This window comes from Glandiceps talaboti, chromosome 12, assembly GCF_964340395.1.
Source record: "Glandiceps talaboti chromosome 12, keGlaTala1.1, whole genome shotgun sequence".
Classification (NCBI taxonomy): domain Eukaryota; kingdom Metazoa; phylum Hemichordata; class Enteropneusta; family Spengelidae; genus Glandiceps; species Glandiceps talaboti.
The window spans coordinates 2,268,821-2,407,178 of record NC_135560.1 but is presented as its reverse complement, the minus strand read 5'-3'; the positions used below and the strand labels follow the sequence as shown (position 1 = coordinate 2,407,178).

The 138,358-nt window shown below is 36.0% G+C and overlaps 2 protein-coding genes across 2 annotated transcripts; one reads left to right on the top strand and one right to left on the bottom strand.

Moving 5' to 3' along the window:
- Positions 1-35,959: 35,959 nt before the first annotated feature.
- On the top strand, positions 35,960-116,027 carry LOC144443590 (uncharacterized). Its single transcript, XM_078133129.1, has 21 exons — positions 35,960-36,136; positions 58,808-58,912; positions 63,234-63,276; positions 65,327-65,503; positions 72,625-72,745; positions 73,141-73,317; positions 73,721-73,784; positions 74,676-74,842; positions 75,655-75,870; positions 76,102-76,212; positions 80,835-81,005; positions 81,717-81,788; positions 84,703-84,783; positions 86,087-86,248; positions 92,401-92,454; positions 98,002-98,112; positions 101,566-101,676; positions 101,894-102,185; positions 104,667-104,836; positions 112,012-112,569; positions 115,563-116,027. Exons 1-21 carry the CDS (start codon positions 36,053-36,055, stop codon positions 115,702-115,704), a joined length of 3,189 nt encoding a protein of 1,062 aa, XP_077989255.1. The 5' UTR covers positions 35,960-36,052; the 3' UTR covers positions 115,705-116,027.
- Positions 116,028-131,787: 15,760 nt separating this feature from the next.
- Positions 131,788-135,240, bottom strand: LOC144443589 (zinc finger protein 532-like). The gene is made up of 2 exons (XM_078133128.1): positions 134,203-135,240; positions 131,788-133,980 (listed from the first exon to the last, which is right to left on the bottom strand). The coding sequence occupies exons 1-2, from the start codon at positions 135,238-135,240 to the stop codon at positions 131,788-131,790; spliced, it is 3,231 nt and encodes a 1,076-aa protein (XP_077989254.1).
- Positions 135,241-138,358: the final 3,118 nt, after the last annotated feature.

The following is a 138,358-nucleotide window of genomic DNA, read 5'->3' as shown; positions in this document are numbered from 1 at the left end:
AGCAAGGCACAACTTATTGAGGACCTTAGCCCAAACCATGGCTTAGCAAGGCACAACTTATTGAAGACCTTAGCCCAAACCATGACTTAGCAAGGCACAACTTATTGAGGGCCTTAGCCCAAACCATGACTTAGCAAGGCATAACTTATTAAGTACCTTAGCCTAAACCATGACTTAGCAAGGCATAACTTATTAAGTACCTTAGCCTAAACCATGACTTAGCAAGGCATAACTTATTGAGGACCTTAGCCCTTACCATGACTTAGCAAGGCACAACTTATTGAGGGCCTTAGCCCAAACCATGAAGGCACAACTTATTGAGGACCCTAGACAAACCATGTCTTAGGAAGGCAAAACTTATTGAGGACCTTAGCCCTTACCATGACTTAGCAAGGCACAACTTATTGAGGGCCTTAGCCCAAACCATGACTTAGCAAGGCACAACTTATTGAGGACCTTAGCCCAAACCATGACTTAGCAAGGCATAACTTATTGAGGACGTTAGCCCAAACCATGACTTAGCAAGGCACAACTTATTGAGGGCCTTGCCTAAACCATGACTTAGCATGGCACAACTTATTGAGGACCTTAGCCTAAACCATGACTTAGCAAGGCACAATTTATTGAGGACCTTAGCCCTTACCATGACTTAGCATGGCACAACTTATTGAGGACCTTAGCCCCAACCATGACTTAGCAAGGCACAATTTATTGAGGACCTTAGCCCTTACCATGACTTAGCAAGGCACAACTTATTGAGGACCTTAGCCCTTACCATGACTTAGCAAGGCACAACTTATTGAGGACCTTAGCCCAAACCATGACTTAGCAAGGTACAACTTATTGAGGACCTTAGCCCTTACCATGACTTAGCAAGGCATAATTTATTGAGGACCTTAGCCCAAACCATGACTTAGCAAGGCATAACTTATTGAGGACGTTAGCCCAAACCATGACTTAGCAAGGCACAACTTATTGAGGACCTTAGCCCTTACCATGACTTAGCATGGCACAACTTATTGAGGACCTTAGCCCCAACCATGACTTAGCAAGGCACAATTTATTGAGGACCTTAGCCTTTACCATGACTTAGCAAGGCACAACTTATTGAGGACCTTAGCCCTTACCATGACTTAGCAAGGCATAACTTATTGAGGACCTCTGTATATCTTCGCATCAGTGCAATATACAAATGTATAACAGATACTACCTTATTGCACTGATGCAACAACATGATTTATATAGTTGTCAAATCAAAAAAGACAAACCTAAAGTACAGTTGACAATTTCTATATTGCAAAAGAATTGTAGATAAGTTTTGGGTCTAAGAATGATCACGAGTTGTTGTTTTTTCAGCAAACCACACCAAGTCATTTTCTCACCATTTATACTTCACACAATATGAAAAGAAAAATCCAGTCAGGCTTTTTTTTGTAAACTTTTGATTACTGCTATCAACTTACCCATGATTTTAGTTGATAAAATAGTACCTCAGTAAGTTATTCAACTTTGAAATCTTGTAAAGAAGCCCTAGTGCAATTACATGATTGTGTTCTGCCATTTTAGGAATTTTTCACAAGGGTTTTGTTACCGCAATTAATCTCTGTCAATGAATCAACATATGAATGTATGATGTATGTAGTTGGAGTATTTTGAAATAATTTATTGTGTGTCTTTGTAGAAGATAAAGTATCAAAAGTTCCACCAAGCATTGATGAAAATCTAAGTAACACAGGTTCCAGACAGGATTGTTATAAACTGACGTTAGCTGAGCAAAGAGGTAATCAATAAAAATCATTCTGTTTGTATTATGATGAACTTCAGTGGTGCTAGAGGCATGTCTAGTAAAGTACTACTGTATGTATATCACTAAAATAACTAACTAATAAAATGACTTTAAATTAATATTCTGTTTGTTTTGGTCTACTCAAATGACTTTTAATGTTACTTGTTTTGGTCTACTCAAATGACTATTAATATTACTTGTTTTGGTCTACTCAAATGACTTTTAATGTTACTTGATTTGGTCTACTCAAATGACTATTAATATTACTTGTTTTGGTCTACTCAAATGACTATTAATATTACTTGTTTTGGTCTACTCAAATGACTTTTAATGTTACTTGTTTTGGTCTACTCAAATGACTTTTAATGTTACTTGTTTTGGTCTACTCAAATGACTTTTAATGTTACTTGTTTTGGTCTATTCAATAGCATTGAGATTTGAAGAAGTCAGAAATGGAAAGAAGACCATAAAGGGTGAGATCTTGTGTTATGCATATATCATTTTAGAGGGTGAATCAGTGTGAGGTGTAGTTTGGTTGGTTGGGGGGAGGGGGGAGAGGTACATTTATAGAGGGTGAATCAGTCTGAGGTGTAGTTTGGTTGGGGGGGGGGGGTACATTTATAGAGGGTGAATCAGTGTGAGGTGTAGTTTAGTTGGGGGGAGGTACATTTATAGAGGGTGAATCAGTGTGAGGTGTAGTTTAGTTGGGGGGGGGGTACATTTATAGAGGGTGAATCAGTCTGAGGTGTAGTTTAGTTGGGGGGAGGTACATTTGTAGAGGGTGAATCAGTGTGAGGTGTAGTTTGTTTGGGGGGAGGTACATTTATAGAGGGTGAATCAGTCTGAGGTGTAGTTTAGTTGGTGGGGGGGGTTACATTTATGGAGGGTGAATCAGTCTGAGGTGTAGTTTTGTTGGGGGGAGGTACATTTGTAGAGGGTGAATCAGTGTGAGGTGTAGTTTAGTTGGGGGGGGGGTACATTTGTAGAGGGTGAATCAGTGTGAGGTGTAGTTTAGTTGGGGGGGGTACATTTGTAGAGGGTGAATCAGTCTGAGGTGTAGTTTAGTTGGGGAGGGAAGGTACATTTATAGAGGGTGAATCAGTCTGAGGTGTAGTTTAGTTGGTGGGGGGGGGGTTACATTTATGGAGGGTGAATCAGTCTGAGGTGTAGTTTTGTTGGGGGGAGGTACATTTGTAGAGGGTGAATCAGTGTGAGGTGTAGTTTGGTTGGGGGGAGGTACATTTATAGAGGGTGAATCAGTCTGAGGTGTAGTTTAGTTGGGGGGAGGTACATTTATAGAGGGTGAATCAGTCTGAGGTGTAGTTTATTTGGTGGGGGGGTTACATTTATGGAGGGTGAATCAGTCTGAGGTGTAGTTTTGTTGGGGGGAGGTACATTTGTAGAGGGTGAATCAGTGTGGTGTAGTTTGGTTGGGGGGAGGTACATTTATAGAGGGTGAATCAGTCTGAGGTGTAGTTTAGTTGGTGGGGGGGTTACATTTATGGAGGGTGAATCAGTCTGAGGTGTAGTTTAGTTGGGGGGGGGTTACATTTATGGAGGGTGAATCAGTCTGAGGTGTAGTTTAGTTGGGGGGAGGTACATTTATAGAGGGTGAATCAGTCTGAGGTGTAGTTTAGTTGGTGGGGGGGGGGGTACATTTATAGAGGGTGAATCAGTCTGAGGTGTAGTTTGGTTACAAATATTTACCATTAAGTAAAGTAAAGTTCTGTAGATTTGCTATTTTAGATACTAATAAATTATAACGTACTTACTGTTGGCACCATAAAGTCATTGAAGGTAGGAAAGTTAAATGAACTATTGCCCCTCCACATATTTGTAATGTATACCTATTATTTTGTGTTTCTAGATTGCTGCCTAGCATGTGGTGATCCATCAGTTGTAGTTGAACATCCATTGTTTGAAGGTAGTTTATGCCATGAATGCAAAGTAAGTAGTCTTGAGGAAAGTATTTCAGTCCAAGTTAGGTAAGTTATACATATACAGACGTCATCATCTTTCATACAGAGACATTATTTTAGTGCAGAAGACATGTGGCAAGACATACAGACCAACACACATACAATAAACAATACCACACAGATGAACACACATACAAAAAGTACAATACCACACAGACCAACACATATATAAGTCAGGTTGACTTCATTGAGACACCTTGCATTGTTGGTATTGTACATTTGATACTGTTACTTTCAGGTTGACTTTATTAGCTCTGCTGTCAGCGAAAGCTGAAAGCGTAGCTTTAATAGGTGGGTATTGAGGTAGAGTATAGGTGAATCATTGGTGTCCGTCAACTTTTTATATTTTCATCATCTTCTCCGAAAGTGACAGTCAGAATTCTTCGATATTTGGTGTGCATGTCCACAATACCCTCATTTGCATACAATATATCCTCATATCTAGATAGCGACACTTTGAATGGCTGCTCACGGGCCTTATTTTTCGGTATTTTCAACTTGCCATAACTTTCACTAGAGTTCCCCATTTTAGATACTGAAAACATCTAAACCCCAACTTACATCTCTTCTTTCGTGCCAACAAAATAAATTTTGGCATTACATTTAGGAATACCGATTTTCCGACGAATTCGGGACGTATACTTTGAGGCCCTGAAATTTTGACCCGGTTTTTCGCTTATTTTTTCCTCAATACGGACCGGAAAGTATACAAATTTCACAAAAAGGTGGATTTTTATCTGTTTTAAATCACCATGGCAAGTAAATTTAGTAGGATCGTTGTGTAACGGTCCGGACCATTCAAGAATTCTCGGTGGAAAATGACTGATTTGACCCGGAAGTTGAAGCTGGCCGGGCGATTTTCCACAGCCAGTTAACGCGGGAGTTCTTGATACTCACTAAAATCACACTTCAGACCCACTATAAAAGTTTGATGTTTTCAGATAACATGTAACTTGTGATTAATTCTATATTGTCGTGTAATTTGGAATGACAGTGAACTAGAATGAAGACAACTCGCGTAAGCAAGGCAAGACATGCCTCGGCCATATTAAAAGGCGTGCAGGTGAAGTTGAATTGCATTTCGAATTGCCTCAAATTTATTTTAGATCCCTAGTTTATTTCATTCATTATTAAAATTTTCCAGGGTTAAAGCTGTAAGACACTGGAATTATTTATAGCCAACCTCAAAAATTCTTTGTGTGTGTGTGTGTGTGTGTGTGTATGTGTGTGTGCGTGCGTCTGTGTGTGTGTATGTGTATGCATGTGTGTGTGTGTGTGTGTGTGTGTGTGTGTGTGTGTGTGTGTTTCCCGGTCATTATTTTACCAACTTTCTGTGTAAAATGTGTTTTATAGTGAGACATCATATGAAACCACTAACCACTTTATTACATCGCTAAAACAAAACTGCATAGTGAAGAGCTGAACAACTGACCACTTCTACATGTTACCAAAATAAAAAATAAAAAGAACAGCGGAGCTATTCTGACCGATAGCTCGCTTTTTGAGACACCTTACATTGTTGGTATTGTACATTTGATACTGTTACTTTCAGGTTGACTTCATTGAGACACCTTGCATTGTTGGTATTGTACATTTGATACTGTTACTGTCAGGTTGACTTTATTGAGACACCTTGCATTGTAGGTATTGTACATTTGATACTGTTACTGTCAGGTTGACTTTATTGAGACACCTTGCATTGTAGGCATTGTACATTTGATACTGTTACTGTCAGGTTGACTTTATTGAGACACCTTGCATTGTTAGCATTGTACATTTGATACTGTTACTGTCAGGTTGACTTCATTGAGACACCTTGCATTGTTGGTATTGTACATTTGATACTGTTACTGTCAGGTTGACTTTATTGAGACACCTTGCATTTTTGGTATTGTACATTTGATACTGTTACTGTCAGGTTGACTTTATTGAGACACCTTGCATTGTTGGTATTGTACATTTGGTACTGTTACTGTCAGGTTGACTTGATTGAGACACCTTGCATTGTTGGTATTGTACATTTGATACTGTTACTTTCAGGTTGACTTCATTGAGACACCTTGCATTGTTGGTATTGTACATTTGATACTGTTACTTTCAGGTTGACTTCATTGAGACACCTTGCATTGTTGGTATTGTACATTTGATACTGTTACTGTCAGGTTGACTTTATTGAGACACCTTGCATTGTTGGTATTGTACATTTGATACTGTTACTGTCAGGTTGACTTTATTAAGACACCTTGCATTGTTGGTATTGTACATTTGATACTGTTACTGTCAGGTTGACTTCATTGAGACACCTTGCATTGTTGGTATTGTACATTTGATACTGTTACTGTCAGGTTGACTTCATTGAGACACCTTGCATTGTTGGTATTGTACATTTGATACTGTTACTGTCAGGTTGACTTTATTGAGACACCTTGCATTGTTGGTATTGTACATTTGATACTGTTACTGTCAGGTTGACTTGATTGAGACACCTTGCATTGTAGGTATTGTACATTTGATACTGTTACTTTCAGGTTGACTTGATTGAGACACCTTGCATTGTAGGCATTGTACATTTGATACTGTTACTGTCAGGTTGACTTTATTGAGACACCTTGCATTGTAGTTATTGTACATTTGATACTGTTACTGTCAGGTTGACTTTATTGAGACACCTTGCATTGTAGGTATTGTACATTTGATACTGTTACTTTCAGGTTGACTTCATTGAGACACCTTGCATTGTTGGTATTGTACATTTGATACTGTTACTGTCAGGTTGACTTTATTGAGACACCTTGCATTGTTGGTATTGTACATTTGATACTGTTACTTTCAGGTTGACTTCATTGAGACACCTTGCATTGTTGGTATTGTACATTTGATACTGTTACTTTCAGGTTGACTTTATTGAGACACCTTGCATTGTTGGTATTGTACATTTGATACTGTTACTGTCAGGTTGACTTTATTGAGACACCTTGCATTGTAGGCATTGTACATTTGATACTGTTACTTTCAGGTTGACTTTATTGAGACACCTTGCATTGTTGGTATTGTACATTTGATACTGTTACTGTCAGGTTGACTTTATTAAGACACCTTGCATTGTTGGTATTGTACATTTGATACTGTTACTGTCAGGTTGACTTTATTAAGACACCTTGCATTGTTGGTATTGTACATTTGATACTGTTACTGTCAGGTTGACTTTATTAAGACACCTTGCATTGTTGGTATTGTACATTTGATACTGTTACTGTCAGGTTGACTTTATTAAGACACCTTGCATTGTTGGTATTGTACATTTGATACTGTTACGGTCAGGTTGACTTTATTAAGACACCTTGCATTGTTGGTATTGTACATTTGATACTGTTACTGTCAGGTTGACTTTATTGAGACACCTTGCATTGTAGGTATTGTACATTTGATACTGTTACTGTCAGGTTGACTTTATTGAGACACCTTGCATTGTAGGCATTGTACATTTGATACTGTTACTGTCAGGTTGACTTTATTGAGACACCTTGCATTGTTGGTATTGTACATTTGATACTGTTACTTTCAGGTTGACTTTATTGAGACAGCTTATCTATATGATGAAGATGGATATCAGGTAAGAAATGTAATAGGTATAAACAAATCAACTTCTAGTATGTGCTGTAGCAGGAAAGGGATTATTTAGTATTTTTATTTTATTCCAACTTTGTACCATTCTACAAGTGTGACAGATAGGGTTTTACAATTGTATTATAGATATTTGTATTTTCTTGTAAGTTGTGTAGGTATTTTGTCCATGTGTCTGTCCTATTATTTTTCAACCATATAGTTTACCTTTCAGAGGACTTACAAATATATGGAGCTGCAATTCTTAATTTTTATTCTGAAAATATTATCATTAAATTATGCTCTTCTTGGGTTTATTAACAGTCCTACTGTTCTGTTTGCTGTGGTGGAATAAAAGTTGTGTTGTGTGGAAGTAGGAGCTGTTCACGCTGTTTTTGTATTCAGTGTCTTGATTTGATAGTTGGTGGCGGTACTGCTGAAATGGTAAGTTAGCTGGTCAAAATACAAAAAAAAACTTCTTGCATAATTTTTAGCACAACTAAACTGATAAGGCCCAATAAAAAAAGTTATTTGGTTCTGGTTACCCGACTCCACCTAGTTTTTCATGCTGACCCTAAACTATTCTTCCAATCTGTAATGGCTGTACATCTGATAGGAAGAAATAAACAACACAGAGACCATTTGGAAAACAATGGAAAACCTGAACTAGAGCACTCACGCATGAAAAAAGAAATATAATAAAATAAAATAAAAAATCTACCTACCCCACCTATTTTAAAATTGAATGTAATCAGCACCACACAATTTTTTTTTATGCCTAAAGTTCAGTTAGTGCTATAGGCATGGAAAAGTGTGTGTGTGTGTGTGTGTGTGTGTGTGTGTGTGTGTGTGTGTGTGTGTGTGTGTGTGTGTGTGTGTGTGTGTGTGTGTGTGTGTGTGTGTGTGTGTGTGTGTGTGTGTGTGTGTGTGTGTGTGTGTGTGTGTGTGAACAACTTAAACTCAAAAACCACCCACAAATTGCCATGATATATTTGGTGGGTGTATTACCTTGGGTGTCTAGTTGGGAAATTGTTCAAATCAAAATGATCTTACCATCGATGTGTGTTTTGGGTAAAAAAATGTGATTTTTGGTCAAAAAACTTAAACTCAAAAAGTACTCAGCAGATCGATCTGAAATGTAATTGGAATGTTCTTGGAGGTGTTTAGATTGAAGTGGCCATATGGATGAGAATTTGGTATTTATTTTGGATTTTTATTTGATAAAACAACTTCACTAAGTTTTTCTACTTGAAAAAATAATATGAAATAACATATACCAAGTCCATGTTCATAACTCAATACATTGCAAAAAGATGCAAAAAGTGTAAAAAGTTTGTTATTGTACGTACAATAACAAACATTTTACTCATTGTTTAATGTTTTGCCGTTTATTGAGATGTGAACATGGACTTGGTATATGTTATTTCACATTATTTTTTCAAGTAGAAAAAGTTAGTGAAGCTGTTTTATCAAATAAAAATCCAAAATAAATACCAAATTCTCATCCATATGGCCACTTTAAGAATTGTTCATGACATGATGATCCCATCAGTGATATGCAAATTAGGGCTAAACATGTGTATTTTGGGGCAAAAATCTTTTAATTCCAAAACTACATGAACAGATTGGGCTGAAATTTAATGGGCTGCATCTGGGGGTATATAGATGAAGATGTATTAAGCATATAATGATCTCATTAGTGATATGCAAATTATGTGTAAAAATTAGATAAAAAACTTATTCTCGAAAAGTATGTGGTCAATGAGAATGAAACTTTGTGAGATATTCCAAGAAGTGTTATTCAGCAGATTTTCTTCAATTTTAACATTTTGACACAATTGGCCATAGCAACCATGACCACACCCATAGCAACAACCAAATGGCTGTATATTTTGGTCAAATAACATCATCTGGTATGCAAGTGTGTAAACATTCAAAACATTTATGCAAATACCCCTAGCAACCATAACCACAGCCAAATGGTGTATTTCACAGATAAGATAGATTCTTAGACAAGTGAAGGAACATTCAAAAAGTGTATGCAAATATGCCTGGAAACAGACCACACCCACGGCAACAGCCAAATGATCATACATATTTTTCAAAGATAATGAGGAATTAATACTCATACAATTTATTAATAGACAAATGAAAAAACATTCAAAAAATGTATGTAAGTGTGCCAAACAACAAGACCACGCCCATAGCAACAACCAAACGATCATGTATATTGCAAAGATCACAAGTTAGTGATTAATAGACAAAAAAATGTAACACTATGTAAATGTACCTAGCAACAAGACCATGCCCATAGCAACAGCCAAATTATCATGTATATCGGGGATTAATAGAGAAATGAATGAACATTCAAAAAATGTATGCAAATATGTCTAGCAACATGACCACCCATAGCAACAGCTGATGATTGCGTACATGATCACGTATATTGCAAAGATAACAACAGGGTTGGATAGGCAACTGGATAGTCAACAGTGGGTATTATAAATATTTTTAAAAACTGTACAGTTGTCCTACAATGCCATTGTGCGGCACTATTTTATCATCAACTTCTTTTTTAGTCCCCGCCGGACGAAGTCCAGGACAGGGACTTGTGGATTGGGTTCCTTCAGTCTGTGCATCCGTCCATCTGTCCGTCCATCCAGAGCCGTTTCTTGGAGATGCCTGGACCGATTTTTTTCAAACTTGGTACAGAGGCAACATACAATGGCATACATATGCACGTCAATTTGTTTCATGATACGATCCAATATGGCCGCCTAGCAGCCATTTTGTTTGCAAATTTTCCCTGTCCAAAGCCATAATTCAGACATGCTTGAACAGATCTCATTCAAAGTTGGTATTAGGACAGTGTTCTATGACATACATGTGCATATCCATTTTCATCATGATACGATCCAATATGGCAGCCATTTATTTGCGAATTTTCCATGTCCAAAGCCATATCTCAGACATGCATGAACAGGTGCCAATTAACATTTCCATTGCATCATGGTTGACCATGGTTGACCAACAATGAATATGCACATGAACTAGTCAACCATGGTCACTTTCGCCTGGGCGGGTTGGGTAGTTCATGGTCAACCATCAAGTACCATCAAATACCATGGTGACCATGGTAGACCAAGGTTGCTTTTTCGCAGGGGATGATCCTTTATTGTTGAATGGTTTATTCCATCATGTCATCTTGAAGAGTAGGCATGTCCCATGTCCAACAAGGAGACACAGCATGAGTAGGCATGTTCCATGTCCAACGAGCAGACACAACATATCTAAGTCTGTTTGATTTAGGTTCACAAGTGTTGTTGCGTGATCAGAGTAGTGATATCAAGAAAATGACAACATAAACTGCCAGTTTCTTAAAACCCAATCATAGCGGGGACTATGTCATTCTCAATGACTTGTTTCATGTATAGGTATGCCTGCATGGTTTGTAACATATTCAAATAATCATATGTCATAGATTGATGTAACACTTGCTTCAAGTACCTTTAACAATGAATGTTGTATTCTGTATAATTATTACCCTTGGCACAAACCAGTAATGACACAATAGCCCAATATCTTCCTCAACTCCCTGGTTAGCTAAGCATACCCATTACAGCTCTGGAGTAAGTGTATAGGATGATGTACTTCACATAGCAACCTCTGTCTCTGTCTTAGTAAGTGTATAGGATGGTGTTCTTCACATAGCAACCTCTGTCTCTGTCTTAGTAAGTGTATAGGATGATGTACTTCACATAGCAACCTCTGTCTCTGTCTTAGTAAGTGTATAGGATGATGTACTTCACATAGCAACCTCTGTCACTGTCTTAGTAAGTGTATAGGATGATGTACTTCACATAGCAACCTCTGTCTCTGTCTTAGTATATACAGTTGGAGTGACTGGATTTACAACTATTTTATGAAATACTTTGTATTCCATTCCAACCAATGATTTTTTTTATGTTATGACAGGCTATGCAGCAAGACCCCTGGCTATGTCCTATGTGCATTCCACAGAGAGTACAAGGTTTATTAGGACGTAGAATGGACTGGGATGAGAGACTGAAAGAGTTTTTTAACAATGATACTGACACTCAATATGCCAGTTTTCAGACTTACTCACCAATTCCAGCAAAGGACAGAAAACCAGTACGAGTGCTGTCATTATTTGATGGAATCGCTACAGGTATAACTTTCATTGTCAGAAAACAAAATGGATGGGTGTACTTCATATGTATTCAATTTGTGTTTAATATCAGGATTATTATATATAATTCCATGAAATCAATGTTAGTTTTACGTCATAAAGCTCAGAGTATGATTCCGCGGACTAATACAAATTCGAGCCAGTAGGCGAGAATTTGTTGTCCGCGGAATCATACGAGGAGCATTATGACGTAAAACTAACATTGATTTCATGGAATTATATATTTATCACATAACTAAGTATTTCCCCGTATATTTCTAAAATTTTAAATCGTATTTTACGAATACTGCATCATTTCATCGCACTATATTCTTCATAGCGTATTAAAAAATGGCGCCCGATGGCTATGCAAATTACATAATCGCGTGACTGTCGCGAGGTCAAGCTTACCATGTATGGTATCGGTCATACTGTTGTGTGGTTTCTCAACCAAAATTATCGGTTATAACCTTGCGATGTACATGTAATATCGAATTTAGTTTAAAACGTAAGTAGGATTGTCTGAATACGACTTTTGTGCCGTCATTTTAATAATATTTTCTCGGGTTGTGTAAGTTCGGAGATCTGAGCCCGACGGAAAATCGGAAGTAAGCTTGCCGGCTGTTACATCGATAATCTACGGGATTTTTAAATAGAATAAAATGTATCAAATAAAAATAAAAGGACTTCTACGTATGAAACTCATGCCATCCAAGGATATATGTAACGTTACTAACGTAATGTATGCATTTACGTTTTGAAAGCACATAATTATTACGATAAACTTGATCGTATCATAGCTTAGGTTGGAAACGAACACTCGAACAATGGTACAGAGAAAAAATAGTTCGGTAGATTGAACAGGCCTGGGGTGATATGCTCTGAAATCACCTCTGTTTGACGTCACACAGTAGAAGATATGCACGTATTTATGTGATAATCCTGGTTATCAAATTCCCTAATATTTTGAAAGTTGTAATACATAATGAATCATAAAGACTGCCAACTTTGTGGTGTCTCAGAAAGGTATGTACATGCATGCATATGTCCATTTTGATTATATGGTTTAAGGTGCTACTTGAAAATTGAATGACCCATCAAAGAATATATTAGAATTAATACTACATATCTGTACAATGATGCCATCTAGCTAGCAAGACATGCCTTTGTTATTTAATTTTTTGCACCACTGGATCGAGTTATACTCGGTCTGTTACTCTCTCATCTGAACAACTTTTCAAACCAGATCAACTAGGAGCTCTGTTATTTTGAAAGATCCTTGGTGATACTATAATGAGAGTGGATGTCTATAGACTTGTGTGCCTAGAGTGATATCAATCATGCTATACCTGTATGTGGATGTCTATAGTCTTGTGTGCCTAGAGTGATAGCAATCATGCTATACCTGTATGTGGATGTCTATAGTCTTGTGTGCCTAGGGTGATAGCAATCATGCTATACCTGTATGTGGATGTCTATAGTCTTGTGTGCCTAGAATGATAGCAATCATACTATACCTGTATGTGGATGTCTATAGTCTTGTGTGCCTAGAGTGATAGCAATCATGCTACACCTGTATGTGGATGTCTATAGTCTTGTGTGCCTAGAGTGATAGCAATCATGCTACACCTGTATGTGGATGTCTATAGACTTGTGTGCCTAGAGTGATAGCAATCATGCTATACCTGTATGTGGATGTCTATAGTCTTGTGTGCCTAGAGTGATAGCAATCATGCTACACCTGTATGTGGATGTCTATAGTCTTGTGTGCCTAGAATGATATCAATCATGCTATACCTGTATGTGGATGTCTATAGTCTTGTGTGCCTAGAGTGATAGCAATCATGCTATACCTGTATGTGGATGTCTATAGTCTTGTGTGCCTAGGGTGATAGCAATCATGCTATACCTGTATGTGGATGTCTATAGTCTTGTGTGCCTAGAATGATAGCAATCATACTATACCTGTATGTGGATGTCTATAGTCTTGTGTGCCTAGAGTGATAGCAATCATGCTACACCTGTATGTGGATGTCTATAGTCTTGTGTGCCTAGAGTGATAGCAATCATGCTACACCTGTATGTGGATGTCTATAGACTTGTGTGCCTAGAGTGATATCAATCATGCTATACCTGTATGTGGATGTCTATAGTCTTGTGTGCCTAGAGTGATAGCAATCATGCTATACCTGTATGTGGATGTCTATAGTCTTGTGTGCCTAGGGTGATAGCAATCATGCTATACCTGTATGTGGATGTCTATAGTCTTGTGTGCCTAGAATGATAGCAATCATACTATACCTGTATGTGGATGTCTATAGTCTTGTGTGCCTAGAGTGATAGCAATCATGCTACACCTGTATGTGGATGTCTATAGTCTTGTGTGCCTAGAGTGATAGCAATCATGCTACACCTGTATGTGGATGTCTATAGACTTGTGTGCCTAGAGTGATAGCAATCATACTATACCTGTATGTGGATGTCCATAGACTTGTGTGCCTAGAGTGATATCAATCATGCTATACCTGTATGTGGATGTCTATAGTCTTGTGTGCCTAGAATGATAGCAATCATACTATACCTGTATGTGGATGTCTATAGTCTTGTGTGCCTAGAATGATAGCAATCATACTATACCTGTATGTGGATGTCTATAGTCTTGTGTGCCTAGAATGATAGCAATCATGCTATACCTGTATGTGGATGTCTATAGACTTGTGTGCCTAGAGTGATAGCAATCATGCTGTACCTGTATGTGGATGTCTATAGTCTTGTGTGCCTAGAGTGATAGCAATCATGCTATACCTGTATGTGGATGTCTATAGACTTGTGTGCCTAGAGTGATAGCAATCATGCTATACCTGTATGTGGATGTCTATATAGTCTTGTGTGCCTAGAGTGATATCAATCATACTATACCTGTATGTGGATGTCCATATAGTCTTGTGTGCCTAGAGTGATAGCAATCATACTATACCTGTATGTGGATGTCCATAGACTTGTGTGCCTAGAGTGATAGCAATCATGCTATACCTGTATGTGGATGTCTATAGACTTGTGTGCCTATAGAGTGATAGCAATCATGCTATACCTGTATGTGGATGTCTATAGTCTTGTGTGCCTAGAGTGATAGCAATCATGCTATACCTGTATGTGGATGTCCATAGACTTGTGTGCCTAGAGTGATAGCAATCATGCTATACCTGTATGTGGATGTCTATAGTCTTGTGTGCCTAGAGTGATATCAATCATACTATACCTGTATGTGGATGTCTATAGTCTTGTGTGCCTAGAGTGATATCAATCATGCTATACCTGTATGTGGATGTCTATAGTCTTGTGTGCCTAGAGTGATAGCAATCATGCTATACCTGTATGTGGATGTCCATAGACTTGTGTGCCTAGAGTGATATCAATCATACTATACCTGTATGTGGATGTCTATAGTCTTGTGTGCCTAGAGTGATAGCAATCATGCTATACCTGTATGTGGATGTCTATAGTCTTGTGTGCCTAGAATGATAGCAATCATGCTATACCTGTATGTGGATGTCTATAGTCTTGTGTGCCTAGAGTGATAGCAATCATGCTATACCTGTATGTGGATGTCTATAGTCTTGTGTGCCTAGAGTGATAGCAATCATGCTATACCTGTATGTGGATGTCTATAGTCTTGTGTGCCTAGAGTGATAGCAATCATGCTATACCTGTATGTGGATGTCTATAGTCTTGTGTGCCTAGAGTGATAGCAATCATGCTATACCTGTATGTGGATGTCTATAGTCTTGTGTGCCTAGAGTGATAGCAATCATGCTATACCTGTATGTGGATGTCTATAGTCTTGTGTGCCTAGAGTGATAGCAATCATGCTATACCTTTATGTGGATGTCTATAGTCTTGTGTGCCTAGAGTGATATCAATCATACCTGTATGTGGATGTCTATAGTCTTGTGTGCCTAGAGTGATAGCAATCATGCTATACCTGTATGTGGATGTCTATATAGTCTTGTGTGCCTAGAGTGATAGCAATCATGCTATACCTGTATGTGGATGTCTATATAGTCTTGTGTGCCTAGAGTGATAGCAATCATGCTATACCTGTATGTGGATGTCTATAGTCTTGTGTGCCTAGAGTGATATCAATCATACTATACCTGTATGTGGATGTCTATAGTCTTGTGTGCCTAGAGTGATAGCAATCATGCTATACCTGTATGTGGATGTCTATATAGTCTTGTGTGCCTAGAGTGATAGCAATCATGCTATACCTGTATGTGGATGTCTATAGTCTTGTGTGCCTAGAGTGATATCAATCATACTATACCTGTATGTGGATGTCTATAGTCTTGTGTGCCTAGAGTGATAGCAATCATGCTATACCTGTATGTGGATGTCTATATAGTCTTGTGTGCCTAGAGTGATAGCAATCATGCTATACCTGTATGTGGATGTCCATAGACTTGTGTGCCTAGAGTGATAGCAATCATGCTATACCTGTATGTGGATGTCTATAGTCTTGTGTGCCTAGAGTGATAGCAATCATGCTATACCTGTATGTGGATGTCCATAGACTTGAATGTGTGCCTAGAGTGATAGCAATCATGCTATACCTGTATGTGGATGTCTATAGTCACACAAGACTATAGACTGCTTGTGTATCATTTCCCAGTTTAAAAGCATCAGCCTGTTTGATATATGCAGATGAACTAATTTTTCCGGTAGTTAATTACACATGTTCATTAATTGTTCTCTAACTGAAAATAGCAAGACCAAGAAAAAAGACACTTTGTAAATATTTATACCGACCAGAACAAATTAAGTTGCTGACTAGTTTCATTTCCTCATGTCTTTTATATTTTCTCCTCTTCAATTGTTCATCTTTGCCTGTACAGGAAGACATGTACTAAAGGAGCTAGGTATCCAGGTAGATTGTTATTATGCTTCAGAAGTAAGTCAGGAAGCCATGACAGTTGCTTCTGTCAAACACCAAGGTTCCATTACTCAGGTTGGAGACATCAGAAATATTACAGAACAACAAGTGAGTTTAACTTTTACTTTCTATTGGCTCATTCTGCTAAACATTCTCACCTAATGGCATTTCTTGGCATTTCCTCTTTTTAGAAACTATATAATGTATATAAACAAAGATAACGATAAAGTATGAAAGAGTAAATTGAAATATATCTAACATTTTTTGCACTATGCAGCAGCAACTAAATAGTGGCCATTGCTAAAATAACATTAATCGAGCATTCAAATATAACATAAATGTTCATAGCAACCATGTACACACTCATAGCAACAGCATGGTGCCTAGTGCAAAGACAACAACAGTAATGGGTATAATCAATTAACTTGCCAAGACAATGATGAGTCACAACCAGGATCAAATCACTCTGCAAAATTACATGATCCATCGATATCATTGCATAAACATTAACTGTAACATTGATGCCATTTAGATTAAGTTTCAAAGTCATTTTATAAATGAACACTTTCATAGTCTGTACGACATTTTTTATTTCAAAGCTGGAAGAATGGGGGCCATTTGATGTACTGATTGGTGGAAGTCCATGCAATGATCTTTCAGTAGCCAATCCTGGCCGTAAAGGTATATTTGATATGTGTAAGTGTATATTTTTACTTTGCTGTAAGGAAGGGTTATGTCATAGCTTTGTCTGTCTGTCTGTCCGTCTGTGTGTGTGTGTGTGTGTGTGTGTGTGTGTGTGTGTGTGTGTGTGTGTGTGTGTACATAATATCTTGCAAAACTACCAATTAATTGTAATGAAACTTGGTTCAGTTTTGTAGGATTCACACAACAGAAAGGCTTTCTTTCTATTTTTATCATATTTGTGGGCAAAATCAGCATTGCATGGTTTCTTTGATAAACTATTTATTTACTTATGGCAGGTTATATGTTAAAACGTGATTATTTTTTATGCTAGTTATCATAAAAAGGGCATCATTAACTTCTTCCAAACGGAGTGCTGAGTTCCTTCAAATCAAAATGATCTTACCATCAGTTTGTGATTTGGGTCAAAAAATGTGATTTTTGGTCAAAAAACATAAAGTCAGAAACTACTGGGCAGATGGGGCTGAAATTTGGGTGGAACATCCTTCAGGGTGTTTTTACTAAGAATTGTTCATGATATGATGGTTCCATCAGTGATATGCAAATTAGGGCTAAAAATGTGTATTTTTGGTCAAAAATGTATAATTCCAAAACCACTGAGCAGATTGGGTTGAAATTTAATGGGAATGCATTTAGGGATGTATGGACGAAGAAATGTTAAGCATACAATGATTCCATGAGTCAGATGCAAATTAGGTGTAAGAGTGTTCATTTTTGGTCAAAAACTTATATCTCAAAAAGTAGTCTGAAACTTGGTGAGATGTTTCTGAAAGTGTTATTCACAGATTTTCTTCAAAATATGTTGACAAAATTGGTCATAGCAACCATGACCATGCCCTTAGCAACAGCCAGAACTTAAAAACTACTGGGCAGATTGGGCGGAAATTTGGGTGAAACATTCTTCAGGGTGTCTATACTAAGAATTGTTCTGACATGATGAGCCCATCAGTGATATGCAAATAATGTTCTTTTTGGTCAAAAGTCTTTAATTCTAAAACTACTGGGCAGATTGGGCTGAAATTTGGGTGAAACATTCTTCAGGGTGTTTGTACTAAGCAGATTGGACTGAAATTTGATGGGGATGCATCTAGGGATGTATAGATGAAGAAATATTAAGCACATAATGATCTCATCAATGATATTGAATTTAGATGTAAAAATGTGAATTTTGGTCAAAAAGTACTAAGTGAATGAGTCTGAAACTTGGTGAGATGTTTCTAGAAGTGTTATTCTATCATTGCTTTTCCTCAAAAGTCTTCAACTCTGAAATTACCCAGTAGATTGAGCTTAACTTTGTTGAGAATATGTAGATTTGTCCTCATTAGCTGAGAACAGTACATTGTTAATTAGCTATAATGTTTACTTTACTATTTCCTCTGGTGGTAAAGTGTGTAGCATGGCCAGTTTAGTTTATGACTGGATTATGTAATATGTTGTAAGACAGCTGTTTCATCACCTACCCATATAAACTGAATGTAGCTTGTGTTTAAAATATTACAATAAGACAACCAAGAAAGTTAAACCTGTTACATTGGTATGACTTGGTTCCAAATTGATTTTAAAAATATAAAGAAGTACAAAACCTTGTAGACATATCACTTTAAAGTTTGATTAGGATGTTGCTATACTTGTCTTGTACACTTCCAACATAGGATGGCTGGATTATGATGATGGAAATTAGGTATGAAAATTTTGTTTTGGTTACAACTTTAAATCTTCAAAAAATTATACATCTATCATTGTTCTGAACATGAAGTTGTGCGACAATGCAATATTTGCGCTATTTTTGTTATCAGGCCAAATCAATATAGTCAGCCATTTGAAGTGCTTGTCACAGCTGCATGATATCTGTGCATATAAACTTAATAAACTTACAATGGCAGTGACTTGTAATACACTTACAGTTACTGTATTATTTGCCTCTTTGATCCAGACCGTAATTTTACTTCGTTGGGCTGTCATCCAATCAGAATAACACAGTGATGTGACTAAGGGACCGGTCAGTTTCTTCGGCCTGGGGGGGGGGGGGGGGGGTGGATTGGGAGGGGGGGTGTCACCCTGTTTTTGAAATTGGCAGTAGGGGGGGGTCATGCTGTTTTCAAAATTGTGGATGGGGGTCATTGTGTTTTTGATTGTGATAGAAGAAAAAAATCCTTTTTCTACAATGGCATAATAGCAAGTTGTCTGAAATGTGATACATGTAAATATTTGTTTTTCTCCCTGTTTCTTACATGAATTCTTACTTATTAGTTCAAGCATAACTATAAATATACATATACATGTATTACCTAGCTACCACACTAATACAGAACATGTCATGTAAATGCTTGGCTGTTTCACAATCAGTGCTTCACTTATATTGCACATTGGGGCAAAAGTGAACTTGAAGGTTTCGTAATGGTAATCTTTATAGATAGTTTATAAAAGAAGTTAATCTAAAATGTTCCCTACTCGTCACTATGAACTTGTCAGAAGGGATTAATACACTTTCTATTTGGACACTACATGTTATTGACACTACAAATCACCACATCTCATCAGATTCCAGTTTCTATTATACACTAGGTATGACCACCTAAAGTTCTCTAACATACCGGTGACTTTATTTACTATACATGCAATATCAATGCCCCTATACCAATGTTACGGGGCCATTTTTATGTGACATAGGAAACTCATTTAAAACTGACATTTACGTTAGCTATTCTAAGCTTGGAAATATTACCTCAAAGGCTATGAATAACCTAAACATTGCCTTAATAGAAGCAAAAAACTGCAGATCTGCCAGGGGAAAACGCCCAAGGACTCCCTCACCCCCAGAGGTCACTCAAGCATTCAACCAACACTCAGATGCACCAACAACCTTTTTACAGTCATAATGGTATTAAACTTTTCATACATATTTTCACCCAATTGTAATTTGAGATGATAGTCTTTTAAAGATGTGAAATGTTTGCCAAGGTAGTCTAAAATTGCCTTAAACTCCAAATCTCCCCTACCAATGATACTACCAGTAGATGTGCTGACCTTTACTACATGTAAATAATGATGCCATTTAACTTTTTAAGAACATATTTCAACCCTGTGTGAGTTATAAAGAATAGTTTCTGATACTTGATGGTGCTGTCTTGTAAAGCATGGATTAAGTTATTGCTTGAAAGGGTCTGAATAGCCTAAAAATTGGCTTTAAGAATAAAAATCCTCCAGGGCTTCTAGAGGGATCGAGACCCCTTTGGATCCCCCACATGAGGTGGACATATCGCAGTTTCAAAATCTTCACCTCTAACTTTCAAGATGCTATCAAAGTATATTTCAAAAATATTTCAACCCTGTGTAGTTGCTTTTTATATGTTGGTGCTGTCTTTCTTGTAAAGCTTGGAAATTATTGTCTGAAAGGGTCTGAATATAATAAGTCTCGAAATTGACTTTTCAAAGTAAAAAACCTCCAGGACTTCTAGGGGGAGACCCCCTAGGAACCCCCCCCCCCCCCACTACATGAGGTGTACACATCCTAGTCTCAAGCTCTTCCCCCTACCTCTTACTGTCAAGATGCTATCAAACTTAATATTTCAAATATATTTTTTCTTTTTACATGTTGGTGCTGTCTTGTAAAGCTTGGAAATTATTGTCTGAAAGGGCCTGAATAGTCTCAAAATTGACTTTTCAGAGTAAAAAACCTCCAGGGCTTCTAGTGGGAGACCTCCTAGGACCCCCCCATAAGAGATATACATATTCCCTGCTCAAGCTTTCCAATATCTTTCACTGTCAAGATGATATTAAACTCCTTTTGGAATATATTTACCCTGTGTAGTCAATAATTACAATTATGATAGTGTTAACCCAGGATCTTATAAAGTAGATGCAAGACAGTCAAGCAGTCCACACTGAGTCACGATAAAAAAATACCTGTCATGTGAATATTATATATATATGGGGGGGGGGGGGGGGGGGTCATCATGTTTTAGAATTAATTGATGGGGGGGGGGGTCAGCCTGTTTTTGATTTTACAGATAGGGGGGGAGGGGGTGTCAGTGACTTTTTGTCGGCCCAATTTAAGAATCCACCACCCCCCCACCCCCCCAGGCTGAAGAAACTGACCGGTCCCTAATATGGTGAGAGTGTAAGCTAACAGCTAATATCAAGTTTATGTGTTGACATAGGAAATGGTATATATTTTATTAAGTTTATGTGTTGACATAGGAAATGGTATATATTTTATTAAGTTTATGTGTTGACATAGGAAATGGTATATATTTTATTAAGTTTATGTGTTGACATAGGAAATGGTATATATTTTATCAGCTAGTAGTTGATATGACATGCATGTTTTTATTGTTTGTATCTTTTTTACAAATTATATTTGAATGCTCAGTCAAAAACAGAGAAATACTCTTCAACTATCAAATCAAGCTGATCAAATGCATTAATTTTGTCAGTCTCTCAGTAGCAAAGAATTGTTGCTAGCAAAACATGTATTTAATCATGGGAGTCACAAACCGTATGAACTGTATAGTCACTGCATTAATTCAACTAGGATTAACAAAAATGGTCTTCTAATTTTCAGCAGGAACTGGTGTATTCTTCTTTGACTTCTGGCGTATATTGAATATTCTAAAAAATTCAACCACTGCCTCTAGACCTTTCTTCTGGATGTTTGAAAATGTGGTATCCATGAGTCATAATGATAAACTGGCAATTTGTAGATTTCTTCAGGTAACATGTTTTGAAGGAATTTTCTTTAATGATGAATGCTTAATAGACTTTATTTAGCTGTGGAAGAAGTGACCTCATAGAATCAAAGAGTAGTATAGTTACTTGTTACTTGACATGTTTTCTGCCTGAATCAAGGCAAATTTTGAAGATCAGAACAATATTATATTTTTTAAGTACCCAGTTCAATATAAGGAAATTTGGAAAACAAAAACAGCTTGAATATTCATTGACTACTAACTTTGCACCTGGCTTTTCCAAGAAGTTTGAATTTAAATAGTGAATGTTTTTTAGTTATTTCAAGCATCACAGATCCAATGATGTAGAACAACTGACCATATTTTCTGTTCAAATATGTACAGCTTGACTTGTGGTAGTATTATGACTATTACCACTGTTATTGAGATATGTACCCCCAGTATAATACAATGAATTAGGTAAGGGGAAGAGTGCATGACTTGTTGTACAATGTAACAGCCTATAATGCATGTCCATGGGTTATGTTACTATATCATGTCAAATTTAGTCTCTTTCTAAAAATATGATGACTACATTAAACCCAGTACACAACATTCTATTTGTCTGCAGTGCAATCCTGTCATCGTGGATGCCAAAGATGTCTCACCTGCACGTAGAGGTAGATACTTCTGGGGTAACTTACCAGGTATGAACAGGTAAGTATTAATACCTGCACGTAGCGGTAGATACTTCTGGGGTAACTTACCAGGTATGAACAGGTAAGTGTTACCTGCACGTAGAGGTAGATACTTCTGGGGTAACTTACCAGGTATGAACAGGTAAGTGTTACCTGCACATAGAGGTAGATACTTCTGGGGTAACTTACCAGGTATGAACAGGTAAGTGTTACCTGCACGTAGAGGTAGATACTTCTGGGGTAACTTACCAGGTATGAACAGGTAAGTGTTACCTGCACATAGAGGTAGATACTTCTGGGGTAACTTAACCAGGTATGAACAGGTAAGTATTAATACCTGCATGTAAAGGCAGATAATTCTCGCTACCTGCAATACAATTCTACACATCACTGTGGGGTCAAATGGAATGAAGTCGCGCGACAACGCGTTCTAATGTCGACAACTACACTTCCGGTCGGCTATGCTAATATACACAGGAATGTTTCTTTCCCATTTTCAGTTGTAGACATCTCTTGTAATTTTGCTCTGGAAAGATACTGTACATATTTAAATTTCCCACCTCCATAATTATATGAGCTTTAAACTTGCGTTTATCTTATTTGTTACAAATTAAACTGTTGGGAAGAAACATTCACGTGTATTGACATAGGCGACCGGAAGTGTAGGTGTCGACAAATGCAAACGCGGTCGTGAGACTGCGTTCCATTTGACTCCTTAGCGATGCATAGAATTGTATTGCAGATAGCGAGAATTCTGGGGTAACTTAGCTGGTATGAACAGGTAAGTGTTACCGTCCTGCATGTAGAGGCAGATACTTCTGAGGTAACTTAGCTGGTCTTAACAGGTAAGTGTTACCCACACGTAGTGACAGGTAATTCTGAGGTAACTTAGGTATGAACAGGTAAGTGAATGTATTACTGTATATTAACTAAATGTGTATTCTAACAATTAATAAGTTGAAGTATGTGTCAATCTTTTCAATTTGAATGTTATTTCTACATATGTGATGAAAATCGATGTCAAATTTACTATACACATCCTGAAAGTACATAATAAATGTACTGTGTTCGAATCAATAGAACATAACTTATACTTTGTTATAATGTCATTATTTGTTACCTTTAGAGGGCTGTTAAGTGTGCAATAAAAGTTTCATACTAATCCGTAGACTGGAGAGTAAAAGAATTAATTCTCACTCATGAACTTAAAAGTAATTTTCCTTCATTTCAGACGAAGTTTGACAACAGAAGAGTGTTCACTAGAACTACAAGACTGTTTAGAACCATACTGTAACCGACAAGCACAGGTAAAGAAAAATACATAGAACTTTACTGTAATTGACAAACACAGGTAAAGTAAAATACATAGAACTTTACTGTAATTGACAAAGACAGGTAAAGTCAAATACATAGAACTTTACAGTAATTGACAAAGACAGGTAAAGTAAAATACAGAACTTTACAGTAATTGACAAGCACAGGTAAAGAAAAATACATAGAACTTTACTGTAATTGACAAACACAGGTAAAGTCAAATACATAGAACTTTACTGTAATTGACAAACACAGGTAAAGTAAAATACAGAACTTTACAGTAATTGACAAGCACAGGTAATGTACAATACATAGAACTTTACTGTAATTGACAAACACAGGTAATGTAAAATACATAGAACTTTACTGTAATTGACAAACACAGGTAAAGTAAAATACATAGAACTTTACTGTAATTGACAAACACAGGTAAAGTAAAATACATAGAACTTTACTGTAATTGACAAAGACAGGTAAAGTAAAATACAGAACTTTACAGTAATTGACAAACACAGGTAATGTAAAATACATAGAACTTTACTGTAATTGACAAACACAGGTAAAGTCAAATACAGAACTTTACTGTAATTGACAAACACAGGTAATGTAAAATACATAGAACTTTACTGTAATTGACAAACACAGGTAATGTAAAATACATAGAACTTTACTGTAATTGACAAACACAGGTAAAGTAAAATGCATAGAACTTTACTGTAATTGACAAAGACAGGTAAAGTAAAATACAGAACTTTACAGTAATTGACAAACACAGGTAAAGTTAAATACATAGAACTTTACTGTAATTGACAAACACAGGTAATTTAAAATACATAGAACTTTACTGTAATTGACAAACACAGTAAAGTCAAATACATAGAACTTTACTGTAATTGACAAACACAGGTAAAGTCAAATACATAGAACTTTACTGTAATTGACAAACACAGGTAATGTGAAATACATAGAACTTTACTGTAATTGACAAACGCAGGTAATGTAAAATACATAGAACCTTACTGTAATTGACAAACACAGGTAATGTAAAATACATAGAACTTTACTGTAATTGACAAACACAGGTAAAGTCAAATACAGAACTTTACTGTAATTGACAAACACAGGTAATGTAAAATACATAGAACTTTACTGTAATTGACAAACACAGGTAAAGTCAAATACATAGAACTTTACTGTAATTGACAAACACAGGTAATGTGAAATACATAGAACTTTACAGTAATTGACAAACACAGGTAATGTAAAATACATAGAACCTTACTGTAATTGACAAACACAGGTAATGTAAAATACATAGAACTTTACTGTAATTGACAAACACAGGTAATGTAAAATACATAGAACTTTACTGTAATTGACAAACACAGGTAAAGTAAAATACATAGAACTTTACTGTAATTGACAAACACAGGTGATATAAAATACATAGAACCTTACTGTAATTGACAAACACAGGTAATGTAAAATACATAGAACTTTACTGTAATTGACAAACACAGGTAATGTAAAATACATAGAACTTTACTGTAATTGACAAACACAGGTGATATAAAATACATAGAACCTTACTGTAATTGACAAACACAGGTAATGTAAAATACATAGAACTTTACTGTAATTCACAAACACAGGTAAAGTAAAATTCATAGAACTTTACTGTAATTGACAAACACAGGTAAAGTAAAATTCATAGAACTTTACTGTAATTGACAAACACAGGCAAAGTAAAATTCATAGAACTTTACTCTGACTGCAATATGTGCAAACAGAAAATTTTTGAAAATATTACATACTACAGGAATATGAATAATATACTGTTAATATTGGAAACTTGGCAAGAAGCAGGTATACTGGAGTCTCCATTGTACATAAAAACTTGTTTAAACGAAAGCTTGTTTTGTTTTTGTTAGCACAACTGAACTGAGGGTCAGTAGTGCTAGAGGCATGATGGTATGTGTGTGTGTGTGTGTGTTTGATTGTGTGTGTGTGTGTGTGTGTAGATTGTGTGTGTGTGTGTGTCTGCTGACTGTGTGTGTGTGCAGATTGTGTGTGTGTGTGTGCAGTGCAGATTGTGTGTGTGTGTGCAGATTGTGTGTGTGTTAGTGCAGATTGTGTGTGTGTGTGCGCAGATTGTGTGTGTGTGTGTGTGCAGATTGTGTGAGTATGTGTGTGTGCAGATTGTGTGTGTGTGTGTGTGCAGATTGTGTGTGAGTATGTGTGTGTGTGCAGATTGTGTGTGTGTGTGTGTGTGTGTGTGTGCATGCAGATTGTGTGTGAGTGTGTGTGTGCAGATTGTGTGTGTGTGTGTGTGTACATGTGTGTGTGTGTGTGTGTGCGTGTGTGTGTGTAAATGGTAAGTGGGTTGTCGGTGGCCGAGCAGTTAGCTCGTACGCCTCTTACCTCTGCAGCCTGGGTTCGAACCCGCCTGGTATCGGCTGGGTTTGATTAAATTGACCACGCTGTAAGTATTAAGAAGAGTGTCATTCAGTTTGACTCTACCGAACAACGCAGGTTTTCCTCGGGTACTCCGGTTTCCTCCTGCATTAACACTGAACTTTCCTCCTGTTATTGGGCAATGCCTGTTGGATGGTTAATAAATAAATAAATAAATAGAAAAATAAATAAATAAATGACTCAAAGTCAAAACCCATCAAACCAATTGCCTTGGTATTTGGTGTGGACATACTCGGGGTGTGTAGATGGATAAGTGTTCAAATGGAAATGATCACAACAGAGATGTGCATGTTGGGTCAAAAAACTTGAACTCCAAAACTACTTAGCAGATTGACCTGAAATTTGGTGGGAATGTTCTTAGTGGGTGTTTATTTTAAGAATTGTTCATAACATGATGATCCCATCAGTGATATACAAATAAGGCTAAAAATGTGTCTTTTTTGTCAAAAATCTATCATTCCAAAATTTGGTTGGAACGTTCTTAGTGGTGTTTAGATTAAGAATTGTTCATGACATGATGGTCAGTGATATGCAAATTAGGGCTAAAATGTGTCTTTTGGGCCAAAAATCTTTAAATCAAAACTGATGAGCAGATTAGGATGAAATTGAATGGGGATGCATATAGGGATGGGTACATAAAAATGTACTCACAATATGATCATCTTATCAGCAATATGCAAATTAGGTCTAAAAATCTCAATTTTGGTCAAAAACTTATATCTCGAAAACTACATGGTGAATGGGGTTGAAATTTGGTAGAGGGGTGTTTCTGGAGGTGGTATCTGTAGTTTTTGTTCAAAACATTTTGACACAACTGGCCCTAGCAACAAATGCCACACCCTTAGCAACAGTGAAGGGATAATGCGTATTACAAGAATAACAACAGAGACAGGTAGGTATGTGAATAAAGAATCAAAACATTATGCCAATATGCCTAGCAACAAGACCATACTCATAGCAACATCCAAATGATGGTCTATATTGCAAAGATGAAAACTGGAAAGGGTGGGCAAGTGAATAAATATTCCAAAAATGTATGCAAATATGCCTAGCAACTTGACCACGTCCATAACAACAGCCAAATTGTGCAACAATGCCATTGATGCTTTTTTTGCTCACAGTTCACCAAGATTAGAACCATTACAACCAGATCAAACAGTATTAGACAGGGAAAAGATGAAGTTCTCCCAGTCAAAATGGGTGACAAGTCAGATGGATTATGGTGTACTGAAATGGAGAGGTAAGTGTATTATGGTGTACTGAAATGGAGAGGTAAGTGTATATACAATGGTGTACTGAAATGCAGAGGTAAGTGTATTATGGTGTACTGAAATGGAGAGGTAAGTGTATATACAATGGTGTACTGAAATGCAGAGGTAAGTGTATTATGGTGTACTGAAATTGAGAGGTAAGTGTATATACAATGGTGTACTGAAATGCAGAGGTAAGTGTATTATAATGTACTGAAATGCAGAGGTAAGTGTATTATAGTGTACTGAAATGGAGAGGTAAGTGTATTATGGTGTACTGAAATGGAGAGGTAAGTGTATTATGGTGTACTGAAATGGAGAGGTAAGTGCATATACAATGGTGTACTGAAATGCAGAGGTAAGTGTATTATAGTGTACTGAAATGGAGAGGTAAGTGTATTATGGTGTACTGAAATGGAGAGGGAAGTGTATTATGGTGTACTGAAATGGAGAGGTAAGTGTATTATGGTGTACTGAAATGGAAAGGTAAGTGTGTGATGGTGTACTGAAATGGAGAGGTACGTGTATTATGGTGTACTGAAATGGAGAGGTAAGTGTATTATGGTGTACTGAAATGGAGAGGTAAGTGTGTGATGGTGTACTGAAATGGAGAGGTAAGTGTATTATGGTGTACTGAAATGGAAAGGTAAGTGTATTATGGTGTACTGAAATGGCGAGGTACGTGTATTATGGTGTACTGAAATGGAGAGGTAAGTGTATTATGGTGTACTGAAATGGAGAGGTAAGTGTGTGATGGTGTACTGAAATGGAGAGGTAAGTGTATTATGGTGTACTGAAATGGAAAGTTAAGTGTATTATGGTGTACTGAAATGGAGAGGTACGTGTATTATGGTGTACTGAAATGGAGAGGTAAGTGTATTATGGTGTACTGAAATGGAGAGGTAAGTGTATTATGGTGTACTGAAATGGAGAGGTAAGTGTATTATGGTGTACTGAAATGGAGGGGTAAGTGTATTATTGTGTACTGAAATGGAGAGGTAAGTGTATTATGGTGTACTGAAATGGAGAGGTACGTGTATTATGGTGTACTGAAATGGAGAGGTAAGTGTATTATGGTGTACTGAAATGGAGAGGTAAGTGTATTATGGTGTACTGAAATGGAGAGGTAAGTGTATTATGGATCACCATAAAATTACCTAACTCAATCTCATCCTCCTCCCACATCAGATATTTCTATAAAATCGATTGCCTAAAATCTGAATCACAAAACATCATTCAAGTTGTCTAGTTAGGATTACTGTTAAAAATATCCCAGTGGCCACATGATAAAGTTTACATAAGTAGGACTAACCATAGACACTGGTGGAGGGTCCATGTGGACTAGCAGAGCTTATAAACTTGTCTATTTTTTAATATTTCAGATTGTTTGGTTTCCCTGAACACTACACTGATGTTGCTAACCTAGGTAAACATGCCAGACAGAAGTTACTTGGACAAGCATGGAGTGTGCCAGTGATAAAGCACTTACTGGCACCACTCAAAGATTACTATGCCTGTAGCAATTAGAACTGAGCTTAGTTAACCCCAATCTATGTGCCTGAAGTTATTGACCAGAAAACCGTAAATTACCTGTTATAAGTACTATCTAAGTCTTGAGAGAGGGACTTATGTGTTATAAGTACTATCTAAGTCTTGAGAGAGGGACTTATGTGTTATAAGTACTATCTAAGTCTTGAGAGAGGGACTTATGTGTTGTAAGTACTATCTAAGTCTTGAGAGTGGGACTTACATGCTGGAAAATAGATACTTTTCAGTAAATATTCCATGAGTTTGTGTATTTGTTATAATGCAAATATAAGTTTGAAGTATTTTACTGACTATGTTGTGTTTATACTATTTGATATTATAGCCTTTTGGCAATGTTTCTTCAAGGTGAGTTCCAGGTGTGTGACTTCATTTTTTTTAAAAACATGGATTTCTTTTATTAGAAAAAGTTTTTTGTTTAACTGTTTTCAAAATGATAAGTTCTTTGTGAGTAATTTGTTTTGAAAAAAAAACCCCACACAAGTTCAGAGTTTATGCTCAACTATTATGAAAAAAGGGAAGTTCTTTGTGCTTAACTTTCTTTTTGAAAAGACTGTCCGTCAAGGTCTTTTCATTTTCATTGACATGTTTAGGTTCCATATACACTATTGTGTAGACTATTGAGGAATGCTTATGACTCAGAACTAACTGTTATTATAGGAAAGACATAATGTCAGATACTTGGACTGTGTTAAAAACTGAAATAAGATAGAATAGTGTAAACATTCTGAACTACTTATCTCTATAATGTTTTGATGTTGAAAATTGTTGATATTTTATTATATTTATTCTGTGTTGTGTTGAAGATTATGTTCTATTGTATTTGCTTAGATTTTTTTTTACAAATTACGTACCTGCAGTTATAAAACTTGTTTTATTTTACTTTTTGTACAAATGACTTTTACAGCTGATGTACATGTAATTTATGGATAATCACATTTATAACAAAAATGTCAACATTTAGAAAATTCTAAGATGTTGCATTTGCAGTTGATAAACCCAAACTTAACCATCCTGTGCATATGTATACTTTAGAAGGGTCATCATGTACACATCTATACTCTAGAAGGGTCATCCTGTATACATCTATACTCTAGAAGGGTCATTCTGTATACATGTACATCTATACTCTAGAAGGGTCATCCTGTATACATCTATACTCTAGAATGGTCATCCTGTATACATCTATATTTTAGAAGGGTCATCCTGTACACATATATACTCTAGAAGGGTCATCCTGTACACATATATACTCTAGAAGGGTCATCCTGTACACGTCTATACTCTAGAAGGGTCATCCTGTACACATCTATACTCTAGAAGGGTCATTGACTGTACACATCTATACTCTAGAAGGGTCATTCTGTACACATCTATACTCTTGAAGGGTCATCCTGTATATATCTATACTCTAGAAGGGTCATCCTGTACACATCTATACTCTCGAAGGGTCATCCTGTATACATCTATACTCTAGAAGGGTCATTCTGTACACATATATACTGTAGAAGGGTCATTCTGTACACATCTATCATCCTGTATACATCTATACTCTAGAAGGGTCATTCTGTACACATCTATACTGTAGAAGGGTCATTCTGTACACATCTATACTCTAGAAGGGTCATCCTGTATACATCTACGGTATACTCTAGAAGGGTCATTCTGTACACGTCTATACTGTAGAAGGGTCATTCTGTACACATCTATACTGTAGAAGGGTCATTCTGTACACATATATACTGTAGAAGGGTCATTCTGTACACATCTATACTGTAGAAGGGTCATTCTGTACACATATATACTCTAGAAGGGTCATTCTGTACACATATATACTCTAGAAGGGTCATTCTGTACACATCTATACTCTAGAAGGGTCATCCTGTATACATCTACGGTATACTCTAGAAGGGTCATTCTGTACACATCTATACTCTAGAAGGGTCATTCTGTACACATCTATACTCTAGAAGGGTCATCCTGTACACATATATACTTTAGAAGGGTCATTCTGTACACATCTATACTCTAGAAGGGTCATCCTTTGCACATCTATACTCTAGAAGAGTCATCCTGTACATACATATCTAGACTTGATGTATTCTTTTGACTAATGAATTCACATGTTACATTATCCACTGACCTATAAACTAGAAGTCACTAACCATTGGCATAATGTACTAACAGTTATCAGAACCATCTACCCCACTAGTAGTCACTAGACCATCTCAGATAGACTCATGACTGTAACAGGATGACCACAGAAAAATATATTTTTGCGTTATAAAGCAGTATTAAAGTTTATTTTTGGATTCTCCTAATGCAGTGTCTTTTGTGTGTTTTCTCTATACAGTGTATTGTGATATGGAATGTATGTTATTGTAGTCAAGTAAAAGATGAGATGCTAGATGTAGAGGCTAGCTGCACCACAAAACAATGAATTGGATTAATAATACTTGGCATATCACAGACTTGTATACATATCATGGTTTGATAAGAACAGTTTTATGGATTCTTTATGTACACATAGAACACCAAGGGAACTTCAAATATTGTTGTGACCATGAAGTATTATGTAAAAGAGGCCATACAGCTATTTTATCAAATGATGGAATGTAATATAAGTCTCTGTAATTCCCACATGCCATGTTAATCCAATTTAGTTTACTTTCCCTATTTGTAACTGGTTCCATTCATCAACAGTTTCATGTTGACAGTTGTATCATCGTAGTAAATAAATGTTAACATGAATAAATTTGTAGTAGGATGTCAGTTTACCCAACATTTCTTTCTTAGAGGGGAAATACCACTTCAGGAAATAGAGATATTTTCATAAGTATGGGTTCATGTTATATCACCTAAAATTACTTGCAATTTCAGAAAAACATCAAAGTTGTCATTCAAATCTACAGGGAGGTTAATTCTTTGCTAGTCTCAGAAATATGGAAATCTATGATGACAGCAGAAAATCACATGTAGTAACATGGTATGGAAAGACTATGACTGAACATTTATTCAATATGAAATACAGTTAATGTGTGATGAGGTTTGTGTATCATTGTCAAACGATTTAGATGTACATGTAGTTAACGAAGCTGTTCTTAGGAACTGGTCATTTTCTTCGGGAGGGGGTTATCCTGTTTTGAAAATTGTGAACAGGGGTCATTGTGTTTTGGATTTTGATGGAAGAAAAATCCACAAACATTCAGTGGCATGACATTGACCTGTGGAATTTTTTCTTATCTCCATTTTTAGCACAACTGAACTGAGAATCGGTAGTACTATAGGGATGTGTGTGTGTGTGTGTGTGTATGTAAACAACTCAAAATCAAAAACCACTGAACCAATTGCCATGATATTTGATGGGTCTATTACCTTGGGTGTCTAGTTGGGAAATTGTTCAAATCAAAATGATACTACCACCAGTTTGTGATTCGGGTAAAAAAATGTGACTTTTGGTCAAAAAACTTAAACTCAAAAACTACTGGGGAGATTGGGCTGAAATTTGGGTAAAATATTCTTCAGGGTGTTTTTACTAAGAATTGTTCATGACATGATGGTCCCATCAGTAAACAAATTTCCAGTTCCCCTGGCATTTCATGTACACATAAAGAGGCAATAAAACTATTATCAAACCATGGTGTGTAATAAAACTCTGCTGTGATATGATATGATATCATATGCAAATTAGGACTGAAAATGTGCCTGTTCGGTCAAAAATCTATAATTCCATCTCTACTGAACAGATTGAGCTAACATTTAATGCGAATACATCTGGGGATGTGTAGATGAAGGCAAATTCATGCATTTCAAAAACAAAAATGTGGCAACCCCATATTTTCTGTTCAATTTCTATTAAATGTGTTTAGTAAAAATAGTCCAACTGAAGCACAACTGTATGTTTTGTTTGTGTGTCATTGTGTATCCAACCCTGTTTTTACCTTATCCATATATGCTATCATTTGACTGTTGCCATGGCAGTCTCCTGTTGCTAGTCATATTTGCATACAATGGTTATTCACTTGTCTCTTTGCAATAGGCACCACCATTTATATGTTACTATGGGCTTGGACTTGTTGCCAGGCATATTTGCATACATTTTTGGAAACTTAATTTTTTCTCCTGCCTTCCCTTCCCAGTTTCCATCTTTGCCGAATACCATAAGCCTTCCAGTGAAAAGCTATTGTGTGAGAGTCTTTGCTGTATGCTGTGAGATTTGTCGTCCCTCCGTCTGTAACCGACTGTTTGGTAACGCTTGATAGTTTAAGATCCAAGTGTAGACAACAACTACCTACTCCTCAACATTATTACATTGACTCCAATGACACAGTAACATTTCGTTTTAAGAACTGGTGCCCCCCCTTACCATAAATCACAGGCAAGTATATCTTCTTAGAGGCATAAAATATCAAACCATAGACATAATAAAATACCAGAATTGAAACAATTATGCTATGTATTACATATTATCTGGAAGTGTATTTTGTTGTGGCAAAGCTGAAAGATATTTTGCTGATGTGCACATGGTAAATGACTTCTCCTGAAGTTTAATTTGGTTCCAAAAAATCCCGAATAAAGAGCAAAACATTTCAAAACTTTTGATGGCCCAATGGTCGTAAACTTTTGTTCAATTCTTTTTAGTGCACATTGGAAATTTAATTTCAATTCATGCTTGTATGCAACATCAGAGCCAAGTAAACCACTGTATATAAGATATTATATAATTTGGAATAGACTCAAATGTATATTGTTACATGTACTATTCAGAAAATATAAAGAAATATCCTTAATTTTGAAAAAACAAATGCGAAGCCCGCATGAGGATATATTGCCCATCACCAAAAAAATATATGGGTAGGTTGAACAGCTTTTTCATTTTTTCTGGCCTAATGTCGTATCTTTCAAAGTAGTTGCCGAAAGATGTCACATTGAAAGTAAAACAAATGGATGGTGCTTTCTCAAATAAGTAACACAACAAAATAATCTTTTTCTTTACCCAACTCCCAAAACTGTTATGGCCTCGTTTATGTCGGAACCCAAGGTGAACTCAGTGAATTCTCCTTGTCATTATCATTATAATGGAAATTGAAGTTTGGTGTCGAAGGTACAGCTCTGTTTACAAATTCAGGGCCATTCTTTCCATAGCAAATTGTCGCTTCAAAATGAATTGCGGAATAACGCTAGTGTCAGTGTGCAATGAGATATTTATATCAAACAACATTTTAACCAAAGACAACGTCGAACACAATTATTGAAAGAAATGTCTTCAAATAGTGGATCTTAAACTGCGTACCTCGTTTAATATTTTTTCAGGGCCACCAAATATTCCAAAAAATGATCTGCCGTTTTATCAGTATGGAATGTTTTAATATAAGGAACAAGATGTAAATGAGATCGAGCGCATCTTCGGAGTCGCTGCATGCAGCATAGCAGGCGACCTCACGTTGAACGACTTTTTCCGTCTTTTCTTTTGAGTTTCACTTGCTGACATTATAATTGCGACTTGCTATCTTCAAATGAAGGAGACTTTCAAGACTACTGTTACTCTCGGAAAATGCACAGTGCATGTGCGCACTTCTTTTGTACTTTCCCGCACAAAGAATTTTTAGTTTGCTGTAGAAAGTTACAATTTTTAACTGGACACATTTTTATTCAAAGCTAAGCCAGCGTACAATAGCGATATAAGATACATATTAGCCAGGAGTCGACTAGTCAGTGTACAGTCACTTTAGTGAACTATCCATTTAAATCGTGCATGCTAGGAATCGTCACGTAAATAACGATTTTAATAGCATCGCTATGTATTCAAAAAGTAGCTTTTTTTCTTTCTTTTTTCCAAAATCTCAGGGGGGGGGGGCAGCTGCCCCCCCCCGCAGGCTACGGTACTGAATACTACATGCTCCTATTTAAAAATCAAAGCTTCGAATGAGAAAATTGATGTAAACACTTGTTCCTCAAGTGCCAGGTGGTTAAAATGAATAGGGCAATCACTGGTCTGTATCATCATCATCATCATCATCATCATCATCATCATCATCATCATCTTGGTGTTTGTTTGTGTGTTTGTTTGTTTGTTTGTTTGTTTGTTTGTTTGTTTGTTTGTTTGTTTGTTTGTTTGTGAGCATATCCTCAAACCTACAGGTGTGTTTGACATCATAATCTTCCCAACATTGAAGTCTTTAGGGTTATTATCCATACACTATTGGGCCGAGAAAAGTTATCTTTAAAGTATAGTTCCCCCGCAACAAAACATTTTTGCCCATTTCATTCGTCAACATTTATTTGAATTACAGACCTACACCTCATTTTCTTTTCTTCTTTGACAGCCTATTTTGCGAATTTTGTTCAGAAATTCACCCAGAAATTCAACCCATTCCACACTGTGTAGTCCAGCTCATTTCTAGTTATGTTGACATTTGCGACAGCATGGTGATTTGAGGGTGCACGCCTAGTCTATCTGCTAGACCTCGGATGTTCTTCCGATAGAAGACGACACACGACCGAACATCGCTATCCATCGAGGATGGAACATCCAATGTTCGGGCAAGCCCTCACTGCGAACTTCGTTCGCTTATAGTATCGAAAGAAAGCCTGAACGTCTAGCAGCAAGACTAGTGCACGTCCAACTTTAATTTCGTTCTGGCCTAAATTATTGCAATTTGAACGTTCAACAGAACTATATAGTACAGCTAATTACAATGTCCATAACTTATTGAAGACCCGCGCTGCTTTGTGCCACCCACCCCTGCAACGGCATGGTAGAATCCAATATTTGGACTACGGTGCTGGTGCCAAACACGGTCAAAATTCGACGAGCGATGATATGTGCTAGACGTCCTCAGTAGACGGTTAAAATGTACGAACAATTTTAATTTCATTCACTTCTGTATCGATAAATAACTCCCTCATGGAAAATGAGTTGTTTCGGAGGGTCTTCCAAAGAATATTTTTGCGGTATCAAATTGCTAGACGACACAGAACTCAACCATGACATACAGGTAAGTTTGTCCATGTTTTGTTGACTGTCGGAATCGGAGACTGTTTGGTATAATGGCAATGAAGTTATCGGGCGACATGGGTCGCTATGTCAAACTTTATGCATTCACGTTGACCATATTAAATGTCAGGACCGATCTTGATTGATCTAATTACTCTTAGAGCACTACATAACACTTCTGTTGTGTACAGTAAACCATGCAGATATGCAGTAACTTCTGAATGCTCTTTGTTACGTACACCGCAACATTGCACAGTACTATAGTAATAGTATAGTACTAGTAGTTTGCTAGCCAGTATTCACACACTGTAGATTCGACGCTTGGGTATTGTATGTATGGTAGCAGTACATATAGTCATATATGGCCGATATCTGAGCCTATAAAAACAGTCGTTAACATAAATGTCGTTGACATGTATGGGATTTTCTGACGCCTCATGATTGAAGAGTATGCGAAACAAAGAGTAATTTCCTGACAAGTCATTTAGAGACCAATAAAGTATTATCATCTCGAGGCTGTGCAGTGCTCTATTCAAACACTTCAACAATGTTCAGCTCATGGCCAAGTCACTGTAATAATACAGTACCATACTAATACGATATTTGGCCGTGTCACTGTAATAATACAGTACCATACTAATACGATATTTGGCCATGTCACTGTAATAATACAGTACCGTACTAATACGATATTTAGCCATGTCAGTGTAATAATACAGTACTGTACTAATACGATATTTGGCCATGTCACTGTAATAATACAGTACTGTACTAATACGATATTTGGCCATGTCACTGTAATAATACAGTACTGTACTAATACGATATTTGGCCGTGTCACTGTAATAATACAGTACCGTACTAATACGATATTTGGCCATGTCACTGTAATAATACAGTACCGTACTAATACGATATTGGCCATTTCACTGTAATAATACAGTACCGTACTAATACGATATTGGCCATTTCACTGGAATAATACAGTACTACTATGATATTTGGCCAAGTCACTGTAATAATACCGTACTAATACGATATTGGCCATTTCACTGGAATAATACAGTACTACTATGATATTTGGCCAAGTCACTGTAATAATACAGTACTAATATGATATTTGGCCATGTCACTGGAATAATACAGTACTACTATGATATTTGGCCAAGTCACTGTAATAATACAGTACTAATATGATATTTGGCCAAGTCACTGTAATAATACAGTACTGTACTAATACGATATTTGGCCATGTCACTGTAATAATACAGTACTGTACTAATACGATATTTGGCCATGTCACTGTAATAATACAGTACCGTACTAATACGATATTTGGCCATGTCACTGTAATAATACAGTACCGTACTAATACGATATTGGCCATTTCACTGTAATAATACAGTACCGTACTAATACGATATTGGCCATTTCACTGGAATAATACAGTACTACTATGATATTTGGCCAAGTCACTGTAATAATACAGTACTAATATGATATTTGGCCATGTCACTGTAATAATACAGTACTGATATGACGTTTAATATAGTTTAAACAATTGGTGCCTAGTTATAGTTCAGTTCTTTGATCAGACACACAACTATAGCAATACACAGAGACAAGTGAATAATTCATAGAATAAGATAATATACTTTCGTTGAACTTCAAACTTAAACATGTTGAAAGTTGTGTGATTGCATGCAGGTGTTACATGTATATGTTATAAAGGTGATTGTTGCAGTGTATCCTTTCAGTCGGCCATGTCCGACCAGAAACCAGATGGAAGACTACATAGCAGCCAGCAGTGTGGCTTGGTTTTCATGCAAACAACTAAGGACACTGAGTAGTACAGTTGTACAGGGAGTTAGAAACCATAGGAAAGCATTACATTAGTAGAACTGATTGGAGTTGAGTTCAATTGTTGGTTGTATTGACAAAGGAGGTTGGTAGAATAGAGAAAGCTATTACACTCATATTTATTCAAGACTCACATGTTTATTCAAGTCTTGGCCAGCGGGTGAATAAGGCAAAGATCTCTGGTGAATAAAGTGGCTTACTGTCACTGTTCAAAGATTTATACTTGTAACTAGTGTTTGTTAGTTTGCACTGTCTGTGCTACATTGTACTTGTAACTAGTGTTTGTTAGTTTGCACTGTCTGTGCTACATTGTACTTGTAACTAGTGTTTGTTAGTTTGTACTGTCTGTGCATGGAGGTATAAAGGGGAGGCCCTTTATATACCTCCATGGTCTGTGCTACTTGTGACAAAGTCATTTTTGCCATGATATTGATAGTCAGTTTAGTCACACTGGTTGTCAAATACAACTCTCTGCATTGCTGTAACTGAGTTATTAGACCTTTATATGTGCCATTAATCACACTAGACAGACAGTAGATTTACTATTGTTATACAGTGAGATGGGGTCATTCTCATTTTATGTGCCATTGTCAACATCTGTGAAATGCATGATAACAGCAGCTAGGACCATTACCAGCATTCTAACATAAATAATCTGATGGAACTACATGTATATACAGAATAACAAGCATGGTTTGTCTGTTTAGTGAAAAAAGATTAAAATGGAAATAATTTCAGTTAAAATGACTAATTTGTGTAGATTTGACGTCAGAAAGCATGAAATTATGTTATTGTATTTAGTGTGTGACAATGTGGACTTGAAATGCATTGAAGGGCATTGAGAATGACTTCAAATCCAACAGAGAAATTGCTCTCCAATTTTGTTTAAGTTACTTTTATAGTGATGGCTTGATGGAAAAATCCTCTTCAGTGCAAGGCGGTTTCAATAGAATATATAAATTTTGGGTCAAAATTACTAAAGATATAATTTTAGGTCAAAGCAGAGTTACTGTATTATTGCACAACACAAAACTATTAGTATTTGGTATTATTGTGATATTTATGGGGATATTTGTAAAATAGGTATCCTGTCTTGAAATCCTGATATACAAGTAAGGTCCTGGATTTAACTGTAATTTTTGCCGAGATACCCAATTGTTAGTCTAGTTCCTATACAAGTGTACAGTATTGTTACGATTTCTACCTTCACTGTGGTTATACCACAATTGGCATCCAGTGCACAATTGTGTGGTTGCTACCATATCAGTGACAGGATTGTGGATTTTTTGTGATTTGAAGGTTTGGTCAAATTGAGGACTATATTATTATACATACATGGTAAACAGAAATAGACAGTGTCAACATTATCAGGTTATTAGGTGGAAAATGTTGGCAATCTTCTAAACTCCTTAAAACAGAAGCTTTAATTATTTAATGAGGTTCACAGTTCATCTATAATAGGTGGCATCAACACTTTGTGTACATAAATTTGCTTACCAGCAGGGGAAAGGTTAAATTAGTTCAAAGGTATGTTTATGTACTTCAGACTGAGAATTCATAACCAGCAGGAAATATTAGTGCACAGCGCATTAGGACGCTAAATAGTTATTTGATTGTATAATTGCAATATTTTACAGAAAGCTGAAAGTAGTGCAGTGTCTGCTGCCAGCAAATATAAGTTATAACTACTGTTGTGACATGTAATAAAATATTACAAATAAAAACATTAAAAATAGAAATAAATAACGTAATTTATTAATATATGTTCTGTGGGAGAAACCACTGTCATCAGATTGTAACCATCCCCTCCCCATTTATAAACCATTGTAATATAAATGATATGTCAAAGTAACATTATTATTATTATTGTTTGATTACTGCAATGTGATCTTATCAATACAGTGTACAAGTACAGATGTTGTTTATCATCAGATCATAATTAGACCCCTTTCCAGACTGATGGAACACTTGCTTATTACTGACTAGGATGTAAAAGCACCCTGTTGTAGCCCTACTGGAATCCCATCCAGTATAATATGTCTCTTACTACATATGTTCTGTATTAAAGCTTCATAAACACGCTAGCTGTTATACAAATCCCCATGATGCTTGAGTGCAAGTGTGGTGTACTCAGGGTGACATGAGTGGCTGCAGTGTTCATTGTGGTCATACTTTGACAAGTCAAGCAAGTGAAAGTACAGCAGAAAAAACTGCAAGCATGATGATAGCAGTGACTAGGATAGTATAGAAACCTTTTAGTTTGATAGCAATGACTAGGATAGTATAGAAACCTTTTAGTGAATAGGATAGTATAGAAACCTTTTAGTTTGATAGCAATGACTAGGATAGTATAGAAACCTTTTAGTGACTAGGATAGTATAGAAACCTTTTAGTTTGATAGCAATGACTAGGATAGTATAGAAACCTTTTAGTGAATAGGATAGTATAGAAACCTTTTAGTTTGATAGCAATGACTAGGATAGTATAGAAACCTTTTAGTTTGATAGCAATGACTAGGATAGTATAGAAACCTTTTAGTGAATAGGATAGTATAGAAACCTTTTAGTTTGATAGCAATGACTAGGATAGTATAGAAACCTTTTAGTGACTAGGATAGTATAGAAACCTTTTAGTTTGATAGCAATGACTAGGATAGTATAGAAACCTTTTAGTTTGATAGCAGTGACTAGGATAGTATAGAAACCTTTTAGTGACTAGGATAGTATAGAAACCTTTTAGTTTGATAGCAATGACTAGGATAGTATAGAAACCTTTTAGTGACTAGGATAGTATAGAAACCTTTTAGTTTGATAGCAGTGACTAGGATAGTATAGAAACCTTTTAGTTTGATAGCAGTGACTAGGATAGTATAGAAACCTTTTAGTTTGATAGCAATGACTAGGATAGTATAGAAACCTTTTAGTTTGATAGCAGTGACTAGGATAGTATAGAAACCTTTTAGTGAATAGGATAGTATAGAAACCTTTTAGTTTGATAGCAGTGACTAGGATAGTATAGAAACCTTTTAGTGAATAGGATAGTATAGAAACCTTTTAATTTGATAGCAATGACTAGGATAGTATAGAAACCTTTTAGTTTGATAGCAATGACTAGGATAGTATAGAAACCTTTTAGTTTGATAGCAATGACTAGGATAGTATAGAAACCTTTTAGTTTGATAGCAATGACTAGGATAGTATAGAAACCTTTTAGTTTGATAGCAGTGACTAGGATAGTATAGAACCCTTTTAGTTTGATAGCAATGAAAGTGACTACAAAATGTAGGTGCAATGAAAGTGACTAGGATATTGCACTTATAAATGGATGGCTTTGTAAGTTTCAAGTTAAGTATACTTATGGTGTAAGCTGATTTGATGAGGATGTGAAATAGCTTTTATAGTGTATAGTATACTAACCAATTTGTATGTAGTTGGTTGGCAGTAGAAAACAGGAACATTACATGTGGGTAGCATAAACTTACAGTAGTACACAATGGGGCTTGTTATTAAAGGACAATTCCATGGTTGCCACTAATCTACCATTGAAATTCTGTGTCTATTGTTGAAATCTACCCATGCACATTTCTGAATTTAAATTTAAATTTTGCGTGAACACCTTTGGAGGGAAATCTTGCATCATAGCATAGTACTGTGTAATCTAGGAAATTGATTGCAGTAAATTGGTCTGTGTTGATGTAGTAAACAGACTTGAAAACCTTACATAGGTACCTGCCAGCTTACAAATAATACCGTGAAAGGACCATGCATTAGGTGTAACAATGATGGCATTGTGAGACATTTTTAGTAAAGTATGTGTAACAGTATTACTAACAACAGTGCCTAACAATGTGTTCTGTACGGTACAACAACACACACACAACAAATAAAACCTGATTATATGCAGGCAGGTAGTGGTGAAACAACATGAGGGTACCTTACAGACCAGCTGTTACAGACAAAATGGCCACTTTGTTAATTAAGTACTCAACAACCTGTACAAATACAGATAGATCTCAACAGACTTGCAGTGATAGACCTACACACACTATATGTACAGCAGGGATTCCTGTACAAATACAGATAGATCTCAACAGACTTGCAGTGATACACTGATAGACCTACACACACTATATGTACAGCAGGGATTCCTGTACAAATACAGATAGATCTCAACACACTTACAGTGATAGACCTACACACACTATATGTACAGCAGGGATTCCTGTACAAATACAGATAGATCTCAACAGACTTGCAGTGATAGACCTACACACACTATATGTACAGCAGGGATTCCTGTACAAATACAGATAGATCTCAACACACTTTAAATACAGTGATAGACCTACACACACTATATGTACAGCAGGGATTCCTGTACAAATACAGATAGATCTCAACAGACTTGCAGTGATAGACCTACACACACTATATGTACAGCAGGGATTCCTGTACAAATACAGATAGATCTCAACAGACTTGCAGTGATAGATCTACACACACTATATGTACAGCAGGGATTCCAGGATAGGACACTTTTTATCCATCATACACACACAACTGATGGACAGCATCGATTAGATGATGAAACTAATGCTATAAAGTGTAAAGAGAGGTGTGTCGGTGACATACAAGCCTGGATGTCAACATATAGACTGAAGTTAAATGAGAACAAAACTGAAGTAATGCTACTAGGGACAAAACAACAATTAGCTAAGTAAGCATATTACTGTCGGAGATAATCAGATCAAAATAGTTGACCATGTCCGCAATCTGGGAGGCTGGTTAGATTCAAATCTATTGATGGTTCTTCATGTTAACCAAATCTGTGAGAAAGTCAATCATAACTTATACAATCTCCGTTGTATTCATAAATATCTGAATCAGAAAGCTTGTGAAACATTGGTCCATTCTCTAGTCAGTTCTCATCTTGATTATGCAAACTCCATATTGTATGGAATGCCACAGTATTTGTTTGACAGATTGCAGCGAGTACAAAATAATGCCGCACGAGTTGTAAAAGGTTTGAGAAAGTATGATGGAATAACACAATCTCTTATTGAGCTTCACTGGCTCCCTGTCAAGGCAAGAGTTGATTTTAAAGTAATTTTACTAGTTTTAAGGCTTTGAATGGTAAAGCACCTTTGTATATCCAGGATTCGTTCACACGTACCAACAATTCTTGTTACAATTTACGTAACGACTGTAGTCAAAATCTTGTTGTACCTCAATCATATAATACACTAAAAGACAGAGCGCTTACCATTTGTGGACCAAATATATGGAAAACAATTCCTGGAGAACTACATTGTAAAGCTGATCACTGACATTGAACTTTTTAAAGGTGAATTTAAAACACATCTGTTTATAAAACAATATTATAAACTGTATTAATTTATTACCATGTATCTTTTACTAAGTAGTCATTTTAGCCTTTTTGTAATTATTGTAAACAATTTGTTGTTTTTAGCTTTATTATATTGTTTTACCATGCTTTTAAATCTATTTTATGTACAGCGCTTTTGAATATTAATAAATAGAAAAGGCGCTTTAGAAAATAAATAAACTTTAAACTTTAAACTTTAATAATCTAGGCTGGTTTATACCAAACATGAAATGCAACATTACATTTTGTCAATGTTTTTGATAATTTTGTCTAAACATTTCAAATAAGTTAGACTAACCAGTAGAGGTCCTTTCCCAGGAAAGCCCTTTTTATCCAGTACCGATTCATCTATAAAGTTTAATATTTTGAATGTTAGACTATCCAGTGAAGTTCTTCCCAGGAAAGCCTTTTATCTGATATTATTGATAATATTAGTCATCTAAAAGTTTAGTATTACTATTTTGAATAAGTCAGGCTATCAAGATGAAGTTTCAATTATACACAATTTTAGCGTTTTAGATGATGTTATTGATAGTATCAGATAAACAGTAAATTCTATAGGGTGATATTATTGATAGTATCAGATAAACAGTAAATTCTATAGGGTGATATTATTGATAGTATCAGATAAACAGTGAATTCTATAGGGTGATATTATTGATAGTATCAGATAAACAGTAAATTCTATAGGGTGATATTATTGATAGTATCAGATAAACAGTAAATTCTATAGGGTGATATTATTGATAGTATCAGATAAACAGTGAATTCTATAGGGTGATATTATTGATAGTATCAGATAAACAGTAAATTCTATAGGGTGATATTATTTATAGTATCAGATAAACAGTAAATTCTATAGTGTGATATTATTGATAGTATCAGATAAACAGTGAATTCTATAGGGTGATATTATTTATAGTATCAGATAAACAGTGAATTCTATAGGGTGATATTATTGATAGTATCAGATAAACAGTGAATTCTATAGTGTGATATTATTGATAGTATCAGATAAAACAGTGAATTCTATAGGGTGATATTATTTATAGTATCAGATAAAACAGTGAATTCTATAGGGTGATATTATTTATAGTATCAGATAAACAGTAAATTCTGTAGGGTGATATTATTTATAGTATCAGATAAACAGTGAATTCTATAGGGTGATATTATTTATAGTATCAGATAAAACAGTGAATTCTATAGGGTGATATTATTTATAGTATCAGATAAACAGTGAATTCTATAGTGTGATATTATTTATAGTATCAGATAAAACAGTAAATTCTATAGGGTGATATTATTTATAGTATCAGATAAAACAGTGAATTCTATAGGGTGATATTATTTATAGTATCAGATAAAACAGTGAATTCTATAGGGTGATATTATTTATAGTATCAGATAAACAGTGAATTCTATAGTGATATTATTTATAGTATCAGATAAAACAGTAAATTCTATAGGGTGATATTATTGATAGTATCAGATAAAACTAAATTCTATAGGGTGATATTATTGATAGTATCGGATAAACAGTAAATTCTATAGGGTGATATTATTTATAGTATCAGATAAAACAGTAAATTCTATAGGGTGATATTATTGATAGTATCAGATAAAACAGTAAATTCTATAGGGTGATATTATTGATAGTATCAGATAAACAGTGAATTCTATAGGATGATATTATTGATAGTATCAGATAAACAGTGAATTCTATAGTGTGATATTATTTATAGTATCAGATAAACAGTAAATTCTATAGTGTGATATTATTGATAGTATCAGATAAACAGTAAATTCTATAGGGTGATATTATTGATAGTATCAGATAAAACAGTAAATTCTATAGGGTGATATTATTGATAGTATCAGATAAACAGTAAATTCTATAGGGTGATATTATTGATAGTATCAGATAAACAGTGAATTCTATAGGGTGATATTATTTATAGTATCAGATAAACAGTAAATTCTATAGGGTGATATTATTTATAGTATCAGATAAACAGTAAATTCTATAGGGTGATATTATTTATAGTATCAGATAAACAGTAAATTCTATAGGGTGATATTATTGATAGTATCAGATAAAATAGTAAATTCTATAGTGTGATATTATTGATAGTATCAGATAAACAGTAAATTTGATGATATATATTGATGATAATGATAGTGTTGTCTATAAATCTAACATTTGAATAAGTGTAGACTAGGGAGCCCATATAGTGTGTATATACTTTCTTTGCTTCAAAAGAAACCACAGTGAAATGTTAAGAATGCTAACCATTTAGCATTGCAGTGTTTCCAAGCAACCACTATCAGCCATAATACAAGGTCAAGACTTGTTTTTATGTTACAAAGTTTTTTTGCAAAGAATGGTGAAGGGTGGATCAAATATTCTGATAAAAGTTTCATGATCTGAGGTTCAGCTTCTGAATTTGTAATCATTGTAAGTGTTGGTATAACATAAATGTCCTTCCCGCCATCCCTTCCCTACCCTCACACTGCAATGAGGTTCTACACCCTCAGCCAAAACAGTCATCAGTAGTACGTCATTGATGAACCATATGTCACTTGCATGAGATTTTGTTAATTGGGTCACCATTCAATTGTCACACTAATAGTATAGTAATACTACTAATTTTATAAGGGTTACATTGTACCTTTGTGAAAGGATTGTCAGACTATATTTCAGATATCAATTAATGTGACATACTGTACATGTAAGAGTTGTTTTTGTAACTACTGTAGTAGAATGAATCTATTTGAACTACTTGTACTATATAGTGTTATATATTTGTACAAGGGGAAGAGTTATTTAGCATTCAATGATAAATACACATATAATTGAAATAGCATGACATATCAGAAACAGTCTTGTAAGGTAATACTGAAAAAAAATTTCAGTTGTTCATTGATTTTATCTGATATGGCATTATTACTAGGGTAACCCATATACATGTAGAGATTTAATATTTCAACAAATGATACTATGTTATAGTATTACATTGCCTGCTGTGTAGGATTTCAATTATTGTAATGGACCAACTAATAACTTTTAGTGTATATGTATCATCCTGTGTACACTGAATACAAACAAGGTTATCTCCTAACTCACAATATACTCATGTACATGTAGGCTATCTGTCAATTTATTGTTACTAATAATATTCATGTCTTTCCTTGCATACAGTCTGTTACAAATGGTAATGTGTGTACAGTACATTGTTAACCCTGAAAACAGGATAACAATAAAAGTGAACATTTCTGGACACTGTCATATTCATAAGCACAAATCAACTAGTGTACACTTATTGTTTTTTTACATGTAACTGTACATGTATTCTATGTAATGGGAGATAAATGAAGAGAATCTGATGAGTAGAATTTGGCAATTCATTTTTACTATTTTTGTTGATTTTCCTCCAAAGTAAAATCTTTCAAAAATTTTCAAAACACTATATACTAGTACCATGTAACATGTGCATATAGACACATTATGTTTTACCTTCTTAAATGAATAAAAACTAGATATACATGTATGTCTTGGCAAACCAACAAAAAAAATGAATAATATTTAAAATCTCTTACAGTATACATTTGTATACCTTGTTTGTTTGAAAAAGTATGAGAGTGTTTTCTTTTAAGGGTACATGTATATGGTTGATAAGAGTGTGCAAGCCTGGGTGTATGTTTGCTGGAGACTGGAAATATATGTTGAGGTGTGTTTCACACATAGTGGTCCATAGCAGACAATTACAGAATGTGTTGCCATGGAGTTTTGTATGTACAGGAAGTGATTTGTTGCTCTGTTTACATCTAATGTAACTAAATAGACATGCAGAGACCTAGACTGTCGACAGTCACTTGCGCCTTTTTAGTCCCCGCGGACGAAGTCCGGAACGGGGACTTATGGATTGGGTTCCGTCTGTCCGTGCGTCCGTCCGTGTGTCCGTCCGTCCGCAGCCATTTCTTGGAGATGCCTGTACCAATTTTTTTCAAACTTGGTACAGGGGCAACATGCTATGGCATACATATGCACATCAATTTGTTTTATGATACGATCCAATATGGCCACTCTTACTTACTTGTTCATTAGACCCTACACGAAAATATGGTCTATGATTTGATATTTCATAGCTGGTGCATTAGACCATATACAAAAATATGATATTTCATAGCTGGTGCATTAGACCATATACAAAAATATGGTCTATGATTTGATATTTCATAGCTGGTGCATTAGACCCTACACGAAAATATGGTCTATGATTTGATATTTCATAGCTGGTGCATTTATAGAACATAAACCTCCTTCTCATTATGCAAATCAAAAGACTTTAATTCTTTCTTAACAAATTAACAATAGAAAGTCTCAACATACATATACAGTACAATGTTTTGGGATGAGATTACAATGTATATTGTACATGTGAGAATGAAAAACAATCCACATTTCATGAAAATGCTAGTACAGTTACATTTACATATCCCAATTAAATTTGGATCTCTGAGTGAAATGTTTTGACACTTAGCCTGGCAGGCAGATCATTGTAGCATTTTAACCTTCTACTCTATAACATAGAGAAATAATTCTCTGCTTGAGAAACATTAATATTGAGATGTATCGAGAATAAACTGAAGCTTAACGATGACAAAACGGAAGTGTTACATATCAGATCTAAATCCAGTCACCTTCCATGCCCAATTGATAACATCTCTATTGGTTCAAGTACCATTCAACTGACACAATCAGCATGTAATATTGGAGTCATATTTGATAGCCACCACTCATTTCGGAAACACATATCCACTACATGTCGTTCAATCTATCACCATCTTCACAAAATTGGCTACATTCCTCATTATCTCACCAAATCTACCTGTCAGAAACTGGTTCAAGCAATACGCTCTTCCTAACTTGACTACGGAAATGCATTGTTTTATTGCATACCTGATACCTAATGAACATTTGAAACCACTACAAGACACACAAAACACTGTCAGCAAGGATCGTCTTGCAGGCCAAAAAAATATGATAACATAACATCAATCCTTAAAGAGCTCCACTGGCTACCAGTGCAGGATAGAATCAAATATAAGCTGTTATTGATCACCTACAAATCTCTGAATGGACTATCGCCAATTTACATATCAGACCTAATTCACTTGAAGCCAAATCCCAGGACACTCCAATCAACTGCCAATGTTTATTGCATGAACCCAAGTACAAACCGTTGTTGTATGGCGAGCATGAATTCTCACGTGCTGCACCCCATCTACATGTATGGAATGCACTGCCACTGGAAATACAACAAAAGCCAACAGCTAACGCCTTCAAAAAGAACCTAAAGACATATCTGTTCTCCAGAGCATTCTAACTGTACAATGCCTCTCAACTCTACATCGTAGTTGAAACTGGCACTTTATAAATTCACTGATTGATTGATTGATTGATCGGTCATCTTGGAACATATGGCATTAATATTACATTAGTCGTCTTCAAAATATTTCTGTATGTATATTGCCATCTGCCATTTGAACAATTCTGAAGTTAACACTGTGTTGTCAATATGTGTATCAGATCATTGGATCTCCATTATATCTACTTTTTATGTGATCTTCATCAATGGAATTCAAATCTTGGCTGGGATCAGTTTAGTGTTGTAGAGACAGCTGCATCTTGTTAATTAATTTATTCTAACATCATGAATGTCATAATGTTTAATGTGTATGTATAACCCAACATTTGATCTGTCTGCCAAGTTACACATATCATGTTGCTTTTCATCCAGGGATGTCAAATTCCTTATGAAATATTAATATACATCATTTTACCCATATGATATTAAATCCTAGTATGGATCTTAGTCTAATTAAATTAAATTAGTTTAGCAATAACTTTATTACAGTCGTATAGAAAATTGACTTTTCTGTTTGGGTACATACAAAAGTAAGTGTAATAAAGATATTAAAGAAAACTACAATGAAATAGGCTAATGTTATACAAGTATATGAGTAAAATAATTTTCTTGATAAATATATTTTTACATGAGTTTAGATTAAATTAGTTCAAATAATGATGTATATTGTAGAATATGTAATGATTGTCATTATAGTTACACTTTTCATGTACTGTTTGTTTACTTCAACTGATCAAACAGAAATTTAATTTAGTGCCTTGTCTTTTCCACACAGCTGTGTAGATTTTAGTCAGATGGTATTACTATACAACTTCATAATAACTGATGAAAATTTTTATATTTTGGAAAGATTTCTGTGTACTTGATAAAATGAATAATCACATATCAAATGTTAACCACAGACAAATAGAGGGAAAGTTGTAATTGAATCAATAACAGAGAATTGATATTATGATTAAATCATATATTACATGCAGTAAAATGAAAAGAAAGTGTGTATACAATTTATGAGTATTTACCTATGAGTTATGATCCTGTTGGTAATAAAATTCATTGTTTGTCAAACATTCTAATATTGAACTGCTAAACCGGATTCTGCAGATGGTTTTATTTATGACTGTAAAGTGAGCTAAATAGGATTAGGATATGATATATGCATAGATCTCTATTATACTTGACACCACAGATAGGAAGTTGTTCATTTGTTGACAAGTAGTAGTTTTAATATTTAACATGCCTTAAAACTTATTACCTTGAAATTTCAAAGGAAAATTTAAAGTAATCCATAAAATGAACAATGAGGCAAAAGTGATAAAATTTTCAAAATGCAATTAACTCATTAATTTAAAAGAGATTTCAAAAGTACATTTGTAGCACTGCATGTATACAGTTAAAAAATCAACATACATGTACCACTACTAGAAATATACAACTAATCAAAAACTGTTACTATGGTAATCTGAATGGTCAGTATGGCACACTGATTTCTAGCCCACAGACTTACTATGGCTTTGTTATCTATAAATACTCTGTACATTGTACATTTGTGGAGAGAGCTTCTTGACAACTCACAAGTCCCTAGCTACATTTTGTAACTGCAACAACTGTATCCAGGCATTTGATTTGTACATTTGTATAGTATATTGGTTTACTGTTTGTTGTACATTGTGTGCGCTGATACTATAGTACCATAATAGAGAACAGTACAGTACTGTATGCACTGATAGTAACAGAGAGCAGTACATTACTGTATGCTTTGATAGTAACTAGAGAACAGTACAGTACTGTATGCATTGATAGTAACAGAACAGTACAGTACTGTATGCATTGATAGTAACTAGAGAACAGTACAGTACTGTATGCATTGATAGTAACAGAACAGTACTGTACAGTATGCATTGATAGTAACAGAGAACAGTACAGTACTGTATGCATTGATAGTAACAGAACAGTACTGTACAGTATGCATTGATAGTAACAGAGAACAGTACAGTACTGTATGCATTGATAGTAACTAGAGAACAGTACAGTACTGTATGCATTGATAGTAACAGAACAGTACTGTACAGTATGCATTGATAGTAACAGAGAACAGTACAGTACTGTATGCACTGATAGTAACAGAGAACAGTACTGTACAGTATGCTCTGATAGTAACAGAACAGTACTGTACAGTATGCATTGATAGTAACAGAGAACAGTACAGTACTGTATGCATTGATAGTAACAGAGGCTAGCAGTACAGTACTGTGTGCACTGATAGTAACAGAGAACAGTACAGTACTGTATGCATTGATAGTAACAGAGCAGTACAGTACTGTATGCATTGATAGTAACAGAGAACAGTACAGTACTGTATGCACTGATAGTAACAGAGAACAGTACAGTACTGTATGCACTGATAGTAACAGAGAACAGTACAGTACTGTATGCATTGATAGTAACAGAGAACAGTACAGTACTGTATGCATTGATAGTAACAGAGAACAGTACAGTACTGTATGCATTGATAGTAACAGAGAACAGTACAGTACTGTATGCATTGATAGTAACAGAGAACAGTACAGTACTGTATGCATTGATAGTAACAGAGAACAGTACAGTACTGTATGCATTGATAGTAATAGAGAACAGTACAGTACTGTATGCACTGATAGTAACAGAGCAGTACAGTACTGTATGCATTGATAGTAACAGAGAACAGTACAGTACTGTATGCATTGATAGTAACAGAACAGTACAGTACTGTATGCATTGATAGTAACAGAGAACAGTACAGTACTGTATGCACTGATAGTAACAGAGCAGTACAGTACTGTATGCATTGATAGTAACAGAGAACAGTACAGTACTGTATGCATTGATAGTAACTAGAGAACAGTACAGTACTGTATGCATTGATAGTAACAGAGAATAGTACAGTACTGTATGCATTGATAGTAACAGAGAACAGTACAGTACTGTATGCACTGATAGTAACAGAGAACAGTACAGTACTGTATGCACTGATAGTAACAGAGAACAGTACAGTACTGTATGCATTGATAGTAACTAGAGAACAGTACAGTACTGTATGCACTGATAGTAACAGAGAACAGTACAGTACTGTATGCACTGATAGTAACAGAGCAGTACAGTACTGTATGCATTGATAGTAACAGAGAACAGTACAGTACTGTATGCACTGATAGTAACAGAGAACAGTACAGTACTGTATGCATTGATAGTAACTAGAGAACAGTACAGTACTGTATGCACTGATAGTAACAGAGAGCAGTACAGTACAGTATGCTCTGATAGTAACTAGAGAACAGTACAGTACTGTATGCTCTGATAGTAACAGAGCAGTACAGTACAGTATGCATTGATAGTAACTAGAGAACAGTACAGTACTGTATGCACTGATAGTAACAGAACAGTACTGTACAGTATGCATTGATAGTAACAGAGAATAGTACAGTACTGTATGCTCTGATAGTAACAGAACAGTACAGTACTGTATGCATTGATAGTAACTAGAGAACAGTACAGTACTGTATGCTCTGATAGTAACAGAGCAGTACAGTACAGTATGCATTGATAGTAACTAGAGAACAGTACAGTACTGTATGCACTGATAGTAACAGAACAGTACTGTACAGTATGCATTGATAGTAACAGAGAATAGTACAGTACTGTATGCTCTGATAGTAACAGAACAGTACAGTACTGTATGCATTGATAGTAACTAGAGAACAGTACAGTACTGTATGCATTGATAGTAACAGAGAACAGTACAGTACTGTATGCATTGATAGTAACAGAGAACAGTACAGTACTGTATGCACTGATAGTAACAGAGAACAGTACTGTACTGTATGTATTGATAGTAACAGAGAACAATACAGTACTGTATGCATTGATAGTAACAGAGAACAGTACTGTACTGTATGCACTGATAGTAACAGAACAGTACAGTACTGTATGCACTGATAGTAACAGAGAGCAGTACTGTACAGTATGCTCTGATAGTAACAACAGTACAGTACTGTATGCATTGATAGTAACAGAGAACAGTACTGTACAGTATGCTCTGATAGTAACAGAACAGTACAGTACTGTATGCATTGATAGTAACAGAGAGCAGTACTGTACAGTATGCTCTGATAGTAACAGAACAGTACAGTACTGTATGCATTGATAGTAACAGAGAACAGTACAGTACTGTATGCATTGATAGTAACTAGAGAACAGTACAGTACTGTATGCATTGATAGTAACAGAGAGCAGTACAGTTATTAGTTGTAAAAATGTGAATTTTGGTAAAAAAGACTTATATCTCAAAAAGTATTCAGTCAATGAGACTGAAACTTGCGGAGATGTTTCTGTTATTTTGCAGGTTTTCTTCACCAATTGACAACCATGATATAAATACATACAATTGACAGCCAGGATAGAAATACATACAATTGACAGCCATGATAGAAATACACACAATTGACAGCCATGATAGAAATACACACCAATTGACAGCCAAGATAGAAATACATACAATTGACAACCATGATATAAATACATACAATTGACAACCATGATAGAAATACATACAACTGACAGCCATGATAGAAATACATACAATTGACAGCCATGATAGAAATACACACAATTGACAGCCATGATAGAAATACACACAATTGACAACCATGATATAAATACAGACAATTGACAGCCATGATATAAATACATACAATTGACAACCATGATATAAATACATACAATTGACAGCCATGATAGAAATACATACAATTGACAGCCATGATAGAAATACACACAATTGACAGCCATGATAGAAATACACACAATTGACAACCATGATATAAATACAGACAATTGACAGCCATGATATAAATACAGACAATTGACAGCCATGATAGAAATACATACAATTGACAACCATGATATAAATACAGACAATTGACAGCCATGATATGAATACAGACAATTGACAACCATGATAGAAATACATACAATTGACAGCCAAGATAGAAATACATACAATTGACACCCATGATATAAATACAGACAATTGACAGCCATGATATAAATACAGACAATTGACAGCCATGATAGAAATACATACAATTGACAGCCAAGATAGAAATACATACAATTGACACCCATGATAGAAATACACACCAATTGACAGCCAAGATAGAAATACATACAATTGACACCCATGATAGAAATACACACCAATTGACAGCCATGATAGAAATACATACAATTGACAGCCATGATAGAAATACATACAATTGACAGCCAAGATAGAAATACATACAATTGACAGCCAAGATAGAAATACATACAATTGACAGCCAAGATAGAAATACATACAATTGACAGCCAAGATAGAAATACATACAATTGACAGCCAAGATAGAAATACATACAATTGACAGCCATGATAGAAATACATACAATTGACAGCCAAGATAGAAATACATACAATTGACAGCCAAGATAGAAATACATACAATTGACAGCCATGATAGAAATACATACAATTGACAGCCAAGATAGAAATACATACAATTGACAGCCAAGATAGAAATACATACAATTGACAGCCAAGATAGAAATACATACAATTGACAGCCAAGATAGAAATACATACAATTGACAGCCATGATAGAAATACATACAATTGACAGCCAAGATAGAAATACATACAATTGACAGCCAAGATAGAAATACATACAATTGACAGCCAAGATAGAAATACATACAATTGACAGCCATGATAGAAATACATACAATTGACAGCCATGATAGAAATACATACAATTGACAGCCAAGATAGAAATACATACAATTGACAGCCATGATAGAAATACATACAATTGACAGCCATGATAGAAATACATACAATTGACAGCCAAGATAGAAATACATACAATTGACAGCCATGATAGAAATACATACAATTGACAGCCATGATAGAAATACATACAATTGACACTTCACCAATGTAATAATCGATATAAAATGTGAGGAGCTCAGATGATTTTCCTTCTACAAAATATAATGTATTGAAACATTGAATGATGATGACATTTCACTTTAATTGTGAAAGTTTTTTAATGTTGGTTATTTACACTATTTTGTACACTACACATGTACTGTTATATATTACAGTATTTACTACACAATGTGCAATGTAGTTTGTTCCTCTACAGTAATCTTATCGTTGACATTTCATCTCAGCTTTCGAAAAATTGTCAGTGATACTTCATACATTACTTGCAATCGAAATGATGCCCAAAGTATCACAAAGTCAAAAGAAAAATTATATAAATTGGGGTAAAGGTGTCAAACTTTATTCAGAATGCATTCATTGGCACAGTGTGAGGCAATACTTGTTGTTGGTGGTATATATTAATACATTTCATTGCTACATGTAACTTACAACAGAATATTAAGTGCATTTGTAGCTCACACACATATGAATGTGCTATTTTAGTTGTTGATGAATCTGTATTGAATACAAATTTGAATTACTCACTGTCAGGAAATCTTTTTTTTGTGTGGCTATTGTGATATACAGAATGATAATACTAATGAGTGTCTACATGCACATTTCATGTTAATAATACTTAAAAATTTCATGGTAAGAGCTTGTTTTCTTTATACTTTGTATAAATGGTTGAATGGATTTCAACTATTACTATAATGTACTTTATAATATGTATTGGATAGTTTATTGTATGTAGGTGCATGTACATGTGTACAATCTGTACTCTATTATAGTCATTCAGTTGTCAGTCAACCGTAATGTTCAACTTCATGTGAGACAGTGTCTGTCTATACTGAAACTTTTACTATGGTCATACTGTAGTCCAAAGCTATATTACAGACCAATATACATGTATGTATACTATAATAGTAACCTTTAGGTTTCCATGGTGACACCTTTTTATGATACAAAAATAAGATGTACATGTATTGATGTACTTTGTCTTCCTATATTTATACTGATTACATGCATGTGCTACATGTACTGTCTGATATATACAAATATATATATTTGCATTTATTAATAAAATTGTTTTTAAATTACTGTCTCACCAGTTATGCCAGTCACATATTTAAGCAATAAACCACCCCTGGGGATGGTATACCCCTTGGTTTTGATCAGTTGAGTGTCAGGTAATGTGTATACATGTATAGCAGTCAATTGTCAAAACCAATGACATGACAGTGTCAAGGACAGTGTCACTACATGTAGATTTATATTTAAATGATGAATAGTTTAATACTCTTCAGTGTATATACAAGTATGTAGTTTTGCTTAGTTTGTACAGTCGTAAGTTCATTTGTGAATGGTCTAAAGTTAGATTCATTTTTGTAACAAATTTAATGGACGTGATCTGCCTCACTGTGTCTGCATTTGACGCTGTAGGCTTACATGTACATGTATGCTGAGCTGCTCTATTAGTTTTGAGTAAACGTCAGACAATTCTAAGGCCAGGGTAATTGGATATATTATTCATTTCTCCGAGCTAGTGAAAAAATTAGCCTTCGGCATGAACAACTTAGTGTTATGCAGGCAATTGACAGTATGGATATGACAGCTGTGATGGATGCAACAATAAAAAAATGAGTGTACGATTCTCATTCAGGGCCACCAACTGTGCATATATCACTATTTTTGATGTGTTAGTTTGATGTCTTGACCAATCAGATCTCTCAATTTGGACCATCAATATACCGGTATAATATAATGACTAGTTGTTCTTTGTTTGTTTGTTTTATTTATTTACATGTCCTATGTGGACTTACCAAGTGAACATTTCGTTCAATACAAATACATGTACCATATAAATTAAAGAGTTGCCACATCCTGCCCACTGGGCTTAGAAGACACAAATACATGTACCATATAGATTAAAGAGTTGCCACATCCAGCCCACTGGGCTTAGAAGACACAAATACATGTACCATATAAATTAAAGAGTTGCCACATCCAGCCCACTGGGCTTAGAAGACAAAAATACATGTACCATATAAATTAAAGAGTTGCCACATCCAGCCCACTGGGCTTAGAAGACAAAAATACATGTACCATATAAATTAAAGAGTTGCCACATCCAGCCCACTGGGCTTAGAAGACACAAATACATGTACCATATAAATTAAAGAGTTGCCACATCCTGCCCACTGGGCTTAGAAGACACAAATACATGTACCATATAAATTAAAGAGTTACCACATCCTGCCCACTGGGCTTAGAAGACACAAATACATGTACCATATAAATTAAAGAGTTACCACATCCTGCCCACTGGGCTTAGAAGACACAAATACATGTACCATATAAATTAAAGAGTTGCCACATCCTGCCCACTGGGCTTAGAAGACACAAATACATGTACCGTATAAATTAAAGAGTTGCCACATCCAGCCCACTGGGCTTAGAAGACACACAAATACATGTACCATATAAATTAAAGAGTTGCCACATCCAGCCCACTGGGCTTAGAAGACACAAATACATGTACCGTAATTTAAATGTTATTTTACTATCTCACCTGTAACATATTGTCTATTAATTTACATGTTATTTTACTGTCTCACCTGTAACATATTGTCTAATAATTTACATGTTATTTTACTATCTCCCCTGTAACATATTGTCTAATAATTTACATGTTATTTTACTATCTCACCTGTAACATATTGTCTAATAATTTACATGTTATTTTACTATCTCACCTGTAACATATTGTCTAATAATTTAAATGTTATTTTACTGTCTCACCTGTAACATATTGTCTAATAATTTAAATGTTATTTTACTATCTCACCTGTAACATATTGTCTATTAATTTAATTGTTATTTTACTGTCTCACCTGTAACATATTGTCTAATAATTTAAATGTTATTTTACTGTCTCACCTGTAACATATTGTCTATTAATTTACATGTTATTTTACTGTCTCACCTGTAACATATTGTCTATTAATTTAATTGTTATTTTACTGTCTCACCTGTAACATATTGTCTAATAATTTAAATGTTATTTTACTATCTCACCTGTAACATATTGTCTAATAATTTAAATGTTATTTTACTATCTCACCTGTAACATATTGTCTAATAATTTAAATGTTATTTTACTATCTCACCTGTAACATATTGTCTATTAATTTACATGTTATTTTACTATCTCACCTGTAAGATATTATCTAATAATTTAAACGTTATTTTACTGTCTCACCTGTAACATATTGTCTAATAATTTAAATGTTATTTTACTGTCTCACCTGTAACATATTGTCTAATAATTTAAATGTTATTTTACTATCTCACCTGTAAGATATTATCTAATAATTTAAATGTTATTTTACTATCTCACCTGTAAGATATTATCTAATAATTTAAATATTATTTTACTGTCTCACCTGTAACATATTGTCTAATAATTTAAATGTTATTTTACTGTCTCACCTGTAACATATTGTCTAATAATTTAAATGTTATTTTACTGTCTCACCTGTAACATATTGTCTAATAATTTAAATGTTATTTTACTATCTCACCTGTAACATATTGTCTAATAATTTAATTGTTATTTTACTGTCTCACCTGTAACATATTGTCTATTAATTTAAATGTTATTTTACTATCTCACCTGTAAGATATTATCTAATAATTTAAATGTTATTTTACTATCTCACCTGTAAGATATTATCTAATAATTTAAATATTATTTTACTGTCTCACCTGTAACATATTGTCTAATAATTTAAATGTTATTTTACTGTCTCACCTGTAACATATTGTCTAATAATTTAAATGTTATTTTACTATCTCACCTGTAAGATATTATCTAATAATTTACATGTTATTTTACTATCTCACCTGTAACATATTGTCTAATAATTTAAATGTTATTTTACTGTCTCACCTGTAAGATATTGTCTAATAATGTAAATGTTATTTTACTGTCTTACAGAAAACTACCAAAGGCCAAGTATTATTGGACAAAGTTTTTCAACATTTAAATGTTATTGAGACTGATTATTTTGGTTTACGATATCTAGATGAAGCCAGTCAAACTGTAAGTATTATTCTTGAAGATTAGTGATGTCAACTGAGGTCAATTGTATTATACATATATACAGACACATGCCATTATGTACAAATGCTGATGTACATCTTTTAGTATAGTGTATGCCATCATTATCCAGGATTACTTGATATGTCTAGTAGATAAAATAAACACTAGATACTATGTCCCATGGTACTGATTACTTGATATGTCTAGTAAGTAAAATAAACACTAGATACTATGTCCCATGGTACTGATTACTTGATATGTCTAGTAAATAAAATAAACACTAGATACTATGTCCCATGGTGCTGATTACTTGATATGTCTAGTAGATAAAATAAACACTAGATACTATGTCCCATGGTACTGATTACTTGATATGTCTAGTAAGTAAAATAAATGGTCCTGAATATGTTGTCAACTGTTCAAGAACGAGGGATATAACAGTCCTATCAATAAGGGGCGGTTTATGTTTACAATTATGGTGATGTACTAAATGTATCTATGGCAGACATTTTAAACAGAAATATATCAATTTCAACTCAACTTCATGACTTTGAGCTTGTCGAATTTTCCACACAAGATTAAGAGACGTGTTGTCCTTCATCAATGTTTGATAGTGAAGATATAGTACTAGAATACCTACAACACAACTACATGTACATGTACTGACATAGTATATATAGTACTAGAATACCTACAACACACCTACATGTACATGTACTGACATAGTATATATAGTACTAGAATACCTACAACACACCTACATGTACTGACATAGTATATATAGTACTAGAATACCTACAACACACCTACATGTACATGTACTGACATAGTATATATAGTACTAGAATACCTACAACACACCTACATGTACTGACATAGTATATATAGTACTAGAATACCTACAACACACCTACATGTACATGTACTGACATAGTATATATAGTACTAGAATACCTACAACACAACTACATGTACATGTACTGACATAGTATATATAGTACTAGAATACCTACAACACACCTACATGTACATGTACTGACATAGTATATATAGTACTAGAATACCTACAACACACCTACATGTACTGACATAGTACATATAGTACTAGAATACCTACAACACACCTACATGTACATGTACTGACATAGTATATATAGTACTAGAATACCTACAACACACCTACATGTACATGTACTGACATAGTATGTATAGTACTAGAATACCTACAACACACCTACATGTACTGACATAGTATATATAGTACTAGAATACCTACAACACACCTACATGTACTGACATAGTACATATAGTACATGTACCACTTAATCGTCAACAAATGATTAGCCCAATATAGTCATTGAGGTCCCATAGTACAAGGATATTCAAGTACAATTATGCTGTAGATATCGGTACATACAAAGCAGTCCTTTTAGTGATGTGATGCCCCGAGGACTGTGAGAGAGTCTAACAACACACCTACTGACATATACCACAGTAACCTTTGACCTACTTATTTAACAACCAAGGTCATAACCTATACTAATGTCAAAGAGGATCTTTTGATTAGTGCTCACATAATTAATCAAATCTGTACAGTAATTTCAATAAAGTGTATATTACTAAATGATTTTCATCATATTGTTATATATTGTACATGATATCTTTATTTTAATAACCAGTTATAACACATGGGTTTACATGTACATTGTAACAGTTCATATTTGTAACCCTAGAAACAGACTGCAGTACAGCATCATTTGACACATTGATTTCAATGAAACTAAGAGTCCTTGTACTTTGTTTGTAGTGTAATAGTGTTTTATTTCTATTCTGTTAGAAGTACATAAAATTATATATCTGTAATGTATCATACATGAATAATACCAAATACATGTCAAAAACGTGTGTGTGTGTGTGTGTGTGTGTGTGTGTGTGTGTGTGTGTGTGTGTGTGCGCACGCGCGTGCGCGCGTGCATGCGTGCATGCGTGCATGCATGTGTGCGTCTGTGTCAGTGCCAGTGTCTGTGTCTGTCTGTGTGTGTGCTACTTAAAGTCAAAAACTGCCAGACCAATTTCCTTTGTACACGTAGTTGGTGGGGACATTACTTTTGGTGTGTAGATGGAAAATTGTTCAAATGAAAATGATCGAATCGTAGATATGCATTTTGGGTCAAAAAATGTGACTCCAAACTACTATATCCTGAATTTAAGTTATTTTTTACATTTTGTAAACCTTTAATGGATGGCAAGAATAGATAGTCCTCGCCGGACGAAGTCCGGGACCGGGGACTTATGGATTTGATTCCGTCCATCCGTCCATCCAGAGCCGTTTCTTGGCGATGTCTGGATCAATCTTTTTTCAAACGTGGTACAGGGGCAACATACAATGCCATACATACGCACGTCAATTTGTTTCATAATACGATCCAATATGGCTGCCTGCAGCCATTTTGTTTGCGAATTTTCCATGTCCAAAGCCATAACTCAGAAATGCTTGAACAGATCTCATCCAAAGTTGGTATTAGCACAGTGTTCTATAACATACATGTGCATATTCATTTTCGTCATGATACAATCCGATATGCCTGCCTGGCAGAGATTTTGTTGCGCAGTTTTCATGTCCAAAGCCATAACTCAGACATGCTTGAACAGGTCTTTGGGGGGTGTACATGTAGATTCAGATTTGTTTATGATGTTGTGATTCTGTCAGTGATATGCAAATTAGGTCTAAAAATGAGGCTTTTGGTCAAAAGTAGATAATTCAAAAATTACTGAACAGAAGGGGCTAAGATTTGGTTGGAATATTCTTCAGGGTGTTTATATTAAGATTTGTTCATAACATGATGATCTCATCAGTGATATGAAATTAGGTCTAAAAATGTGTCTTTTTGGTCAAAAATCTATAATTCCCAAATTACTGAGCAGATTGGGCTGATATTTAATGGGGATGCATCTGGGTGTGTGTAGATGAAGCTGGATTCACAACATGATCATCCCATTAGCGATCTGCAAATTGGGTCTAAAAATCTCAATTTTAGTCAAAAACTTATATCTTGAAAACTACATGATGAATGGGGCTGAAATTTGGTAGGGATGTATCTGGAGGTATTATTCTGTATGTACTATGCCCAAAACATTTTGACACAATTGGCCCTATGGCCATGCCTTTAGCAACAGTTAAATGATGATGCATAATAAATAAAGCATATAAAAAATGTATGTAAATATGCTTAGCAACAAGACCATGCCCATAGCAACATCCAAATGATGGTTTAGTTTGAAAAGATGCAAATTCCTGCGACTCAAATATTACACGATCAATGCTACAGCTGGATGTAACTACTACTTAGGGGATAGAACAGAAGTCTCTCTGTTCATCTCAGAGTGAAAACGGAGATGTACATGACTGAGTCGATTTCAATGTGCAGGAAAATTGATGCAATAAAACATGATGAAAGTTATACTTGATTAATGTATTGCGCAAAGAAATGTAGTTGGAAAGATTTTGATTAATTGGTTGAGCTAATGTTGGTAGGGATAATCTTATTTAAACCTACAATGTAAATTCATATTTTAGCATCTTAAACAGTGCACTAGTGAGTGAACATGATAGTCAAGAGATTTTGATGGAGGTAAAGTCTAGTATCATAGTATTGACTCATAGGACTAAAATAATAAGACAACGAAGCAGTGATTAAGAGATGTATATATATATAGACAAACAAATTGATACTTTCAATGTTTAAAGTTTGTGGCTAATGACTTTTCCATTTGGCCATAGACAACGTTGGTGGAGGGTCTATGATTTGGCTGATTGAAAATGAACAATATTAATCTAATGGCTATAATGTTTGTTGTAACCAACAGCTGCATAGAGTGTTGACTTTCTGTAAATGTTTTGTGACATATTGTGAGAGCTGTCCATGTCAGAGAATCAGTTGTCATTCAATAAAATAAATTTTGGTGGTCAACATCCCTGGAAAATGAACCAAATCAATATGAATACCCCTTGAAAATTTACATAAAACTTCTTGGAAGCCCTTAAAATTTTTTACTCGAAGTGTAAGAACCCTGATAGCAACAGGCAAATGATAGTGTATGTCATAAAGTAATAATAATAATAATAATACTCGCCAAATATATCATATATTGTACGTTTGTAGTCTATAGTTTATACTCACCAGATATATCATATATATTGTACAATGTTTGTAGTCTATACATGTAGCTTATACTCACCAGATATATCATATATATTGTACAATGTTTGTTGTCTATACATGTAGTTTATACTCACCGAATATATTGTTTTATTTGACAGCATTGGCTGGATGGAAGCAAGTCAGTTACTAAACAAATCACAGGTAAAGTATTCTGTTATTTGAGATTTTTATTCTGTAGTGCCAATGGATTGCTAGTCTAGGTGCAACCTGTGGTATAGATCATCTTTTTATCACCGAGATCTTGAGATTTGATTCATGATAGCACTATTGACTAATGGATAGCACTATAGACTAATGGATACAATGTAGCACTATATAGACTAATGGATAGCACTATAGACTAATGGATAGCACTATAGACTAATGGATAGCACTATAAACTAATGGATAACGCCATAGACTAATGGATAGCACTATATAGACTAATGGATAGCACTATAAACTAATGGATACAATGTAGCACTATATAGACTAATGGATAGCACTATAGACTAATGGATATCACTATAGACTAATGGATAGCACTATAGACTAATGGATAGCACCATAGACTAATGGATAGCACTATAGACTAATGGATTGCACTATAGACTAATGGATAGCACTATATAGACTAATGGATAGCACCATAGACTAATGGATAACACTATAGACTAATGGATAGCACTATAGACTAATGGATAGCACTATAGACTAATGGATAACGCCATAGACTAATGGATAGCACTATAGACTAATGGATAGCACTATAGACTAATGGATAGCACTATAGACTATTGGATAGCACTATAGACTAATGGATAGCACTATAGACTAATGGATAGCACTATAGACTAATGGATAGCACTATAGACTGATGGATAGCACTATATAGACTGATGGATAGCACCATAGACTAATGGATAGCACCATAGACTAATGGATAGCACTAAAGACTAATGGATAGCACTATAGACTAATGGATAGCACTAAAGACTAATGGATAGCACTATAGACTAATGGATAGCACTATAAACTAATGGATAGCATTATAGACTAATGGATAGCACTATAGACTAATGGATAACACTATAGACTACTGGATAGCACAATAGACTAATGGATAGCACGATAGACTAATGGATAGCACTATATAGACTAATGGATAGCACTATATAGACTAATGGATAGCACTATAGACTAATGGATAGCACTATAGACTAATGGATAGCACTATATAGACTAATGGATAGCACTATAGACTAATGGATAGCACTATAGACTAATGGATAGCACTATATAGACTAATGGATAGCACTATAGACTAATGGATAGCACTATAGACTAATGGATAGCACTATATAGACTAATGGATAGCACTATATAGACTAATGGATAGCACTATAGACTAATGGATAGCACTATAGACTAATGGATAGCACTATATAGACTAATGGATAGCACTATAGACTAATGGATAGCACTATAGACTAATGGATAGCACTATATAGACTAATGGATAGCACTATACACTAATGGATAGCACTATAGACTAATGGATAGCACTATATAGACTAATGGATAGCACTATATAGACTAATGGATAGCACTATAGACTAATGGATAGCACTATAGACTAATGGATAGCACTATAGACTAATGGATAGCACTATATAGACTAATGGATAGCACTATAGACTAATGGATAGCACTATATAGACTAATGGATAGCACTATAGACTAATGGATAGCACTATAGACTAATGGATAGCACTATATAGACTAATGGATAGCACTATATAGACTAATGGATAGCACTATATAGACTAATGGATAGCACTATATAGACTAATGGATAGCACTATAGACTAATGGATAGCACTATAGACTAATGGATAGCACTATAGACTAATGGATAGCACTATATAGACTAATGGATAGCACTATAGACTAATGGATAGCACTATATAGACTAATGGATAGCACTATAGACTAATGGATAGCACTATAGACTAATTGATAGCACTATAGATTAATCGATAACACTATAGACTAATGGATAACATAATTCTTTGAATAAATTTGTAGGTACCCGATTAAAGCACAGATGAACATGCATATATATCCATGAAAAATATGCAATCTATTCCAGTTAACTAACAAAATATTAAGAGTACTACATGTGTTTAATTTAATTTTCCTTTATTTTCAGCTGGTCCTCCATATACTCTATACTTTGGAGTTAAGTTTTATGTAGAAGACCCTTGTAAACTGAAGGAAGAAATAACACGCTACCAATTCTTTCTACAACTCAAGAGAGATATGTTGCAAGGCAGGTTGCCATGCAGTCACAACATATCTGCTGAATTGTGTGCTTTAGCTGTGCAATGTAAGTATCAGTATGTGTTAGCTGTGTAATGTAAGTATCAGTATGTGTTAGCTGTGTAATGTAAGTATCAGTATGTGTTAGCTGTGTAATGTAAGTATCAGTATGTGTTAGCTGTGTCATGTAAGTATTAGTATGTGTTAGCTGTGTAATGTAAGTATCACTATTAGTATGTGTTAGCTGTGTAATGTAAGTATCACTATTAGTATGTGTTAGCTGTGTAATGTAAGTATCACTATTAGTATGTGTTAGCTGTGTAATGTAAGTATCACTATCAGTATGTGTTAGCTGTGTAATGTAAGTATTAGTATGTGTTAGCTGTGTAATGTAAGTATTAGTATGTGTTAGCTGTGTAATGTAAGTATCGGTATGTGTTAGCTGTGTAATGTAAGTATCACTATTAGTATGTGTTAGCTGTGTAATGTAAGTATCACTATTAGTATGTGTTAGCTGTGTAATGTAAGTATCACTATCAGTATGTGTTAGCTGTGTAATGTAAGTATTAGTATGTGTTAGCTGTGTAATGTAAGTATTAGTATGTGTTAGCTGTGTAATGTAAGTATCAGTATGTGTTAGCTGTGTAATGTAAGTATCAGTATGTGTTAGCTGTGTAATGTAAGTATCAGTATGTGTTAGCTGTGTAATGTAAGTATCAGTATGTGTTAGCTGTGTAATGTAAGTATCAGTATGTGTTAGCTGTGTAATGTAAGTATCAGTATGTGTTAGCTGTGTAATGTACAATGTAAGTATCAGTATGTGTTAGCTGTGTAATGTAAGTATCAGTATGTGTTAGCTGTGTAATGTACAATGTAAGTATTAGTATGTGTTAGCTGTGTAATGTAAGTATCAGTATGTGTTAGCTGTGTAATGTAAGTATTAGTATGTGTTAGCTGTGTAATGTAAGTATCAGTATGTGTTAGCTGTGTAATGTAAGTATCAGTATGTGTTAGCTGTGTAATGTAAGTATCAGTATGTGTTAGCTGTGTAATGTAAGTATCAGTATGTGTTAGCTGTGTCATGTTAAAGTATCAGTATGTGTTAGCTGTGTAATGTAAGTATCAGTATGTGTTAGCTGTGTAATGTAAGTATCAGTATGTGTCTATAGCTGTGTAATGTAAGTATCAGTATGTGTTAGCTGTGCAATGTAAGTATCACTATTAGTATGTGTTAGCTGTGTAATGTAAGTATCAGTATGTGTTAGCTGTGTAATGTAAGTATCAGTATGTGTCTATAGCTGTGTAATGTAAGTATTAGTATGTGTTAGCTGTGCAATGTAAGTATCACTATTAGTATGTGTTAGCTGTGTAATGTAAGTATCAGTATGTGTTAGCTGTGTAATGTAAGTATCAGTATGTGTTAGCTGTGTAATGTAAGTATCAGTATGTGTTAGCTGTGTAATGTAAGTATCAGTATGTGTTAGCTGTGTAATGTAAGTATCAGTGTGTGTTAGCTGTGCAATGTAAGTATCACTATTAGTATGTGTTAACTGTGTAATGTAAGTATCAGTGTGTGTTAGCTGTGTAATGTAAGTATTAGTATGTGTCTATAGCTGTGTAATGTAAGTATCAGTATGTGTTAGCTGTGTAATGTAAGTATCAGTATGTGTTAGCTGTGTAATGTATTAGTTAGTCCCCGCCGGACGAAGTCCAGGACGGGGACTTATAGATTGGGTTCCGGCTGTCCGTCCGTCCGTCTGTCCGCAGCCATTTCTTGGAGATGCCTGGACCGATTTTTATCAAACTTGGTATAGGGACAACATACAATGGCATACATATGCACGTCAATTTGTTTCATGATACGATCCAATATGGCCGCCTGGCAGCCATTTTGTTTGCAAATTTTCCCTGTCTAAAGCCATAACTCAGACATGCTTGAACAGATCTCATTCAAAGTTGGTATTAGGACAGTGTTCTATGACATACATGTGTATATTCATTGTTGTCATGATACGATCCAATACGGCCGCCTAGCAGCCATTTTGTTTGTGAATTTCCATGTCCAAAGCCATAACTCAGACATGCTTGAACAGATCTCATTCAAAGTTGGTACTATTAGGACAGTGTTCTATGACATACATGTGCGTATCCATTTGTTGTCATGATACGATCCAATATGGCCGCCTTGCAGCCATTTTGTTTGCGAATTTTCCACGTCCAAAGCCATAACTCAGACATGCTTGAACAGATCTCATTCAAAGTTGGTACTATTAGGACAGTGTTCTATGACATACATGTGCGTATCCATTTGTTGTCATGATACGATCCAATATGGCCGCCTTGCAGCCATTTTGTTTGCGAATTTTCCACGTCCAAAGCCATAACTCAGACATGCTTGAACAGATCTCATTCAAAGTTGGTATTAGGACAGTGTTCTATGGCATACATGTGCGTATCCATTTGTTGTCATGATACGATCCAATATGGCCGCCTAGCAGCCATTTTGTTTGTGAATTTTCCATGTCCAAAGCCATAACTCAGACATGCTTGAACAGATCTCATTCAAAGTTGGTATTAGGACAGTGTTCTATGACATACATGTGCATATCCATTTTCATCGTGATACGACCCAATATGCCTGCCTGGCAGCCATTTTGTTTGTGAATTTTCCATGTCCAAAGCCATAACTCAGACATGCTTGAACAGATCTCATTCAAAGTTGGTATTAGGACAGTGTTCTATGACATACATGTGCATATCCATTTTCTTCATGATACGATCCCCCATACCCGACCCATCCTTTATTGTTGTAGGCACGTTCCATGTCCAACAAGCAGACACAACATATCTAAGTCTGTTTGATTTAGGTTCACAAGTGTTATTGCTTGATCAGAGTAGTGATAATTCCTTAAAACCCAATCATAGCGGGGACTATGTCATTCTCAATGACTTGTTGATATATGTTAACTGTGTAATGTAAATATCAGTTGCTACATGTATGTGTTAACTGTGCAATGTAAGTATCAGTATGTGTGAGCTTGATTGTCAAATTTTTTGCATTTTTAGCTCAATATGCCATGTCTATGGTAAGTTGAGTTATTGTAATGCACAGGAAAATAAAAATATGTGACTAAACTGACAACACAAACTTTAACCCTTTATTGACTTGTTTTCTCAAACTCTATATAAATATACCCTAAATATAGCATGTCAACCTTTAAATGGTTAATATTCCTGGGTTTCATTTATATATTTCCCAAATTAATTAATTAATTAGACTAATGGATTAATTAGTATTTGGATTGTATAGGAGGCTGAGTAGAATTAATTAGTATTTGGACTGTATATGAGGCTGAGTAGAATTAATTAGTATTCGGACTGTATAGGAGGCTGAGTAGAATTAATTAGTATTTGGATTGTATATGAGGCTGAGTAGAATTAATTAGTATTTGGATTGTATAGGAGGCTGAGTAGAATTAATTAGTATTTGGACTGTATAGGAGGCTGAGTAGAATTAATTAGTATTTGGATTGTATAGGAGGCTGAGTAGAATTAATTAGTATTTGGATTGTATATGAGGCTGAGTAGAATTAATTAGTATTTGGATTGTATAGGAGGCTGAGTAGAATTAATTAGTATTTGGATTGTATAGGAGGCTGAGTAGAATTAATTAGTATTTGGATTGTATAGGAGGCTGAGTAGAATTAATTAGTATTTGGATTGTATAGGAGGCTGAGTAGAATTAATTAGTATTTGGATTGTATAGGAGGCTGAGTAGAATTAATTAGTATTTGGATTGTATAGGAGGCTGAGTAGAATTAATTAGTTTTTGGATTGTATAGGAGGCTGAGTAGAATTAATTAGTTTTTGGATTGTATAGGAGGCTGAGTAGAATTAATTAGTTTTTGGATTGTATAGGAGGCTGAGTAGAATTAATTAGTATTTGGATTGTATAGGAGGCTGAGTAGAATTAATTAGTATTTGGATTGTATAGGAGGCTGAGTAGAATTAATTAGTATTTGGACTGTATAGGAGGCTGAGTAGAATTAATTAGTATTTGGATTGTATAGGAGGCTGAGTAGAATTAATTAGTTTTTGGATTGTATAGGAGGCTGAGTAGAATTAATTAGTATTTGGATTGTATAGGAGGCTGAGTAGAATTAATTAGTATTTGGATTGTATAGGAGGCTGAGTAGAATTAATTAGTATTTGGACTGTATAGGAGGCTGAGTAGAATTAATTAGTATTTGGATTGTATAGGAGGCTGAGTAGAATTAATTAGTTTTTGGATTGTATAGGAGGCTGAGTAGAATTAATTAGTATTTGGATTGTATAGGAGGCTGAGTAGAATTAATTAGTTTTTGGATTGTATAGGAGGCTGAGTAGAATTAATTAGTTTTTGGATTGTATAGGAGGCTGAGTAGAATTAATTAGTATTTGGATTGTATAGGAGGCTGAGTAGAATTAATTAGTTTTTGGATTGTATAGGAGGCTGAGTAGAATTAATTAGTATTTGGATTGTATAGGAGGCTGAGTAGAATTAATTAGTATTTGGATTGTATAGGAGGCTGAGTAGAATTAATTAGTATTTGGACTGTATAGGAGGCTGAGTAGAATTAATTAGTATTTGGACTGTATAGGAGGCTGAGTAGAATTAATTAGTATTTGGATTGTATAGTGCTGAACAAATTGAACAGAAATCAGGAATTTGCATTTGAAAACAGTAAATAGGCTATTATGTCATCAACAGGGTTGTTCTTATGTCTTTAGTTTAATAGGAATCCTCAGGAGAACTAAAATAACACAGTAACCATCTCAATCAACAGTGATTGACTTGTAACTCTCAATCAACAGTGATTGACTTGTAACTCTCTAACTCAACAGTGATTGACTTGTAACTCTCTCAATCAACAGTGATTGACTTGTAACTCTCTAACTCAACAGTGATTGACTTGTAACTCTCTAACTCAACAGTGATTGACTTGTAACTCTCTAACTCAACAGTGATTGACTTGTAACTCTCTCAATCAACAGTGATTGACTTGTAACTCTCTAACTCAACAGTGATTGACTTGTAACTCTCTAACTCAACAGTGATTGACTTGTAACTCTCTAACTCAACAGTGATTGACTTGTAACTCTCTCAATCAACAGTGATTGACTTGTAACTCTCTAACTCAACAGTGATTGACTTGTAACTCTCTAACTCAACAGTGATTGACTTGTAACTCTCTAACTCAACAGTGATTGACTTGTAACTCTCTCAATCAACAGTGATTGCCTTGTAACTCTCTAACTCAACAGTGATTGACTTGTAACTCTCAATCAACAGTGATTGACTTGTAACTCTCTAACTCAACAGTGATTGACTTGTAACTCTCTAACTCAACAGTGATTGACTTGTAACTCTCTAACTCAACAGTGATTGACTTGTAACTCTCTAACTCAACAGTGATTGACTTGTAACTCTCAAACTCAACAGTGATTGACTTGTAACTGTCTAACTCAACAGTGATTGACTTGTAACTCTCTAACTCAACAGTGATTGACTTGTAACTCTCTAAGTCAACAGTGATTGACTTGTAACTCTCTAACTCAACAGTGATTGACTTGTAACTCTCTAACTCAACAGTGATTGACTTGTAACTCTCTAACTCAACAGTGATTGACTTGTAACTCTCTAACTCAACAGTGATTGACTTGTAACTCTAAGTCAACAGTATTGAACGTGTAACTCTCTAACTCAATAGTATTTGACTTGTAACTCTCTAACTCAACAGTGATTGACTTGTAACTCTCTAACTCAATAGTATTTGACTTGTAACTCTCTAACTCAATAGTGATTGACTTGTAACTCTCTAACTCAATAGTATTTGACTTGTAACTCTCTAACTCAATAGTGATTGACTTGTAACTCTCTAACTCAATAGTGATTGACTTGTAACTCTCTAACTCAACAGTGATTGACTTGTAACTCTCTAACTTAACAGTGATTGACTTGTAACTCTCAAACTCAACAGTGATTGACTTGTAACTGTCTAACTCAACAGTGATTGACTTGTAACTCTTAGTCAACAGTATTGAACTTGTAACTCTCTAACTCAATAGTATTTGACTTGTAACTCTCTAACTCAACAGTGATTGACTTGTAACTCTCTAACTCAACAGTGATTGACTTGTGACTCTCTAACTCAATAGTATTTGACTTGTAACTCTCTAACTCAACAGTGATTGACTTGTAACTCTCTAACTCAACAGTGATTGACTTGTAACTCTCTAACTCAACAGTGATTGACTTGTAACTCTCTAACTCAACAGTGATTGACTTGTAACTCTAAGTCAACAGTATTGAACTTGTAACTCTCTAACTCAATAGTATTTGACTTGTAACTCTCTAACTCAACAGTGATTGACTTGTAACTCTCTAACTCAATAGTATTTGACTTGTAACTCTCTAACTCAATAGTGATTGACTTGTAACTCTCTAACTCAACAGTGATTGACTTGTAACTCTCTAACTAACAGTGATTGACTTGTAACTCTAACTCAACAGTGATTGACTTGTAACTGTCTAACTCAACAGTGATTGACTTGTAACTCTAAGTCAACAGTATTGAACTTGTAACTCTCTAACTCAATAGTATTTGACTTGTAACTCTCTAACTCAACAGTGATTGACTTGTAACTCTCTAACTCAACAGTGATTGACTTGTGACTCTCTAACTCAATATTATTTGACTTGTAACTCTCTAACTCAACAGTGATTGACTTGTAACTCTCTAACTCAACAGTGATTGACTTGTAACTCTAAGTCAACAGTATTGAACTTTTAACTCTCTAACTCAATAGTATTTGACTTGTAACTCTCTAACTCAAGTGATTGACTTGTAACTCTCTAACTCAATAGTATTTGACTTGTAACTCTCTAACTCAACAGTGATTGACTTGTAACTCTCTAACTCAATAGTATTTGACTTGTAACTCTCTAACTCAATAGTATTTGACTTGTAACTCTCTAACTCAATAGTATTTGACTTGTAACTCTCTTACTCAATAATTGTTCAACTATGCCTAAATAGTAGATCTGTTAATAAACATTTGTGAACTTTACTGACAGACATGTATGTGTTGACAAAATTATTGTATGTAACTGTTAACTCTTGAGATTGTTTTACTTGATCCTTTCAGCTGAGTTAGGAGATTTTGATAGTAAGCGCCATACCCATGGGTATATATCTGAATTCCGATTTGTTCCCAACCAGACTGAGGAATTAGAAACTCAAATAGAGGAAATACACAAAACACTCAAGTAAGTTTACTTTATCTAGTCTTCTTTTTACTAGACCACAAAACAAGTTGAATGTGTTTGAACAGACAATATGAGATTTATGGCCTGGTTGTTCTTTCTAACTCATTACAATACACTATGCATTGGTTTTGTCATGCTTGAAATGTGACTCATCATATTCAAATAACCTGACCTGTGTTGTCACATGTTTTCATAATTTACGCTTGCACTGGTAGGAATATATTGTCCTTATTCCTGATTCCCAAATATTTTTCTTCATTCAGCCAGAAACTTATGTTTTATCACTAATAATTATCCTTGACGTGTAGTGACAAGACTCCTTAGGTTACTTGTATTTTCAACGACAAATGAATGAGATACTTTAAACAATGACCTGTGTTATGTATTTGTTGCAGGGGTCAAGTACCAACAACAGCGGAAATGAATTTTTTAGAGAGAGCCAAGTGGTTAGAAATGTATGGTGTTGATTTACATCCTGTGAAAGGACAAGACAATGTGGAATATTTCTTGGGTTTGACACCTACAGGTGTTGTCATATATAGAAGTAAAAATAAGGTTGCAAACTATTTCTGGTAAGTCTGTAATTAATACTCTTTGGACTTTGATTTGATACAGTACAATATAATGTCATTATCTTACAATTAGTATGATTGAGATATACATGTGTATTGCAAGATTAGTTGATTAGTTTGCACAACCATGGAAATAATCAATCAATCAGTAAATCAGTTTTTTAAATGATTATATTGAGCCAGACATCAAAACCATAGTAGTTCTGTTGAATGGCATGATTAATAGTATAAACTGAGAGCAAGTAATTTAGTCACTGATATGATGAACTTTGAGGGAGACATTTCGTTTAGAAGAGCATCACTGATACAGTGATAGGGTGAACTGTGAGGGAGACATTTCATATTTGCTTTCGGTGTTTGTCGGTTATACTTCAGTGATATTATCATAATTTTGACTCTCCAGGCCAAGAATTACCAAAGTACACTTTAAAGATACACAGTTTATACTCAGGGTTATAGGAAGAGATGTAAGTATTGTAATTCACTGTTATTTCTAGTCAGACAGCCATTAGCATACCCACTAAAACAAAACTATATGATATATGTGTGTGTGTGTGTGTGTGTGTGTGTGTGTGTGTGTGTGTGTGTGTGTGTGTGTGTGTGTGTGTGTGTGTGTGTGTGTGTGTGTGTGTGTGTGTGTGTGTGTGTGTGTGTGTGTGTGTGTGTGTGTGTGTGTGTGTGTACATATACATGTACTCTGTGTCGTGCCTGTATGTATTGGTGTCTCTAGTCATAGAAATCAATACAAGCATGAGAGAAAAGAAGTAAATGAAGACATTTATAATTATGTGAAGCAGACAAATACTACAATATAAAAACTGTACTGTATGAAGTCAACTTGCACTTGGTATCTCTGGAATGGGACATTTAAAAAGAATCCTAGACCAATGGCAAGAAATTTTGTACAGAGATAAAAGTAAATTTTCACTAGTTTTTGGATGTAACAATGTTAAGAGTTGGCACCTAGCTTAAACTAGGGTCGGACGGGTTATTAGAAACACAATTTGTTTTTGATTTGACCATACATGTATTTAAAAATGTATAACAGTGTGTACTAATGTGATATTGTGTACATGGAACACTCATGTTGTCGCTTACTCATATGTAATATTTTCAGTACTGCATAGCAGTGCACATACAATGTATAGTTTGCGAAAAAAACTGCAAGCCATCCTTGGTACGTGTCGCCATAGATTGATATTCTTACTATTCATTGACTCTGGAGGGAGAGGGTACAGAGTCAGCTGGTTTGACAACTGATGTACACTGAGGGTTTTACTCTGTCAGTCACAACTACATGATCACACAGTAAATATTCACTTTGTTTTATGTCACACTTTGTATTTGTTTGTTTTCAGAATATGGAGAATGAATATTACTTTGAGCTGCCTAATAAAGCTGCATGTAAACATGTATGGAAGTGTTGTGTTGAACAGCATGCATTCTTCCGACTTCCTCACATCTCTGACACATCATCAGAGAAATTACGGAGGTACAGTTTTGGAAGTTCCAAATTTAGACATAGGTAACGCCATCTAATATTCCTACTTTGTGTTTTCAAAGTATGTGGTATGTTATGTCACAATCAAGTTCATGACAGGAGTTGGATTGATTATATGTCTGTGTCTATGTCTATGTGTGTCTATGTCTGTGTCTATGTCTATGTCTGTGTCTGTGTCTGTGTCTGTGTCTGTGTCTATGTCTGTCTATGTCTATGTCTGTGTCTATGGCTGTGTCTGTGTCTACGTCTGTGTCTGTGACTGTGTCTATGTCTGTGTCTGTGACTGTCTCTGTGTCTATGTCTGTGTCTATGTCTGTGTCTGTGTCTATGTCTGTGTCTATGTCTGTGTCTGTGTCTATGTCTACGTCTGTGTCTATGTCTGTGACTGTCTATGTCTATGTCTGTGACTGTGTCTATGTCTATGTCTGTGTCTGTGACTGTGTCTATGTCTGTGTCTGTGACTGTGTCTATGTCTGTGTTTGTGTCTACATCTGTGTCTGTGTCTGTGACTGTCTATGTCTCTGTGTCTATGTCTGTGTCTATGTCTACGTCTGTCTACGTCTGTGTCTGTGTCTGTGACTGTCTATGTCTATGTCTCTGTGTCTATGTCTGTGTCTGTATCTGTGCCTGTGTCTGTGTCTGTGTACATGTCTGTGTCTACAAATGTATGTCTGTGTCTGTGTCTGTGTCTGTGTCTGTGTCTGTGTCTGTGTCTGTGTCTATGATTTATATAACTAGTGGGAGAACACAGCATTTTTCCTATTAACCTGTGTATGATTTATATAATTAGTGGGAAAACACAGCATTTTTAACCTGTGTATGATTTATATAATTAGTGGGAGAACTCAGCATGAAGCCTTGGAAGCATCACACAAGTTGAAACGTCCTGAACCTAAGGTGGTCAGACTCCCTAGCAAACGTTACATAAGAAGAGCTTCAGCTCAGATGGACTCCACAGGTGTACCAATAATTTCACAGTGGGCTCCCTATCAAGACAATCTTATTGTAGAGAATGGAGTTACTAAATCAGTGGCTCCTGCACCAGTTAAAAGGTATTGTCTATAGAAGTTAATGTATTTGCTTGTTTGGTAGAAATAAGTTCCTACAGTGAGACAGCATTGATATTGTGTCCTTGCAAACATGAAATGAAATGTTTCTAAATTTGAATTTATATTGACTATTGAATGAGAGACGTATCAATGAGATATACAAGTCATGTATCTCCTTATTTGCTAAAGATCTATAAAGAAGTCTAGCTTCTATAATTTTCTTTTTTTTACCAGTGGTGCCAAAACAAACCCACAGCAGAAGAAGAGCAGCCAGAGAAAAAGTCCAGAGGAAAGTCACAGTACTAAGTCAGTACCATGGGAGGGCAGTACAAACTCTAAACCAGCGTAAGTCTGGAAAATTTAACACAATCATATTATGAGTATACATAGTAGGTCTTAAAATAATTAAAAAGACATTATTAGTCATTGGAACTTTTTTATTTATTTATTCAGGTAAACCAACGGGCATAAAGCCCATTTATAGGCACCTTTAGAAACAAATAAGGAAAAACAAGCACTAAAAAGATAAAAACAAGGGGTAGCAATAACAGAAAGAAGTGACATGACATAAAAGGCAAACACAGAAATAAAAACAACAAAACGGGTAAAATTATTAAAAACACACAGCTTGAAGCACACGCCGAAAGGCGGAAACAGGACTAAATAAATCTTATAATGTTTGGATTTGCTTTAAAAACATCATTACAAGTGGTTAAACATCTTAAAATTGGGGAATATTTTCTCAGATTTACTCTGGAGGCACTGATGCAAAAGATATGGTTATTACGTAGCTGTCTGCTCTGTACATTAAAACAAACCTTGTACAAAATGGATGGACAATTATAGCATGAATTGACCAGTTTGTAAACAAAAATAGCATCTAAAATCTTTCACCTCCTCACCATTGGGGGAAGCTTAAACCTAGCACATAGCGAATCGTAATCTGTTGAAGTATATTGCACATTTGATTTAAAACATAAAAATTTAATAAATTTCTGCTGTACACGTTCGATTTTATCAATTTGAGTTACTTGCCATGGTGACCAAATTACACTGCAGTACTCAAGATGGCTTCTAACATGGCTCACATATAAAGATCTTAATGTAGAAATGTTGGAAAAATTGGCACATGTACGTTTGATAAAACCCATCATTCTAAAAGCTTTCCTGACAATACTATCAATATGGGTGCTAAAAGACATCTGTGAAGAAAGTAGAATACCAAGATCTTTTATACTATGAACACAAATAAGGGGACCATCAGCAATACTGTAATTGTATGTAATCAGTTTCTTTTTGTTACTAAATGTAATTACATTACACTTCCTACTTAGTGTAGTTTATAGAAAACATAGGTATCTGAGAACTTAGTGTAGTTTATAGAAAACAGAGGTATCTGAGAACTTAGTGTAGTTTATAGAAAACAGAGGTATGGAAGAACTTAGTGTAGCTTATAGAAAACAGAGGTATCTGAGAACTTAGTGTAGCTTATAGAAAACAGAGGTATCTGAGAACTTAGTGTAGTTTATAGAAAACAGAGGTATCTGAGAACTTAGTGTAGTTTATAGAAAACAGAGGTATCTGAGAACTTAGTGTAGCTTATAGAAAACAGAGGTATCTGAGAACTTAGTGTAGTATATCTCAAAAAGTACTTGGTCACCGAGTCTGAAACTTGGTGAGATGTTTCTGCATGTTATTCTTCAAAACATTTTGACAAAATTGGCCCTAGCAACCATGACCACGCCCTTAGCAACAACCAAATGGCAGTATATTTTGGTCAAATAACAACATCATATGGTAGGCAAATGAATAAACATTCAAAAAATGTATGCAAATACCATAGCAACCATGACCACGCCCATAGCAACAGCCAAATGGTCGTGTATTTCACAAAGATAACAACAGGGATTAATAGACAATTGAATAAACGTTCAAAAAATGTATGTAAATTTGCCTAGCAACAAGACCACGCCCATAGCAACAGCCAAATAATCATGTATATTGCAAAGATAACAACAGGAATAGAAAGACAAATGAATAAACATTCAAAAAATGTATGCAAATGTGCCTAGCAACAAGTCAATTTTTCTGGTATTACGGCTCATCTCCGGCTCACCTTCATTACCGGAAAAATAACCTCTTGCAGGAAGATATGGAACGGTATTTGGCAAATAACATATAATTGAAGATTCACAATGCTATTGAGTCTACACCTTACGTCACTTTTTTCAGCCTGAAAGATTGAAAACCTGCATTTGTAGTATGATAGGAGAAAAGCAGTATAGTATAACATTTACTGGGCTCAAAAAAAAATATTTAAAAAATGACTTGCCAACTGGACAAGTAGAAAATGAAAAATATTTGTCTTAATCATACAGTACTTGTCCACAAAGTTCCTTTTTAGTCCCTGCCGGACGAAGTCCGGAACGGGAACTTATGGATTGGGGTCCGTGTGTCCCTCCGTCCGTCCGTCCATCCAGAGCCGTTTCTTGGAGATGCCTGGACCGATTTTTTTCAAACTTGGTACAGGGGCAACATACAATGGCATACATATGCACGTCAATTTGTTTCATGATACGATCCAATATGGCCGCCTAGCAGCCATTTTGTTTCCAAATTTTCCCTGTCCATAGCCATAACTCAGACATACTTGAACAGATCTCATTCAAAGTTGGTATTAAGACAGTGTTCTATGACATACATGTGCATATCCTCTTTCATCGTGATACGATCCAATATGGCTGCCTGGCAGCCATTTTGTTTGCGAATTTTCCATGTCCAAAGCCATAACTCAGATATGCTTGAACAGATCTCATTCAAAGTTGGTATTAGCACAGTGTTGTATGACATACATGCTACCAGATCAGTGTGTTCTTGACAATTGCCACCAGATCAGTGTGTTCTTGACGATTGTCACCAGATCAGCGTGTTCTTGACGATTGCCACCAGATCAGCGTGTTCTTGACGATTGCCACCAGATCAGTGTGTTCTTGACAATTGCCACCAGATCAGTGTGTTCTTGACGATTGTCACCAGATCAGCATGTTCTTGACGATTGCCACCAGATCAGCGTGTTCTTGACGATTGCCACCAGATCAGTGTGTTCTTGATGATTGCCACCAGATCAGTGTGTTCGTGAAAGATTTTGTGTGATGTTTAGGAACAAATACATATGCAATGTGTTGTGATCAATCATTGATCCCTTTTTTGTTTTGTTTAATTTGTTTAATGTCAGAATAATATTAATTTTTAATTAACACTACTTAGATTGTAAATCTAAAATTGTTGACATTACTCTTACACTACTTCAAGCCCTGCCATCATTGTAATGACCAGGACTGAAAATAATAAGCTTTTACTTGTTCCAAACAAGTGATTCGAGTCAGGGCTCAATATTAACGCCGGCCCAGTAGCCTGCGGCCACTAAAACTTCAGGCTGGACCAGAAGATTTTGGAAGACCTACCCAGCTGGACCAGTCGATTTTGCTGCTCTGTTACCTCAGCATGTTTCAGCATTTTCAAAATTATGCTTAAAATTGTTAAAAGGCTGATTGCATTCCTCAAAAAATAATTTTTTGACCAGTTTTTAGCTTTGAATCGGTGGTATCATCAGGAAATGAACGACTCCTTCATGGTAATGCGTCTTTCATGAGTCAGCCCCATGACCTTGGAAGACATTCTTTGTTCATTGCGCATGTGCAATAAATTATGACAGCTTCTTGCAGCATAGGCCTAATGCAGTACGATGTTTGTTACAAGCTTCAATTGTGTCATAAACACAGATTTCTTGCATGAATGTTACAAAAATAGTTACTGTACAAAATGACTCAAAAGGAAGTGATAGCTATCGTGATCATTTAAATAGTTTCAATTTTGGAATATTTGGATGTAAGTTTGTTGGTGTTGACACTGCGACATCTTGCTATTGCTAATAACACTTACAAGTTACAAAAGACACATTATGTATACTGTACTCAAGGTAAACCAAGACAGTCTTAATTTTGTACACATGAATGGCATGTTACCGATGTTGTATTACTTTCTACAGTAAATCCCAAAGGAGTACTGTGAGTTCTAGAAATGTTTACATGTTGTCTGGATTATTTTGACAAGTTTACAGTGAAACAAATCTTTCATAGAAGTAATGATTTTCAAGCAGAGTGCTGCACACTGATGACAATCACCAAAGTGTTCCCAAAAGTTACATACTAAAATTAAAATTGGATAACTTGAAAAAATTGCTAAGGATGTCAATGCCACTTTGTTAGTAAGTGAGTACTCCTGATAAAATCATACAGTAGTTCATGACAAAGTTATACAATGAATGTAATAAATTTTATAATAATAATCATTTATTGCACCTCCAGAGACATGTAATGTGTTGGAACATGGTTGAAAAATTGCTTTAAAAATAAGAACAATAGCGATGAAAAACAAGTTGATATTCATTTGCTCAAAGACGAAATTAACAAATCTATATATACATGTATATATATTTTTTAATATCGGTTATCATAGGTTTGGTAGGTAGGACCATGCTTACTTTAAAATGGCAAACTCTACATGAAGTGAATGACCACTGAGCCACAGTGACATGCTATAATACCCAACTGTACAATAAAATTGCGGAGATAGAAATTGTGGTAGGGCATGTAATTTTCAAAGTTACCTGCCCAATGGGCAGGTGGGTAAAAAAAAATAATTTCAAGGCCTGTGAGTGTTTTTAGAATGTACATGTGTACTTTTCGCAGTGAACAAATAGAATTTCTCAAGATCATTGATTTTTAAAACCTCATTCTAATGTAAGTAAAACTTATCTATACCTGCACAAACTTTCAAAGTGGTAGTTTTGACAAATTAGCAAATTAAAAACAAGAGGGATTGAACTTAGACTCTATGATTGCACACACAATATATTTTGGTATGTTAAGTCAATTTGTATACCCTATATTACACATATTACACAGAGGTCTATTCACTCCTGCTGGGGGCTCCCCAGTGTCTGTAAGAAGTGCAGCATCAACTAGTAGGAGAAGGTCAAGGTCAAGGTCACCAGGCTCAGGACGACATCGCCATCACCATCATCACCGCAGTTCAGGCAGTGAACTTGAAAGTGATTCTACTCACAGGAAACACAGGTATTTGTAGTTTGTATACTTTTACACAACCAAGTATTATTAATATTATACAATGTGCCCACAATACACACTCAGTAGTGATTTGCCAATAATGGGTATCCTCTCTCCAAATATGGACTATGGTGCATTCAACATTGTCATACCCAGGTATAGTACTACATGTATCTCCAAATATGGGGTATGATATTGCTAATGCACCATAATCCGTATTTGGACATACTGTATCTTGGTATGGCATTAATCATTGAATGTACCAATGTCATATTTGGGGAAAAAACTATCTGGGTAAGACAATGTTGAATGCACCATAGCCAGATACAGTTTTTCCCCAAATATGACATTGGTACATTCAATGATTATAAATGCCATACCAAGATAGGGTATGTCCACATATGTACTATGGTGCATTCAAATTGTCATACCCATTTATATTATATGTACTATATCCAAATATGGACATTGGTGCATTAACAATGTCATACCAAGATACAGTAAGTCCAAATATGGACATTGGTACATTCAACCATGCTATACCCCAACGCATTATGTCCATATATGGTCTTTGGTATATTCAGCAATGCAATACCCAGATGCATTATAATTTCCCAATATGGACTATGATACAAATACCCAATATAATGAATACAAGTGTTGTTAGTAATGAAAATGTCACTGTGTTGATCACACTCTAAAACTTGTTTGTGTTATTAGACATCATCATCACCATAGATGTCATTCTGGATCTGATACTGATAGTGATTATTGTCGTCATCGGAAACGGAGGTAGGGCACTGCATGGTTATGGTTACCATAGTATATGTGTCATAATGTCATCAGTAGTGTTGTACATGTGATCAGTAGTGTTGTACATGTCAGGAGTGTTGTATGTGTCATCAGTAATGTTGTACATGTCATCAGTAGTGTTGTACATGTCATCAGTATTGTTGTACATGTCATCAGTAATGTTGTACATGTCATCAGTAGTGTTGTACATGTCATCAGTAGTGTTGTACATGTCATCAGTAGTGTTGTACATGTCAGGAGTGTTGTATGTGTCATCAGTAGTGTTGTACATGTCATCAGTGGTGTTGTATGTGTCATCAGTAATGTTGTACATGTCATCAGTAGTGTTGTACCTGTTATCAGTAGTGTTGTACATGCCATCAGTAGTGTTGTACATGTCATCAGTAATGTTGTACATGTCATCAGTATTGTTGTACATGTCATCAGTAGTGTTGTAGATGTCATCAGTAATGTTGTACGTGTCATCAGTAATGTTGTACATGTCATCAGTAGTGTTGTACGTGTCATCAGTAATGTTGTACATGTCATCAGTAGTGTTGTACATGTCATCAGTAATGTTGTACATGTCATCAGTAGTGTTGTACATGTCATCAGTAGTGTTGTACATGTCATCAGTAATGTTGTACTTGTCATCAGTAGTGTTGTACATGTCATCAGTAGTGTTGTACGTGTATTAGGAGTGTTGTACATGTCATCAGGAGTGTTGTACGTGTCATCAGTAGTGTTGTACATGTCATCAGGAGTGTTGTACGTGTATTAGGAGTGTTGTACATGTCATCAGGAGTGTTGTACGTGTCATCAGTAGTGTTGTACATGTCATCAGGAGTGTTGTACATGTCATCAGTAGTGTTGTACATGTCATCAGTAATGTTGTACATGTCATCAGGAGTGTTGTACGTGTCATCAGTAGTGTTGTACATGTCATCAGTAGTGTTGTACGTGTATTAGGAGTGTTGTACATGTCATCAGGAGTGTTGTACGTGTCATCAGTAGTGTTGTACATGTCATCAGGAGTGTTGTACATGTCATCAGTAGTGTTGTACATGTCATCAGTAATGTTGTACATGTCATCAGTAGTGTTGTACATGTCATCAGTAATGTTGTACATGTCATCAGTAGTGTTGTACATGTCATCAGTAATGTTGTACATGTCATCAGTAGTGTTGTACATGTCATCAGTAATGTTGTACATGTCATCAGGAGTGTTGTACATGCCATCAGTACTGTTGTACATGTCATCAGTAGTGTTGTACATGTCATCAGTAATGTTGTACATGTCATCAGTATTGTTGTACATGTCATCAATATTGTTGTAGATGTCATCAGTAGTGTTGTACATGTCATCAGTACTGTTGTACCTGTGATCAGTATTGTTGTACATGTCATCAGTAGTGTTGTACATGTCATCAGTAATGTTGTACATGTCATCAGTACTGTTGTACATATCATCAGTAGTGTTGTAGATGTCATCAGTAATGTTGTACGTGTCATCAGTAATGTTGTACATGTCATCAGTATTGTTGTACATGTCATCAGTAGTGTTGTACATGTCATCAATATTGTTGTCCATGTCATCAGTAATGTTGTACATGTCATCAGGAGTGTTGTACATGTCATCAGTATTGTTGTACATGTCATCAATATTGTTGTACATGTCATCAGTAGTGTTGTACGTGTATTAGGAGTGTTGTACGTGTCATCAGGAGTGTTGTACATGTCATCAGTAATGTTGTACGTGTCATCACTGGTGTTGTATGTGTCATCAGTAGTGTTGTACATGTCATCAGTGGTGTTGTACCTGTTATCAGTAGTGTTGTACATGTCATCAGTGGTGTTGTACCTGTGATCAGTATTGTTGTACATGTCATCAGTATTGTTGTACATGTCATCAGGAGTGTTGTACATGTCATCAGTATTGTTGTACATGTCATCAGTACTGTTGTACATGTCATCAGTATTGTTGTACATGTCATCAGTAGTGTTGTACATGTCATCAGTATTGCTGTAAATGTCATCAGTAGTGTTGTACATGTCATCAATATTGTTGTCCATGTCATCAGTAGTGTTGTACATGTCATCAGTAATGTTGTACATGTCATCAGTACTGTTGTCCATGTCATCAGTAATGTTGTACATGTCATCAATATTGTTGTCCATGTCATCAGTAGTGTTGTACATGTCATCAGTAATGTTGTACATGTCATCAGGAGTGTTGTACATGCCATCAGTACTGTTGTACCTGTGATCAGTATTGTTGTACATGTCATCAGTAATGTTGTACATGTCATCAGTACTGTTGTACATGTCATCAGTATTGTTGTACATGTCATCAGTAGTGTTGTACATGTCATCAGTAATGTTGTACATGTCATCAGTAATGTTGTACATGCCATCAGTAGTGTTGTACATGTCATCAGTAGTGTTGTACATATTATCAGTAGTGTTGTACATGTCATCAGGAGTGTTGTACATGTCATCAGTAGTGTTGTACATGTCATCAGTAATGTTGTACATGTTATCAGTAATGTTATACATGTCATCAGGAGTGTTGTACATGTCATCAGTAGTGTTGTACATGTTATCAGTAGTGTTGTACATGTCATCAGTAGTGTTGTACATGTTATCAGTAGTGTTGTACATGTCATCAGTAGTGTTGTACATGTTATCAGTAGTGTTGTACATGTCATCAGGAGTGTTGTACATGCCATCAGTAGTGTTGTACATGTCATCAGTAGTGTTGTTCATGTTATCAGTGTGTTCTCTTGTGCTATTTGTACAACAATGTGATTAACATGTGAATATAGCTAAGAGAATAACTGGTAAACTTTGTGAGTCACTTTCACACAATTAGTCTAGATAAACTTAAGTAATGTAATGAAAATATGGTGTTCAGGTCAAGGTCACGTGGTGGTGCAAGCAGTGGTAGTGATTCTGACAGCAGTAGAAGAAGTCATAAAAGTAGAAGACGACGTAGGTAAGTCACAAATCTAGTTGTCAATGACTGTTTCATCTTGACTTTAACAGTTATTGTTAGCTCAATAGTGTTTGTTTTGTAGCACTTCCAAGCTAGAGTCATTTAAACATATATCGATTATTTTACATTACGTACTAGTTGTTAGTCCCCCGCCGGGCGAAGTCCGGGACGGGGACTTATGGATTGGGTTCCGTGCATCCGTCCGTCCGTCCGTCCGCAGCCGTTTCTTGGAGATGCCTGGACCGATTTTTTTCAAACTTGGTACAGGGGCAACATACAATGGCATACATATGCACGTCAATTTGTTTCATGATACAATCCAATATGGCCGCCTGGCAGCCATTTTGTTTGCAAATTTTCCCTGTCTAAAGCCATAACTCAGACATGCTTGAACAGATCTCATTCAAAGTTGGTATTAGGACAGTGTTCTATGACATACATGTGTATATTCATTGTTGTCATGATACGATCCAATATGGCCGCCTGGCAGCCATTTTGTTTGTGAATTTTCCATGTCCAAAGCCATAACTCAGACATGCTTGAACAGATCTCATTCAAAGTTGGTATTAGGACAGTGTTCTATGACATATATGTGCATATCCATTTTCATCGTGATACGATCCAATATGGCCGCCTGGCAGCCATTTTGTTTGCGATTTTTCAATGTCCAAAGCCATAACTCAGACATGCTTGAACAGATCTCATTCAAAGTTGGTATTAGGACAGTGTTCAATGACATACATGTGCATATCCATTTGTTGTCATGATACGATCCAATATGGCTGCCTAGCAGCCATTTTGTTTGCGAATTTTCCATGTCCAAAGCCATAACTCAGACATGCTTGAACAGATCTCATTCAAAGTTGGTAATAGGACAGTGTTCTATGACATACATGTGCATATCCATTTTCATCGTGATATGATCCCCCATACCCAACCAATCCTTTATTGTTGTAGGCATGTTCCATGTCCAACAAGCAGACACAACATATCTAAGTCTGTTTGATTTAGGTTCACAAGTGTTGTTGCGTGATAATACCTTAAAACACAATCATAGCGGGGATTATGTCATTCTCAATGACTTGTTTTGTTGTATTTTTTTACTTTGATGATGACTACAGTCACTGTGACTACAAGGAAGTGGTTTCAAGTTTGACTTGTTTGCACCTCAAATGTTTTTTTTTCCAAAGATTTTTTTCATTGACTATTTTGTATACTGTCATAAGATTAGTACCCCTGACAACAATTCTAACACTTATTTTCCCAGTATTATGCTAATTTGTTGAAACCATCAATTTGTCAGGAAATCAGAAGATAGGATGGTAGAATCTGAAGAACAATGGCGTTATGTTCAACAACAACAACAACAACAACAACAACAACAACAACAACAGGAACAACAACGTCAGTGGGAGGCAGAAAGAATGGGTCCCCAGAGTGCAGTTGTGAAAGATTTAAGGAATGGGTCAGTAGAATTGTACCAAGTCATTGTGTGATATCTACCATGTATTCTTGGTATTAACATATATTAGCTGTAACTTAGATATGTCATGAAATCAGCTGTACAGAACATAGTATTATGTTATTAATCAGCTGTACAGAACATAGTATTATGTTATTAATCAGCTGTACAGAACATAGTATTATGTTATGAAATCAGCTGTACAGAACATAATATTATGTTATGACATCAGCTGTACAGAACATAGTATTATGAAATCAGCTGTACAGAACATAGTATTATGTTATGAAATCAGCTGTACAGAACATAATATTGTGTTATTAAACTAGCTGTACAGAACATAGTATTATGTTATTAATCAGCTGTACAGAACATAGTATTATGTTATGAAATCAGCTGTACAGAACATAGTATTATGTCATGAAATCAGCTGTACAGCACATAGTATTATGTTATGAAATCAGCTGTACAGAACATAGTATTATGTTATGAAATCAGCTGTATAGAACATAGTATTATGTTATTAATCAGCTGTACAGAACATAATATTGTGTCATGAAATCAGCTGTACAGAACATAATATTATGTTATTAATCAGCTGTACAGCACATAGTATTATGTTATGAAATCAGCTGTACAGAACATAGTATTATGTTATGAAATCAGCTGTATAGAACATAGTATTATGTTATGAAATCAGCTGTACAGAACATAGTATTATGAAATCAGCTGTACAGAACATAGTATTATGTTATGAAATCAGCTGTACAGAACATAGTATTATGTTATGAAATCAGCTGTACAGAACATAGTATTATGAAATCAGCTGTACAGAACATAGTATTATGTTATGAAATCAGCTGTACAGAACATAATATTATGTTATGACATCAGCTGTACAGAACATAGTATTATGAAATCAGCTGTACAGAACATAGTATTATGTTATGAAATCAGCTGTACAGAACATAGTATTATGAAATCAGCTGTACAGAACATAGTATTATGTTATGAAATCAGCTGTACAGAACATAGTATTATGAAATCAGCTGTACAGAACATAATATTATGTTATTAATCAGCTGTACAGAACATAGTATTATGTCATGAAATCAGCTGTACAGAACATAGTATTATGTTATGAAATCAGCTGTACAGAACATAATATTGTGTTATTAATCAGCTGTACAGAACATAATATTGTGTTATTAAACTAGCTGTACAGAACATAGTATTATGAAATCAGCTGTACAGAACATAGTATTATGTTATGAAATCAGCTGTACAGAACATAGTATTATGTTATGAAATCAGCTGTATAGAACATAGTATTATGTTATGAAATCAGCTGTACAGAACATAGTATTATGAAATCAGCTGTACAGAACATAGTATTATGTTATGAAATCAGCTGTACAGAACATAGTATTATGTTATGAAATCAGCTGTACAGAACATAGTATTATGAAATCAGCTGTACAGAACATAGTATTATGTTATGAAATCAGCTGTACAGAACATAATATTATGTTATGACATCAGCTGTACAGAACATAGTATTATGAAATCAGCTGTACAGAACATAGTATTATGTTATGAAATCAGCTGTACAGAACATAGTATTATGAAATCAGCTGTACAGAACATAGTATTATGTTATGAAATCAGCTGTACAGAACATAGTATTATGAAATCAGCTGTACAGAACATAATATTATGTTATTAATCAGCTGTACAGAACATAGTATTATGTCATGAAATCAGCTGTACAGAACATAGTATTATGTTATGAAATCAGCTGTACAGAACATAATATTGTGTTATTAATCAGCTGTACAGAACATAATATTGTGTTATTAAACTAGCTGTACAGAACATAGTATTATGAAATCAGCTGTACAGAACATAGTATTATGTTATGAAATCAGCTGTACAGAACATAGTATTATGTCATGAAATCAGCTGTACAGAACATAATATTGTGTTATTAAACTAGCTGTACAGAACATAGTATTATGAAATCAGCTGTACAGAACATAGTATTATGTTATGAAATCAGCTGTACAGAACATAGTATTATGTCATGAAATCAGCTGTACAGCACATAGTATTATGTTATTAATCAGCTGTACAGAACATAGTATTATGTTATGAAATCAGCTGTACAGAACATAGTATTATGTTATGAAATCAGCTGTACAGGACATAGTATTATGTTATGAAATCAGCTGTACAGAACATAGTATTATGTTATGAAATCAGCTGTACAGAACATAGTATTGTGTTATTAAACTAGCTGTACAGAACATAGTATTATGTCATGAAATCAGCTGTACAGAACATAGTATTATGTTATGAAATCAGCTGTACAGAACATAGTATTATGTTATGAAATCAGCTGTACAGGACATAGTATTATGTTATGAAATCAGCTGTACAGAACATAGTATTATGTTATGAAATCAGCTGTACAGAACATAGTATTGTGTTATTAAACTAGCTGTACAGAACATAGTATTATGTCATGAAATCATCTGTACAGAATATAGTATTATGTTATGAAATCAGCTGTACAGAACATAGTAACTTATGAAATCAGCTGTACAGAACATAGTATTATGTTATGAAATCAGCTGTACAGAACATAGTAACTTATGAAATCAGCTGTACAGAACATAGTATTATGTTATGAAATCAGCTGTACAGAACATAGTAACTTATGAAATCAGCTGTACAGAACATAGTATTGTGTTATTAATCAGCTGTACAGAACATAGTATGTTATGAAATCAGCTGTACAGAACATAGTATTATGTTATGAAATCAGCTGTATAGAACATAGTATTATGTTATGAAATCAGCTGTACAGAACATAGTATTATGTTATGAAATCAGCTGTACAGAACATAGTATTATGTTATGAAATCAGCTGTACAGAACATAGTATTATGTTATGAAATCAGCTGTACAGAACATAGTATTATGTTATGAAATCAGCTGTACAGAACAAAGTACTATTTATAAGAACCAAGCCCTTTAATCAAAAACAATTTATGATCTATTTAAGCAATTTTAGATTGTCTTATATGTGTAATTGTTGTATATAGTTTCTGCCTCCATGATTTTAGAATGGTTTTTGAGGTGTGTGTGGTGTATTGTATGTTGTATATTTCTCTCACATAATTCTACTTTGATATACAAAATGTACATGTTATATATTGTAAATGTGCAAATAAGTTAATATGGTGTGTTTCTGTCACTATATGGTGTGTTTCTGTCACTATATGGTGTGTTTCTGTCAGTATATGGTGTGTTTCTGTCAGTATATGGTGTGTTTCTGTCAATATATGGTGTGTTTCTGTCACTATATAGTGTGTTTCTGTCACTATCTCTGACTGGGGTAGTCAACAAAAATGGGATTTTTGTATTAGTAGTTTATTACATAATCCAATATTGCAGAAATAGGGCAGTAGATTTTATAAAAATTGATAACAATTTGACAGTTACTTAATCTCCAACAAGGACCGAATATTAAAATACCACCCCTAGTTATGTTTTTAGCACAACTGAACTTGAACTTGCTCAGCAACAAGACTACTATAGTATGTTCATAACAACAGCCAAATAATGGTGTATATTGCAAACCTAAGAATAGGGAAGGGTATGCAGGTGGATATACAGACATCCAAAAAAATTACCACATGCCTAGCAACAAGATCATGACCATAGCAACAGCCAAATGATGTATATTAATATTGTAAGGATAACAATTAATAGGCAAGTGTATAACATTCATAAAATTAGCACATATCTCGTAGCTGCAAGACTATGCCCTTAGCAACAGCCAAGTGATGGTGTACATTGCAAAGGTAACAACAGGGATGGTAAGGCAGGTACATGTAGATGAACATCCCAAAAAATGACATATCATCACCCAGCAACGAAGATACTGCTCATATAGCAACAGTAAAATGATGGTGTATATTGCAGTGCATGATAGGCAACAATAAGGCTATAGGTCAGCATGTGGATATAGATTTTAAATTTTAACACACAAAATGCACAGTTGTGCTTCAACACCATTGGCACTATATTTATAAACTTTTAAAGAAGTATGCCACTGATCATGAGAGCAAAGTGTGTGTTTGGTGAACTATAGAACTAGTGATTATGTTTGCCAAGTTGTTGAACTAGCTGACTCTTAATTACGTGTATCTTATTTAGCTATTATTTCATGAATCACCGTCAAATTTCACCTTTTGTACCACATATAACAAAAAGATAGCTACAGTTTGTGGATTGGTTTGAGAAAAGCTTATAAGATAAATCTGAATTACCAAATAGTAAATAGCATTTCATTACATTGTCAAGTGATACATAGCAGTGATTATATTCATATATCTCTTCCATTACAATAACTGTCAACATTTCACGTTTCACACATTGTACTTGTTTTTATTGTAATGTTGGTATAATGTTTCCTCCACTTTTTATGTGATGTGTGCCATACCTTTGTATCTATTGTTAGTTTGATAATGTTGTTTTCTTTTAGAAAAGAAATCTTATCTATTAAATGAGTACTTAGAGTTTTGTGAATGCCCCAGTAGCTTAGCTGTAACTAAAACTTTGTTATCCTAATTCTTGTTTGTGTCTTCCACTTTGTGTTTTTGTACTCACTGTGGCATAGGATGGCATCATAATCACATTCTTTCAATATTCCACACTTTACTATTTGTTTTCCCAATCCATACCTGATGCATATTTGTTTACATACAGACTAGACTGTCGATAGTCGTTCGTGCCTTTTTTGCTACGTTTTAGCTAAAACTAAAGTCATTGCCTCGCTCCGATCCGGAGCAATACTATATCCGCATACTGATCAGCAAGTGCCAGAAGCACGAGCGACTGTCATCGCTCGCTGTATCTCCCTTTCTATTACTTATTCATGATATGACGTCATGGAATTGGGCTTTTACTCTATCATATGATTTGCATGCAGTTCACTCAACATTCAATGCATATACACATACACTGCAGTGCAAATTTGACCCTGTAAATGTATTTTGATGATCATAATCAAGTAATTTACCTTTCCTATCTTTCTTTGTGAAAGCTTGAAATTACGATTTTTGACATTTGTACTGAAATGACATCGTTGGACGACCTTGATGCCCAACATTGCAATTTCATTGACAATGTCATGCTCATACACTCACTAGTCTATGGTGCCATGTACGTGTACAGTCTACTAGCTAGCTGCGAGTCGAAGGAGCTCAATTGGCTCCAACTCATGGACTGTTATCATGCAGATAATTTTTCTTCTCTGAAAGTCTTTCAAGGGTGAATAGTTTCTCCAATGCGTCTTGATATGTTAACTCACTTGGTGACTCTGGCGACGCCATGTTTATTTTGATTGACAAGTTTTGAGAACAATGACCCCAATGTCAAACATGCTACAGTAAAAATGTTCTTACTGTTATTGTGTGAGGGCGTTTGTGCCTTCGGCACTCACTGTTCGTGCACCTTCGGCAATCACAGTTCCTATCAGTATGCATTAGTATTCAGTGCTACGGAGCGAGGCGACGACTCTGATTTTGATGAAACGTAGCAAAAAAGGCACGAATGACTGTCAACCGTCTACATACGGACATGAAGTCAGTGTAGGCAGTAAAATCACTTCTTAAAGAGATAATTCAGCTTAATAAGGCATGAATTGTCTCCAGTAGAAGTTTGTACATAGTGGAAATGTATAGTTATCAAGGTTATACTATGTTATGATATATGTAATGTGATCGCATACGTAGTAGTAATAAATGTAATGTTGTAATTGATTCATTCTTGCATGTACATGTATAGTTCTTGTCTGTTTTAATGCATGGGAATGTCTATTTACAATCCAAGCACAATCTCTTTACACTTAAGATCTGTTTGTCTCAATCATTATGTCTAAATCAACTTTGTTTGGGTGACTTTATGATTTTTCAAGGTGATACACTCATGTAGTATATTTTGTAGTCTAATGTGTTGCATGTACATGTAAAACACAGACATACGGTTTCTGTAGGGTTGGCTATGTAATAGTTAATTAAATGCACCATTTTATTGATGATCTTTCTTTCTCTCTCTTTCTCTAATGATAATTTTTAATTTGACAGGACTGTCCCTACTACCTCTGATAATTCTGAGAAGAAGTGGAGACGGGAACGACCGTATGTCTAATCTTCTTAACTAACAAAATCTCAGTAATTTGATTTCATGCTAACATACTTACTTTGATACTTTGCAACGTATCCAAACTCTATATAGTGTATTCATTCATATAAATAGTTTAAGTCACACAATTTTTACTTTTAGACTTAATTGACATTTCATCTTAATATCATATTTCTAGAACTAACATACTTCAATTGTTCCTGGTTCAGAGAGAGAGTCTGTGTGTGTGTGTGGGGGTGGGGGGGGGGGGGGGGTGGGGGGGGGGGGTGTGCTTGAGTGTGCATGTGTGCACGGTGTGTGCATGCATGTGCCGGTGTGTGTGTGTGTGTGTGTGTGTGTGTGTGTGTGTGTGTGTGTGTGTGTGTGTGTTTGTTAGTGGATGTGGATGCATCTGTGAGGCTCGGTGTGTATATGTGGGGTATATGTATGTATATATAAATGTCTGTGTGGGTGTTGTTGGTGTCTGGGTGTGGGTATGGGTGTTGTTGGTGTCTGGATGTGGGTATGGGTGTTATTAGTGTCTGGATGTGGGTATGGGTGTTGTTGGTGTCTGGATGTGGGTATTGTTAGTGTCTGGGTGTGGGTGTTGTTGGTGTCTGGGTGTGGGTATGGGTGTTGTTGGTGTCTGGATGTGGGTATGGGTGTTGTTGGTGTCTGGGTGTGGGTATGGGTGTTGTTGGTGTCTGGGTGTGGGTATTGTTAGTGTCTGGATGTGGGTATGGGTGTTGTTGGTGTCTGGATGTGGGTATTGTTAGTGTCTGGGTGTGGGTATGGGTGTTGTTGGTGTCTGGGTGTGGGTATGGGTATTGTTAGTGTCTGGATGTGGGTATGGGTATTGTTAGTGTCTGGATGTGGGTATGGGTGTTGTTGGTGTCTGGATGTGGGTATGGGTATTGTTAGTGTCTGGATGTGGGTATGGGTGTTGTTGGTGTCTGGGTGTGGGTATGGGTGTTGTTGGTGTCTGGATGTGGGTATTGTTAGTGTCTGGGTGTGGGTATGGGTGTTGTTGGTGTCTGGGTGTGGGTATGGGTGTTGTTGGTGTCTGGATGTGGGTATGGGTGTTGTTAGTGTCTGGATGTGGGTATGGGTGTTGTTGGTGTCTGGGTGTGGGTATTGTTTGTGTCTGGGTGTGGGTATGGGTGTTGTTGGTGTCTGGGTGTGGGTATGGGTGTTGTTGGTGTCTGGATGTGGGTATGGGTGTTGTTAGTGTCTGGATGTGGGTATGGGTGTTCTTGGTGTCTGGATGTGGGTATTGTTAGTGTCTGGATGGTGGGTATGGGTGTTGTTAGTGTCTGGATGTGGGTATGGGTGGTGTTAGTGTCTGGATGTGGGTATGGGTGTTGTTGGTGTCTGGGTGTGGGTATTGTTAGTGTCTGGATGTGGGTATGGGTGTTGTTAGTGTCTGGATGTGGGTATGGGTGTTGTTGGTGTCTGGGTGTGGATATGGGTGTTGTTGGTGTCTGGATGTGGGTATGGGTGTTGTTAGTGTCTGGATGTGGGTATGGGTGGTGTTAGTGTCTGGATGTGGGTATGGGTGTTGTTGGTGTCTGGGTGTGGGTATGGGTGTTGTTAGTGTCTGGATGTGGGTATGGGTGTTGTTCGTGTCTGGATGTGGGTATGGGTGGTGTTAGTGTCTGGATGTGGGTATGGGTGTTGTTGGTGTCTGGGTGTGGGTATGGGTGTTGTTAGTGTCTGGATGTGGGTATGGGTGGTGTTAGTGTCTGGATGTGGGTATGGGTGTTGTTGGCGTCTGGGTGTGGGTATTGTTAGTGTCTGGATGTGGGTATGGGTGTTGTTAGTGTCTGGATGTGGGTATGGGTGTTGTTAGTGTCTGGATGTGGGTATTGGCATTGTTAGTGTCTGGATGTGGGTATGGGTGGTGTTAGTGTCTGGATGTGGGTATGGGTGTTGTTGGTGTCTGGATGTGGGTATTGTTAGTGTCTGGATGTGGGTATGGGTGTTGTTAGTGTCTGGATGTGGGTATGGGTGTTGTTGGTGTCTGGATGTGGGTATGGGTGTTGTTGGTGTCTGGATGTGGGTATGGGTGTTATTAGTGTCTGGATGTGGGTATGGGTGTTGTTGGTGTCTGGGTATGGGTATGGGTTTTGTTAGTGTCTGGATGTGGGTATGGGTGGTGTTAGTGTCTGGATGTGGGTATGGGTGTTGTTGGTGTCTGGGTGTGGGTATTGTTAGTGTCTGGATGTGGGTATGGGTGTTGTTAGTGTCTGGATGTGGGTATGGGTGTTGTTTGTGTCTGGATGTGGGTATGGGCGTTGTTAGTGTCTGGATGTGGGTATGGGTGGTGTTAGTGTCTGGATGTGGGTATGGGTGTTGTTGGTGTCTGGATGTGGGTATTGTTAGTGTCTGGATGTGGGTATGGGTGTTGTTAGTGTCTGGATGTGGGTATGGGTGTTGTTGGTGTCTGGATGTGGGTATGGGTGTTGTTGGTGTCTGGATGTGGGTATGGGTGTTATTAGTGTCTGGATGTGGGTATGGGTGTTGTTGGTGTCTGGATGTGGGTATTGTTAGTGTCTGGGTGTGGGTATGGGTGTTGTTAGTGTCTGGGTGTGGGTATGGGTGTTGTTAGTGTCTGGATGTGGGTATGGGTGTTGTTAGTGTCTGGGTGTGGGTATGGGTGTTGTTGGTGTCTGGGTGTGGGTGTGGGTGTTATTAGTGTCTGGGTGTGTGTATGGGTGTTGTTGGTGTCTGGGTATGTGTACTTAAAGGATGTAATATGGTACAATACAGTCCTTGAAAAAAACATGTAATAGCAGACATTTCAAATTATGACTCAACCTCAGTGTAAAGACTATCAGCATGATGGAATATGAGGACTCAAACAACCAGTATATAGAATAGACAAAAGCTATGTGCATCCATAAAACACACAACCAGTATATAGAATAGATAAACGCTATGTGCATCCATAAAACACACAACCAGTATATAGAATAGATAAACGCTATGTGCATCCATAAAACACACAACCAGTATATAGAATAGATAAACGCTATGTGCATCCATAAAACACACAACCAGTATATAGAATAGATAAACGCTATGTGCATCCATAAAACACACAACCAGTATATAGAATAGATAAACGCTATGTGCATCCACAAAACACACACTTGATAATATTGGAATTACTGGAATGATTACAAAAATCTTCAGGGTAATGAATATTTAAGCCCAATATGGCTTGTTGTCACCACCAATAAAGTCACTACAAGCATGGATGTTAGACTGTATTGGGAATTGTTTTATTAATTCAAAAGGACTCCACTGTTCTGAGGTGGAAAGTTATTTCCTCCTCTTTCAACCGAAGACGATCTTCATTACCAGATATTCTACAAAATGCATTTATTCAGAAATAGACATATTTGAGAAACTATAGCTATTAGCATTGGAATAGACATATTAGAGAGATCTTATATAGTCATTAGCACTAACAATGGACTATGATTACCAGAACATACATCCTAACATGGATGCCAAATTGACCCTGAAGTTCAACACCATGGCCAATGTCAACATCAAGATTCAGGCTATTCCTTGTTACAACTTTAGCACTTTGTGTGTTCACAGACTTCTCTTTTTGCACATGTTGATTGTATACAAACTCCACTAAACCTCACAGCTTTTGAGTGCATAACGTGTCAGAATAGAAGACCCACTAAACTACCTACCACAGACACACACAGCTCCCAATCTTTAAAGTACCTACCTACCACAGACACACAGAACTCCCAATCTTGAAAGTACCTACCTACCTACCTACCACAGACACACACAGCTCCCAATCTTTAAAGTACCTACCTACCACAGACACACACAACTCCCAATCTTGAAAGTACCTACCTACCTACCTACCACAGACACACACAGCTCCCAATCTTTAAAGTACCTACCTACCTACCTACCACAGACACACACAGCTCCCAATCTTTAAAGTACCTATCTACCACAGACACATGCAACTTCCAATCTTTAAAGTACCTATCTACCACAGACACACACAGCTCCCAATCTTTAAAGTACCTACCTACCTACCTACCACAGACACACACAACTCCCAATCTTTAAAGTACCTACACCTACCACAGACACACACAGCTCCCAATCTTTAAAGTACCTACCTACCTACCTACCACAGACACACACAGCTCCCAATCTTTAAAGTACCTACCTACCTACCTACCACAGACACACACAGCTCCCAATCTTTAAAGTACCTATCTACCACAGACACATGCAACTTCCAATCTTTAAAGTACCTATCTACCACAGACACACACAGCTCCCAATCTTTAAAGTACCTACCTACCTACCTACCTACCACAGACACACACAACTCCCAATCTTTAAAGTACCTACACCTACCACAGACACACACAGCTCCCAATCTTTAAAGTACCTACCTACCTACCTACCACAGACACACACAGCTCCCAATCTTTAAAGTACCTACCTACCTACCTACCACAGACACACACAACTCCCAATCTTTAAAGTACCTACACCTACCACAGACACACACAGCTCCCAATCTTTAAAGTACCTACCTACCTACCTACCACAGACACACACAACTCCCAATCTTTAAAGTACCTACACCTACCACAGACACACACAGCTCCCAATCTTTAAAGTACCTACCTACCTACCTACCACAGACACACACAGCTACCAATCTTTAAAGTACCTACCTACCTACCTACCACAGACACACACAACTCCCAATCTTTAAAGTACCTACCTACCTACCACAGACACACACAACTCCCAATCTTTAAAGTACCTACCTACCTACCACAGACACACACAACTCCCAATCTTTAAAGTACCTACCTACCTACCACAGACACACACAACTCCCAATCTTTAAAGTACCTACCTACCTACCACAGACACACACAACTCCCAATCTTTAAAGTACCTACCTACCACAGACACACACAACTCCCAATCTTTAAAGTACCTACCTACCTACCACAGACACACACAACTCCCAATCTTGAAAGTACCTACCTACCACAGACACACACAACTCCCAATCTCCCCTGACTAGCATATGTTTAAAATGTATGTAGAGTCTTTATTGACATCCTCATTTCAGTATGCACATAAGATAAGTACCCAGAGCTTGGTAAATGCCTTTCTATGGAAAGGTTGGTAACACATATTGATAGAAATAAAAACAGTCACAGCATTTCCTTGGGGACATATTTCTATTACTACGACTAGTACACAGGGCTTTTAAACAGTATGTACTTTCTATTTAGAATGCATATATAAGCACTTTGTGTCATGTGTTTTTATTTTTTATTTTATTTTTTTCCAATTACATAGTCTTTAGCTATATTCAGTAAAATTACAAATTTATCTTACCCTATCTATGCATCAAGTTCTAATTTTAAAAGTTACAAATTTAGTTTATCTAGGCACATAAGCTTTAGACTTCAAACTTACAACTCTCTGTTTAGTTTAACTATGCACCCTAAATATTACTATGTATTTGACTTAACTATCACTAACTGTAGGAGATCATTAGAAGATAGACGAGCCAGTGCTGAATTAAAGAAACATATACAATATGAACTGGTTGAACCATCAGGGGAGGATCTTAACTTTATACCATATACAGCAATAGAGTAAGTACCAACACTTTATACCATATAGAGTATTAGAGTAAGTACCAACACTTTATACCATATACAGTAATAGAATAAGTACCAACACTTTATACCATATACAGTATTAGAGTAAGTACCAATACTTTATACCATATACAGTAATATAATAAGTACCAACACTTTATACCATATACAGTATTAGAGTAAGTACCAACACTTTATACCATATACAGTAATATAATAAGTACCAACACTTTATACCATATACAGTATTAGAGTAAGTACCAATACTTTATATACCATATACAGTATTAGAGTAAGTACCAACACTTTATACGATATACAGTATTAGAGTAAGTACCAACACTTTATACCATATACAGTAATAGAGTAAGAACCAATACTTTATACCATATACAGTAATATAATAGTACCAACACTTTATACCATATACAGTACTAGAGTAAGTACCAATACTTTATACCATATACAGTACTAGAGTAAGTACCAACACTTTACACCATATACAGTATTAGAGCAAGTACCAACACTTTATACCATATACAGTAATAGAATAAGTACCAACACTTTACACCATATACAGTACTAGAATAAGTACCAACACTTTATACCATATACAGTACTAGAATAAGTACCAACACATTACACCATATACAGTATTAGAGCAAGTACCAACACTTTATACCATATACAGTAATAGAATAAATACCAACACTTTATACCATATACAGTACTAGAATAAGTACCAACACATTACACCATATACAGTACTAGAGTAAGTACCAACAATTTATACCATATACAGTAATATAATAAGTACCAACACTTTATACCATATACAGTAATAGAATAAATACCAACACTTTATACCATATACAGTAATAGAATAAGTACCAACACATTACACCATATACAGTACTAGAGTAAGTACCAACACTTTATACCATATACAGTAATAGAATAAGTACCAACACTTTACACCATATACAGTACTAGAATAAGTACCAACACATTACACCATATACAGTACTAGAGTAAGTACCAACACTTTATACCATATACAGTATTAGAGCAAGTACCAACACTTTATACCATATACAGTAATATAATAAGTACCAACACTTTATACCATATACAGTATGAGTAAGTACCAATACTTTATACCATATACAGTATTAGAATAAGTACCAACACTTTATACCATATACAGTATTAGAGTAAGTACCAACACTTTATACCATATACAGTAATAGAGTAAGTACCAACACTTTATACCATATACAGTATTAGAATAAGTACCAACACTTTATACCATATACAGTATTAGAATAAGTACCAACACTTTATACCATATACAGTATTAGAATAAGTACCAACACTTTATACCATATACAGTATTAGAATAAGTACCAACACTTTATACCACATACAGTAATAGAATAAGTACCAACACTTTATACCATATACAGTATTAGAGTAAGTACCAACACTTTATACCATATACAGTAATATAATAAGTACCAACACATTACACCATATACAGTACTAGAGTAAGTACCAACACTTTATACCATATACAGTATTAGAGCAAGTACCAGCACTTTATACCATATACAGTACTAGAGTAAGTACCAACACTTTATACCATATACAGTATGAGTAAGTACCAACACTTTATACCATATACAGTATTAGAGCAAGTACCAACACTTTATACCATATACAGTATGAGTAAGTACCAATACTTTATACCATATACAGTATTAGAGTAAGTAACCAACACTTTATACCATATACAGTAATATGATAAGTACCAACACTTTATACCATATACAGTATGAGTAAGTACCAATACTTTATACCATATACAGTAATAGAATAAGTACCAACACTTTATACCATATACAGTATTAGAGCAAGTACCAACACTTTATACCATATACAGTATTAGAGCAAGTACCAACACTTTATACCATATACAGTAATATGATAAGTACCAATACTTTATACCATATACAGTATTAGAGCAAGTACCAACACTTTATACCATATACAGTATTAGAGTAAGTACCAATACTTTATACCATATACAGTAATATGATAAGTACCAACACTTTATACCATATACAGTATGAGTAAGTACCAATACTTTATACCATATACAGTAATAGAATAAGTACCAATACTTTATACCATATACAGTAATAGAATAAGTACCAACACTTTATACCATATACAGTAATAGAATAAGTACCAACACTTTATACCATATACAGTACTAGAATAAGTACCAACACTTTATACCACATACAGTAATAGAATAAGTACCAACACTTTATACCATATACAGTATTAGAATAAGTACTAACACTTTATACCATATACAGTAATATAATAAGTACCAACACTTTATACCATATACAGTACTAGAGTAAGTACCAACACTTTATACCATATACAGTACTAGAATAAGTACCAACACTTTATACCATATACAGTATTAGAGTAAGTACCAATACTTTATACCATATACAGTACTAGAGTAAGTACCAACACTTTATACCATATACAGTAATATAATAAGTACCAATACTTTATACCATATACAGTACTAGAGTAAGTACCAACACTTTATACCATATACAGTACTAGAATAAGTACCAACACTTTATACCATATACAGTAATATAATAAGTACCAACACTTTATACCATATACAGTACTAGAGTAAGTACCAACACTTTATACCATATACAGTAATAGAATAAGTACCAACACTTTATACCATATACAGTAATAGAATAAGTACCAACACTTTATACCATATACAGTACTAGAGTAAGTACCAACACTTTATACCATATACAGTAATAGAATAAGTACCAACACTTTATACCATATACAGTAATAGAATAAGTACCAACACTTTATACCATATACAGTATTAGAGTAAGTACCAACACTTTATACCATATACAGTACTAGAGTAAGTACCAACAATTTATACCATATACAGTAATAGAATAAATACCAACACTTTATACCATATACAGTAATAGAATAAATACCAACACTTTATACCATATACAGTAATAGAATAAGTACCAACACTTTATACCATATACAAGTACAGATACTTTTGATCCTAAACCATGCGGGGCATGTCTTCTATGAAGGCCTGTAGGTATTACACTGCAGTGTAAATGCCAATAGTATGATCACCAGTACATGTGTAGTGATTGTAGTTCTCACTTTACAATTATCAGCAGCAGTAAAAAATGGCTATAGTGAATAGGGAATTATTGTTATCCATGTGACTTGCTCCAGACCAATCACTAAGCCCTTCAGATTGCAATGTGCTCTGAACAACAATAAAACATATTGGATGTTACAATGAGTAATTTAATGTTGTATATTATTATAATGTATAATGTGATATTTACAATACAGAACTGAGGGAATGCCTGTCAGGGTAAAAACCACTCCAAAACATCATAGAAGAAGAAGGTCCCGAAGTGGAGAAAGGAGTCGCTCAAGTAGTAAACAGCGAGATAGTGAGGGGTAAGAATGATTACACACACATGCACATAATGAAACATATATACATGTGTGTATATGTTTGTAGACAGACTGTACAGACACATTCATACACAACTGTGATGAAATCCACACAGTCACATGTATAGACACACGGCTATTCACAAGGTGATACATTAATGAATTTAAACACACATGTACAAATGTATTCCATTTCTATATTTTACATTCAACTCAACAGTGAACTTAGTAACTATTCAGATCATAAAGACCGACATCATCATCATCATCATAGACGTTCCGGGTCAGACTCATCACGGAGATCAAACAGAAGACGATCCAATGGGGAAGACTGTTGTGGTAATGAAAGCCAATCAGCCCCAGGCAGTAGAGAAAGCACACCTAAATCAAAACATCGATCAAGAAGTGATAAAAGAAGGTCAAGCTTTGAAAAAGAAAATAGGGGCATGTTCTTTGGCACGAAAACTAAAAGCAACGACATGGAGGGTACAGCTACTGTATTACAAGTATCTGTAAGTATGATATGCATGTAACTGATGACTTAGTACTTTGACTAAGTATGATATGCATGTAACTGATGACTTAGTACTTCGACTGTAAGTATGATATACATGTAATTGATGACTTAGTACTTTGACTAAGTATGATATGCATGTAACTGATGACTTAGTACTTCGACTGTAAGTATGATATACATGTAACTGATGACTTAGTACTTTGACTAAGTATGATATACATGTAACTAATGACTTAGTACTTTGACTGTAAATATGATATACATGTAACTGGTGACTTAGTACTTTGACTGTAAATATGATATACATGTACCTGATGACTTAGTACTTTGACTGTAAATATGATATACATGTAACTGGTGACTTAGTACTTTGACTGTAAATATGATATACATGTACCTGATGACTTAGTACTTTGACTGTAAGTATGATATACATGTACCTGATGACTTAGTACTTTGACTGTAAATATGATATACATGTAACTGATGACTTAGTACTTTGACTAAGTATGATATACATGTAACTGATGACTTAGTACTTTGACTGTAAATATGATATACATGTACCTGATGACTTAGTACTTTGACTAAGTATGATATACATGTAATTGATGACTTAGTACTTTGACTGTAAATATGATATACATGTACCTGATGACTTAGTACTTTGACTAAGTATGATATACATGTAATTGATGACTTAGTACTTTGACTGTAAATATGATATACATGTACCTGATGACATAGTACTTTGACTGTAAGTATAATATACATGTAACTGATGACTTAGTACTTTGACTGTAAATATGATATACATGTAACTGGTGACTTAGTACTTTGACTGTAAATATGATATACATGTACCTGATGACTTAGTACTTTGACTGTAAGTATGATATACATGTAACTGGTGACTTAGTACTTTGACTGTAAATATGATATACATGTACCTGATGACTTAGTACTTCGACTGTAAGTATGATATACATGTAACTGATGACTTAGTACTTTGACTAAGTATGATATACATGTAACTAATGACTTAGTACTTTGACTGTAAATATGATATACATGTAACTGGTGACTTAGTACTTTGACTGTAAATATGATATACATGTACCTGATGACTTAGTACTTTGACTGTAAGTATGATATACATGTAACTGATGACATAGTACTTTGACTGTAAATATGATATACATGTAACTGGTGACTTAGTACTTTGACTGTAAATATGATATACATGTACCTGATGACTTAGTACTTTGACTAAGTATGATATACATGTAATTGATGACTTAGTACTTTGACTGTAAGTATGATATACATGTAACTGATGACTTAGTACTTTGACTGTAAATATGATATACATGTAACTGATGACATAGTACTTTGACTAAGTATGATATACATGTAACTAATGACTTAGTACTTTGACTGTAAATATGATATGCATGTAACTGATGACTTAGTACTTTGACTGTAAATATGATATGCATGTAACTGATGACTTAGTACTTTGACTGTAAATATGATATACATGTAACTGATGACTTAGTACTTTGACTGTAAATATGATATGCATGTAACTGATGACTTAGTACTTTGACTAAATATGATATGCATGTAACTGATGACTTAGTACTTTGACTGTAAATATGATATACATGTAACTGGTGACTTAGTACTTTGACTGTAAGTATGATATACATGTAACTAATGACTTAGTACTTTGACTGTAAATATGATATACATGTAATGGATGACTTAGTACTTTGACTAAGTATGATATATGAGTATGACAGAACCCATGATGTTTGAGTGCATTGTGTTGTATACTGTAGGGTATTTGCATGAATGCTTATGCTGTTCTTTGCAGCCATACGCTTTTAGGAGTCATCACAAATATGAATGACATACTCCTGAGTACTCACACTGGAACTCAAGAGACATGAGGTTCTGTTATTACTACATATGATTATCAGAAACCCCAAAAATTCTGTGAAAATGATACTATGCATTCACACAATTTATTGTACAAGGAACAAATGCTGACTCTTTTGCATATTATTTGCATACAGGTACCGGGGTATGCAATAATTTTTTGGTATTGCACTGCAGTGCAAATGCAACTTGCATGCATGCACACCAGTGCAATGACTGGTAATAATGTAATAATACTTGTAACTGTTGATTAATACTTTGACAATATAGCAATCTATGTCAAGAATGAGACTGAAGAAGACATTCATGAATATGAAGTGTGTTATAACAGACTTGACTGGTATTTCACTTGGAATCAATCTAGACTTATTTCATACTAATAACATTATTTGCTTCTCAGCTTAGTAACCTCCCATGCATCCATGCAATAATAATCATCCATCACATAACCAATTAATGTCACTTAGTGGTTGTCATAGTAACACTTGATGGTCTATTTTTCTACTTGGTGTTCATTTTGTTCCCCCTGTAGTCCAATGCTAAACCATTGTATGTCACTGCTGTGTACCAAGCTGTTGAACCCAGTAACACACTGACATACCAACCAAGTGTCCCATCCCATCAACGTTTTAATGGATTCCATCATTCCAGGGAAGATTCTGGTATCAGTAATGACGGTCAAGATTCACAATCATCTCCAAAGTAAGACCATATTATAGCATTTGGTGTTTCCTCCTCTCTCTCTCTGTGAGTGTTGTGGCGTTACATATCATTTGATTACATATATTATATATATCATATCAGTGCATCATTGTTTATTTCTTGAAAAAAGTTCATGTACTGGTCTTTGATCTGCCATCATAAGATGATGGCACAAGTCAAAAATGTATTATGGTATGTACAGTTTGCTAAAAACAAATAAAAAGTTTTGTTTGTCGTACCGATAGTTAAAAATGACCAAACAAGTAATATGAAGGAGAGTTGAGAATTACCACATTTGATACAAGTAATATGAAGGAAAGTTGAGAATTACCACATTTGATACAAGTACCATTGGTATTGTGAAGTCTCTTACAAACATTTCTATCAGTTTGGCTGATAATTGATTTACAATAAGAAGTCAACAGAGCTTGGATAATTTGCCTCATTGGATAAATAGTAAACTGTCCCATTCTAACATTACATGCCATGTTCTTTGCCCAAGCCCTGTCAGCTACATCCTGTCCACTTGATCACTGAAGTTTAATGTATATAGTACATTTAGATTACAATGGAATTAGAAATGAAAATGACCCATTTGTTTATTTCAGTGCTATTTCATTTTGATTTATCAAATCTGTGCTAGCTGATAACAGTAGAGGTAATGTTACCTACAGCTTAGCTGCTAATGATGATAAGGTTGACCTGTCAGTCACAACACTGCCAAATACATTAAATCAAAACAAATATTCAAATTCACATTGAATTATTTTTGATTAAAGTTGGCTGTCAAACTGTCACACACCTAGAATTCATTGGTGTTGCTAGTTAGTTGCCCTTCTTTCAGTTTGTATAACATTGGCATACTTTAATAACAGTATAAAAATATGTTAAACACTTGCAGTTAAATTAACACAGCAGTAAATCGTGTTCATGCATGCAATGAAAGAAGGAGAACGTCAAAAATGAGGTCCAAAGAATTATATATGAGACTTTTCAATACTAGCTACAGTTCATGGGTCCACTGTAGTTAGTTAGCATGGGTCCACTGTAGTTAGTTAGCATGAGTCCACTGTAGTTAGTTAGCATGGGTCCACTGTAGTTAGTTAGCATGGGTCCACTGTAGTTAGTTAGCATTGCCCTGTCAAAGGATCCGTCTAGCAGAGAGTGGGTTGAGCAGAAAATTGTCAAAACTCATTCAAAGCTAAAAATAAATAAATGTAATTACAGCATTAAAGTCTGCTTGAAAATTTGGCAGCCAGTAATATGTTGAAGTTGTGCAGGTTTGATAACACCTAAAGATAAAATTAAAAGATAAAATGTGTGTGTTTTGAAAAATATTCCCTAAAATCCATAATTGTGATGTGTAAATATGCTATAATAAGAATATCTATTTTCACTGGTTTTATTATCTTTGAGTTTTCGTTTGTTGAAAGTCAGTATTAAGACAAAACCAAAAAGATTTGGTTTTAATTAACTAAGACAAAACCAAAAAGATTTGGTTTTAATTAACTAAGACAAAGACAAAAAGATTTGGTTTTAATTAACTATAAAGACAAAGACAAAAAACTAAAAGAGTCAGTATGGCACCATCACTATAGAAGGTTGGTATGGCCAACAGTGTTGTCTTAAAGTCTACATACAAACATTGATCAGTTTTTTCATTATTATGGTTATTTTGCCATAAAAATAAATGAAATGGCATTCATACCTCTAAATATTATGTGCATTGGCTAATAAAGTCGCAAAAATACTTGCCCAGTTCTTCGACTAACTTCGGCACCTCAGCGAGTTCATGAAAGGTGTTGATGAGGTCCCACATGTTACAAAAGCCTTGTAAGCCTTTGTGTAATGTTTACTTATGAATATTAATTACTAATTACGCTCACCATATACTTATATTATGCAATCTGTAACTGTACATATTGTTGTGTACCAGTTTAGTCTTCCGTCAACATTAGATAGTCCCCGCGGACGAAGTCCGGAACGGGGACTTATGGATTGGGTTCCGTCTGTCCGTCCGTGCGTCCGTGCGTCCGTCCATCCGTCCGTCCGTCCGTCCGCAGCCGTTTCTTGGAGATGCCTGTACCGATTTTTTTCAAACTTGGTACAGGGGCAACATGCTATGGCATACATATGCACGTCAATTTGTTTTATGATACGATCCAATATGGCCGCCTAGCAGCCATTTTGTTTGTGAATTTTCCCTGTCTAAAGCCATAACTCAGACATGCTTGAACAAATCTCATTCAGAGTTGGTATTAGGACAGTGTTCTATGGCATATATGTGCATATTCATTGTTGTCATGATACGATCCAATATGGCCGCCTGGCAGCCATTTTGTTTGTGAATTTTCATGTCCAAAGCCATAACTTAGACATGCTTGAACAGATCTCATTCAAAGTTGGTATTAGGACAGTGTTCTATGACATACATGTGCATATCCATTTTCATTGTGATACGATCCAATATGGCTGCCTGGCAGCCATTTTGTTTGCAAATTTTCCATGTCCAAAGCCATAACTCAGACATGCTTGAACAGATCTCATTCAAAGTTGGTATTAGGACAGTGTTCTATGACATACATGTGCATATCCATTTTCATTGTGATACGATCCAATATGGCTGCCTGGCAGCCATTTTGTTTGCAAATTTTCCATGTCCAAAGCCATAACTCAGACATGCTTGAACAGATCTCATTCGAAGTTGGTATTAGGACAGTGTTCTATGACATACATGTGCATATCCATTTTCGTCATGATACGATCCAATATGGCTGCCTGGCAGCCATTTTGTTTGTGAATTTTCCATGTCCAAAGCCATAACTCAGACATGCTTGAACAGATCTCATTCAGAGTTGGTATTAGGACAGTGTTCTATGACATACATTTGCATATCCATTTTCATATTGATATGATCCCCCATACCCGACCAATCCTTTATTGTTGTAGGCATGTTCCATGTCCGACAAGCAGACACAACATATCTAAGTCTGTTTGATTTAGGTTCACAAGTGTTGTTGCGTGATCAGAGTAGTGCTAATTCCTTAAAACCCAATCATAGCGGGGACTATGTCATTCTCAATGGCTTGTTCCTCAGTGTTTTGTCGGTGGGTGTAGCAGCACCTGCACTGAAATGATCACCCTACACACATTTCCGAAAGATATAAATCTGTGTAAGTAATGGGTGAAGGCAGTTGAAATCATGCATGAAAACTGGACAGTAACGCCATGGAGTGAAATGTGTAGTGTCAGTGTTTTTTTTTAAAGGCTGGTAAGCCGGTAAATGGTACCGGGGTTCCCCACGAGTGTGGCTAGGTAAGCTGGTAATGGTACCGGTGTTCCCCACGGGTGTGGCTGGTAAGCCGGTAAATGGTATCGTGGTTCCCCACGGGTGTGGCTGGTAAGCCGGTAAATGGTACCAGGGTTCCCCACGGGTGTGGCTGGTAGGCCGGTAAATGGTACCGGGGTTCCCCACGGGTGTGGCTGGTAAGCCGGTAAATGGTACCGGGGTTCCCCACGGGTGTGGCTGGTAAGCCGGTAAATGGTACCGGGGTTCCCCACGGGTGTGGCTGGTAAGCTGGTAAATGGTACCAGGGTTCCCCAGGGGTGTGGCTGGTAAGCCGGTAAATGGTACCGGGGTTCCCCACGGGTGTGGCTATGATCAAAGAAGCAACAGAAAACGTATGAAATACTTTGAAATAGTGTGTTATAAAAGAAAGAAAGTTAGCTTCGTAAAATACATGTATCTTCAGTATGATAGTAATTTTTTGGAAACCAATGCGTAGTCCGATTGTATGTTTGCTTTCCATGGTACTGAGCGTGGATTGTTTTCATTTTGATACATCACATGTACTGTCACAATCATATCGAAGTAAAACGACACAACTTTAATCATAATGTTACTATTTTGTTTCCATTGCTTTTTCTACTTGAAAAATTACTGTATCATGCCAAATACAGTCAACACTTCATGGTCCCAGGTCAAAAACCTCACAATGTAAGACATGTCTATGATTTTTGTTTTGATTAGAATTCAATAATTGGGAATTAGAATATACCATTTGTTCATTTCAGAGACATTTTATCGAGTGTCACCTAAGTGTTAGGGTCTATGACTTGATTCACTAGCAGACAAACTATCACTACTGCTAGTGTCTGGTTCAAAGGAATATGTGGTTGAATTACACCAGCATATGTTGAAGCTGGACAGTATTCCTCTATGCTTGAGGTATCTGACAAATAGTCAATGTCGCATTCTGGTGAAAACTCATTTTGAAATTGACCTTCTGACTTGGCCATATTGATCTTGCATGTACAGATAGCTAATTGTTTTCCTGGATGGACATCATAAGTGTCCAAAATCTGGCACATCTATATGCAAATGAGAAATATTTCCTGAGGTGCTCTGTGTCTGGGCCTAGAGTGGCTCATTTTCACACAATTTCTTGTGTCAGAGTTATTTTATACTATCACAAAACCCCATATCCTTCATTTTTATGGCAAAATAAATGAAAATAAATGAAAAGTGTCAACCTTTGCATGTACACTTTAATAAGCTATGTGGATATAGTCAGCCTGTACAGTAATCAAGACAGTATAAACACTAAAAGTCTATGAATCTCATGTTACTGGTACAGTCATTAAATCTGATATAGAGGGACTGTCATATTTATGGCCAACAGTGGTGTCTTGGCTATGTATATATGGTCACCCGGGCCTGCACTGTTACAGTCAGTAAATCTGATACAGAGGGGGACTGTCTAGTTATGGCCAACAGTGGTGTTTTGGCTATGTATATATGGTCACCCGGGCCTGTACTGGTACAGTCATTAAATCTGATACAGAGGGGGACTGTCTAGTTATGGCCAACAGTGGTGTTTTGGCTATGTATATATGGTCACCCGGGCCTGTACTGTTACAGTCAGTAAATCTGATACAGAGGGGGACTGTCTAGTTATGGCCAATATCGGTGCTGTGGCTATATATAATCATCTTGTTGTCGAGGTATTGAAAACGTAACAAACAATGGGAGTCTCTGAATATGTCCATTCAGTCTGAAAGTCTACACAAATAAAACATTACATGGGTCTTTCCATAGACTGATCATTGTCTCGCTAAAGTGTAATCTACCAATGTCCATTGATATATTAATGTCAACATGTCACAGTAATAGTACTAGTAGTTTGTCACAGTAATAGAACTTGTAGTTTGTCACAGTAATAGTACTAGTAGTTTGTCACAGTAATAGTACTAGTAGTTTGTCACAGTAATAGTACTAGTAGTTTGTCACAATAATAGTACTTGTAGTTTGTCACAGTAATAGTACTAGTAGTTTGTCACAGTAATAGTACTAGTAGTTTGTCACAGTAATAGTACTAGTAGTTTGTCACAGTAATAGTACTTGTAGTTTGTCACAGTAATAGTACTAGTAGTTTGTCACAGTAATAGTACTTGTAGTTTGTCACAGTAATAGAACTTGTAGTTTGTCACAGTAATAGTACTTGTAGTTTGTCACAGTAATAGTACTTGTAGTTTGTCACAGTAATAGTACTAGTAGTTTGTCACAATAATAGTACTTGTAGTTTGTCACAGTAATAGTACTAGTAGTTTGTCACAATAACAGTACTTGTAGTTTGTCACAGTAATAGTACTAGTAGTTTGTCACAGTAATAGTACTTGTAGTTTGTCACAATAATAGTACTAGTAGTTTGTCACAATAATAGTACTAGTAGTTTGTCACAGTAATAGTACTTGTAGTTTGTCACAATAATAGTACTAGTAGTTTGTCACAATAATAGTACTTGTAGTTTGTCACAATAATAGTACTAGTAGTTTGTCACAATAATAGTACTTGTAGTTTGTCACAGTAATAGTACTAGTAGTTTGTCACAGTAATAGTACTAGTAGTTTGTCACAATAATAGTACTTGTAGTTTGTCACAATAATAGTACTTGTAGTTTGTCACAATAATAGTACTTGTAGTTTGTCACAGTAATAGTACTAGTAGTTTGTCACAGTAATAGTACTAGTAGTTTGTCACAATAATAGTACTAGTAGTTTGTCACAATAATAGTACTAGTAGTTTGTCACAGTAATAGTACTTGTAGTTTGTCACAGTAATAGTACTAGTAGTTTGTCACAATAATACGTACTAGTAGTTTGTCACAGTAATAGTACTAGTAGTTTGTCACAGTAATACGTACTAGTAGTTTGTCACAGTAATAGTACTAGTAGTTTGTCACAGTAATAGTACTAGTAGTTTGTCACAATAACAGTACTTGTAGTTTGTCACAATAATAGTACTTGTAGTTTGTCACAATAATAGTACTAGTAGTTTGTCACAATAATAGTACTAGTAGTTTGTCACAGTAATAGTACTAGTAGTTTGTCACAATAACAGTACTTGTAGTTTGTCACAGTAATAGTACTAGTAGTTTGTCACAGTAATAATACTAGTAGTTTGTCACAATAATAGTACTTGTAGTTTGTCACAGTAATAGTACTTGTAGTTTGTCACAATAATAGTACTAGTAGTTTGTCACAGTAATAGTACTAGTAGTTTGTCACAATAATAGTACTTGTAGTTTGTCTTTGTCTTTAACTTTGTCAAATAATCTGTCTAGAGTAACATCTTCAAATTACTCACCTTATTTTGTCACCAGTACAAGTACTACTATTAACCAGTGAAAATAGACAATAAGATAAAAACAACATTTGTGATGTGATGTGGTATAATGCTTGAAAAGAACAGTGTTTTTGTTAAGGGCTGTAATAAGTAGGTAAAATCTACCTGAATTGCCAATATCTCATGGATGTGAGATTCCTATGAGAAACCATATACTTGGTTTTACCTGCCTTTCTATGTTGACTTGGCTTTCTGCCTTGGCAAAGACACCGATTCGAAGAAAATGGCACAGTGATCGGTGTTTATGTTGTAAGGAATTGTGTGTTTTGGTTTAACAGCAGTGCATGGCTTGCTTTAAGCTGTACAAATTGCTTGCATTGTACAGCTGTACAAATTGTGTCATTGCTTGCATTGCTTCCTACTAAAGGCTTGTCATCTCATAATTCAAACTAAGAGTAATCTCTTTCAAACTACACAGCCATCTGTACAGTTCTAAGACTTGATCAAATGCCTGTTAATATTTAGTACTACTTCATTCATTTTGCCATAGAAACTTCATACTTCTGCCAATAACAGTAGACCCAAGAAGACAGAGAAGTAATTTCCAACCAATCAATGATTCTTCCAGTACTAATGGCAATACCAATACTAGTGACAACACTGAAGAAATCTTTCCGTTTAGAACACACACCCACCAACAAAATTCAGGGGTCAGACATTCAGGGCCTGACCCAGAGGTCATCAGAAGACAATCAGACAATCCAACAGATCATAACAGATGTCCTCCTGTCATAGTAAGCAGTATTACAACAAATCCATTAAATGCTACAATGTTTCAACCAAAGTACAATCATTCAGGCAATGAGGTGTCAAGACTGACCAATAAGGAAAGTCGTATTGGAATGTATTCTACTGCCAACCAGAATAATTCCAATGTCAATGTTTTACATGATATGTATGATAGACAAGTAAACAGACTGTCAGCTGAAGAGTTGGGACGAGGACAGCTTGTTTTGGAATATTTAACAACACATGAAGAGACAGTAGACAGGGAATCACAGTTACCAGCCATGTTTCAAGAATCAGAAAGCTTTACAAGTAATCCTAGGTAAGTTTTACTCTAGAAGCACCCTTATAAGGTGAGTTTTAAAGTTGTGGGTGTCCTCTAGAAGAACCACAGGGGCCAGCAAACATGTAATTGATTGATTGATCGATCGATTGATTTATTAATTGATTTATTATTTGGTTGAATGTTTGGCCGATTGAATGATTATTTTTTGTGGTGCAATATAACTTTTGTGTGATCAATTTATTCATTGCGTTTTGTGGTGATATAAAACTTTTTTCCTTCTTTCCTTGGCTACTTTTCTCTCTTTCAGCTGTATACAATTCTCTCTTTATTGACTAAATAAAGACACGTCCATTCTTCTCCTCTTATCTAAATTAAAACACCCCTAATCTTATAATTGGCAAGTGATCTGTATCTTCTGGGAGATTATCACACTCATTTATGCATTAATAAAAGAGAGCTCTATAGGGTCGTTCTCACTAGAGCCTTTTCGACGGTGTCGACAACGTTGTTTATATCAATTTATGTCAACACCGTCGGAAAAAACGTGTCAGAACAGTTGACAACGTTGCTACAACGGCGGAGATTAACGCCGGCGTAAACAGCTGGACCTGCAACGGTGTGCCGACGCAAATTCCTCCAAACGTAGCGTGTGAACGCTTTGACGACGGCGTAAACGCCCTCTCGCGACGACATTCGTCTACATAACCACCTCTGACCTTTACTTCTGATCAGTGTTCACAAGGCCAACGACTGATACAGATGGGATGGCAGAACAACGTGCGACTCCTATCATTATCATATACGCTCTATTCACTGGCGTTAAAGCATTGTTCAGAAAGCCAAACAGCATGAACATGAAACGCATGGTCGATCGCCTACGGCGCCGTTCAAAATTCCTTGTATACCCATTAGTGACCACAGGAAGCAACTCTTGATCCAGAAGTCGACGACTAAAGCGTTGGACACGTCTTGATCGCATATGAAGGTGAAGCAACAAGAGGCACGCTGCTGTTATATGCTACACATCCGCCATTCTTGTTTACCATGCATTGTAACATATACATATATTGATCCGTAGAGGGCGCGTTACGCCGGCGATTCTCCCAAAACAACGATCTAAATGACTGCGTGTGGACGCCAGTACGGATTAAGAGTTAATCCGTCGGTGTTTACCGATCAACCAACGTTGCATTTCGACAACGTTGTTGCACTAGAGAGAACATGGCTTATAATAGGGCCTTCACACTAGCAGAAATAGTCTGTGTGCATGATTGACTAAATTTTGGCAGTAACTGATCCATGCTAATTATGAGATTAGGACTTTTTAATTTAGATAAGAGATTCTGGACAACGTGTCTTTATTTAGTCAATAAAGAAAGAATTATATACAGCTGAAAGAGAGAAAAGTAGCCAGGGAAAGGAGAAAAAAGTTTTACATCACCAAAAAAAATCAATGAGTAAATTGATCAATATCACATACAAAATAAGTTATATTGCACCACAAAAATTGATCATTCAATCGATCAATCATTCAACCAAATAATAAATCAATAAATAAATTGATCAATCAATTACATGCTCACTGGCCTCTGTGGGAGACCCATTAGGTGAATTTTAAAGTTGTGGCACAGGGGCCAGCAAGCATGTAATTGATTGATTGATTGATTGATTGATTGATTGATGTATTATTTGGTTGAATGATTGACCGGTTGATCAATTTTTGTGATGCATACATCAATGTAGCTGGTCATACCCCGTAGCCCTATTCTCCTGTTTACTGCACGAGTACTGTTGAGACTTGAGGTACATCATGATAACTGCATGGTCATACCTCCTCTGAGCCCTTATACTTGACTGTTGAGAAAAATTTAAAATGATTTGTGTAGCCACATCCCCAAAGAGTTGTTATCATGGTTATCCAGCACCTGTAGAGTTAAAGATACATAAAAATGTAAAATCACATAGTGTAACGTGGGTATATTTACGTACTGATTAATTTGAATAATGATAGTCTGACAAGTTGCCATGGTTAAAGGGACTGCATGCCATCATTGACCAGGCTATTGGGCAAAAATTTTCAATTCATTATCATTTGTTTTGATTAAGCATTGCAAGCAAAGAATGCAAGGGCTATTAGCTAATGATGTATCTCGACAGCACATCAAACAGGCTTTAGGGCTAGGAGGTATGACAAGCTAACGATGTACCTCAACAGCACAGTAAACAGGCTATAGGGCTAGGAGGTATGACCAGCTAACGATGTATCTCAACAGTGCAGTAAACTGGCTATAGGGCTAGGAGGTATGACCAGCTAACGATGTACCTTGACAGCACAGTAAACTGGCTATAGGGCTAGGAGGTATGACCAGCTAACGATGTATCTCAACAGTGCAGTAAACTGGCTATAGGGCTAGGAGGTATGACCAGCTAACGATGTACCTCGACAGCACAGTAAACAGGCTATAGGGCTAGGAGGTATGACCAGCTAACGATGTACCTCAACAGCACAGTAAACTGGCTATAGGGCTAGGAGGTATGACCAGCTAACGATGTATCTCAACAGCACAGTAAACAGGCTATAGGGCTAGGAGGTATGACCAGCTAACGATGTACCTCGACAGCACAGTAAACAGGCTATAGGGCTAGGAGGTATGACCAGCTAACGATGTATCTCGACAGCACAGTAAACAGGCTATAGGGCTAGGAGGTATGACTAGCTAACGATGTACCTCAAAAGCACAGTAAACAGGCTATAGGGCTAGGAGGTATGACCAGCTAACGATGTATCTCGACAGCACAGTAAACAGGCTATAGGGCTAGGAGGTATGATCAGCTAACGATGTATCTCGACAGTGCTGTAAACATGCTATAGGGCTAGGAGGTGTGACCAGTTAACAATATATCCCAACAGCACAGTAAACAGGGCTAGCTATGTATATATTCTGTGTGTTCTAATATAGTGCTGGTACTTCTTTTCAGCTTGTTAGAATTGACTTAGTATCATTGTGTTGTTTTTTGTCATGTTGTAGATGTCCAGCCACATTACAAGGAGGTGCTACACCTATGGAATATCAGTTAGATGGTGGTGATGATGATGATGTGTGCTCTGATGAAATACGTATGATAGGAGCTTCACCAGGGTATAATCATGAATTGTCCACTGAACTTTGACACAAACCATGCTGACTTGTCCACTGAACTTTGACACAAACCATGCTGACTTGTCCACTGAACTTTGACACAAACCATGCTGACTTGTCCACTGAACTTTGACACAAACCATGCTGACTTGTCCACTGAACTTTGACACAAACCATGCTGACTTGTCCACTGAACTTTGACACAAACCATGCTGACTTGTCCACTGAACTTTGAGACAAACCATGCTGACTTGTCCACTGAACTTTGACACAAACCATGCTGACTTGTCCACTGAACTTTGACACAAACCATGCTGACTTGTCCACTGAACTTTGACACAAACCATGCTGACTTGTCCACTGAACTTTGACACAAACCATGCTGACATGTCCACTGAACTTTGACACAAACCATGCTGACTTGTCCACTGAACTTTGACACAAACCATGCTGACTTGTCCACTGAACTTTGACACAAACCATGCTGAAATTTTACAGTGAACTCTTACAGTCATGTTTTCTACTGTTGTTGTTATGGTAACAGATATGTACAAATTTTCTACATGGCATTGCTGTTTTAGTACCAACGCAGTAAAAGTTCAAGGTTTTTTTTCAGCCAACCAAAAGAGCAATCATGCATCTTTTATTTTCAAATTTGTTGAAGGTATTTTACTTGGTCTAATTGAGAGGCTTCCTGATGTCTAACACTGTCTTTTCCGTCCACTACTACAAATTTTAGTTTTCAACATCAAATCAATACAGATTTTGTTTGCTGAAAAACAAGTCATTATGACATAATTGATTAGTATGTAGACTTAGTTTATAAGCTCACCAAAGGGTGAACTATTACAATAGGCTCCGTCCATCTGTTCATACGTCTGTCTCCATGCATATTGTGTGCATCCATAATACACCATTTCTCTGACATGCAATATCCAATTTCATTCAAACTTGGCACAAAGGTGATGGACATATGTATGTCATTTTGTTGAGTCAAAACATTTTGAAAAATAACTGCAGAATAATACCTCCAGAAACATTCCCATCAAGTTTTTGACCAAAATTGAGAGAGATTTTTAGACCTAATTTGCATATCGCTAATGGGATCATCATGTTGTGAATACACCTTCATCTACACACTTCAAGATGCATTCCCAGTAAATTTCAACCCAATCTGCCCAGTAGTTTTTTAATTTTATAATTTTGACCTAACAAACCACATTCTTATCCCTAATTTGCATATCACTGATTGGCCCATCATGTCACAAAGAATTCTTAATTTCAGTTAACACCCCAAAGTGTGTTCCCACCAAATTTCAGACTGATAACATCAGGTTTGGATAGGGAACTGGATAATCATTCAGCAATTGAACACCTAATGACCTTTACCTAGCATGGATCAGCATGTGGGTAAACATTTTTAAAAATTGTACAGTTGTGCTACAATGCCATTAGCATTATTTTTACTGAGTGACAGCCATATTTTTTTTTTTTTAGAAATTAATGATTTGTGCAGCAGCTCCAGAACCATATAAGACAAAGAGACATCATTCAAAGTGTCTAGTCCTTTATTATCAGGGAGGACCTTGACAGTTTCCCCTTGACCTTGACCTTCAGGATCTTTTAGCAAAATTAAGCCATTCTTGTGTATTGTGCTATATGATTTTACACTTTGGGGTATTTAAGTGATCAATTTCTTTCAAACCTAATCTTGACCTGAGTTGAAGTATCAATTTCTATTCTACTATTCTGAGTTTAAAAAGTTCAATAAAACAAACAATTCATCCATAATAGTCAAACAGAAGTAGAATATTGTAGGGGACTATGTCTTCTACAAAGACTTGTAGGCACTACTGTTGAAGTGTACACATTACATTGAATATGTATAATGAGTTGCTTTGTATGCAATGAATCTAAGTCTGTATTGTTAGCTACTTTGTATGCAATGTATGCAATGAATCTAAGTCTGTGTATAATGAGCTACTTTGTATGCAATGAATCTAAGTCTGTGTATAATGAGCTACTTTGTATGCAATGAATCTAAGTCTGTGTATAATGAGCTACTTTGTATGCAATGAATCTAAGTCTGTGTATAATGAGCTACTTTGTATGCAATGAATCTAAGTCTGTGTATAATAAGCTACTTTGTATGCAATGAATCTAAGTCTTTGTATGAGCCACTTTGTATGCAATGAATCTAAGTCTGTGTATAATGAGCTACTTTGTATGCAATGAATCTAAGTCTTTGTATGAGCCACTTTGTATGATAAGTCTAAGTATGGGTAACTTTGTAAGCAATGAATCTAAGTCTGTGTATAATGACCTACTTTGTATGCAATGAATCTAAGTCTGTGTATAATGAGCTACTTTGTATACAATGAATCTAAGTCTTCTATATTGAGATATACTACTTGAAATGCAGCATTTCCACAGTTTCTATGGTGTAATGTCATGTCATGTTTGTTATATATTTGTTTTGTAAGATTGATGTCTGTTTGAAAGTGACAATCATTAATATTGTGTTAATTATCTGAGTTCTCAGCATTGACAGTGTTACACTACAATACAGAGGCTAGCATCTAGACAGCTCCAAGTCACACTGATGAATGCATGAATGCATTTACTGCCATCGATAACTTCAGTACTGTTAGATTGTTTAAATAAAGTTTATAGTGTAAACTGATGCTTTACATTTCGTTAATATATAAACAGTATATAGCCTAAGACCTAGTCTAGTTGCAAACAGGACAGTGTATTACGTATTGAAAATGTCATTACGCTTTTCCAGTCTAGTCAAGGTCCTAACGAAAGGTATTTCAATGTCATGGTGACCAAAGAACAATATATGGCACATGTTGGTAGTAATCCATCACAAATTGACAGGCTGTCGTCATCGCTCATTAATACATTTGATACAGCTGTTTTGACCATGTTTTGACTAACGCGGGAATTAAGCACGTAATAATGATATGCAAATGTCCAACTCCTCCTCCAGTCTGTTTAGACTAAGATCACATGGGTACACGAGGACGTCATGTTTATATGAGTCCTGTGGGAGGAGCACAGAATTTATGTGCAATTGTTGGGGACCTTGACTAGACTGGAAAAGTGTAATGAAGTTTTTAATACGTAATACACTGTCCTGTTTGGAACTAGACTACCTAAGACCTGCCTTTTTGACTTCTGACCACAGAACTATTAGCAGCCACCTTTACAAGGTGACCACGAGCTCAAAGCCATCATGGCATATAATCCTGTTTTCAATATAGAACCTCTAAAAATAGAGTGCTGCTACATTATATTAACACATTCAGAATTAGCTTGCAGAATACACACAGTGACATCACCACTATTTGTACCATCACACGTATCTTGCCTTCAGATAATCACTTACTATACTTTTATAGGTAATCTTTGTGTAGGAAGAATAAGACATATTTTGATAAAATTGGAAACAAAAAGATTTATAATAATGTATGACATTTATAATGTAGACAATTTTGACATTTCTACCATGTAATTGAAAGATACTATTACTATTAGACATTTTTATAATCAGTGACTTTTACAAAGTCATTTTATTATTTTATTTGAATATATCACCCGCAATAGTTGTAGAAACTGTGTATACATTATACACAATGAGATGAGCCACAGACTGTAAGGTATATGTTAGCTAGCTAATGACCTCCTATGAGAATACCACACACTGTAAGGTATATGTTAGCTAGCTAATGACCTCCTATGAGAATACCACACACTGTAAGGTATATGTTAGCTAGCTAATGACCTCCTATGAGAATACCACACACTGTAAGGTATATGTTAGCTAGCTAATGACCTCCTATGAGAATACCACACACTGTAAGGTATATGTTAGCTAGCTAATTACCTCCTATGAGAATACCACACACTGTAAGGTATATGTTAGCTAGCTAATGACCTCCTATGAGAATACCACACACTGTAAGGTATATGTTAGCTAGCTAATGACCTCCTATGAGAATACCACACACTGTAAGGTATATGTTAGCTAGCTAATGACCTCCTATGAGAATACCACAGACTGTAAGGTATATGTTAGCTAGCTAATGACCTCCTATGAGAATACCACACACTGTAAGGTATATGTTAGCTAGCTAATGACCTCCTATGAGAATACCACACACTGTAAGGTATATGTTAGCTAGCTAATGACCTCCTATGAGAATACCACACACTGTAAGGTATATGTTAGCTAGCTAATGACCTCCTATGAGAATACCACAGACTGTAAGGTATATGTTAGCTAGCTAATGACCTCCTATGAGAATACCACACACTGTAAGGTATATGTTAGTTAGCTATGAATATTTTAGACACATGGCAGACAAACGCAATAAAATGTAAAGCAGTTTTGCTAGGTGTTAAAACCTGTACTTAATATGCCAAAGCCAGTTATACTTGTATCAATGTATGCCATAGTACTAGTAGAATATTGAACTGTATGATTACATCAATTGTTAAGGTATGAGTGCTAGACAGTGTACATGCCAATCAAAACAAATGTAATTTATAGGTAAAAAGTAAATCTATTATTTGGACTATCTGGTAATGTACTTTATATGTATATGATGACCATGTGTATATGCTGTATAAATTATGTCAAGTGGTTGTATAATTTTAATAAAACAAACAAACAAACAAACCATATTGCCTTTACTTCATTCTCTGAATAAAGTTTTAGAAAGCCAAACTGTTGTCAATGTCATTCTCTGCAGTCACTGAATGTAGACGAAATCTTGTAGTATGTATTTTAAGTCTAAGTTTTAATCTTTAAAAACCTGTAATGGTCTAAAATGGGGTATTGATTTTTGGTTGAAATGGGTCTAAAATGGGTCCCACCACTGGCCACACACCCCTACCAGAGCTTGCCACTGGTACCGCCCCTGGGGTGCAGTGCTCTCTACGGCCATACTTTCATGAGCATAGCAAGTGAAATAGAGAAGATTATAAAGTAGAGCACAGAAAACACTGCATGGACAACCTGGGCACAATATCCAGAGTATCCATAGGCATTATAGGATTCTGCACTCATTAAATATATGTTTACCCAAAATGCTAAATTTTATACAAAATACAATTGTGTGGTCATGTGATTGTGTACATGTAATGATGATATCCTCATTTGCATACAGATATGCAATAAATTAGATGTTTTAGCATTACACTGTAAAATACCAATAACGTGTGAGCAATGATACACATTATCACTGGTACATACTTTTACATTAAATAAAGTCATTGACTCTTATCAACCACTCTTTGCAAAATGTTTTGATTCATACAACACAACACAGCTAATATGAAACTTTTCCAAGATTTTATACTTTGGTACTTTCAGCTTGAATTGACCTTGTCTGCTTCTGACAGAGCCAATAGTCTCCACATTTCCACAAACGAAACTTAAGCCAAATTACTGTCCTCTTTTTGTTGCTCCATTGTGTGTTCTCAAGTCCTGTGTACTTTCAGTCATTCCTGGATTCACATAAGCAACTCCAATCTCAATTGTCACATCATGTTGGATACTGTCTCTGTCTTCAATATTTTCAATGGCTCCCTCAATGGTTTGTACATTCAGTAATAGAATTTAGGTTTTGTAGATTACTATTGTATATACTAGTATTGTTTTTTTAAACTAAACAATATTTTAAAATCTGCCATTTAAAATCCAGATGTCATTCACTGGTTATTAGCTCCCCATTACACACACTGGTTATTAGCTCCCCCTTCCCATTACACACACTGGTTATTAGCTCCCCCTCCCCATTACAGCCATTGGTTAGTAGCTCTCCCTCCCCATTACAGTCACTGGTTATTAGCTCCCCTCCTCATTACAGTCACTGGTTATAAGCTCCCCCTCCCCATTACAGTCACTGGTTAGTAGCTCTCCCTCCCCATTACAGCCATTGGTTAGTAGCTCCCCCTCCCCATTACACACACTGGTTATTAGCTCCCCATTACACACACTGGTTATTAGCTCCCCATTACACACACTGGTTATTAGCTCCCCATTACACACACTGGTTATTAGCTCTCCCTCCCCATTACACACACTGGTTATTAGCTCTCCCTCCCCATTACACACACTGGTTATTAGCTCCCCCTCCCCATTACACACACTGGTTATTAGCTCCCCATTACACACACTGGTTATTAGCTCCCCATTACACACACTGGTTATTAGCTCTCCCTCCCCATTACACACACTGGTTATTAGCTCCCCATTACACACACTGGTTATTAGCTCCCCATTACACACACTGGTTATTAGCTCCCCATTACACACACTGGTTATTAGCTCCCCATTACACACACTGGTTATTAGCTCTCCCTCCCCATTACACACACTGGTTATTAGCTCTCCCTCCCCATTACACACACTGGTTATTAGCTCCCCTCCCCATTACACACACTGGTTATTAGCTCTCCCTCCCCATTACAGCCATTGGTTAGTAGCTCCCCTCCCCATTACAGCCATTGGTTAGTAGCTCCCCCTCCCCATTACACACACTGGTTATTAGCTCTCCCTCCCCATTACACACACTGGTTATTAGCTCCCCCTCCCCATTACACACACTGGTTATTAGCTCTCCCTCCCCATTACACACACTGGTTATTAGCTCCCCCTCCCCATTACACACACTGGTTATTAGCTCTCCCTCCCCATTACACACACTGGTTATTAGCTCCCCCTTCCCATTACACACACTGGTTATTAGCTCCCCTCCTCATTACACACACTGGTTATTAGCTCCCCCTCCCCATTACAGCCATTGGTTAGTAGCTCTCCCTCCCCATTACAGTCACTGGTTAGTAGCTCCCCCTCCCCATTACAGCCATTGGTTAGTAGCTCTCCCTCCCCATTACAGTCACTGGTTAGTAGCTCTCCCTCCCCATTACAGTCACTGGTTAGTAGCTCCCCCTCCCCATTACACACACTGGTTATTAGCTCCCCCTCCCCATTACAGTCACTGGTTAGTAGCTCTCCCTCCCCATTACAGCCATTGGTTAGTAGCTCCCCTCCCCATTACAGCCACTGGTTATTAGCTCTCCCTCCCCATTACACACACTGGTTATTAGCTCTCCCTCCCCATTACACACACTGGTTATTAGCTCTCCCTCCCCATTACAGCCATTGGTTAGTAGCTCCCCTCCCCATTACAGCCATTGGTTAGTAGCTCCCCTCCCCATTACAGTCACTGGTTAGTAGCTCCCCCTCCCCATTACAGCCATTGGTTAGTAGCTCCCCTCCCCATTACAGCCATTGGTTAGTAGCTCCCCTCCCCATTACACACACTGGTTAGTAGCTCCCCCTCCCCATTACAGCCATTGGTTAGTAGCTCCCCTCCCCATTACACACACTGGTTATTAGCTCTCCCTCCCCATTACACACACTGGTTAGTAGCTCCCCCTCCCCATTACAGCCATTGGTTAGTAGCTCCCCTCCCCATTACACACACTGGTTATTAGCTCTCCCTCCCCATTACAGCCATTGGTTAGTAGCTCCCCTCCCCATTACAGCCATTGGTTAGTAGCTCCCCTCCCCATTACAGTCACTGGTTAGTAGCTCCCCCTCCCCATTACAGCCATTGGTTAGTAGCTCTCCCTCCCCATTACAGCCATTGGTTAGTAGCTCCCCCTCCCCATTACAGTCACTGGTTAGTAGCTCTCCCTCCCCATTACAGCCATTGGTTAGTAGCTCTCCCTCCCCATTACAGCCATTGGTTAGTAGCTCCCCTCCCCATTACAGCCATTGGTTAGTAGCTCCCCCTCCCCATTACAGCCATTGGTTAGTAGCTCCCCTCCCCATTACAGTCACTGGTTAGTAGCTCCCCCTCCCCATTACAGCCATTGGTTAGTAGCTCTCCCTCCCCATTACAGCCATTGGTTAGTAGCTCCCCCTCCCCATTACAGTCACTGGTTAGTAGCTCTCCCTCCCCATTACAGCCATTGGTTAGTAGCTCTCCCTCCCCATTACAGCCATTGGTTAGTAGCTCTCCCTCCCCATTACAGTCACTGGTTATTAGCTCTCCCTCCCCATTACAGCCATTGGTTAGTAGCTCTCCCTCCCCATTACAGCCATTGGTTAGTAGCTCTCCCTCCCCATTACAGCCATTGGTTAGTAGCTCCCCCTCCCCATTACAGCCATTGGTTAGTAGCTCTCCCTCCCCATTACACACACTGGTTATTAGCTCTCCCTCCCCATTACACACACTGGTTATTAGCTCTCCCTCCCCATTACACACACTGGTTATTAGCTCTCCCTCCCCATTACACACACTGGTTATTAGCTCCCCCTCCCCATTACACACACTGGTTATTAGCTCCCCCTCCCCATTACACACACTGGTTATTAGCTCTCCCTCCCCATTACACACACTGGTTATTAGCTCTCCCTCCCCATTACACACACTGGTTATTAGCTCCCCCTTCCCATTACACACACTGGTTATTAGCTCCCCTCCTCATTACACACACTGGTTAGTAGCTCCCCTCCTCATTACACACACTGGTTATTAGCTCCCCCTCCCCATTACAGTCACTGGTTAGTAGCTCTCCCTCCCCATTACAGCCATTGGTTATTAGCTCCCCTCCTCATTACAGCCACTGGTTATTAGCTCCCCTCCTCATTATATTACAGTCACTGGATTATAATTAGTTTAATAAGTTTAATTTTTGTGGTGAAATAAAACTTATTTTGTGTGTGATACTGATCAATTGACTCATTGATTTTTGTGGTGATATAAAACTTTTTCCTTCTTTCCTTGGCTACTTTTCTCTCTTTCAGCTGTATATAATTTTCTCTTTATTGACTAAATAAAGACGCCTTGTCCATTCTTCTCTTATCTAAATTAAAGCACCCCTAATTTTGTAATTACCAGGGGATAGGTTACTGTGAAAATTTGCTTTATCTCTTATCTACTGGGTGATTATCACAGCAGACAACACTCAAACATGCACTAACTCTTTCTTCCTTGTTAGTGCATGTTTGAGTGTTTGTTAATGACTGTGTGGATGGCTGTGGATTAATTTTAAATTACATCTCATGTATCTCAGGACTTCTAAAGTAATGACTTTGGCTATACTGTGAGTGGAGGTGTAAATGGTAATGATATTGTATAGAAACTAGACTATGTGAGTGGAGGTGTAAATGGTAAGGATACCTGTATATGAACTAGACTGTGAGTGGAGGTGTAAATGGTAATGATACTGTATAGGAACTAGACTGTGAGTGGAGGTGTAAATGGTAATGATACTGTATAGGAACTAGACTGTGAGTGGAGGTGTAAATGGTAATGATACTGTATAGGAACTAGACTATGTGAGTGGAGGTGTAAATGGTAATGATACTGTATATGAACTAGACTATGTGAGTGGAGGTGTAAATGGTAATGATACTGTATAGGAACTAGACTGTGAGTGGAGTTGTAAATGGTAATGATACTGTATAGGAACTAGACTATGTGAGTGGAGGTGTAAATGGTAATGATACTGTATATGAACTACACTGTGAGTGGAGGTGTAAATGGTAATGATACTGTATAGGAACTAGACTAGTGAGTGGAGGTGTAAATGGTAACAATACTGTATAGGAACTAGACTGAGTGGAGGTGTAAATAGTAATGATACTGTATAGGAACTAGACTTTGAGTGGAGGTGTAAATGGTAATGATACTGTATAGGAAGTAGACTATGAGTGGAGGTGTACATGATAATGATACTGTATAGGAACTAGACTATGTGAGTGGAGGTGTAAATGGTAACGATACTGTATAGGAACTAGACTGAGTGGAGGTGTAAATAGTAATGATACTGTATAGGAACTAGACTTTGAGTGGAGGTGTAAATGGTAATGATACTGTATAGAAACTAGACTGTGAGTGGAGGTGTAAATGGTAACGATACTGTATAGGAACTAGACTATGAGTGGAGGTGTACATGATAATGATATTGTATAGGAACTAGACTGAGTGGAGGTGTAAATGGTAACGATACTGTATAGGAACTAGACTGAGTGGAAGTGTAAATAGTAATGATACTGTATAGGAACTAGACTTTGAGTGGAGGTGTAAATGGTAACGATACAGTATAGGAACTAGACTGTGAGTGGAGGTGTAAATGGTAACGATACTGTATAGGAACTAGACTGAGTGGAGGTGTAAATAGTAATGATACTGTATAGGAACTAGACTGTGAGTGGAGTTGTAAATGGTAATGATACTGTATAGGAACTAGACTATGTGAGTGGAGGTGTAAATGGTAATGATACTGTATATGAACTACACTGTGAGTGGAGGTGTAAATGGTAATGATACTGTATAGGAACTAGACTAGTGAGTAGAGGTGTAAATGGTAACAATACTGTATAGGAACTAGACTGAGTGGAGGTGTAAATAGTAATGATACTGTATAGGAACTAGACTTTGAGTGGAGGTGTAAATGGTAATGATACTGTATAGGAAGTAGACTGAGTGGAGGTGTACATGATAATGATACTGTATAGGAACTAGACTATGTGAGTGGAGGTGTAAATGGTAACGATACTGTATAGGAACTAGACTGAGTGGAGGTGTAAATAGTAATGATACTGTATAGGAACTAGACTTTGAGTGGAGGTGTAAATGGTAACGATACTGTATAGGAACTAGACTATGAGTGGAGGTGTACATGATAATGATATTGTATAGGAACTAGACTGAGTGGAGGTGTAAATGGTAACGATACTGTATAGGAACTAGACTGAGTGGAAGTGTAAATAGTAATGATACTGTATAGGAACTAGACTTTGAGTGGAGGTGTAAATGGTAACGATACAGTATAGGAACTAGACTGTGAGTGGAGGTGTAAATGGTAACGATACTGTATAGGAACTAGACTGAGTGGAGGTGTAAATAGTAATGATACTGTATAGGAACTAGACTGTGAGTGGAGGTATAAATGGTGACGATACTGTATAGGAACTAGACTTTGAGTGGAGGTGTAAATGGTAATGATACTGTATAGGAACTAGACTGTGAGTGAAGTTGTAAATGGTGACGATACTGTATAGGAACTAGACTGTGAGTGGAGGTATAAATGGTGACGATACTGTATAGGAACTAGACTGTGGGTGGAGGTGTAAATGGTGATGATACTGTATAGGAACTAGACTGTGAGTGGAGGTGTAATTGGTAATGATATTGTATAGGAACTAGACTGTGAGTGGAGGTGTAAATGGTGACGATACTCTATAGGAACTAGACTGTGAGTGGAGGTGTAAATGGTAATGATATTGTATATGAACGAGACTGTGAGTGGAGGTGTAAATGGTCCGATATGATATAGAAACTACACTGTGAGTGGAGGTGTAAATGGTAATGATACTGTATAGAACTAGACTGTGAGTGGAGAGACTTGTCTTGGTGTTACTACACCTCTCCACATCCCAAGACTTGTCTTGGTGTTACTACACCTCTCCACATCCCAAGACTTGTCTTGGTGTTACTACACCTCTCCACACCCAGAGACTTGTCTTAGTGTTACTATATAGCTCTCTACATCAAACCAAGGCATATGCACTTCCTTTCAACAACTGATTCTATTGTAATATGTTTCATTAATGGAAGTTACCTGTCAAGTCTCGTACATAACTTTTGTCAAAGTTTGGAATGATGACTACTCTGATAGAGGAAAGTGAAGGAAACCAACACATTCTATCCCATTTAGCACAACAGGAATGTACAAGCTTTAATACTGTTTTGTCTTTTAGTATTAAGCAGCTTTATATCTTCTGAGGTGGATATCGTAAACAGAATATTTCAAACAACGTTAAAGCCCATTTCAGGAAATACAGTAATTACATCTAATGACATAAGCTACAAATACAGGGTTCATACACTAAGAGTAAAAAAATTCCAGGGCTTTCTACGGGTATTCGTATCAATTTGGGTCATTTTCCAGGGGTGTTGACCATAAAATTTATTTTATTGAATGATATCTAATTCTCTGACATGGACGAGAAGTAATTAACAAGGGCTCTCAGTCTCACAATATGTCACAAAACATTTTAAAGAAAGTCAACACTCTATGCAGCTGTTGGTTTAAAAAAACATCATAGCCATTAGAATAATATTGTTCATTTTCAATCAGCCAAATGGAAAAGTCATTAGCCACAAACTTTAAACATTGAAAGTATCAATTTGTTTGTCTATATATATATACATCTCTTAATCACTGCTTCGTTGTCTTATCATTTTAGTCCTATGAGTCAATACTATGATACTAGACTTTACCTCCATCAAAATCTCTTGACTATCATGTTCACTCACTAGTGCACTGTTTAAGATGCTAAAATATGAATTTACATTGTAGGTTTAAATAAGATTATCCCTACCAACATTAAATCAACCAATTCATTACAATATTTCACAACAGTTACTACATTTCTTTGAGCAATTTGATACATTAATCAAGTGTCTTTTTGCCATGTTTTATTGCGTGTTTTCCTGCACATTGAAATCGACTCAGTCATGTACACCTCTGTTTTCACAGAGACTTCTGTTCTACCCCCTATGTAGTAGTTTCTTCCAGCTGTAGCATTGATCGTGTAATATTTGAGTTGTCTAATTAATTCAGACAACATCCAGTAAAACAAATAAAAAAAATAACATATATTGTATGTCTCTCAATATTATACGGTTTGACCCAAATATATCTATAAGTCACCTAAAGCTGATTTTTTTCAAAGAAAAACATCATTTTACATAACAAAATTATAGGCTATGAATAACTGAATACATTCATCACTTGCGTTACAAATGTTTATGTATGGCCATGGCGCTACATGTTGCCAAACATAGCAATTCCTCAATTCAACTATGATTTAGGAATGTTACTGTACTAACAAGTAGTTATTCTTTTAGAACATGTAAAACAAACATAAATGTCAAAACCTTACTTCTACAAGCCGGAAATTCAACTGCACTATGTCATCAGTGGTCAACCAGTCCATACCATACTGTATGTCAAACTTTCAAACAGTGTAACAATTTCTAGGGGTACAGTGATGCCTTCATACATGTTACAATGTTGCAATAATCATGCTAACAGACCTACTGTTACAATATTGCAATGCATGGCTACATTATGTTGCCTATATGATGACCAGAGTATGGTAGCAATATACATGGTACGCAAGATAAAGACATGGCGGCAACCAGTGAACTGTATACGCATATTCTGTGAGTGAAGTATATCACGGAACGATCGCTTGACTGTCTGGGTTAGCAAGAATTTTAATTCACCAGGTTGGCAAAAGACTTTGAAAATAGTTTTGCCATTTCACATTTAGGAGTGTTCTGAATCATATAAATGGGTAGCTAGAGCACAGACAGAAATGTCAATCAATTGCGCTCATTTTCCAGGAGTTTCCAGGGGTAGGGAGCATTTTTCCAGGGTTTTCCAGGAACGTGCGAACCCTGAAATACATACAAACTATCCATAAACATCAATATTCAATATTTTGTATTGCTCAATACATGTAGTATACAACAACATTCACAATTGAATACATTTCCTTTACAAGAAAATTCTCCATACTTTGCTTTATTTACTTAATGTATTTCATATCTACTTGGTTTGTCCTTTACGTTTTCTATTGTTTATCTGTTGGGTGGCCACACTCTTCTACAGGTGCTTGTGAAGTTCCTATACAATATATATATCATACAGAACTACAACAGTGAAGCCGTCATGCTGAACAGCAAGCTACACATTACACCGTAGCTCACCATTCGGCCTAATGGCCTCTTTCATGTAGTTCTCTATGATTTAGCAACTTCACCTTTGCCATCTTCCTCTGAGATAAACAAACAAAAGAGAACATACAGAACAAAAACAGCACAGGTGAAACCATCTCCTTGATTTGTTCTGCATCATACCCTACAACAATATGCATATTTCTGGTCTGCTACTCTTGTACATAGACTACATTTATATATCCAATTCCTTGCATTCGTGGAGTTACAAAAGTGGTTACAAAAGAGAACAATTAATTTGTGAACTATGCAAAAATGTTATTAATGGTAATACATGATTTTCCCAAAAAACTGCTATCAACATTAGTATAGCAGTGTATTTGTACATACACCAAACAGTATGTACTCAAGTACTGTTTTAAAAGGTTATTGCTGTGGCAGGGATTAGGGTGGACTCTAATCCTGTCACAGCCATAACCTGAAGTGGGTCCATGTAAAGCAGTGTATACATACATATACATGTACCAATACATCCTGTTGTAGATAATTCAATCCACTTTTTGTCATTACTTGACACAAAACTAGTTATCACATGCATGTCTTGCATAAAGGTTGTCATCATACCCTAGAGAATTATGATGTTATCATAACTTTATGTGGGCAGGGGGGGTCGATTTCATATCATGACCCTGTTTTTTCATCTCATACAATTCATTCATTCTTCTCGTTTGTTCTTGTTCACTGATAACACTATAACAGTCATAATCACTAATGTTTAGTTTACAGTGACAGTCATTTTTTCATCTTTTTTAATTCAAATTGATTTTTTACCTACATTAAGATATTATGCTGTAATCTACATTAGGATATCACACTGTAATCTACATTAAGATATCAAACTGTAATCTACATTACCATATCAAACTGGCAATCTACATTAGGATATAACACTAATCTATATTACGATATCAAACTGTAATCTACATTACGATATCAAACTGTAATCTACATTACGATATCAAACTGTAATCTATATTACGATATCAAACTGTAATCTACATTAGGATATCACACTGTAATCTACATTACGATATCAAACTGTAATCTACATTAGGATATCAAACTGTAATCTACATTAGGATATCAAACTGTAATCTACATTTGGATATCAAACTGTAATCTACATTAGGATATCAAACTGTAATCTACATTAGGATATCAAACTGTAATCTACATTAGGATATCAAACTGTAATCTACATTACGATATCAAACTGTAATCTACATTAGGATATCAAACTGTAATCTACATTATATCAAACTGTAATCTACATTAGGATATCAAACTGTGATCTACATTAGGATATCAAACTGTGATCTACATTAGGATATCAAACTGTAATCTACATTAGGATATCGAACTGTGATCTACATTACGATATCAAACTGTAATCTACATTAGGATATCAAACTGTAATCTACATTACGATATCAAACTGTAATCTACATTACGATACCAAACTGTAATCTACATTAGGATATCAAACTGTAATCTACATTAGGATATCAAACTGTAATCTACATTAGGATATCAAACTGTAATCTACATTATATCAAACTGTAATCTACATTAGGATATCAAACTGTAATCTACATTAGGATATCAAACTGTAATCTACATTAGGATATCCCTTGTGTCCTTTGTTACATGACCAGTCACTATAGTGTCCTTAGTTACGTGACCAGTCCCTAGTGTCCTTTATAGTTGTTACCACAATCACTAATATCCTTAGTTATGTGATCTGTCACTATAATGTCCTTAGTTATGTCATGCCTTCATTCACTATATTGTCCTTAGTTTCATGACCATAGTCACTTAAGTGTTTTAGTTACATGACCAAAGTCACTACAATGCCCTTATGTGACTAGTCACTATATTGTCCTTAGTTATGTGACTACTCACTGCAATGTCCTAATAAGTTATGTGACCAGTCTCTAAATTGTACTTAGTTATGTGACCAGTCACCACAATGTCTTTTATGTCACCAGTCACTATAATATCCTTAGTTACATGACCAGTTACCACAATGTCCTTAATTACATTTGTATGTGATGTCTTCTGTCATACTGTCCTTAGTTACATGACCTGTCACTATATTTTCCTTAGTTACATGACCAGTCAATATATTTTCCTTAGTTACATGACCCAAGCCACTATATTTTCCTTAGTTACATGACCACAGTCACTATTGTTATGTGACCATAGTCATAATTGTTACATGACCATAGTCACTATACTGTTCTTTACTGATAGTACATGTAACTTCCATATCTTCTTCACTGAGATTCTGCTGAATTGTGACGTTTGGATTTAATAAATGCCATTCCATGGTTCCTCATATGTGTACGTAGTGTGACTTCACTGTCAAATGATCTGTAACATACAGTACACTCCAATGCTGGTTCCTGTACAGACTTGAATACAGATCCCCCTGTATGGTCACTAGTCTGACTACTACTACCATCACCACTGCCATTTCCCTTTTCTTCAAACAAGTTGACTGCCATTTCATATTCATTCATGTCTTTGACTTTGTGCACCATATACAAGTGCTTCTTGAGTGACTCATCACCACGGAAACACATTCCACACTCCTTACACTGAGCCAACGCTGGGTTGGTTTTATGATCTGCGATGTGATTTTGGAATTCTCTCCTATCATGACATTCAACTTCACATTTGGCACATTTATAATCTGTTGTAAATTCAAATTTGGCTCTCTTCTTTCCATCACCAAGAGAAGATGATTTTCTCTTCCTTGATACAAGACTAGAGATGGGAGTGTGTACATCTTGTGGGGATGACTTGATATCTTGAGGTGCCATACTAATCCCATGTACAATCTTTAAATGATGTTCTAGAAGAGATCTTTTGCTGAATGTTTTCTTCTTGTCAATACAAAGCCAGCATGTATACATATTTGCCAATTTATGTTTAAGACGTAGATGTCTCTGTAGACTCTTATTGGACTCAAAGCTGCGTCTACATAGATGGCACGGATAGTTGGCTACTTTGCCATGAGTATATTTCAAATGTTTGTTAAGATTTTCTCTCTTTGAGAAAGAAGCACTGCAGTCAGGACAATTGTGTTTGGCTGACACCCCTGGTCCTGGGGAGGATTTTTTGAGATGTACTTGGATATGATCATTAAGCATCTGGGCCTTGGAGAACTTCATAGGACAATGCATACAGGTGAATACATCACCTTTGGTATGGTCTTTGCCTTGTTTTGTTGCAACAGGAGATGTGACAGTAGCAGGTTGTGATGCTGGCTTGGGATCAAAATGTTTGTTTTTGTGTTGCAGCATGAATTGGTAGGTTTTAAAAGGTGTGCGGCAAACATCACAGATGAAGTCTTTCAGCTGAACACCCTTATGAACTGACAGTTGATGTTTTTCCAGTGCTTCTTTGCTGTCATAATGTTTATAGCATTCATTGCACTTAAAGACATAGATGCGAAGATTTTCCTTGTTTAGCAGGTGAGAATCCAAGTGGGGAGGCACATTGTTTTTCTGTGTGAAGACTGTATCACACATTGGACACTTATGAATGACACGAAAGCCATGATCAGTTATCTTATGCTGGCTGAGCATGTGGCTGTTGATATTTTCAATGGATTTGAAGGCCATTGGACAGACAGGACATTTACAGAAGCTATCAGTATGTGCATTCTGTAAATGGGACTTTAAGTGAGCAATATTGGGATAACCAGCATTACACTGTGGACATTTGTAAACAGCCTGACGGCAGAAATGGACACAGGTTGAATTGAGATGTACATAAAATAGCTCTCTGTCATACTTTTCTTCACCACACTCTGGACACACATAGGGTGATTGGTTATGATGAATGCGTTGATGGGCTTCAAAATAACACTTATTTGGACACTGAAGACCACATATGTTGCAGCTAAATGTATCATTGCCTTTCATGTTCACTTGTAGGTGAGCTTTCTTAGAGTTGCTGTTTGAGAACACCACATGACATTCTGAGCAATGGGCTTCAATTGATGAACTGATAGCAGTATCAACGTCATGTATGTAGCTGGCAGGAAGTCCAAGTCGATCTCTGCTTGGCCATAATGATGTAATATTTTTACTAAGTGGTGTTACTTCCACTGACTTCAGTGACACTGTGATATTCTTTGCTGACTTGGAGTAATGAAGACGAACATGTCTTAGTAGACTACATTTATTGTAAAATACTAGCTTCTTGTTACATATTTCACATACATACACAATCATCATACTACGTCTTTCTAGATGCATACCAAGACTTGTTTCTAATGCAAAAGAGTCACTGCATTCAAGACATTTGTAGCCTCCATCTGGTACTTTGAGATTCCATTCTTTCGGTGGTATCATTGGTGTATACCTGGGTACAGGGTTGTATCTCTTCAATAGATTATTTGTGACTACCACATTGACAGTTGGTCCACAGTTTTCTAATGCATCAACTATAGATGATTTCTGTGTTGAATTGATTGGTACACCGGCAGACACAGGTCCCATTGTTGTTGCTGGAAATGTAAGATTTGATGAGGGTACATTAATAGCATTTGTAAGTTTAGACGGTGCTACACTGATGGCGTTGGTAAGTTTAGACGGCAATGGCACTACGTTGACAGTGTTGGTAAGTTTAGATGGCACTACGTTGATGGTATTGGTCAGTTTAGATGGCACTAGATTGACAGTATTAGTAAGTTTAGATGGTACTACATTGACGGCATTGGTAAGTTTAGATGGAGCTACGTTGATGGCATTGGTAAGTTTAGATGGAGCTACGTTGACGGCATTGGTAACAACTCCTGGCCCACTGGAAGTGATAACAACAAGACGTTGTGTCGCTGCTGTATTAGTTGTATTGGTAGTAGCATTAGGTGGTAACACTCCACTCCCTGAGGAGATAGTTAGGATCTGAGTGGGCTTAATCTTTGTCAAGGCTGGCTTTGGTGCAATTTTGATTTGATTTTTGGAGGCTTGAATTGGAGTATCTGGAAGCGACAATTTTGGTGTTGGTGCAGTTGTGGTAATACTTGCAACTTTGTTTACAGTTTTTGTGATATTGTTTGTTGTTGCTTTGCTGTTCCCCATCTGTTTGTCTTTAATGACAGTCTCTGATAATTGTTTCAATTGCTCTGTAGCCAAGTTTTGTTGACTTTCAGCATCCAATGATATGTTTTTATTTATTGGAGCCTGATCATCTACTTTCTCACTTAAAGGTTTTACATTACATGTATTATCAGATGTAGGTGGTTTGTTCATTTCCTTAGTGTCTGTGGGTGTTGTCTCCATCAATCCTTGCTTCTCATTATGGCTAGGAATTTTGCTAATTTTGTCAGTGATGGTTTCATTGCCTTGTTTTAATGTATCCGGATGTCTGACGGTTTTTCCCCTTTCATCGTTGACTTTACTCACATCTGAACTGATTAACTGAGACATACCATTAACATCTTCATCTTTCTCATCTATGACAAGCTTATCTTCATCATCTGCTTCCATGGGTACATCAACATCTGTTGCTGGTTCCATTTGTGCTTGAACTTTCCCTTTAACTATTTCAACTTTTTCCTTTACTTTGCTCCTCTCCTTAATGTCCCCATGGTCACTGTTACCATGGTTACTGGTGGAATTTTCTTGTTCCAATGAAGATGATTTGTCAGCAATATCAGGAATATCATAAGCTGCTAACAGGTCATCAAAGTCTGGCGTCTTAACCTCTGTTGTCATGGTGACCTGTAAGGAAACAAGACATGATTGTAAACCAAGACAATTCTCACAGATCATCAAAGTTTGGAGTCTTCAAATATGTTGTCATGGTGACCTGCAAGGAAAGACAAGACATGTACACCAAGATGTTTCTCATTTATATAATAATACATGATAGCATGGGGAATATCATGATCTTTTGTCCACTTGATGGATGGTGGTCAGGACCATAATATTGATGATACCTGAGCCATAGGTCAAGGTATGTAAATCAAGTTTACGCAATCTAAGCAGCTGTTTGCAGGGGAATTGTCTCATTTGGAGAGGTTTTTTCATTCTATGAAACAAACAGACTGATTTTCAACTAATTTGTGTATTAAGTTACCATCCTACGACATTCACAAACAATTTGTACATGATACATGACCTGTGTGTTTCTCGAAGCACAGAAAAAATGCTGAAAACAAGACCCAGAAGCTAGTGCTCTGTACAACAGTTTGAATTTCCCGCATTTGCATAGATTAGCCATAATCCTCTTTATATAGGGCAGTTGTGTCTTTTAAAGACACAACTATCCAAACATACAGTCAGTCATATGCAAAAATGGTCCCAGGCGCCGCCAGTTGCATGTTTAAGATCAAAGGTCCAACTCCATGTCTAAAAAAACTTATGGGTGTAGACACAGCATTTGTTCAAGCATATATGTAGTACTACGGACTGTAGGTATGTACGCGAAGTATGTTGTCATGTTCATTTTTGATACTGGACAAATATATATAAATGAGAGTGTAATATATATACTTATTCTCAAAGAATACATTTGTAACTACTCTGTTTTGGTTCTGCAATAGAATAACAGTCGTAAGTGATCCATTTTGGACGTGATTTGTGATGTAAACATCATAAAAATACGAGTAAGGCCACCATTTTTCGATAACCCACTTGAGCAATGACGTATTGTATAATTCATAACTGCAAATTCGTCACATTAAACACTATTTCCTAAAAAATTTAATGATAAAATTTCAATTTCCCTTCAATTAAATAAATTTACGACTAATTTTATAAAGCTAAACTGAAATGAACAGTTTTTTTAGCACATACATGTAGGTTCAGCAGTGCTATAGGCATGGTGAAGTGTCTGTCTGTCTGTCTGTCTGTCATATTTTGACCTAATTTGCATATCACTGATGGGATCATCACAACATGAACAACTCCTAATCCAAATACCTCTAAGGATTCTCTTACCAAATTTCAGCCAAACTTACTGGGATTATATATTTTGGACCAAAAAAGACACATTTTTATCCCTATTTTGCATATTACTTATGGAATCACCATGTCATGAACAATTCTTAATCTACACAATATATTTGGACGTAGATAATAGCCGTTATCAGTCACAATGCCATAACAGCTGTGTGACCGGCTATAAATTTAGGAAAGTATTGAAACATGACGATCATTGACAAATTCTAGGGTCAGAAAATTAAATATGCGTTGGACAGAAGTTCTACTAATAGCTACTAAAAATTACCAAAGTGCAAAATAACAAATTAATTCATAATTATTTGGAAAACATTTGATGATAACGCATTAAAACAAGACTGGCCACGCTATCGCTAGTGAAAGCCTTTGAGGTGAATTTAACCCTTGACCTAGTTTCATACAGTCGTATAAGGAAGCATGAGGTCAATGTGATGTTTACGTGAGAGTACAACTACATATTTGTAAATGTTGTCTGAACTTCTGTGGAAAAGAAATTCTGTCGATCAGACAATTCCTGTGCTTCTTATCTCAAGTAAAGACGATGACACAATTAGTTTGATACACAAAAAATTAGAATTCAATTTCTTGATATCACTACTCTGATCACGCAACAACACTTGTGAACCTAAATCAAACAGACTTAGATATGTTGTGTCTGCTCCTTGGACATGGAACATGCCGACTCATGTTGTGTCTCCTTGTTGGACATGGGATATGCCTACTCTAAGATGACATCATGGAATAAACCATGGGTCGGGTACAGGGGGGGGGGGGGGGGGGGGGGACCTGTTCAAGCATGTCTGAGTTATGGCTTTGGACATGAATACTGCGCCAACAAGATGGCTGCCAGGCAGCCATATCAGATTGTATCACGACGAAAATGGATATGCACATGTATGTCATAGAAAACTGTGCTAATACCAACTTTGAATGAGATCTGTTCAAGCATGTCTGAGTTATGGCTTTGGACAGAGAAAATTCACAAACAAAATGGCTGCTAGGCAGCCATATTGGATCATATCATGAAACAAATTGACGTGCATATGTATGTATGTCATAGTAATGTTGCCCCTGTACCAAGTTTGGTCCAGGCATCTCCAAGAAACGGCTCCGGACGGACGGACGGATCCCAATCCACATGATAGTTCCCATCCCGGACTTCGTCCGGCGGGGACTAACAAATCCAGCATTCTTGTCACAAGTTAAGAATTCATACATTGTGAATCTTCCCTTTCTTTTAATGGTCAGTTTCCTCTAAAATATCATTCTTCAACATTATCACTGTATTTGCAATCACTACATCCATTCATATTACATGTCAACCTGACTGCAACACGATAGCATTGCTACCTTGTGATACAAGGTGACCTCAATTAAGGTTACCTTTTCAAACTGCACACTTCTGATCCAGGCATTTGGTGAACATTGCATTATGGGAAATCATAGAATTGTCATATGTGCATAGGGTCCACTCATAAACCAAGTTTCTGTCACATCAGCATACACATTAATTTCATTTAGTTTTTACCACAATGACATCTCCTTTAACACCTCGTGTCTGCCATGACACTCATAGTCTGGATGCCAACCGTGATGTAACCACATAAACCGTAACTAGACTATAACACTCAAATGTACAAATGTAATGTATTGAACGCATGTTGTTTTTCCTTTACAGTTTACTTTACAGTTTACTCATTTTACTCGACACTGGACTTCAAACTTTCTTGATTGTCATTAAACAGAAACAGGTAATGGCGATTCTGCCATTTTCTGGTAAACCATGCAGGTATCAAAATGTGGACAAGAGAAGAAAAAACTGATGACAAGTCCAATGTGTGCACGTAAAATCTTAATTGATCGGCTGTGT

Bases quoted from the DNA above. Each gene is read 5' to 3' on its own strand.
- LOC144443590 (XM_078133129.1), top strand. From the start codon at position 36,053: ATGAGTTGTTTCGGAGGGTCTTCCAAAGAATATTTTTGCGGTATCAAA. The intron at 72,746-73,140 runs GTAAGTTTACTT...TATTTGTTGCAG, and splicing joins GAAATACACAAAACACTCAA to GGGTCAAGTACCAACAACAG. The intron at 76,213-80,834 runs GTAAGTCTGGAA...CATATTACACAG, and splicing joins AGTACAAACTCTAAACCAGC to AGGTCTATTCACTCCTGCTG.
- LOC144443589 (XM_078133128.1), bottom strand. From the start codon at position 135,240: ATGACAACAGAGGTTAAGACGCCAGACTTTGATGACCTGTTAGCAGCT. The intron at 133,981-134,202 runs GTCAATCTAGTG...AATTCAACACAG, and splicing joins CATCTAAACTTACTAATACT to AAATCATCTATAGTTGATGC.